Genomic DNA, 144179 nt, shown 5'->3' with positions numbered 1-144179 from the left:
ACCTAACATTCTACCTAAAAGTGAATTTTGTCATTATTTAAAACCGATGCATTTATTTATTATGAAAATCTATCATTCAGTTTACGCCAGATCACGAATATGATGAAAAGAGTAGATGTCAGGAAATCCACTCCATCTAAATTAAAGTACTATAATTTGGTTTCCATTGGTCTGCATAACTAACTTTGAAAAGACTGTATGTAGCCTGTCACTCTCTCTTTCCTCCCACTCTCTCTGTTCAGCTTGATGCCGCACTCTGAGCTTTTCGTCATCGTGCTCTTTCCTCGCCTTTGTCTCGGGAGAGTGGCACTAGAAACCATTGGGTGACCGAGGAAGAAGGGGGAGGAGCGCTGGGATAATCAGCGCAAGGGAGAGCTGGTGAGGTAGGTTTAATGTGCTGATGGGAGTCTCTGACTGCGCGTTAAAATTGACTTTTATTCCGTGGTACACAGCAGTACCCCTTATTCATGTACCTTTTCTGATAAAGCTCCCACCTATCAGTACTGCATTACACGCACAGCGCCGACCTCAGTAACGTTTCTGTCGGTTTGACTTTCAGCTCTTACTGATTTATTTCTACATCGCCTCTACGACATCCCAGCACAGAACTAATAACAACCCCACATCATTGCCTGATACTTTAACAATAGCGCTAATAATTTCGATTCTCTGAGGCCCGATAGCTACATGTCCATGATTGCTTCTGGGAGCATGTTTCTGCAGACGTGTAATTTAGCTTATTAGAGGCAGGCAGACAGCTTATCAAAATGTGTTATTCAACAGGTACCGTGGCAAGCACAGAGCTTCCGAGAGAAAGGCGATCCCAGGCGCCAATGTAAATCTGTGTTATTGAATGTCATGTCAGATGTCCACTTCCTGCCGTATTCAACTGAGGCAATCAGATAAATATATTTATTTTAGAAGCAACTCAGCTTGGCTACACACCGAAGAACCTGATCTATTTTACAATACATTGCGATATATGTGGAAACCTGAAATAGGCTGATCACACTGTAGTGTGGGCGACTTAATTGTTGGGCACAGTGTTAAATACAATTTGTCACCAGCCGGGCTCGTCCATAATATTTGTCCTACACTAATGTAGACTTTTAATCACATTGCATGTATGTTTTGCGACTTTGCTACAAAGCAATAGACGGTGTACTGGAATGGAAACTATAATGAAGGAAGTGCAGAACCAGGGTAGGTAGCGAAGGGTATGTTTGCAAGTAGAGATATTTACACGCAATGGCAAAGCCAATAGGTCTGGTATTGGCTGCCAGCCTTCTGGAAATTCTTGTTTTGTTATGGTTTTTGCAAAACTTTGTTTGGGAATATGGTGGACCGTCAATCATAACAAAACATTTATTTGCTACAGGCAAAAATGTTTTTTTTTGGTCTAAAAAATTACACTTTACCATGGTACTCCATTGACCCAAAGGGAACTACTTTGTGTGTGAATGTGTTCCTTGTTAAAAAGCTCTTAGTGACGTCAGCCAATAGCTGGAGTGGGTGGCACATTGTCCTTTAATTTAATGCATGCTCGGCTGGGTAGAAGTAGGATTTGAATATCACCAACCACAGACTAATGGATGAAGTCTGTTGTAACCTATTTAAGTAACTATGTTCTACACAACCTTTTAGTAAAATCAAAAGGTACTGGCTAACACTAACCTAAAAAACGTCAGTCAGTCTGGCATGAGCTACAATAAAAAAGAAAGAAAGGAAGGAAAAGAGAAGGAAAACGAAGGAAAGAGAAGGAAAGAAAATGAAGCAAAGTAATTATAAAGTAAAAACAAAAAACACTCGCACTGGAAGGAACTTGCTTGTGTGCAGGTGTGCTCCTTGTGATAGAGTAAAATGCATTCGCTCAAAGTTAAGTTAACCAATCATTTAAGTAGGCTGACTCATTGCCCCATACTATATTGTGTAGTGGGCAAAAGCCAAATATAATTGAGACAACATTAGACCAGTGGATAAAAAGAGGTGGCTGAAAGCCCCTGTACATAGATATATATTTTAGTAAAATCGAAACGTCTTGGTTAACATCAGACCTAAAATGTTGAGCCTTACATAGGGAGCTTATTTGGTAACTACAAAACAAAAAAACCGCCAGTTGTTTAACTCAATAGCAGGTTGCTTATTACATATAAGGCTCAATACCCATGATTTCAGTGCCTAAAGTTTTGGAGCACACGCCACAGGTTTCGACAAGGCCTTCATTTTTGCCTTTTTTTGTGGATCAGGGAAAGGCCACTCCACCACTCTTTAACTCAACATTCGCCGACCTGTTTTGACCTCAGCAGGTATGGGATCAAATTTGAAAGGAGGCCATAATCAGGGCATAACACAATGTTGTCATCTGGGCACTGTCAAAGGCACCATCCTTGTTTGTTAGGTGTAAGCCTTTGAAAATCTGTTCCATTTTTGTCTTCAGACTCACCGAGTTCAGGTCCCTTCACACCAGTGCTTCTTTTTTTCTTCTTTTTTGTGACTTTTCTCATCTAGCGGTAGACGTGCTGCTTCTGCGTCTTGCTCAACCACATTTTGTGGCATCTGTGTACCTTTTGGTTCCTGGACAAAACTTAAAAATGTATGTGGATTTTGTGTAAATTATGTATGTTAAAAGATGCCATTTGGGTGGATAGGGGTGTGATAGGGGTGTTTCACTATTATAGACTTTCTTCATTATTTTATGTATATTACAAATTGAATTGAATGATATGAATGATATAATTAATTATTACACACAGGATTCATGTGATGGTTCGTGTACCTTGAAAAAAGAATTCTCATTTATAGCTGGTGGGGGTTGGTACATGGTAGGTAGGTTATAATTGATCCCTCCCCCACCCAGGCTTTACAAGAGCAATGCCCCAGTGACTTTCTATGGGCCCTGGGGTTGACCAAAATAAAATTTTATGGGGAGGGGTTAGTGAAGCCCTCCTTTCTGAGCTTTCATAAGGCCCCAGGGACCCCCTCCACTGGGACTGATTGCTTTACTATGGAAAGGGGCATGCATCCCCCCCCTCCACAAGCCAATTTAAGACCCCAGGGACCCCATCTCCTGGGGATGAATAACAGTATTAGGGAGAGGGGTGTGTCGCTGCCCCCCATGCTGTACATTGAACTCAGGGACCCTATCCCTTTGGGCCTGATCAAAGCAGTGCCTTGTGGATCAATTTCTCCAAGATACTGTTGTGTTGCCTGCTCGAGAGTATATGGGTAGGGAATGTAAACTTTATTCCCTGCCCATACTTTCCCGGGCAGGGAACACAACTTTGCTCCTACCCGGCGGGAGCATGGAAATAAGCAGCTCCCACCCAAGTGGGAGTACAGGAATGAGGCCTGCTCTCCAGCTAGCACCCAGTATTTGCTGGGAACTATCAGGGGCTGTGGGGCCTTGGGGCTTCCCCATTTTGCCCCCAACGATTGCCTGGGCGGACAACTGCGAACCCACTTTAAAATAATAGCCTTCTCCTGCTAGCACCCACTATGAGTGCTGGCTGTAGAGCTAGGAGGGTCCTTGGGGCTACCCCTGCAGACCCAAACTTAATATGAATTTTGGGTGACACAGGTGTGACCCCATGCAAGAGAGCAGGCAGGCAAACTTATGTGCTCTCCTCCAGTGGGAGCAGCTTTCTGCTCTTGCCAGGTGAAGAAAAAAAACAGTTGCCTGTCTGCTCTCTGGCAGGCGGGAAAAATGCAGTGGGGCCTCTTGGACCTTAGCTCAGGGACGGAGCCTTGTGCCCCTCTCATTTAATGTACTTTAAGTTTAAGTTGCAGGCCTGGAGGATACGGTCCCCAAGGCCTGATTACTGTTTGGAGAGGGGAGCCACATAGCCCATCTCCTTTAATTGTATGTGACAACCCTGGGAATATGGGGTGTCCAGAGCTTAAAGGAGGCTTGAGAGGGGGTGCATGCCCCTCTCCCCTAATAAACTTATTTTGCCACGGATGCCTCCGGGCGCTGACCCCACAGGTTTTTTTTTTAAGTGCAGGCTTTTTTTGCTTTTTAACTTTACTGCAGATTTAGAGATCCACCATGAATTTGGAGTAAAACCTAAAAAAAAAAAATCTAAATCTGTTTGGCCCAGGGCAATCCGTCTGGGACCCGACCCCACCAGGTCTAGTGGGGCAGAGTATCCCTAGCATGCCCCCTTAAAACGTAATGTTTTTTTTACAGACAAGGGGTGGGGGAGAGACCAAAATTTTAAGATGGCTGCCACCACATCTTTGTTGAGCTCTGTCGGCTCCAAAGATCCTTCACAGCTTCTCAGAAAATACTGGATGGATTTACAACAAAACACAAAAAGCACGATTTCAGGACTAGGATCTAGCTTTCTGGGACATTTGGTGTAATTCCATTTTGTGTATTTCCATTTAGTGGTTTGACTGCAGCTGTGTCTAATTTTGCTATGCAAAAATTAAATGGAAATACACGTTTTAAGATCCCAATTTTTTTCTCAGCCCATGGTTGACAGATCACTCCAAAACCTTCTTGGAAGGAGCCGAGGTGGATGAGACTTTTACTGTTAAGTTTTGTGGAGATTCATCAAATGTTGCCAAAGTTATTAGCTTACAACAAGATGGCTAGTTCTTATGGCACTGGCAGCCATTGTGGTGTGGCTCTCCATGTAAGCTGTACAGAGGCCTCTGGCACTGCATGCTTTATATGACACCAATGGAAGTGGATCCTGAGTCTGTTTGATCCCATGTATTCTGATCTCATCTCACAGAATTCTCTTGGTGACCATCTGGCATTACCCACCACCATCTCAAACTCCGGACTGGAACTTTAAAAAACAAAATATGCTACAAATTTGAAAATGATGCATGAACTTCACTGTGAGAAAGATCCTCTTTTGACATGGTTTGCCCCCACTTTTTGCATGGTATATTATGTGTTTTTTAAAGTTGTTAATGTCCAGGACCCCTGCATATCCTGGTTCTCTGGGCCAGATCTGTTTCCCAAAACTATTGGGATGCATTGGCACAATTGGAAACACCCATAGGTGCCCCTATAAGTCCCTAGCAAATGGTACTAATGTACTCAGGGCATGAGGTACTAAGGGTAGGCCCCTGAGGGCAGCAGCACAGATTGTGCCACTGTCAGGGACCATGCATCTAAGTGCATTTAGCACGGATACCGCAGGCTGTGTCCTGGTGCAATCCTAAAATGCAAAACTGATATGGCACACAGCCTATGTACCCTGTCTACTACACCCTGCATGCAATATACGTAAGTCATCCCTCTGGTAGGCCTTCCAGCCCTAAGGGAGGGTTCACTATACTGCATGCGTGGGCATAGATGCAGGAGCAATATGCCCCGACTGTGTCCCTGCCAAACCTGGGACATGGTAAGTGAACCGAGCAGCCATTTTACATGCATGTGCTGGACACTGGTCAGTACAAGCTTCACAGCTACATGATGGCCATTCTGCACCCTGAGTTGTATCAAACAACTCTGAATGATAAATCCAAACTGGTACCAGTGTTGGATTAATTCAAAAATTTACCCATGGACCAATTTAGAGGTGCCCTCTGTAAAAGGTAAGTACGCTGGCCTGGTTGCTAGTCAGTCACAACCAGCCTGCCACTACCAGACAGTATTCTGGAACCCTGTGGTGAGAGCCTGTGCTCTCTGGGTCCAGAGAACAAAGCCCTCCCTGGGCAGAGGTGTTACACCTCCTCCCCCTGGAATGTGCATAGCCCTACCAGTGAGCTTCAAAGGACTCCTTTGAAATTCACTCCTCAGCCCTGCCCCCATTGCAAATCCCCACCTTTGGAAAGAGCAACAGCAGGAAAATGCACAACGGACAGGAGGAGTGGCCACCCCCAGCTTGCACCACCCCTGAGGTGTTGCATGCAAGGTTACCTCTCTATTTTATTTTCGTCCATCTTGCATGGTAGGAAAATAGTGTATCAGGGATCAAGAAGTGACCTCTGCCCACAGGAAGTGGCCACTTAGTGTGTGTAGCCCCCCTAAGGTAGATAACCCATTGGTGACTACTAGGTACTCCCCTAAACGCCCACATGATGAAGAATTTTGTTGGCACCCCTAGACCTACAGATCAGATTCCAAGGACTCAAGAAAACCAGTAACAAAGAAGACCTAAGGCTCGAAAACTGCTTTCCTGCTGCACGAAGAAAAAGGTGCCAAACCCTGCCTGCTGCACCCAGGACTCGATAATTGCCATGGAGGGGCTGTTCAGACATTGGACTGACTCTAAAAATCCCCAGAGGACCTCCACTCTTCTGAAAATCACTGAAGATCTCCCTACAGAGTGAAAGCATCACTCTTTTGCAACAAAGACCCAAAGACCATTGAAGGTCAGTTCACTGATGGACTGCTGACCAAGGAACTAGACGCCGCAGTCAGACCAAATTTCACCTAATGGACTCAGAGGACAAACTCTGCAAGTTTGCCAAGTTTGGTGGTACTGCACTCTCCATGCAAAAGCCCAGAGTAATGGTCACCCAATGTTGAACACCAAGAACGAAAGTCCACACTGGACTCCAAAAGGACCAGGTGGAAACCCCAGTCAAGGGACATCAGAAAACACTAGAACCACCCACCAGAGTGGCCCAGCTTACCTGCAAATGACCCTCAAAGTGACCACCCTCCTGCTTACAAGGGCAACTTTGCACTCAGCTCTTGGCTCATCTATCTGCTCAGCACCCAGCCTCCCTGGGCCCTGCACCGGAGAACCAGCTGTACTCTAAGAGTCCCCCACCCCTTGCGACCTCTACACTCCAAGGGGACCCACTGGACTCACCTTGAATTCCACCTGTGCATTGTTTTTCCAAGTGATTCTCTACAGTGGTCCTGCACCAGCTCCAATGACTTTTGAGCAGTTCTTCTCATCAAAGCCGGGAACCGCCCGAACTCCTCCAGCTTGCCCACAGGACTTCTTGAAGACCTCGACCTAAGAACAAAAGGAGATATTGGTAAACTCATTGCCTGATTTTATTTGCATTTTTAAAGTTTTTTCCCCATTTATTCCAGTGGTGCATAATGACGCACAAAATACTATTTTCGTTAAACTTTGAAAAATCATAACTTAAAAAGTATTTACCTGATTTAGATGAACTAGGTCTTAAACATATTATAAACATTTGAAGTATTTTTGTAAATTGGTCTTGACATATTCCTTTGAGTGTGCGTCTTGCTTTATTGATACTGAGTACAAGAAATGCTTTGCACTCCTCCAAGATTGGCCTAACTGCTCGACCAAGCTACCATAAAAATTAGAGCATTAGGTGGTCTAGTTTTTGCACGTGTAAACCAATGTGTTAGAGCCAGCCTCCTACACTCACAAAATGTAAATACTCAAACCATTGGCCATACAGTCATCAGAACTTCACACAGTGCTTACAGAAGCTTATATATGTATGTATGTGACATTTGTATATTAAAAAGCTGGCAAAGAGACTGCGGACCATTGTAAAGTGCAAAAGGCAATGAATGAGTGAATGGAGGGGCAGCTTGGATCTGAGAGTGTAGGTAGACATGTGGTGATTTATTGCCCGTTAGAGATGCATGTTTTCAGCTACTTTCCAATTTAGAGAAGAATTGTGGTGATCTGATGTGAACAAAGATAATGTATGTATGAACTAATGTATTACTGTTGTGTCTTGCCAGCTTAGCAGCATAAATGTGTGTACATGCTGTGAATAAACTTTGGTTATCACTATTTCCTTGTGCACCCACCTAGCAGTGCTGCCCCCATCTAAGGCTGATATTCCTGCTCCCGAAATCTTAATTCCAGTTTCTGACAGCTGTCGAATCATGCAGTTTGGACAACAGTAAAAACTTTGCAACTCTGCCGTTTTCTCACCTCCCATTTTCATTTACCTATTTGCTTGCTTCAACTCCTGTTTTCACATCACAGGGTTTGGGATAAGCAAGAGTTTAGGTCCTCATTGTACCAGTTTAGTGCTTCTGGTTGTCACAGAACGGTAAGACAATGCAAAAAAAGTCTTGCCTGAATGCCATGTATCCCCAAGATACTGGCCGATTTGGCCAGAAGACAATAGGGTCCTGCATTGTGAGTTGATGCAGCCTCACGGTGAGCTGGCATCTTCAACCCAATGCTTGAAAAAACTATAAGCTCAAAGATCAGTTAGGATCATAGATCCTTGAACTTTATCCCACCACACCAAAGTCGTAGGACTATATTAGGTCCAGATAGTTTTCCTCTACTATAACCCGGGGATAAACCCCCAACTATGCCTCATATTGCAGACCCCACCCAATGGGCAGATGTTTACACCTCCAAGGTTCCATTATTGTCACTGAAAGTTAGTGCAATTCATTGTTTATGAATCAGTGCCAATTATACTCCATATCCTATTAAAGGATGCAAAGCTGTCTTTGTGATTTCCTGTTTTGAGGACACAGACACTTCATGGTCATTAGCCATAGTAGAATGGAGTGGCAGACTCCTACAGCTGTCATGAAAAAAATATTTGGAAAATACATTTTCATGCAATCTCTAGATACAGAATTGCTTTAGGGTAGGAAGGAAATAATGATCTCATCAATTGCCTTCATTTAACCACCAGCTGGCTACCAAAGCAGGGGACCTTTTTCTATGTGGTATTAAGGATGACCTCAAGGACCTCCTGTCCCAAGTCGTGGATCCATACAACTAATGTGCAGAGTTAATAGACTGAGGGCCTCATTTGCGAGGAGATGATGCAACGTGGTGCTGCAAACCAGCTTGCTGCACTGACTCTTTTTTTAAGTGTAGGAATGTGTTGTATTTACAGAAATGTGACATATTCCTGTACTTTCCTCAGTGCTGAGTCACAAACTGCTGCCTAGCACCAATGCTTGCACCCTTGAACCATGGTGCAAGGGTGCATGCTTTGCAGGGATGATGGTTTATGTGCAGGAAGGGACACCTTCCTGCACATAAAAATCATTAATGGCATTTTCCTCTTTATATGTGTTTGAACTGAAACCTGTATTGTCTAAACATCCCCTAAACAAGATCAGCATTTGTTAGGAAGGGAATATATCTTGCATGGTCTAACAGGCTTCAACTCTGCCCTGAGTGATCCAAGCTGTCTGTTATCTGGTATTGTTTGGCCCAGCAGACTTAATGATGTATGGGTGCTGCAGCCTGAACTTTATGTGATGGTTCTGAAATTTAGAGCATAGATCAACTATTAAGAGGGGCACACCGTACATGCTGTGTTGTTGACATGCGTTGGACTTACCCTCTCAAATTGTTTTGCCTTCACCCGCCCTGTTTTCTGAACCCATATTTCTGGCTTTTAGCACTCTATGTACTTTACCACTGCTAATCGTAAACCATGGTAAAACTGGCCTACACCTGACTGGCCCATTTACATTATTTCTAAGTCCCTAGTAAAGTGGTACTACATTTACTAAAGGCCTGCACACTAAGTGGTACTTATTGTTCTGCAGCACCAATTGTGCCACCAACTTCTGGAGTTTTTTTAAAAACATGTCTCAGGACTGCCTCTGCAGTCTGTGTGCATTCTTAAACTGCAAATGTGACATGGCAAAACAAAACTTTTGCTTGACCAAACCTTTCTTCTTAAAACATATATGTAGACCCTGTGGGATGCCCTAAAATGCCACTTTTAGTACATTGACATTTTCTTCTCCTAACCGTTTGGCGCCTGTAGCCTGGTTCCTGGTCACCTGACTAGAGGTGAGTGGCAGTTGGCCTCTTTCCTCCCAGGCACTGTAACAAAAGGGGTCTAGGTGTTTGTAGGATAAGCCATCCTACCAGGATGGAAGGGACAGAGTTGTTCCCCATACTATTTATATTTCAAAGGTGCTGCCTCAGCACACACAAAGAACTTCATACTAGCCTTTTGTGGCCCCAGACTCTTTGAAGCCTGAGCAGGGAGGAAGGAAATTCCAGAACCATCTGTAGGGGTGGAGGGGCTCCAGATGATACTTCCACTGCAAACCAGGTAGAAAAATAGGACCCTCACACCCACTCTTCATTTAACTCCTGAACAAATGGAGAACACTCAGAAGGCCTGCTGTACACTTCAGAGGACCGCCTTGCTGCTAGAAGCCTGTCTCTAACCCTCAGAGGACTGACCTTCTGCTGGAGGACTGCATTGCAGCTTGAACCCACGACTATTAGAGTGACTCCAAGGGTTAGTAGGCTGGCATCCTCTTCTGATTTACAGGGACACCACAAGCTCCAATATCTTGAACTCTGCACCTGCTCCCTGCCGGAAGTGAGTCCAGATCCATCCTTTAATGTGCCATAAAATGCCTGCTTGGCAGCTAGGCCGACATTATGAGGGACTGTAAAACTCCTTTATGTGCAGTCATTTTTTTTAACAGGGCCTAGTGTTTAGCACTTCAGACTAGGCACATTTCAGCCTATGCACAGTTTTTCCTAGGCACATTTCTGAAGGTCAAAATTGCTAAAATTTACTGAGGGAACAATGTCTTGCGAATAATGGACATGTAAGTTTTGGTGTGGTAAGCACCAAAATCCACCTGCTATGCCCCATTAGATCATAATTATTGCAGCTGTTAAATTCCAATCACCCTGTAATCTTAGTTTAACTGATGTCACAATTCTCACATCCGAGGCCGGTCCCTCCTTAATGAGGGCCTTAGTGCACCACAGAATACCTAAACTTTATTTACTTCGCCTATAGATGGAAAAGCTGTAAATTGTGCTAAACAAAAGGCGGCATTTGCATACCTTTCCTGACCCATGAGTTACTATGCAATAGAATATATATTATTTGCCATGCCCTGCAATTCATGTTCTCTTTCTCATTTCCCCTTTGTTCCTCTCTGTCCCTCCCACTGTTTATCCGTTCCCTCTTTCCCTTTAACAATGAACCTAGTAACCTATATCTCCATCCCAACACTAGTGCTCTATGCTCAGACTTCACTTTATCAATTTTGCTCTCTCATTATTTCCTACTTAATAAATGCTTGCCTTCATTCTGTCATGAACTTACTGTCTCGTGTCTGCATTTGTTACAATCTAATGCAGTCCCTCTGACACCTACTTTCTCTATTGCTAGGGCTCTTTTACTTACTTCCTTTGCAGCTCAGACAATCTCTTGGCTGCCTCAGTATTTCTTTCTTGTTTACTATCATTCTACATCTGTCACTTTTTTGCTCACTATTGATCAGCCCCTCGTCAGTATCTGACAAGCTCATTAGCTCACTTAATCATATCCACTTCCTTTTGCAAATGGTTGACTTACAATTTCACTGACATTCTCTTACACCATATTGTGTAGGTCTAAGCAGACTTTTGAATACACAAGAGTAATTGTATGACTTTTTGATGCAAAATTACCAATAATTATGCAATTACTCCTGCTTGCATAATTAATAGTAATTTGAGGGAAAATATCCTACCACAAGAGCACATTTAGCAAGTGGAATGGCTGCATGCCCACACTGTTAGTGTTCTGCTACATTTAGTGCTGTTTCTTAGAGCAAAATGCATCCTTGCATCCATTTTGAATATGGGGTGCATTTTGCTTTAAGAAAATAGCGCTAAATGTAGATAGCAAGCAGGGGAAAAATCGTATCCCAAGAGCACATTTACAGAGTGGCTGCTTGCTATTCATGTTGTATTGCATTTAGTGCTATTCCTTAGCACAAAATGCATCCTCTCATCCATTTTGGATGTGAGGGGTGACTATTTGTACTAAGAAATAACACTAAACACAGAATTACTCTTCTAATGCAATCTTGCGTAATTCTTACATGTTTCTGCCTGATTACACAGAATTATGAAAGCTGCCACCTCCTCTGATTTCATGCACATCCACACTGACCCCACCATGCCAATTAATCACTTTCATATTTGTTATACTCTCCGGCTCACTATTTATTTATTATTTTCATATTCTTACTATAATCTGACTGTCACTGAGCAGATATCAGAAATGGTGCACACGAGGCAGGGATTGACACTTTACAGAAGTATCAACGTCATTTAGGGGTCTCCAGGATGTGCAGCTGCAACCCCTGGCCTGTCCCTAGTGACCCCTGGCACTGCCTTTGCGTCTTCTGGCTGCAGAGGTGGCAAAATTAGTGCAAGGAACCAAGTGGCAGTTCATGCTTACGGACTTAGGTGGAGTCTCTCAATTTGTTATATAAACAAATAGTAAATAATGTTTCATTATTCACTCAGTGTTATAAAAATGGAGTACAATTAGCTGGAATATGACCTTCCTTGGCAGCTGAGATAAGTAAATACAATGTGTTTTTAATGTATGTTGTGTGCCTGCTTGTGAGTAAGAGTGCATACCTGTGAGAAGGAGTGTGTAAGTGGGAATGTGTAAAGTAAGCATGTGTGGTGTGTATGCGTGGAATTGAAGGTCAGAGGACATGTGATGTCACTTCTGCTACCCATGGCATTATGGTGAATTGAAATTCATGTAAGGAAGCATGGCAGCATAAGATTGTAGTAGTTGTTCTTGTGTGCGATGTACTCAGAGTATATTTATTTAATGCCACTTTTTAGAAACTGTTCGCCTACTTGACACGCTACTCACAAAATTTAAATTTAAACTTTAACCTAGTAATGTAGTCAAGAATTATTGAAAGTTGGTTTGAACTTGTTGCAGAGTCAAATAAATCAGCACTGCATGAAGAGTGGTGCTTAAAAGAGCACTGGATGGCTCATATGTATACTAAAAGCTAATAAAAGTTATAAGGCCGAATCATTTTTTCCAAATGTAATCATATTTCATTCATGTTCAAGGGATCATCATTGATACAGGAGAAGAGATGGTGGAATGACTAGGGGGCAAGAATGGAAGTGCTTGGCTCAGCAGAATGATTATTGAGAGATACAAAAACATCACTAAAAGAGTGAGCAGAGACAAATTGCTTTATGTTTTTTTGCTTTGAAAGATGTTGCTGTCTTTCCAGGTTCTGTTTGTTTCAGTCTGCTTTCTGTCCAGCCTGTACCGATTTCTTCCTTCGTTCTGCACTTTATGGCTCAGGAAATCCTTGTGAAATGTGCATATCAATGACCTCTTGCGGGCTGAAATATCTCTCTGCTCAGACAACCCAGGAGCACAGCTTATAGCGGGTGCCTCAAAGCCTCTCTGTAATAAGAGCTACTTAATATTAATGACAGTCATCTTGAGCTGCTAATATTAGTCTCATAATATTGACCTCATGAGACGAGGCTACATTAGTTGCAACAATATGCAAGATTACCGGCAGTGATCACCTCAGTTCCACATGCATGTTTGCAGTAATAATGCAGAAAACACCTTGCCAGCTTGCAATGCCTTTAGATAGGTACTACCGAATAGCCATGGTTGCAATGCCCCTGGCAGCAAGGTAATTATATTAGTAGTAGGTCTTCCCCACATTACATGAATTTCCTTGAAATATCATCTTTGAATATATGTTGTAAATTTGATCATTTCTCTCCAAAATATCAGCTTATGAGTTCTTGAAAATACAGATTTTTGTCTCCAATACATGTTTTTCACATTTGATTTACATGTATTAATTCAACCAAGCCAAAGATTATAATTTAGTAGGCTGGGATGTACACATGAGAGCTACTTATAGGTAACTGGAAAGCTACTAGTTGGAGAAGCCTGGCTTAGAGGAAACATAGGCTGTGAGTAGTACCTCCTGCTTGTTCAGGACCAGCTGCTACACCCTTTTGTGTTTCATGCTCCTGATCCACCAGGTAACTTGAGCTGCATGTACTTGAACAATGACTGGGTATCCCTTCGCTAAAACTCTAGTGGATTACTTAACTTAGGAGGACTGAATCATCATAAAGCTCCTTAACAAAGATACATGCATGGAATGGCCTATGGGTCACAGAAACGTATACGCTGCTTGCATAATAATACACTGAGCTTGAACCTGTGCCAGATTTATGCCTTAAGAGGGAGATTCCGACCAGGGAACCACAACTAGATGCTGACTGCCCTGTTGCAGATGCTGACCCAGATCACAGGCCTTTGTTCAGGTATGAGGGTTTATGTCTTCCCAGGGAATCTGAAAGGCAAGTTTAGAGCTCAACATGCTGTGCTCGAAATAGAACTTATTTAGAGAGAACATAATATATTAACACTATGATAACATTATTCTTATGTTTCACTCTCCTCGTGACTATTTCAATCCTACTGTGTTGTGTGGTTCTGGTTATTGCGGCTCACGCCTTATTATCTAAAATGCAGTTGTTTTATTAAACCAATCTATAAAACTTACATTGCCTTTGTCATTTGTATATGAGATCATACTGTATATGAGAGAGTTGGTTGGGATCTGAGTGACCACGACTTCCCTGAGAAGTTCTAAAAGATGTCATGCGCTCGGCTGCCTAATCATCCCTTCCCCTTGGGAGAGATGAGGCACTACTAGTTAGCCGGAGCAAAACTGGATTGAAGGTGACAGGGGTCCTTCCTCGTGGGTCAGACTTAGTGCCCCACAACAGGAACGACTATGCTACCTAGAAATCCAGTATTCTCATTTAGGATAATGAGAGCCAACGCCCATAGCACGTGTTTTAGGACCATGTAAATAAGTGACATTTCCTTTGTGTAGTATAACATTTTGGTGTTTTAATACATTACTTCTCTTTTCACAAAGAAATAGATTAGGCTTCACAGCACTTATTGTGTATGTTGTTTAATTGTTTGAGTTCTGAGTTTCTAACCCCACACTACATCCTTGAAAAGCTTTTGACTTCTCGCTTTTGCTACCCTGAGAGTCAAATAATGAGAGTATGGATGGGGCCCCATTTGCAATGCCAAAGGAGGAGTGTCGCGGGAGGTTGACGTAAGTAATCCTTGCTTGTCTAGACAAATGGAGTCAGTATAAACACTCCTATTTTGGTCATTAGGAGGTTACTGGGATAGAAGTCAAGTTTTTACCAGTTTTCTAAATTTTAGCGAGTTTGTTTAGCTTCTTAGATGAGCAGGAGTTGTAGGAAAGTGCTCTCTTTGGAGGGTCACCCTACACCATTTGCTCTAGATGCTATGGGTTATGACCCCCAAAGTGCACTGGAGCCTCCTAACCAGGCCCCAGTGGTAGTGCTCTCTCCCTAAATTGGTATATGTGGATTGGCACCACCAATTGGCAAGTATTTTAACCCCCTTATAAGTCACTAATATATGGTACCTGATTGACCCAAAAAAACTCCTGACAGCAGGCCTGCTATTGCAGACTGTAGGAGCAGTCCAAACTGCTCGAACTCAACTGTGCCCACACCATCTGTGGCACAGCCAAAAGCACTATCTTTAATATTTGTCAGTCACCCCTAAGGAAGGTCTCCTGAGCCCAGAAGGCAGGGTGCATTATACTAAAGATGTGGACATACATCTGCAAGCATATATGTCCCGAAAGTGACCTTTTTCATTAGTGGCTACTAAAAGGCTAGTGTAAGTGAGCAACGATCCAAAGGATAATATGGACTGGCACCCGCCAAACTGGTGGTACAGCCATAAATATTGTACGTCTCACTCCCGACATGAATTTCGTGCTGAAGAAAATGTGGCATGGACCCAGAGAGCAACCATAGAGGTTGCGCACTGAGTTGCCCCAGTTTTCCTGTGCTCTGGCTGGTAGCTCACAGCTGCTGCCATCAAGACAGGATTCTGACCCCCTGGGATGCAGTGTGAACAGTCACCGCAGTCAGAACATTGGCCTGGACAGGAAGAAGACCACACTTCCCTCCCTTCCAGGAAGGCTAGTGAAGTGCTACATCAAGGTGGTGAGCTTCAAAGGGAACACCACCTCTGATAGGCAAGCAGGTTGTCCCACAGGGAAAGACAAAGCCACTCCCCTGCCCCAAGACACATTGGCACCCAGACAGCTGGGAAAATTAGTTAGACTGATCTGCATATGGCTGGGTCCAAACGGGTGTGGCAAAAGAACAATGGATTAAACCCAGACCTGTCCCTTGCTCACTGTGCCACTGGATTCAAGCTAGCCTAGCTGATGAAGGATGATACCCTGAAACTGGTCCTAGGATGCTTGCTTCCGGTCCAGGGGGGGATCTGGCTTGGCAGTTCAGGCTGGATTGTTCCCATGGGGAACAGGGTCAAGACTGATTTCCATATGGCTGGGTCCATACTAGGGTGGCATGATGAGCAAAAGAACAATGGATTAAACCGAGATCTGTGACTGGGGGTGAGTGTTTGAAAAGTTTCCACACTCCGTCCATCATCCTTTTGTGTTGTTAAAGTTGCCCTATTTTGGAAGGGTATGCCCAGACGTGGGTCCCTTGCTCACTGTGCCTCTCGATTCAAGCTAGCCTAGCTGATGAAGGATAATACCCTTAAGCCGGTCCTAGGATGCTTGTTTCCGATCCAGGGAGGACCTGGCTTGGCAGTTCGGGCTGGACTGTTCCCATGGGGAACAAGGTCAAGACTGATTTGCATATGGCTTGGTCCAAACTGGAGTGGCATGGTGAGCAAAAGAACAATGGATTCAACCCAGATCTGTGACTGGGGGTGAGTGTTTGAAAAGTTTCAACACTCCGGCCATCATCCTTTTGTGTTGCTAAAGTTGCACTAAGTGGGAAGGGTATGCCCAGACGTGGGTCTCTTTCTCACTGTGCCACTGGATTCAAGCTAGCCTAGCTGATGAAAGGTGATACCCTGAAACCGGTTCTAGGATGCTTGTTTTCGGTCTAGGGAGGACCTGGCTTGGCAGTTCGGGCTGCATTGGTCCCATGGGGAACAGAATCAAGACTGATTTGCTTATGGCTGGGTCCAAATTGGGGTGGCCTGGTGAGCAAAAAGAATGATGGATTAAACCCAGATCTGCGACTGGGGGTGAGAGTTTGAAATGTTTCAACACTCCGTCCATCATCCTTTTGTGTTGCTATGGTCACTTAAAACACAACGGCCTGGAGTGCTTGTCTGAGATCACTTATTTTGAATGTGTTTTCATTGCACATCTTCTTCATCTGTGCTACGAGAAACCTTAATGGTAGAGTTGTCAAATTGCTGCGTATAGGCAAGGCTGCCTACTTCCAGGCCTCATCTTTTACAAATGTTTTCAAGTGACTGATGGCCCCATGTTCGAAGCCCAAGTTGCAAATAAAGGTGGGCGTGATAGCAAATTAATAGGGTGAAGCAAGGACCTGGCTTGGCTCTAGGAATCCGTACACACAAGCACATAAGCACACAAGATAAGCCTTAAAAAGGTTTGGCATCTATATCATGCAACAATGTAAAAATATGATGTCTCTTCAAAATTAAAAAAAAAAAAAAAGGATTTTCTATAACATGCAGAAGCGATTCACCTTAATGCATCAGGTTATATCACTGCATAGGCAAACATTTATTGATAGTTTTTAAAAATGAGTTTAGAAACATTAATAGCTCACACCCAGTGACAATGTCAGTAGTGAACTACGAGGCAAGTCAGTAACCATGTAAACTCTAAATGAGATTCTTAATATATTTGGAGCAACATGATAGTCTATTAAATCATAGATAATAGGTGCTTGTACAGCGCAAATCTTGAACTCATGTATTTAAAAGCTTTCTTATATGTGATAGTAAAGAAAAAAGGAGACTGTGTGAAATTAAAGTTTGACTAGGATCGCCAAAGATGGAGAAGCAGAGAAGGCAGTATTTAATCCACGTTTTCTGGCTTCACATTTTTAAATTCCACCAGGAGATTTTTATCTCTGTCCCTCTATTTCGCTCCTGCTTTGTATCAAAGATCACTGATTTGCTCAGAAAAAAACAACACACGCATAACCAATCTGATTCAGGGCTCCAGACCCAGCTATCAATTAATCATTTATGTGCAGGGTGGCATAATCCAAACACTCCCTTGAAGCTACGCCCCTGTAGGAAGCCTACTTGGCTCAATATATGTTTTATCACACTTCCGTTCTGATCACTCTGATAAAATACATTCCTCCCATCTGGTGTATATTTTAACAGTCTTGGTGTGGGGAAGAGATTTTGACTTGTCATTTATCCTTCTCGGCCTATTGCCAGGTGGGCAACAACCTGTTAAACCTAATTCTGCAACTGAAAAATTTGCTAGACCTGTTTAGGAAGGTTTAGATTTAATTTAAGTTTTTTGAGGCATAAGATTTTAATAGCAGTACACTAGGTAAACTAGGATGATTTCAAAGTCATGATGGAGGAAGATAATTTTTTCATCCGAGTGAACCAAATGATAATGTCCTTATACCGGGATGCCTCTATATGTTTGACCTTTGATGGCAAGTACAACGGTTTGGTGAGGATCCAAAGGGACACCCATCATGGCGGCCCTCTTTAATCATTGCTTTTGGAGCTCATTGACTGCTGTACAAGAAATTATGCTGCAATAAAGTCCAACCCATAAATACAGGCGTATCTAAAACTAGGCTCCACACAGACGACATTGTTCTATCTCCAACTTGATGCAGAAAATATTGGCAGTCTCTTCAGATTGTTTGAGTTCTCTAAGATCCCAGAACACTGAGTTAATAAAGCCAATATTGATGATACTCAGTGCTACACTGATCCAGAACATACATCAACCTGTACGATTCTTAAGGGTCCATGTATCTGGCTTAATGGATAACATTTATAGATTGCGCTATGGAAAACAATAACCAAAATCAAACTTGATTTTCATATGTGGAGATACTCTCCCTTCTTCTAAAGTGAGAGGGAAGTTTGTCTTTATTTTGTTTCAAACCTTTCTTTCCTTCCATTGGAAGACTATTCTTTAGGAGTTTGTATATCCTAGTAGTTTAGTTATTTGGGCTCGAAAAGACCCTTAGTTGGCTTGTTAACAACTCTGTTAGAGGATGGGTACTGGGCATTATGAAATTACCAAAATTAAAGGATGACAACCCCACCTCGTTTTCACGTGTATTATAGTGTCTGGTCATTCCAAAAAGTATTAGCAAATTAATAGCCAACGCTTATATAAGATGACACAGCATAATGGTATATTTGGGATTGTTTCTGAATGTAAGGATTATCATTCTTTTTTATTCAAATCAAATGATGTATCCTGCAGGCCGTATGTCAAAGATATATATGAACATGATGTGCCCACTCCTTAAAAATGTGAGAAAAAAGGCACATACTGAATGCATTATGAACATTTTTATTTATTTCTTTATAGATAGTCCTATAGGGCATACGTTCCAGAGCGCTGAACAACAGATGTGAATTGGCAATGACATCAAATTAATCAAATATCTATCAGCAGGTGAAATTTTTGAGCATATGGTAAATCGGAGCACAATGATTGTTACATTTCAGGGATCAGAGAAGTAGGATTTGGGAAGCCATCTCTGACCAGAGGGGGTTGATGGCAGACTATGCTCCCTTGTGCAATAGTGTCTGAAGCTGCTGCCCAGCACTTAATGCGTTTTAACTGGTGCATTTTGGCCTAGTAAAATCAAGCCTAATGTACTGTAAAGTAATCTGAGGTGCTGGATCACTTAGTAACTTGTGATTTCGCAGAGAAGGATCCTCAATCAATCAAATGAATACTTTTTGAGCGTGACTTATCAAACCGTGGGGGCACAAGTCGCTGTCGTTGGTGTGCTGATCATTTGAAAAGCCAGGTCTTGAGAGCCTTCCTGGACTGCCTAGGCGAAAGAACCTGTCTGAGGTTGAGTGGGAGCGTGTTCCAGGCATGTATGCTTTTGGGTATACCGGACTGCATGGTTTGCATTGTAATCAAGCCCTTGGTGTTCCTCGGCTTATAATTTCCTGAATCTCAGATGCTTGATGTCTGTATCATTCAAGCAGTCCATACAATTTCCTTATGCACTGGCAGTATGGTGACCAATTCTTGAAATACCTAATAGAAAGCCTTGAGAAGTAGGAGAAATATTATGTTTGCAATACCTGTAATTACTCCCCTGAATTTATATCTGAATAACAAATGTTTGCCTATTCTCAACAGCATTTTAAAACATGTAAATGGTATAATAACATGCAGTATTGATGTTTAGGCCATGTTTAGTTGTATCCACCAAAGAATGATTCCAAATTTATGTTTTAGTCTCAAAACTGTATTGTTTTGAGCATGACAAATACTTCTAATTCTACATCTTAGGTGTCTCCTTAGGAAAACACTATAGTGCGATGATGAATGGGGAAATGTTTTGTGACTTGTGTGATCAAATAATTAGCTACCAGAAACCATTAAGTGAATGAAGCATAATTCTGATTATCAGTAATGCCCATTTATTTTGTGCCCTGATGAAAGTGGAACAGCGTTGACCCAAGATATACAAATGCACATATCAAAGGTGTTTACTGCTAGATTGTTTATTGATTAGAGATGTTGATTGCCTCCAAACACTCCAATATCACATTGTTCAGTCTATGAGATATCAAAGGCTTGGAGCACTGACATCTTCTCCATCAACAATTTGGATTAATTAATCTGTCAGAAGGACTATAGCAGATTACTTACTTCTTCCCCTACTTCGATAACACCAGGGCCAGACAGTAAAGATCTAAAGTTAAGTGGTCACTTCTTTGTAAAACAAATAGGTCTAATTGGGGTTTCTTGAACCCCTTCGCTGCCAGGCCTTTTCCCCCTCTGGGGCCAGACCTTGTTTGGCTATTTGGAGCAGTTTGCACTAAGGCCCTCATAACTTTTTGTCCACATGAGCTACCCACGCCAAATGTGCGTCCTTTTTTTCCAACATCCTAGGTATTCTATAAGTACCCAGAGTTTGTGGGTTCTTCTGAAGGAGACCAATAGGTAGCCAAAATACAGCGAAAATTTAGTTTTTTTTAAAAAATGGGAAAAAAGGGCTGCAGAAGGATTGTGTTTTTTTCCCCTGAAAATGGCATCAACAAAGGGTTTGTGGTGCTAAAATCACCAGCTTCCCGGAACAGGCATACTTGAATCAGCAAACCACATTTATCAACACAATTTTGGCATTTTACTGGGACATACCCCATTTTTACAATTTTTTGTGCTTTTAGCCTCCTTCCAGTTAGTGACAGAAATGGGTGTGAAACCAATGCCGGATCCTGGAAAGAAACATTTCCGAAAGGTAGACACAATTCTGAATTTAGCAAGGGGTCATTTGTGTAGATCCTACAAGGTTTTCCTACAGAAAATAACAGCTGAAATTAAAAAAATATTGAAATTGAGATACAAAACAGCCATTTTTCCCCACGTTTTACTCTAACTTTTTCCTGCAATGTCAGATTTGTGAAAGCAATATACCGTTACGTCTGCTCCACTCTTCTGGTTGCGGGGATATATAGGGCTTGTACGTTTATCAAGAACCATAGGTACCCACAGCCAATAAAGAGCTGCACCTTGCAATGTGTTTTCCTTCTATATCGGGTATACAGCAATTCATTTGGTGAAATATAAAGAGTGAAACCTAGGTATCTAGAAAACCTTTGTATTTACAAAATGGGCACAAAGATAAGGTGTTGAGAAGCAGTGGTTATTTGCACATCTCTGAATTCTGGGGTCCCCATAATAGCATGTGAATTACAGGGCATTTCTCAAATAGACGTCTTTTTTACACACGGTCTTACATTTGAAAGGAAAAAATGTAGAGAAAGACAAGGAGCAAGAACACATGTTCTGATATTCTGTGTTCCCCCAAGTCTCCCGATAAAAATGGTATCTCACTTGCATGGGTAGACCTAACGCCTGCGACAGGAAACACAACATGGACACATCACGTTTTGCCAAAGAAAACAGAGCTGTTTTATGCAAAGTGCCTTGCTGTGGATTTTGGCCTCTAGCTCATCCGGTGCCTAGGGAAGCGTACCAAACCTGTTTTTTTTTTTAAAACTAGACACTTAAACTAGACACCAAGATGGGGTGGCTTGTGGGGCTTTCACCAGGTTCTGCTACCCAGAACCCTTTGCAAACCTAAACATTTGGCCCCAAAACACCTTATCATCACATTTCAGTGACAGAAAGTTCTGGCATCTGAGAGGAGCCACAAATTTCCTTTCACCCAGCATTCCTCCAAGTCTCCCAATAAAAATGGTACTTCACTTGTGTGGGTAGGCCTAGAGCCCGCAACAGGAAATGCTCCAAAACACAACATGGACACATTACATTTTGCCAAAGAAAACAGAGCTGTTTTTTGAAAAGTGCCTAGCTGTGGATTTTGGCCTCTAGCTCAGCTGGCACCTGGGGAAACCTACCAAACCTGCACATTTTGGAAAACTAGACACCTAGAGGAATCCAAGATGAGGTGTCTTATGTAGCTTTCACCAGGTTCTGTTACCCAGAATCCTTTGCAAACCTAAAAAGTTGGCCCAAAAACACCTTTTCCTCACATTTCAGTGACAGAAACTTCTGGAATCTGAGAGGAGCCACAAATTTCCTTTCATCCAGCGTTCCCCCAAGTCTCCCGATAAAAATGGTATGTCACTTGTGTGGGTAGGCCTAGTGCCCGCAAAAGTAAATGCCCCAAAACAATATCTAGACACATTATCAAATACAAAACTACCTGTTTTGGCGGGGGGAGAGGGGCACCTGCGTTCTTGATCCTGGGCTCAGCAGCCATTCACGGAAACCTACCAAACCCAGACATTTCTAAAAACTAGACACCCAAGGTAGTCCAGGGAGGTGTGACTTGCATGGATCCGCCAGTCTTTCCTTACCCAGAATCCTCAGTAAACCTCAAATTTAACAAAAAAAAAAAAACATTTTCCCACATTTCTCTGTGGGATCAACGCACCCGGACAAAGTTTCTACCACCCAACGTTCCCCACAGTCTCCCGGTAAAAATAATACCTCACTTGTGTAGGTGGGCCAAGTACCTGTGACAGGGAATAGCCAAAAACATGTCGAAATTGAGGGGGAACCAAAGCGGGTCCAAAAGAGCAATTTGAAAAAATACATTTCTAGGCTGACAAGTGGGGCAGAAGTTTTATCGGTATAAATGAGACTATGCTGGATGGTAGTAATTTTGTGGATTCCTGCAGATTAGGGAAGGTTCCATCACAAAAATGAGGACAAAATGTGTGATTTCCAGCAAAGTTGGAGGTTTGCAGGGCATTGTGAGTAAGAAAATGGTACGGGTGCATGTGAAGCACATCACCGTGGACTCATCTAGATGTTTAGTTTTCAGATGTGTCTAGTTCTTGTGGATTTTTCTGCATGGCAGCATCCCAAAGTCCAAAAAGTGCAGCCCTCACCATTCCAAGTGGGACGATTTTGAGAGTTAGCCAAGCTCTCATGGCCCAAATGTAAACCCAAAATCCAAAATAATCAAACGTCCTCTTGCTTGCCATGGAATAAGATATTTTAGTGTGCAGTGGAGAGCTGAAAGACTGTTACCCCCCTCAGTTGGGGTGAGGGCATAACCATGCCCATGCTGGTTGGTAGCCACCACCCCACTATTTTTTTATTTTTATTCTCTGGCATCTAGTAGACTTTCTGCCCCCCGGGTGTGAATCGGGGGTAATTGCTCCATCTGCCCACCGGTGGGCAGAACAACTTTGGCCCCTTTTCTTTGGGGTGGGGGTATGGCCATACCCCCACCCTTTTATTTTGAAAACAAAATCTTCCCTGGTTTCTGGTGAGCTTTCTGCACCCTTGGGGGCAGATGGACTTCCAAAAATAGGGCAGATATGGCCAACAGTAATGTGCCCCATGGGGAGCAACCCTTGCCCAAGGGGCTTCCCCCCAGACAAAACACACACATACACACACACCAATCCCCGGGGCCTAGTGGTTTCTGCCCCCTTGGGGGCAGATTGGCCTAAAAAATAGACGGCTCTGCCCCAAAGGTGGGCATAAGTGGCCTAAAGACAATTTCCCATCCAGGGGAGCGACCCTTGCCTAAGGGGTCGCTCCTCACATATAAAAAAATGAAATAAGCAAAAAATGTAATCCCTGGTGTCTAGGGGTTTCTCAAATACCAATAAAATACAAAATTGTCTAATGGTTTCTCCCCCACTTGGGGGCAGATTAGACTAATAAAAATAGGCTGATCTGAAACGGCCTAAAATTAATTTTGCCCCCAGGGGAGCGACCCTTGCCTAAGGGGTTGCTCCCCATATATACAAAAAAATGTTTTATCCCTGGTGTCTAGCGGTTTCTGCCCCCCCCAAGGGGGGCAGAAGTGGCCTAAAAATAAATTACCCCCCTGGGGAGCGGCCCTTGCTCAAGCGGCCACTCCCCTTATGAGTAAACATTAAAAAAACTCCCTGGTGTTTAGTGGGCATTTCTGCTGCCCGATCACATCGCGATCGGGCAGCAGAAATGCTGAGAGACTTGAAAGGAGAGGAAAGGCCTATCTCACCCCTCCACTTGATCGGAGGAGAAATGCTTCTGTTCGAGTAGACCTCTGATGAGGTCAGCACGCGATTGTGCGCTGATGTCATCAGACGTCACGAGGGTCGTAGGGGGGCTTGGGTGGAAGGGGAAGCGATTCCCCTTCCATCCCTGCCCTTGGGGCGCTGAGGCGAGGTTCATGGGGGGAGCGCTAGCGCTGCTCCCATGAATCGGTCCAAAGGACGTAACGGTAACGTCCTTGGCACCTCAGCGCCGCAGCCAAGGACGTAACCGTTATATCCTTGGCTGCAAAGGGGTTAAAAAGAGAAAACAGGTCTACATATATCATTCTATATAAACGGGCCTTAGCCTTGAAGGCATTAAGGGGAAAATGTAAAAAAAACAAGTTTTGACATTCCTAAAGTGCGAATTTTAATAAATCACATTTACTGAATCCCAGATTTTATGTACTATGAATATTCTAAAGAAATAGCGATTTCTTAAAAGCCTTTATTTGGATAGTGATAAACATATTGCAAATTCTCTTTAGTCACTATTCATCAATCTGCAATGTAGAGAATTGCATCTCTTACTATTGTCCTTATGCCACTTCCTAAAGACGTCATAAGTAGGAAGTGATCCACTTCTTCCATACTACAGGTCAGAAGAAGCCTAATTAGAACATTGGAATGTTGGCAGCTCCATTGAAAACAATGGAGTGCTCCTGGCTTTTACTGGCTGGTAAAAGCCTGCAGCGCCAACATTCCAATCTACTATGTTCACAGCAGCAGCTGTGAACAAAGCCTCACGGAGCCTGAGGGGATTTTAATCACCTCCGGTTCCGTGAAACCTTTGTTTTATTTAGGAGAACATTCTGCCCTCTAATGGCAGAATGTTCTAATAGCCTTAGAACCCGCCGTAGCGGGCTCGACCGGCTATTAAAGGCCCTCTCCCTTGTTAATAGCCCGAGCGGGCCTGTAATAGAGCCCGCTACGGTGGGTTCTAAGGCTATAGTAAAGGATCTGTGAGAAAGTGACTGAACAGAACTTCAGTGGAGAGCAGAGATGAATATTGAGGATTCTGAAATAGCTGAGGCTAAAGGGAAAAGAAAATCAAAGTTTTCCGAAGTGAAGCTTGGGATTTTGGTAGAAGAATGTGTTACAAACTATGATGCAGATTGTTGGCTGTTGCAGAGGGCTTCAAAAGATGCACATGGCAAAGAATTCAGTAGACTATGAATGCCATTGAACATGGCACCCACCGTGTTGATGGACTTAAGAAAATGTTGTATGTTTTGTGTTCCAGATCAAAAAAGAAGGATTGCAAGCAGAAGTCGTGAGACTATTGCTATTGGAGAAGCTACTTGAACACCACAACCACCATTCACATCACTGGAGTAGACAACAGAATCCACCCTTGCACTTAAGAAAGTCACTGGAGTGTGGAGGTCAATCTTACTACAATTAACCCATACTATGATCATGTTTTGAATCATTTTCTTGCATGTGTAAATGTTCCACTTAAATATTAACTGTCATCCATATCTATACACCTTTTGACAAGCACAATGCATTTTTAGGATTGTGGTATTTGACGATTAATGTTTACCATGGAGAGTTGAATTAATGACAAGAATAGTTATCTATCTACGTATGAATCTATCTATTGTTTTTTCACTAAAAAAACAAAGGGTGAGGGACTGTTATAGTTTGGACAAAATGTCAGTTAAAACATACCGTTTTAACCCATTGTGTACTGAGGATGTAACAGTTCCGTCGTCAGCTGCGATGGGCGTGTGCTGAGGACAGAACTGTTCTGCCCTAGCACCCACCGATGGGGGAAGCGCTGACGTTCCCCCTGTGGCCCCTCTCATTAGGACCCCCACCAGTTATAGTAGCGGAAAGTCATATGTACTTCCTAGATTGTCTTTCTAAGGATGGGCTGTGTGTGTCTACATATTTTAAGTTGTACCATACATAATGGAGTTATTGGAAGCAACTATGAGTATAAAAGTAAACAGACTGGTCTGTACCATTTTATATTTTTTGTTCAGATTTCATAGCTGGCATTAGTGTGATGGATTTAGTAACAGCTGCTGTGTTTGTTGGTATAGTTTGTCATCTACTTCCAGTTGGTTTGTGTTATCTTTTTGGTTAAAAAAAAAATTGATGTTGATGTGCGTGGACTGGTGCTTGGCTAGAGGTGTTTGTAAGAGCTGGAGCTTGGCTGGCAGTGTGTGAGAGCTGGCATTTGGCTGGACGTCTGTGAGTAGTGACTTGCAGCTGGTCACTACACATACTGCTAGCCAAACAAAAGTCCACACACTCCGTCAGCCCCCAGCAGGTATGATTGCTGTGTCATTCATGTATGCACATGAAAGTGATGGGCCATTGAATGGTGCTTTCTGTTGATGTGAGTGTAATGTGCTGAGCCAGTGGCTGGCGGTGCGAATAGTGTTGTGTGTGTCATGTATAAGTAGTTAGTGCCTTGTTGTAGCTTTACAGATCACAAGCTGTGAGTCATTGGTTCAGTTTTTTGACCTTTCAATTATTAACAGTGTATTTCATTTTTGTCAAATCTCTTGTTAATAAAATGTTATGTTTTCAACCTTCACCCACCGTTGTGCTAAATCCAACCAGTATGTGTGTGCACTTGATAGATGATTTTGAAGTAATACTTGTTGTTCTGTCTCTCTCTGCCAAGTTGTACATTGTCTTCAAAGAAAATCTACCAACTCTAGACACCCAGGGGAGTAAACAGTGGTGTGCCTCACTGGAACCCAACAAGTTTTCCTACCCATAATGCCCTACAGTCCTCAAAATGTGACTAAAGTCACACATTTTCGTTACATTTCTGTGCTGTATGCTTCCAAATCAGAAGAAAACCACAATATTCTTACCACCCAGTTTATCCCCACTTGTCCCAAAAAAAATGCTGCCTCGCTTGTGTGGCGGAGTCTAGTGCCCGCATCAGAAACTGATCAAACCCAAATCAATGGGAATCCCCGCAAAGGGGCCCTCCTTGACTTTGGTTTGATTTGTTCTTGTGCAGACACTAGGCCCAGACACACAAGCGAGGTACCATTTGTATCAGGAGACTTGGGGGAATGTGGAGTGAAAAGAAGTTTGTGGCTCCCCATGGATTCTAGAACTTTCCATCACAGAAGTCTGAGAAAAAATATTTTTGTGAAAATTTGAGGTTTGTGAGAGAATCTGGCTAGCTAATTGTGGTGAAAGCAATGCAAGTCATCCCACCCTGGATACTCCTTGTGGTCTAGTGTTCAAACAGATTGGCTAGGTTTCCTCAGGTGCCAACTGAGCTACAGTCCAAAATCTAGAGCTACCCACATTGGAAAAAGAGGGTCAGTTTTGGGTAACAAAATGGGCTGTGCCCATGTTGCATTTTGTGCCGTTTCCTGTTACTGCCACTAGGTCTACCCGCACAACTGAGTTACCATTTTTATCAGGAGACTTGGGGGGATGCCGGGCAGATAGAAGTTTGTGGCTCCCAGTGGATTCGAGAACTTTCCATCACAGAAATGTGAGGAAAATGTGTTTTTAGTCAACGTTTGAGGTTTGCAAGGGATTCTGGGTAACTAAATGTGGTGAGGACCATGTAAGTCAGCACACCCTGGATACCTCTAGTGGTCTATTTTTTTGAAATGTACAGGTTTGCTAGGTTTCCCTAGGTTCCAGCTGAGCTAGGGTCCGAATTCTACAGCTACCCACATAGGAAAATGAGGGTCATTTTTTAATTGAAATAATGGGCTGCTCCCATGTTGCATTTTGTGCCATTTCCTGTTGCTGGCACTAGGTCTACCCATCCAAGAGGGATATCATTTTTATCAGGAGACCTGGGGGAATACTGGGTGGATGGAAGTTTGTGGCTCCCCTTGGATTCTAGAACTTTCCATCATAGTCAAAGTTTGAGGTTTGCAAGGGATTCTGGGTAGCTAAACATGGTGAGAGCCATGCACGTCAAGACATCCTGGATACCCCTAGGTGTCTAGTTTTTTAGAAATGTACGAGTTGGCTAGGTTTTTCCTAGGTACCAGCTGAGTTAGGATCCAAATCCTAGAGCTAATCACGTTGAAAAAGAAGGGTCAGTTTTGGGTATAAAAATGGGCCATGTCCATGTTGTGTTTTGTGCCATTTCCTGCTGCGGGCACTAAGTCTACCCACACCAGTGAAGTATCATTTTTTATCAGGAGACCTTGAGGAATGTGGGTGGATTGAGGTTTATGGCTTTCCACGGATTCTAGACCTTTCCGTCACAGAAATGTGAGGAAAATGTGTTTTTCAGTTAAAGTTTGAGGTTCGCAAGGTAATCTGGGTAACTAAACAAGGTGCTAGCCATGCAAGAAAGCAGACCCTGGATATCCCTAGGTGTTTAGTTTTCAAAAATGTACAGGTTGACTAGGTTTCCTTAGGTGCCAGCTGAGCTTTTGGTCCATTTCCAGTCACCGTCACTAGTTCTACCCACACAAGTTACATACCATTTTCATTGACTTGGGGAAGCACAGAATAGTAGAACATTTGTTATTTCCAATTGGATTTTGCTACGTTTCTCCCTCTCAAATGTAAACCAGTGTATAAGAAAGATGACATTTTGAAAAATACCCTCCAAATCAAATGAACATTCAGCAATGTCCTAAGAACTCCTGCTCCTAAACTCTACATCTTGTGCCCATTTCAGAAATACATACGTTTTCTTGAAATCCATTTTTCAGCCTGCTTATTTTGCTATGAGACTTGGTATATACTCAGTACTCAATGAAAACCCATTGTGTGGTGGATTTTAGTTTTTTCAACTGGGTACCTTTGGTTCTTGGAGAACCTACAAACCCTATACATCCCTGCAACCAGAGGAGTCTAGCAGATGTAAAAGTATATTTATTTTGTCAATCTGCCATGGTGACAAAAATTCACAGATGAGAGTTTTCACCGATGGGTGTTTTTCCTACTAATTTTCAATACTTTATAGTTTTCTTGGGAAAACCTTGAGAGATCTACACATATGACCCCTTGTTGAGTTCAGAATGTTCTCTTGTTTTCCGACATGTCTTGCTTTTTTATGACACACCCATGGGTTTCACACAGGTTTCCACCACAAAGTGGAAGTAGGTTGAAAGTACAAAAAATAGGGAATATAGGCTACCTATTCGCAAAATGTCAAAACTGTGGTACAAAAGTAAGTTTTCTGATTTAGCTCTGCATGTTCCTGAAAGCTGGGAAGATGGTGACTTTAGAACAGGAAACGTTTGGTGGATGCCATTTTTAAGAGAAACAAATTGACACTTTTATCTGAGCACTTTCCCCCTATTTAAAAAAAAAAAAAATGCAATAGTTTGCCTATTTTCTCAGTACCCTCAAAGGGATGCCCAAACTCCTGAGTATCTTTGAATCCCCAGGAGGTTGGAAAAAAGGCACCCATTTGGTGTGGATACCTTATGTGTAAAAAAGTTATGGAGCCCTAAACTCAAACTACCCCTAATAGCCAAAAAAGGGCTCAGCACTTGGACGGGTTGGGGGGTTAACAGGCCTAGCAACAAAGGGGTTAAATAGAAAATAAACTGTGAAATTTACCAGCTATAGTTGCCTCAAGTAATGATAACTTGTGCCCTAAAGTAAATATACTATACTTGTGCCCCCGGCATGCACAGTGTTGTCATCTATGATCTATTTTCATATGTTGCTGTGTTGTTATCAATGATGTCATAGAATATGTGATGAGTGTTGTAATATGTGAGATAATTAGCAATGCATAGCGGGTGCACAAATTATAGTTACTTAAGAACTATAACTGGTGAATTTCAGTAGTGTTGTTCATTTAAAATGGTATGTTTAAATGACATTTTCAACTAACTATAATGTCCCTTTAATCTTTGGCTTTTTCAGTGAATTTCTATGGATTTTTTTAATGTAAAGTAAGATGTTCATTGCCAAATGGGGCATGGGGTTGGGCCAGGCCCTGCGCTCAACCCCCCTGCTGATGCCCAATCCCAGTTGCGCATGACCTTTGGCCAAGTGTGATGTAGGGTTGGGCAGGACCTGCTGGTAAGTGCAGTCTCCTCTGGCACCCAACATACCAATGTGCATGTCCTCCACCCTGAATGGTGTAGGGTTGGGTATAGGGTACAACCAGGCCCTGTACCCACCCCCAGCTGGAGTCCAAACATCGTGGCACACAGCCTTTAACATGTAGCTAGGCTCTACAACAATCCTCCACAAACACCCTACCCTTCAGCATGGGGTTCGACACAAGGGCCCGGCGGCCAAGCCTTATGTCCATCATCTTGCCGGCAACCTGATGCTGCCCACGACTTTCAGCCATGTGTGGTGTGGAGTTGGCTGTGGGCCAGGCCCTGAGCCCAACCCCCCCACTGGTGTCATATGAATTCTGTGCAGTGTGGAGGGGTTAGACTCAGGGTCTGGCACCCAAACGTCCTGGGGTGTACATGGCTGAATAGGAGAGTGGTCATTTTAAGTAATGTAGTGCTACTGACTTTGTCAAAGGGTCTGAACAACAAAATATAGAGTCTCTTGGCTTTATGAAGGGGTCAGAATACATTTGTAAAGCATATGCATTGTTTTTGTCAGAAAATGACCAACAATTATAATGAAATATATATTTCATTATTTCACAAAGTTCAATGCTTAATAAAAATGACTGCCATTACAAATTTTATACATTTAATAAAGGTTTATTAAAAAAGAAATCAACACATCTTTCTGTCTTTTTAACATTTGTCAAGCTACAAAGTGCAGCCAAAGAACAAAACACAAGGAGGCTGTGCACTCCAATGGAGGAGCATACATTGGCAACCAGGAATGCTTAAAAAACATGGTATGCTCTTCTAGGGTCATGGATTTAATAACCCAGGAGATTTTTTTTGTGTTGCAATGGGACTGCTTCACTCTCTGTAGCTCCCTACAACATTAAGAAAATGCTTGGTGGTGCCCTGGCCCCTTCTAGGGATATCACCAGGCTGAAAATATATGGAGCACTCCTTGCAAGGAGTTGTGAAATATAAATGAGCAGCTATTAGCACACACTATTTATTTGTTTAAGTTATATTTTGGGTGTCCCAGTGTCCACCAGGGACACCCCTGTGTTTATTTTTGATGGGGTTGCGGAGGGGGGGACCCAAGGCCCCCAAAGCCCACTGGCTCCCCTGCCAGCACCCATCTTGGGTGCCAGAGGGAGCCAGCAGTTCTTATTTTGAAAAATATATATTTATTGTGGAAGTAAGTGTGGCTTCCCTATCTCGGGCAAATACTGGCCACAGGGAATCCATCATTTGGGGCTTCAATTATTTCAAATGGAAGGGAGTATGCAGTCCTCCTCCTGGAGCCTTTACAGGCCATTGGGACCCCATACCATGTCCAGTGCCCACAAAGGGTACCCACAACTCACAATGTTGAGGGAACACCAGGGCCCTTCTGGCTCCCCTGCATGCACCCATCCTGGGTTTAGCAGGCTGTGCTACCTCTGGGAATGAGTAGGTTTCTTTCTCTGCTCCACAGTTTGGAGCAATCTCAGTTTCCATGCATGCAAGAGTGCCAGCAGGGGGAAAGTAAAGTGTGTCCCTACCTCACAGGAGCAATTTTGTTTTTGCAGCTCCTGTTGGTTGGGACCACATATTTTCTCTGCCCACAGTGTAACAGGCTGGGAAACACTGTCATGGCAGAGGGCTCCCGGGAATCGAAAAATAGAGCTGGCCGTGGAAAAGGTTATTGACTTGGATGCCAAGTGATTTTACATTTGCAGAGTGAAGGGTGATAACTAAACAGTTGCGCTTAATCATGCTGCTGAGGATGGAGCTTGTTTTTGAGCTTGTATGTGGCTCATATTTTGGAGGATTCAAAAGGAAGAACTTGTTTGTGGTCCATTGTTGTAGTTTTGTGATACAGGACCTCAGCACGCAAATGTCTTTTATGACAAAGGTTTTAAAGTAAAGCTGCATGTCTTTTGCATATGAATAGATGTTGACTCCAGTTCCCAGCAGGTATTTGGTGGGAGATGGTTGCATACAAAATTAGCTACTAGGCCTCTTACCCAAACCATATTCAGAATCATATGTGATGGGAAGTAATATCTCACCAACATCTTTTTCTTAGCCTTATTTCAAAGTGTGATTATTGTCCTCTACATTCTTCTATTCTCTCTCTCTTTCCCTCCCTCTCTCTCCTTAACAGCCTGTTGCTGAAGTTCAGGCATAGGACTACATTACTGCCACCAACATTGTAGAAAGCCATTTTAATAGTGTGTTACATACTTATGTTGAAAAACCAATGTGTGATTGTTAACTAGACATATTCACTGCATCTAGGTTGGTGTTCAACACAGTTCGTCAGCCTCAATGCTTCCTATCCCTTTTTATTGTGTTAAATCTCTTTTTCTTTGTGTGCGCAAATGGCGACTGATGAGCCTGTCCCTTACTTCAAAGTCACTACAGATTTTTGCGTTGGTTTGTTGAATCCATTTTTGGTGTCTTCTAGGACTTTGTGCACTTTTTACCTGTTAACCAGCGATAAGGTGCTAGTCCTCTCCCTTCTAAAAATGGTAAAATTGTCCTACACTTAATTGTTACATTTAATTTCCCTATACATCCTTATAAATAGTACTACATGTAACCAGGGCTGGTAAATGAAATGCTTCTAGTGTGCTGCAGCACTCATTGTGCCACCCAATAAAGTAGCACCACCAAGAATATCTCAGGCCTTTCAATGCAGCATATTGCTGTATATTTAAAAGGCAATTTCCTAAACCTTTTGTCATGCTTATATATGCTTCTAGCACTTATAAAATGGTAGGCCCTAACTACTACTGTGGCAAGTTCTGTGGTATTTGAAAAGTAGAACATGTGTTATAAGTTTCAAACATCCTGACAGGGAAAAACTACTAAAATAGTATTTCACTATTCCAAGGGTATCTCTCCTGTTGACTAACACTGGATTTGACATAATAAGTGGCAACATCAGTTTGCACATAGAGATATGTTTCCTCCACTCAAATTAGTTGTAATTTAAAATCTTCTTTAATAGCAAAGTCAGCTTTTAATCTACCATTCTAAGAATATCATTTTTAGAAAGCTGGCATTTGTTTGCCTAAAGCAAATGAGTGTTTTTGCCAGTACCCAGAGTCACATGCCTGTAAAAGGGTCTCTTGTGGTGTTTTGTATATTCCTATCAGAAATGGGACAAATGGGCCTTGGGTGTGGGGCAAGGTATTCCACTCCTTAGCAGGATGTCCTGAGAACTTGTACTGCCCTTCCTGAGCTTAAAGAGTAGATGCAGGCTTGTCTACCTCCTTCCTGACTTCTAAGGGCTGCCTGCCCAGCCAATGGCAAATTTAGCTCACACCTACACCTGCCTGGCCTTTGTTACCCTAGACAGTGTGGAGCCAAACCCAGGAAAGGGAGAAGGTTTGACAAAGGGAGCATCCCCTACTCACAGTTGCACTTCTGAACCACTCAAAACACTGGTGTACTTGTCTTGTAGAAGACTCAGATAAAGGACTTCTCTGTTGTCTTAAGATTGAAGACTGGACCTGCATGGCTTAAGCCCAGGCTCTCCAGAAATGACTCCAAGGATCTATTGTATGACCTGCTATGTGAGCTCAGGGACACAACAAGCTCCCAGAGGTCTTTTTGCACGGAGACCTGCAGAAACTGGACCTGCCTAAACCTGCTGCCAGTCTTGGCTAAAGTGAGTCCTGATCCCCTGGAGGTGCCTCTCCAGGTCAGGGACCCTTGGTTGGCATCAGTGTACTCCTCATACCTCTGAATCACACGTCTTGAGTTCCAGGTAAAGATCCACAATATTTTGGCCTCTTTTCGACCGCAAATGGACTTTTGATGTCATTCAATAACCTTCAAAGATACTTACATGAATCTCCAGCGATGACCAAGACTTTGCATCATCTCCGAGTTCTACCACCAATGGCTACTGCCCACATTTAACACCAATGCAATGATAAAGCGATGAGCGATTCATCACACCAAAGAGCGACTACCCTTGATGCCCAACCTGCTCCTCGCACCAACAACAGTCTCCTGGCGTCGACCGCCAACTTGAAACTCTGCTACAGTTCACTGGCTGGCCTTCAAATCAGATAAGGTAATATTTGCAGCTGGCCTGTATTTCATCTGCACTACACAGCGGTCAGCCTGAACTTGTGACTTTCCTCCAGACCAGAGCATTCAGATTACCATAATTGGCCCCATGTGCTTTTTGGTGCTATTATCACTAGAAACTTTACAAATTCATAACAATGGTTCTACTGATTGGAGTTTTGTCTTTTTCGTTTCTGTTGATTTATTAAGGTATACCTTATTATTCTAAATTAGCTTGGTATTTTTCTTGTGTTGTGTGTGCACTTTTTTACTGTTTGAAAACTGCAGAAATACTTAACACATTGCCTTTCAGTTAAGCCTGACTGTTTTTGTGCCAAACTCCTGTGACAAGGATTGCGTACATTATTTGAGTGGGGCTTCCACCCCTCTCAACTAATAGTCCAATTTCCTACAGTGGAGGAACAGAATTTGCATTCTGACACTTGCATGGGGCTTTGCTTAGCTGTGTGTGAATGGCCTCACTTATTGGCTTTGCCATTGAGCTTCAATAAGTATTTTTCTTCTCTTCAACAGGTTTAGTGTGATTTGATTAACTCGCAGGATTTCTCTGTTGTTTTAAAATATTTTTTATGTATTATACTGTCTTGGTGTCAATTGTATGCAGCATGTTGTTTCCTGTCCATTTTGTTTGTTTCTTATTTCTTGCCATTATTTCATTTTGTGAATTTCGCTACATTCATTTCTGTTAGTGTGGCTCCTTAGCTGTCCCTGTGAGTGGCTTGTGTGTGGCTGACTTCCATTTTTGTAGGTTTTGTAGATTTTCATTTGTATTATCCTCTTGGTGCCGCTTCTGTTTTTCCCCATTAGTTACATCCATCTTTAGGTCTTGCCTGCTGACAGTGTATGCTATTTTGCTGCGAGTGGTATTGTTTACTATAAAAGGCTTGCGGTCCCCCCATTGCTTGCCATTTGTTGGTATTTGCTGTCACTTTTCTTTGCTATCTCCTAATCAGCCAGCGTGTGCAGGGTGTTACTTTCTTTTCTTTCTGTGGAGCATAGGCCAAGCATAGATTTATTCATCTTAATTAGTGTCTGTCCATTGCTTGAGCTGTGATTGAGTACTATTTCTTCATTCCTCCCACCCATCCTTTCTCCGTGGTGGTTCTTCCACCCCCCCCTTCACCCTTTCTCTGTATTGTGTTGGTTCTTACCTTCTACATGCTGCGTCTTCAAACCTCCCTCCCTCCCCTTCTCCGGGTTGCTTCTTCAACTCCCAACCACCTCTTCTCCCTGTTGCAGCCGCTGTTGACCCACACATGTCCATTGTCATTGCTTGCCCATCTCCCCAGCCCCTTACCCTTTTCTTGCTTGCCCCTTCTACCTAGAAAACCGCTGTGACATGGTGCCAGTACTGACTATGTCATAGCGCTTTTCCATGCTGCACAGCCACGCTGCTGTACAACATGGCTAAAAGACATTGGCAAAGCCAATAGCTCTCGCTTAGGTGAGACCCACTGGTTCTGAAAATGCATGTTGATGATGCACTCCTTATCTTCCTGCTCACCCCAATGGAAACTTTCACACTGGTACAACACTAGTAAGATTTTGAACATATAATTATTAAGCAAATCTGTTAACATATTATGGCCCTCATTACAACATTGGTGGTGAATGCCGCTTACCGCTGTGCAGAAGACTGCCAGCACACCGATGCGGCAGCAGAATTCCGTTACAGCTACCACGACCCACAGCTCGGAATCCGCCATAATACAGACACCCACACAAGTCCGCCACACCAAAGGTCAGTGATAAACTGGCAAAAACAAAACCTCCACCGTCACGCCAACAGGATAACGCCCACACTATCACGACCCACGAATCCAGGCGTCGGTCTTTCAACCGCGGTATTCCATTGGCGGTACACACTGCTGCGCTCAAAATACACACACATGTACAAAACACACCCACATTGGACAATTCGAAATACACACACCTGATACACATACACACACCACTCCCACACACCCAATACAATATAAAACACACCCACATCACCCACAAGCCCCTACTACCAAAAATTCCGAAAGAAGGCCAGAGAGACACCATCAGAAACAACACTAGCATCCACAGACACACAACATCATCACTCACACAACATCCACGCACCTCAAACAACACACAATACATCCCCTCACACATCACAACACACACCACCTCACACAACACCCACACCACATCATGGAACCACAACGACACCTCAGGTTCTCTGAGGAGGAGCTCAGGGTCATGGTGGAGGATATCATCCGGGTAGAGGCACAGCTATTCGGATCACAGGTGCAGCACACCTCCATTGCTAGGAAGATGGAGCTATGGTGCATAATCGTCGACAGGGTCAACGCAGTGGGACACCATCCAAGAACACGGGATGACATCAGGAAGAGGTGGAACGACCTACGGGGAAGGTGGGTTCCATGGTCTCAAGACACCAGATTGCAGTACAGAGGACTGGCGGTGGACCCCCACCTCCTCCCCCGCAACTAACAACATGGGAGGAGCAAGTCTTGGCAATACTGCATCCTGAGGGCCTCGCAGGGGTAGCAGGAGAAATGGACTCTGGTAAGTCAAATCTTAACTATTATATCCCCCACCCTACCTGCATGCCATCACATACCCCCACCCTCACCCTCACCCCCATCACTCCAACACCTCACATATGTCCCACTATCACAACCCACCCATCCCAACACCAAGCCCTGCATGCAACACCAAAGCATGTCCACTACAGATACCCACACAGACCGCAAACCAAATATCACCTAAAGGACCTAGACAAGAATGCAAGCACTGGAGTACAGGGTCACTCACCCATTGCACACGATGGCACACACAGATGCAATAATCATGCCTTTACACCCCTGCAGGACCCCTACCCAACGTCACCGGACAGGAGGTTCAAGACATATCCAGTCCCCCCACAGAAGAGGCCCACAGCGATGACAGCAGCTCTGCACAACTGGATCAAAATGACCAGCCCGGCCCATCTGGGACCTCGGGACAGTCGGTTCCCTTGACACTGGCACAAACCACCACAGAGCCTTCACCCTCAGGAAATACCAGCACAGCACCCACCCAGCGGGCCCATCCCTCTGTCCCCAGGACACATCAAGCAGCAGTGTGTTCACCACTACAGGGAACCCAGGCAAACCCACCACCCCAAGAAAATCAGGGACCTTGGGGCAGTGGCAGTGGGCACACAGTTCAGGGGACAGAGGAACAGGAAAACAGGGGAACTGGGAGGACTGCTGTGCGACGGGGGGGGCTACAGGCCCAGGGAACCCACTCTCCACGAGGCCCTCTCCAACATCATGGGAGCATACCATCATTCCCAGGAGACGATGGCAACGGTATTGGCCAACTTTCAGGAGACCAAGCTGCTGCAGGAGGAACACTACCTGGGGATCAGGGAGGAACTGAAGTCCATTAACACCACCCTGGTCACCATTGTAGGGGTGCTGAAGGACCTTGTCAACACCAGGAGGGACACTGTGGCACAACAAGTGACACTAGCCTGGATGATGAACAGCCCTCCACCTCCGCCGGCGCTAGTGGACAGGAGGCCACAGGACCACAACACCAGCACCCCACCCCCTGCAGATGGAGAGCCACCCCGCAAACGTCCCTGAGATCCAGGAACAAGACAGAGAACATTGCCAAGACCCCTCCAGGAAATGAGACCCCCAGAATGTCACCCTTCTGTCCCACTTTGTCACCCTGTCCATCCTTCAACTGCCCTTGCTCCACTTCCTATGCCCCTTTGGACAATGCACCTGTGAAACGAATAGACTGGACTCTGCCATGGACATTCCTCCACCATCACCCCTGCCCATTTTACAACCCCCTCCACTTATTTGCACAGAAATAAACACACATCACTCTGGAGTCAGTCTATGTTTTCACTAATGTGTAATTGCAATAACTATGGAATATAGCTATGTCAATTTAATTGTCCACATACTGATGAAACACAGCTGTAGGGCTGGAGGAAATATAGCAGAGGGCACAAAGTGGGACCCACATCTGTAAAATGGAAAGTCAGGGTCCATACACTGGGTGAAAATGACAGACTTCTGATAGCTCAAACAATAGTATGAGATGTGTGAGGCAGTGACATCTTACCTGTGTCTCACTGGAAGTATTGCTGGATAACGTTGTTTCTGTTGTCGATATCCTCTTCTTCTGCCTCCTCTTCTTCACTGTCCACAGGCTCCACAGCTGCCACAAGACCTCCAGCTGGACCATCCTCCTGCAGAAAAGGCACCTGTCGCCGCAAAGCCAGGTTGTGCAGCATACAGCAGGCCATGATGATCTGGCACACCTTCTTTGGTGAGTAGTAGAGAGAACCACCTGTCATATGGAGGCACCGGAACCTGGCCTTCAGAAGGCCGAAGGTCCGTTCGATCACCCTCCTAGTTCGCCCATGTGCCTCATTGTAGCGTTCCTCTACCCTTGTCCTGGGATTTCTCACTGGGGTCAGTAGCCATGACAGGTTGGGGTACCCAGAGTTACCTGCAAATTTCGAGGGGCATCTGTTAGACACACACTAACCCGTAAGGACAACCCCATACCCAGACGCCTATTCACACTGTATAGGGTCCTTGTCCTCACCTATTAGCCACACACGGTGCCTCTGTAGTTGCCCCATCACATAAGGGATGCTGCTATTCCTCAGAATGTAAGCATCATGCACTGAGCCAGAAAATCTAGCATTCACATGGGAGATGTACTGGTCGGCCAAACACACCATCTGCACATTCATCGAATTATAGCTTTTCCGGTTCCTGTACACCTGTTCACTCCTGCGTGGAGCACATTAGAGAACATTGGCTGGGACATCCCTGATGCAATGGCCACTGTTTGAAAAGACCCAGTTGCCGGGAGTACTGACAGGACCTGCACTAGAGGAGGTTTCCCTGTGGGATGGCGGATAGCTGACATCAGGTCTGGCTCCAACTGGGCACACAGTTCATGGATTGTTGCACAATCAAGTCTGTAGATGACTATTACGTGTCTCTCTTCCATTGTCGACAGGTCCACCAGCGGTCTGTACACCGGAGGATGCCGCCATCTCATCACCTGCCCCAGCGGACGTGCCCTATGGATGAGAACAGCGAGCAGAGAGTCAGCCTACACTGAGGTATCACAAAATGTCATTTGCACACATTTATTAATCCACAATGTGCCTGTTACTGTGTGTATGCAAGGCCTAGATAGGTGTGACGCAGTTATTATTAATGTCATGTGGCCCCCTGAAATGGTGGCTGCCTGACCTGTAAGGTGGGAAAAGGGGATATGAGGTAACTGCGCTGGCGTTCTACACCATTGCGGTAGGCGGTCGAAGACCGCGGCGCAATCCTGCATTGGTTAACCTTGGACCCTATGGGTCCGAGGAGCCAATGACGATGTACGCTGGCGGTGACGGTACGCACCGCCGCGGACGTGACCGCCATTTTCTGTCTGTTCACTCACTTGATATCTGACCTTCAACAGGAGAGTACTTACACTGCAAGTGCTGCTGTGACCTCAGTCTGGAAGTGACGATGGCTCATGTGCCCTCCTCCGGAGGGCCACCATCTAGACATTTTTGATGGACATGATTCCCTCCCCTCCCACCTCTTTCCTTATTCTTATACTTTGTGGGTTTAGGGGGCTTAGTGTTAGGTTAGTATAGGTTGTTAGTTTAGTTAGTGTTAGTGGTTGGGTGGTCCAGATTATTTCAAATGTTTCTTTTTGATTGTGTGTGCGGGTGGGTGGTTGGTGGTCTATGTTGGGGTTCTTTTGTGTTTTCCCCAAAAAAATGTCATGAAAAATTTATAAAAAAACAAATTTACAAAAAAATATATATTTGTTTAGTATAGGGTAGTATGTGTTTAGGTTAGTATCTGTTGTCCTCCATGTGTCCCGTCTCATTAGGGGGGTGGGGAAGTTGATGTTTAGAACGTTTCATTACATGTGATAAATAAGTTTAGCTTAGGTTAGTTTGGGACAGTTGTGGGTAATGAGTAGTTAGGGTAGATTAGGGTAGGTAGGGCTTTTAACCGAGTTTTCTCTTCTGTTATTACAGTTTAATAAATATGTAGTGAACCCTTTACAGTATGTGTAAAATGCTTGTAGATCAGGGCCTTGGCATAAATGTACATGAATTCTGTTGTATTACATTTGTGTCCTATGCTACAAACAAATCCCAACTGAGCTGTAACATTGGCAGCTACCCCAAAGCTACCTTGCAAAGATTTGACCATTCATTGCAACCACCAATCACAGTTACTATGGATCCCAACGTGTTTTTTTCAATAAGTATGTTTTCAATGTCACATACTGTGCTTCCAGATTTGGTATTGGGGACACTGTGTTAAGTCTGACTGCAGTGTGATGTTCAAGGAAACCCTTATTAGCTGAGTGGTAGAAAGCACTCTTGTAGTATTGTGTTCATGACTCACAGAGATCATTTGTGACACTGTTCAGCATGATTACTTATTTGGATGTACACTCAGACACCTTCATACATGCAGTTTGTTGACTGTTTACTTAGATTTGTGGGCAATGTTATGTGTGTTAGTATTGCACGGTGGCAACATTTTGCTGCCACTATTTTATGGCTTAGATATCCCTTGAGGAAGCATTATTCTGTCCAACACAGCATTATGGTGTATGGTTTCTCTTTTCATCAGATATTACCCTCAGGAAGGGCAGAGTATGGTGCAATCTAGGCCACTGTGCATAGTTAGCAGACTACATTATTTCAGGACAGTTGTATTGACAAGCTATGTAATTTGACAGGAGGCAAATTTCAGTGATCTACTACACGGTTGATGTGTCACATTACACAGAGACAAAGTGGTTGTGGAAGTGCGATTTATTGAAAAGTGCTGTAGTGCTAAATGTACATTGCCCATGATTGTGAGTCCATTATAGTGACATCTTCCATTGTGATCCTACACAAGGGCTAAAGGAAAATGCATTTGACATGCTGGGGTGATGTGTCAGACAGTGCAGAGGGACAGGATTTGCCAATGAGTGAGAGACAAGCACTGGGCAGGCTGACAAGACATACAGTGGTTTGCAGAACAGTCATTGAGTACAGTTGTTGCAAGACTGGCATGTTAAAAAGCACAGGACCTTGGTAATAGGTGGCCATGTGGCAGGGACTAGTGCTTCCGGGTACTTTTACGTGTGAAGGTGATCTGTTCCATGTCTTCTTCTTCTGATGTGTGTGTTGCCTCCTCTGTCCTTGGTGGTGGTGGTTGTGAAGGGGCAACACACACCTCAGTGTTTGAAGACGTGGAGTCAGACATCCGGGTCACTGCTACCTGTGAAGGTCTTAAGGGCAGTACTGCTTCAAGGAGTATCTGCTGGTTCTTGAGAATAGCAGCCCCATCACGATGGTAGGCAGCCAGGCCGGCCCGGAGGGGTTCACTGTTGCATTTGTGCACGCATTGACAGGATTGCTGTTGTAGGTGTTGGGTCAACTGTATTACAGCTGACCTGATTTCCTTCAGCCTTTTTTCTACTTCCTGCAAGATAGTTGTTCGCCCTTGCATAGCTGTTGCCTGTTCTTCAGTTGACATCATGCACAAACGCACCCCCTCTAGGCTGGCTGTCATAGTTTGCATCCCCACCTGCACCTCCTTGGCCAGCTCCCGCTGTACTCCGACTACAGTTCTCTCAAAGCTGGTGCCTGTGTCATCTCAGTCCTCAGCTGTATTGGAGTTGGCAGGTCTTACAATTGGGGTTGTGGGTGAGTCTTCTGTGATGGCTGCTTGTTCTGTGATCCTCCTTGTGACTGAAGGTGGGGTCTGGAGAGTTCCAAGGACATCTTGGAGGGTCTGGTGGCTGATGTTTGTCAGCTCGTCATTCATGTCATCAGGGTAGTCCTGGACAGGCATATCCGCAGTAGATCCATCGTCCTCTGCAATGAAATAGGGTACAATTAGTGTATCTGTGTTGTGGCATTGGTCATGTGACATACCTGCCTTGTGATGATTTCACATTATGATCTTGTTTCCTGTTCATTGCTCCAGTCTTTCAGATGGGCATTCTCTCAGGCCTATGCCCCACCTGCACGTCACATGTATTGTGGTAAGTTATTAGACTTTTTGGCATCATCTCCTCTAGGTGTTGGTTTAGGCCAAATAGTGATTTGCCACCTTCTTGTCCTACTCAACCCTCCGTCTACATCCATTCTCATGGTGATACCTTTCACTGGCTGTGGGTGCTCTGATGGCACTAGCAGCACACTTAGCAATCTGGACCTGCCCCAGTCTCTGATCTTTCACATCCACTTATATGTAGTTGAAATGTAGCGCATCCTATGCATTGCATTGCTATGGCACGATATGGATGTTAGCATTGGTAATGTGTACAGCTGACCAGTCACATATGTCCTCCCCCTCAATGCTGTTGCCTGAGCAGTATGACATTTGGGATGTTGCATTGTGACCCAGGCACAGGATGGACCCTGGCATATGCAGCATGGGTGTGACCTTAGTGCTGTGTAGCTCCTACTGTTGATGACATTGGCTGATGTTTATGGAAACTATGGGCATTCACAATTGACAGGACTGGAACATTTGTCTTGTTTCAGGGGATTGTTAAAGTTGTCATCCTCAACCCACTAATTTAGGTGTGTATGATCCATGGGGACGTTACTGCCATTAGCTACTTGACCAGCACACACAGCGGAGGTGGTAGTGGCAACTGTTGTCACTGTTACATTCCAGTTGTTGGTATGGCTAGAGGTTGTTAATTGGGCCCTAGTTAATGTAGGGGGTATAGTGGCTGACGTGTGACAGGATGTCAGTTTGACATTGTGCCCTTCCCTCCTGGCGTGGGTTTAGCTTTGCTCCATTGTTGGCATGGCAGCATACCCCCATGGAACTGTTGTTGGTGTTGTGTTATGGTGTGCCCCAGCTTCTCTCTGTACAGGCCATGCCCCCATGCCATACCCCTTTACCCATGCCACTCCATGTATATCATGACTTCCATGCATTTTGTGGTAGGTATCCCGCCCCCGGTTGTAGTTGACATTAGTGCATTTTAATTCCCCATGCAACTTACCCTGCATGTGTGTTGTCTCCTGGTAGTCTGCGCTGTCCTGTCCTTGAATCCCTGCGACCATCTCCTCCATGTGGTCCAGGGCCTCCTGGTGTGCTGGACTCCCACCTCCAGTCTGCAGTGCTGCCTTCCTGTTCCTGGCCATCTTTTCCTTTGTCCTGCGCTTGCAGTCATGCCAGCGTTTCTTGCACTCGATGACTGTTCTGCGTACTTCTGCCACACTGTTAATCTTGTGAACAATTTGTTGCCATATTGCCTCTCTCCTACTGATTGGCAACTTTGAGGTGACAAACAGTTGGTGCTGGTGTTCCGTCACCTCTTTCACCAGAATTTCCTGTTCCTCTGCACTAAAGCGACACTTTCTTTTCTTCTTCAAACTGTCCTGGGTCTTGTGTGGGTCCTCCTGGCTGGTTCCTGGTCTGTTGTCATCTTCCTGGGGTCTGTACAGGCATCTGGGATCTATTTTGGCTCTCCTCTGCTAAAGTGGTGGTGTTTGCGTAAAAAAACACTGCATATCCGTTTTGCGGTATTGCGGTATCGTAAATCGACCCAGAGTCATTTCTGCCGTGTTAACATTGTTTTGCTTTACGACTTGACGCCGCAGTGTGCGTAAAAAAAAATGACACGCCTGTGGTTTGCGCCGCCGTGCGTCAAAGTATAAATTTGACGCCCGCACGTCGCACCAAAATGGCGTTAGCCGGCAGTAATATTTTTTACGCAAAACTGCGCTGGCACAGTTTTGCGTCAAAAAGAATAAATATGGGCCATTGTGTTTGTTATACATAGCTGGCGTACACTAGGAGCAATATTGTGAATGTGTGCTTTTTGCTTTGTGAATGAAGCCCAAATTCTCTAGAAATAATATGAACTACATATGCTAACAAACGCCTTTTTTGGCTTCAGGTTACGAGAGGGAGAAAAATAAACATTTCATACTGCACTTTCGAAGAGTTCTAAAATAATGGTCAGGCAGTGTATTGCACACACAGCTCATCAAAAACATGTCCGCTTAGACTATAGAATCATCTGCATTACCAGTACATCTGTCTCTCAGATTCCTTTCAGCGCTTGCTGACAGTTCAGCATCATTGGCTGTGAATATCTTTGCATAGAAAATAGTTTGACAGTATTTGAGTTACCGAATCACTTATTTATTAATCGTTTCAATGTTCAAAGCTGCACAATGAAGTCTGCTATTTATGCAAAAGATCTTGACACTAATTTGTATTTCTATTTGACATCAATCGTGGTGGCATCTGTTGTTTTTTCTACTATTTTTTTCCCCTGCTTTTAAACATTTCACAGAATGCAACGTTGTTCTGAAGGCTCAGTGCCTGGACAGATTGCTGGTCGATAAATTTTACAAGCATAGTTTCATAAAACTTCAAAATCGTTACACACTTGGTTTGTTACCCGTCTCTTTTCCCGCTCTGTCTCCTGTCAACATGCACAAATGTACAGTCTAATCCAACCATCTCACTTGCGTTTCATGACTTGGAAATCAAAAATTATAGACACAGGGTTGGTCTTAAACAAGCTGCAGTCTGATACATCTTATTTTGAACTATAGACTAAATGCTCACCTACACTGACTGCTCTCACTTCCATAGGTCATGTTACCATCCCATGGATGTAAACCACCCTTCACCAGAAAACCCAGTGGTAAATAGAGGGGAGGATGGGGGGAATGGGGCTGCGGAAGATTTTCCCTAGTGCCCCGTGACTGCAACAGGTTGGGCCAAGGTGACAATCATAATCAATGCTGAAAGTCCCTGTCAAGGCATTTACACTGGTTTAAAATGTATTAATGGTTAACCTATGTGAGGCGTTGTGGAGGCCTAAATAAAATATTGCACATAAACATGGCTTTGCATTTGAAGATAGCACAGAGACATTTATTTATTTTGAACTGCTGACTAACATGTGCTTTTCATTTTTTCCTTTCCTCTTTCTTCCCTCTTTGTTAGTTCTAACCTGTGTCAAGATCATAATTATATATCTTTTCGGGATGGAAATATCTTATTGCAACAATAGAATGAATTGAGATAGTGTTAGGTCTCAGCTTTCTTACCCAATTGACCCATGTAAAAATTGCTGCAATGAATAGGTTGTCACTGAAGGTGTTACTTTGACTTGTGTTTGTCTTATAGAGTATATGCTGGGAGAAAAGAGAAGAATACTGACAATGTTGCAGAGAACAGTTAAATGTATTTTGTGTTTAGGACATTCTTTTATAAACTTGCAAAAATGGAGAGAAGCTGTATTGTTTCCTTGAAGACATTGTCATCTAATTGACAGAAATCAGAAGTTCTCTCCACAAGTCTCACAATTGGTTTCCTTTTAGTATTATATAAATGTGTGTTCCCAGGCTAGACTAGGGAGAAGAAAGCAGAACATGCCAGAAATGAGTCCCCCTATCAGACTTTCTTGAGGACTTTTACTCAGATACTTCTGACTTAGAGTCTTTGCTGATGTGTCTCAGATTCACTATGAAGGCTATTTAATTTTGTTCTGAGTTTATGCTGTTTGAGACTTTACTGAATTTCTAGAACCTCTCTTTATGTGAAGTTCTGTTCCAGCTTTATGCATTTACTTCTCAAGGCTAGATCTCTTTATGGGCTCTGTTAATGTTTTCCTTTCTCTTGAAATTAGCTGAGAATAGGGATTAGAGTTACAGAATGTGCTTAAAGATTTGTTCTGTTATTGTTTTGAGAATTTAGTGGTTTGCTAATAAATAATTCATTTACTAAAAGATTTAATAAAACGTTAGAACGTAATGACTCATGATTGGCTCTTATTGAATGTAATGATTTTAAATGTCATTAAATTGTTAATTTGCAGTTCCTGATTAATTACTAAGGTCCAACCTCTTGGGCCTAGTGGGGTGCAGGAACTTCATTTTTCCACATAAAGTTTAATCAATGACCAATGGAGTTCTCAATAGTCCTGCTTCAGAAAAAGTTGGTAGCAGTGTTATGGTTAGGCAATAGAAAAGAAGAGCTGTGTAAATTAAAAAGTGCCTCAAAATAAGATAAATGCCCATGTACCAATGCCCAAAGCCTGTGTCCGAAGACTGATGGAATGTGGTTTTCTGTAGCTGTTGCCGAATTGAAGGTCAGAGTAATGATAGGGCTAAATGCCGAATTTGTTCGTTGATTATTGTGTAGTAGGTATATTGAATGTATTACTGAAGCTTATACATTCATGTTTATGTACTGCTGGTATTTATGTGCTTTTGTCAAAGATGATAAAGAGGCCATCAGACGAAAAAATAGTCCAAAATCCCAGGATAAATAAGAATTAATTTAGGGTATTTTTGTCTGCCAATTGATTGTGGTGCAGGTCAGGAGATGTTGTCGACTGCGCTTTGAGATAGGGACAGCAATATGATCATAGTAATATTGGTCAGTGTTGGTGGAACCTCAGGCACAAAAGTGACATTGCATTAATCAGGTGATTTCTTGCCAGTAAAGATTTCACTGGTATGCGGCAAAACTTTTTGAATGGGAAAATCGGAAGGTGTAAAAACCTGAATATTCCAGTTGTTGAATCATTCTTTTATTTTCTATAGAAGAGGCACACAAAGACTGTTACTTTATGGTGCATAGTTTATTAGAACTGTTGTTTTGAGTGAATATGGAGTAATTGTAAAGGCGGGGAAGCCGCTACAATGAGCAGATGGTTGCGTCATATTGTGCCATGCTGGCATTTGTCGTTTGGTGTGAAACGCTGTGCGGAAATTGGTTGAGCTTTGTGGAGAGCTAAGCAGTGATTGGTTGACATACTGAGCAGCACTGGGATTGGAAGAAGGGCGTACTGAAACTTTACATTACGGAACTGAATTAAAAACATTGAAAACATTTTTTTCTTCACAATTCGTTGATTTGAATTTGGAATCAAACATTTCAAAGGTATTAGAGGTTTATTGAGGGCTGATGTAACCATTCCCGTTTGGGAAGGCAAAGAAGTGCCTATGGTGACTGAGGAAGGGTTACACACACATGTATGGCTTTGTCAGTGGTGCAAGATCATTGAGTAAGAAGGTCCACTAAGTTTCCCTAGATGGGGTACATTTAATTTGAGAATTATTGACAGATTACGAGAAAAACATTGTGAAATGAAGCCTTCTCCTAGACCATCCCAATTTGAAGCACTAAGTGCATGGGAGAAGAAGACTCATAACAGGGATAGAGAAAAGTAACTGAGACAAACAAGAAGAGCAATGAGAAATTATACAGATGCAATTTGGGATGGTCAACAACAAAGGTGCAGAAAAAATGTTATAGAGGGAGATAGATTATATCCAGCACACACAAAGGCGAATAAATAAGCAGCCTGAAAAACCCAAAAATCCTAAAAAGAAAAAGATAAATTGAGATTTAGGGACAAAGGATAAAACAAAAACTGATACTGACTAAAGTGATGATATTTTAGAAGAAATAATGTCTGCATGTCCACCACTTTATGTGGGACTTGAGACGGATATAGCTGGGATGAGTACTAGTTGGACAACAGCTAGTAATGTAACTGTAGCTTACAGCTCCTGTGGATCCAAATGCATATCAAATTGAAGAACCAGTACAGATTGCACAGTATGTTGTAGCTCAATCTACTGTAGAGCAACCTGTTATGACACAGCTTGGTTTTCAGCCTGTTATCCCAAATCATTTTCCTGTCCTATTTAACTGTGTTAATGTGACTGCATCCATTGTGACTGTACCCGCACCTGTTGTTAGGGTGGTAACAACACAAGAGGTATGCTCTTTTAGTCGCACAGATATAGCAGCTCAAGGAATTGCTGGAAGGGCAACAGTGACTGGATTCATGCCGACTTCACAAAATTCTCAGATTGTTGCATGGTCACCACCTCTGACTTTTCAAGCACTTAGGGAAGGAGGAAGAATTGTCTTTACGACAGAACAAATGCAAGGTGGGACACATTTGTTTGAGAGTGGCACTGTGCTTCCCATAATTCAACAAGACTGTCAGAGGAAATGCTGAAATACAAAGAACAGAGAGCCCAGGTACCATCAGAGATACAGAGAGGGAAAAAACATTTAATATTGCAAAACTAAAAGTAGAAATAGAGGAAATAATTAAAGTTTGGATCTGGAACATATAATTCTGTATCAAGCAAAAATAATTAATTTATTTAGGCAAAGAAAATACAAGACAAACTACGATAGAGGAACATTTAACTGAATCTCAAGCACTTAGGGAAGGAGGAAGAATTGTCTTTATGACAGAACCAATGCAAGGTGGGACAAATTTGTTTGAGAGTGGAACTGTGTTTCCCAGAATTCAATGAGACTGCTGAAATACAAAGAACAGAGAGGCCAGGTACCATCCGAGATGCAGAGAGGGAAAAATCATGTAATATTGCAAAACTAAAAGTAGAATTGGAGGAAATAATTAAAGTTTGGATCTGGAACATACAATTCTGTTTCAAGGGAACATATAATTCTGTATCAAGAAAAAATAATTAATTTATTTATGCAAAGAAAATACAAGACGAACTACTATGATACAGAAACATTTAAATGAATTGCCAAATAAATATGATGTTGATACTTCAAGAAGTGTCCCATTCCAAAAACATTTTAGGACACAGATAGATGATGAATAAATTGAAATGATGCGTTCTTCAGGAATGCGACTGCACATTACTGAATTGGTGAAATGTGTTTGCAAATAGGGTGATTTTGAAAAATTAGAAAGCAAGTGGGCAAGGAGCATGAAAAGAAAATAATAGAGGTGGCTGAAGTAAAGAGAAAGCCACCTTCAGATATTCAGGTATTTCCATTGAGAGAAATGCCAGGTGGTGGATTTAGTACATGTGTCTTGGAGTAAGGGAGAACTTACATCATTTACAAACAACTTTCCCAAACTGAGGTAAAACCCTATACAGTGGAATACACAAGTTGAAAGGTTTGTGAAGATTTCAAAAGTGTTGTGGATTGATTTCAATGCATTCTTTGACATTGGGGTCCCAAATGATTTGCAGACTGTGTGTGAAATTGCTGTTCACTGGCCAGATACAGAACCACCAAGAGAGTCTTTCACTGGTGCACCATCACCAACTGTGTTGGAGAAATACAAAGTCATTACTTTCATGGAAGGCAGAGAACCGTCAAAGGATTTGAATAATGTTAGACTGAATAGAATCCAGTAAGAGGTGACGTAGTATGTGCATGAATACTATGAGAGGTTGTACTCATCAAACTCATCTTGAGCCAAATGATATGGGATATTCCCTTTCACAGTTTTTTTTCTTGGTTTGAGACCTGAGATCAGCCAGCATATTCAAAAGGATGTAATCTGTTGGCAAATTAAATCGTTGGATGAGGTTTTGAAATGCACCATATATGACAGAAAAAGTTAAAGATAAGGTTTATGCGGGCACAAAGGAAGATGGCACGGAGAGGGTTGCAGAATCAATACTGTATTTTGTAGAAAATGGTAGTGCAGTACAAGGTGTTGGAATTCAAAATGGTATGCAAGATGATCAAGAAAAGGTGGGCGCATCACAAGGTAGAGGAAGAGTTGTTCACATTGATCTTAGTATAGGTGTTGATGTTGCAACTCTGAAGAAAATGACTCCTTGTCATCTTTGTAACAAGGTAGGCCATTGGAAGCACAAATGTAGGCCCAATCTGGACAGGGTAAACAATAATCAAATGCAAGGGGAGACCAGGCACTAATGCAGCCTGTACAATGTGCCTGTACAACAAGTGACAGTTCAGAATCAAATGATGCCAGTCCCACAAGCCCCTATGGTTCAAGAGAATATGGGTAACTTAAAATTGAATCAGAATCAACTCTCCTGAGTACAGAGGAATGCAATACAAGTTCTGAATCAAAAGGCTGTTCAATAGTTTCCCAAACACATCACAATAATGGTGTCTGAGAGGGGAGGCAGATTGCATACTTGATGCAGCTTTAGAGGTAGACCAGAGTGGACCATTTGTAGAAGGTAAGTTAAATGGCCATCAAGTGTCATTTCTTATTGACACCGGTGCTACCTGTTTCAATGTTAAAAACAGCAGGCATCCCAGACCTACCCCTACTGAGAAATAAGATACAAGTTGTAGGTGTTTCAAACAGACAAAGTACTAATCCAGTTTCAAAAGAGATGCCTGGCAAAATAGGTTACTTTGAGGAAAATCACAAATTTGTTGTTGGTGGCTCAGGTCTTGTAAACCTTCTGGGATGTGATTATTGTGCAAGTTAAATGATGTCATCTGTTGTATTCCAAACGGGGTTGAATTTCAGACCCATGATGAGGATATTGAGTTCAAGGTGGCTCAAAAAAATGCGGCTGGGCTCTACATGATGACAGAATTACCCCCAGAATTAAGAGAGCCTGTAAACCCAGGAGTATGGGATTTCTCAGGAAAATATATTGGACTGATCAAAGGTGTAGAACCAGTTGAAATCACAGGTAAACCTAACGCCATCTTTCTGAGAACATCTCATCATATGCCTTCAGGAATAACATTGATAATTGAGTATATGTTACAAAAAGGAATTTTGAGAGATATAATTGGGAGTCTGTGCAACTCACAGTATGGAATTACAGAAGCCCAATGACAAGCTTAGTAAAGTGCAGGATTTGAGAAACATTAATGATATATTAATTCAATGTTGTCCTGTGGTACCAAATTCCATGCAGAGCATAATGGTTCACTGTTGTAGAACCTTGTCAGGCTTTTGTTTCGATTCCATTACATGAGGTTAGGTAACTTCTATTCTCACTTGTATTTCTAGAGAGAGTATTAGCATGGTGTCAAGTCCAACAAGGGTATACCGAAAGTCCTTCGATCTTTAATCAAATTTTGAAGAAAAATTTGGAGACATTGATCGTGCCCTATAATTCAGTCCTTGTTTAGTAAATCCATGACCTATTGGTAGCATCAAAGACAAGAGCTTCTTGTAAACAATACAACATTGCATTATTGCATCAATTGGCTGAGAATGGACATAAAGTTAGATGTTTATACTGGGGCTGCACAGTGGGAAGGGGAATTACCTACATCTGCACTTTACAATCGGACATTTTTGGCCATCATCTTTGTTTTTATGCGCACTAGCATTCCAGCTGGTCCTCCATCAATGGCAGCCACACGTTTAGTACAGTGGCAAATCATGATAGTTTGTTTTTCTGCTTATTGAATCTGTGAATCTGTGTTCTTGAGAAATCTGTGTTTTAAACTTCTAATTTTAACTTTTTTATATTTTGGGAGAGTGGAACGTTTTATACTGGAGCAGCACAGTGGGAAGGGAAATTACCTAGGCCTTTATGATTGGAATATGTTTGGCTCCTATCTTTGCTTTTACACACACTAGTGTTCTGGCTGGTCCTCCATAAAAGAAGGGTACAGCACTTGCATGCTGTGTACACACACAGTGGGCGCATTGCAGGTGTGCAAAGGGCAAGCCCATTTGTGCCCACCTGTGCCCGCACAGGACCAGGGATTATGCCCCTCTTTCACAAAAAAATATGCTACACCACTAGTCAGTTATTAACCCTCAACAGTCCTGTACCCGGCACCCGCTTGCACTCTGTTGACCACATCCTCTCTCCTATAGTTAAAGCTGTGGCTTCCAACCCTTAAATGAGCCAAGATAACCACATGCACCTATTACCCCACCGGTGTGGCTCATGTCCTTAGTTAACTGCCGTTCTCAGGCTGCCCATAAACTATATGTTTGTGTTTTGCTAATGGAGTCTGCTCTAGATATGCTTTTTCTCACTGAGACTTGGTTACATGACGGCTCTACCACGGATGTCATCCAAGCACTTCCTCCTGGCTACTGTATCTCTAGACTGGATCAGCTGGGCAAAGAAGAAAGGGGAATCACCATTATATATAGGATACATTAAAGGGAACCTTCTCCCCCCTGAGGTAGGGAGATCTGAGAGTCTCTTTTTTTCTCTCACTCTTGACCCCACATTTACGTTCTCTGGTATTTTACTCTATAGACTGCCAGGCCCGTGTACACATTGTTTACATGGTCTTCCTGAAATTGTGATGGACTTAGCAGTAAAGAGGGCCAATTTTACTAAACTTGGAGACTTCAAGATGCATATTGAAGATTCCAGCAACATGACCACAAATATTCGGCTTCAGGATCTGGGATCTTTACAATTTAAGTAACTCGTGAAAGGGCCCACCCATGAGAGGGGTCATACTATCGGTCTGCAAGAGCAGGGCCCTCGTCCTTTAATCTGGTTGTATCATTCCTTGGCCCCATTTACTTTACCTGTCATCTTGTCACCGGCTCCTAAGCCTTCAGCAAAATCGGTTGTTACCCAAAGTTAAATCTAGAGGGCTGGCCAGACCTCCAGACCTCACCTAATGGACTCTGCTATCTACTCTACTCGCTGCTTCAATGAATGGATTACCAACTCATTGGACATGGTTTTACCTGTCAAGGGGCTTAAGACCTCCCCACTGGGAAAATATTCACTTAGTTTAATGGCAACCTTGTTGCTCTTCAAGGGGAATGTAAACATCTGGAAAGACACTGGAAGAAGTCTTATAAAGAGTGCAAAAGTGAATATAGGAGCTCTATAAGGGACTATCACGCTGCAATAAAATCAGCTCAGTCAGCATATTATTCAGCAAACATTTAGCTCTCGGCCAACTCTCCCTGAGACATCTTTCAGATTTTGGAGGATATAACAGAGCCAAAGTCAGTGGGCTCCATCCTTGAAACCTCACCTGAACATAGTAATACGATGGCTGTGTCCTTTTCGAAAAAAAAAACTAGATGTTTATTAGCTATTTACTCCTCCTTACCTAACAGTCATATCCACAAGGACCCTTTAGGAAATTAGCCCACATCTGCATTGTCTGCAGAGACTCTTTCAGCCTTTCCTGTTCTGACTGTTAGTATGTATCTTCTATCAACAGTCAACTCTGGATCACACCTTGACCCTGTTGTCCTACACATCCTAAGTCGGGGTCCTGACGGCATTACTTCCCCCTTGGTCAACTTGGTAAATCCTTCTCTTGTACAGGAGGAGTTTCTCCACAATGGTAGCATGTGGTGGTTACACCCAGTCTATCAAAGCTCCTTGAAAAACATGTTAACAGAGGCAGCATTGCTCACTGTAGTCAAGGAACTTAGATCTCTTATGGATCTCAGAGGTTTGGCAGCCCTAATCTTATTAGACAGGCATTCGATCAAGTGGACCATTCTATTGTGATCCACAGAACCTCTAAAGCTGATGTCACTAGCCTCACCCTAAAATGGCTATCTTCTTTTTTAGAAAACAGAACCTTCCATGTCCTTGACTATTCTTGCTATTCTGCCAGTCTTCCCCTGAGGTGTGCCACAGGGCTCCATCCTTACCCCTACTCTTTTTAATCTTTACATGTTTCCACAGGCTGACATTGTGGACTCCTTTTGGTTGTCACTGGTCTCTTATGCTGAGGACACCCAATTGGTGATATCCATCTCTCCTGATTCTGGTTCCAACCATCCCTCTCTTGCTCCTTGCCTTCAAGCATTGTCCGGTTGAATGACTAACAGTAAGCTTAAACTTAATACAGATAAAAGTGAGATTATGATACTGGGTAATAACCTCAGTATAGAAGTCCCAACTCCCCTGCCAGTATGCCTAGGAGGTTTTCATAGTCCCATGGCTGTGATCAAAAGTCTTGAAATGTGGCTTGACTACAGTCTCACTATGGAGTATCAAGCTACAAATCTGGCGGCCAACTGCTTTGGTGTTCTCAGACTTTTGAGAAAGGTCCTAAATCTTTCCCCCCTTTTTTAGCTTGAAGATTTATTGTCCAGGCCCATATCACTTCTCGCCCTGACTATGGCAACGTCCTTTCTCATCTCCCCGTGATAAGTAATATATAGATTGCAGATCATATAAAACGGCACCACCAGGCTCTTAATGAACCTCCCAAGGCACCATTCCACAAGAAGGGCATTGAAGGTCCTCTATTGGCTTCCCATTAAGCAACATATTTGATTTAAGGTCCTATGCACTTTACATAAATCACTCCACAATAAGGGCCCCTCCTTTTTAAGACCTTTTGCTACTCCATATATCCCAAATAGACCTCTCAGATCTTCCTCCGCCCATTTGCTCCAAGTTCCCAAAGCTAAGATATTCCCATGAGGCAGGCGCTTCTTTCCTCATCTAGCCCCAAAATTGTGGAACACTCTTCCTCTTTAGTTGCGTATTCTACCTTATGAAATTTGCTTTTTTAAAGCCTGAAAAACCTGGTTATATACAAACTAACTCTCACTGGTTAGTTAACATCTTGGTTCTGTTCTAGCGCTGGTACGCCTTTGGGTAGCCATGCGCTTTACAAATTCCCCAGAATAGAAAGTGTCCTCAGGCAAGCTACAGTGCTGTAAAAAAGACATCCAATATTTGTGACTTATCCTGAAAAGGGAACGAGAAAAGTGTCACGAAAAAGAGTAGAGGCCATACTGTGAATGAGTCTTCTTAAAATGCAAAGAGAAGTCAGAATGTTTTTGGGATGGTTGACTACTGTAGACAGAGGATAGCCAATTTTTTGTTGGTTGCAAAGCATTTACTGAAGCCTGATCCAATTCCATGAGACAACAAATACGTGAAAGCTTTCCTAGAGCTGAGGGAAAGTCACAGCCTGCCCAGAACTAGGAATACCTGATTATTCAAAGACCTTTACATTATTTTACAGGGAGAAGGAGGGTTGGGCTCACTCAGTGCGTACACCTTTCCACGGTGACGCTAGAATACCTGTAGCATATTTTTCAATTACCCAGGACTACCCTGTTGTCTAAAATCGGTGTCAGCTTTGAGTGTCAGTGATAGGTCAGAGATTCAAACCCTTGCCTGGTTACCTGCACCATGGTGTTGCAGAGACAATAAGGACGCACCCTCCTAGTACCGTACCTGTTCTTCGAAGATTACAATTATCACTGGGAATTATCGGTAAAGCTTGGGGACGAAGGCCTTTCAGGATGTTGTCTTCCCGGTCACTAGAGGGTGATCTACGTAGAGATCCACTATAAAGCATGAACCACTACTCTAATGGTTCATACCTGCAATCATCTGGAAGACTGCCTTATAAGATTTGTGGCTTTCCTGGCTTTCTTCTGACTGGGATATTTTTCAATGATGTTCGCTATAAAGATGCATAGACCATAATCATGCCAAGAGTCAAAGAAACATGACACCATATAAACTGTGGGCAATAATGCTATCACTTACATTTGACACTCTGGTATTAGTAATGTAGTATTCATAAACTATTAATCGTTCGCAGAAGTTACTTCACATCTGCAGAATACTTTAAAAGTAAACACTGGACACTGTGCTGGATCAATGCGTTTCACACTTGAATATCACAAGTTTGTATCAAAGGTTCTAATTACACTGATGAATATCACAACTTCAGAGTTTTTAGATCTTACAAATGTGTTATTCAACAGAATTATTATTACATTCTGTGACATCAATGCTTTCATCATTGCCGTTAGTATGCAGGATTAGTTGCATGTTAGTGTCTTTGTTAAAAATGCACATTGATGTTGAGTTCATAAAATTATCTGTTTACCTCGTTGTTGCTTGCTCCAATCGTCAGATCTGTGAGTTTTGCCTTACCTTTGCTTTACCTTAATTGTTGTGTTCTGTAACTGCTTGCAATTCTTTCAATCTTTTCGTTGTCATTTCTTTTTTTTAAGACTGTTGTTGACATTGCAATAAGCTGCTGATAGAGCCGTGAAAAACTGGATCGATTCAAGGTCAGGAGTAGGTAGGAGTTTTTGTGACAAAGCGTTTGATGGGGCTTGGGTGTGGTTTAAATAGGCCTCACCCAAGATAGTTACAGAGATTTGCCAAGTCCTGCAAGACTTCGCTAAATCCCTCAGTAGGTAGAAACATACAGTCAAGAGCACTCACACTCCTTTATGTTTCTATAAACATGTCCAAACCTTTGGGGGGGGCTGCAAATTGAAATGGATTACCTCGTACTGTGCCCAGTGCTAGGGGCTGAGATATTCCCTTACCACAGTGTGTCTTGTTTATACAAACACAAACGTGGTGCCATCAAGGTTTTCTATACTGGACAAAGTACGAACAAAATGAGATACACATGACAATGGAACATCAAATTACATGATTAATTTTACATATGATATCTCTGATAGCCAGCCTCGAAAGATGTGAAAGTATAATGACGGGACATCCTTTAACTGTTGTGGTCCCTCATTCTGCTTTGCTTAGCATAACTAAAACTCAGCACATAAAAAACACAAGTATGAGCAGCAGATTCTTGCAGCTGGGAACATAACACTGAAAAGGTGCCAAATTGTAAGCACACTTCTTCATCTACCCAAAAGTGAAACAACAAAAACATTTGAACATGACTGTCTCAATGTTAAAGATCTATGCACCAAGCTAAGATTGAGTTAAAGGATGAGCCTTTGAAGAGTCCTGATTATGTCCTTTTTGTACATGGCTCATGCTTAAGAACAAATGATGCCTGAGAACAGCCCATGCTGTCTGTACAATTCAAGAAGCTGTAGATGCCTCATGGTTTCAAAGGGATTCCTCAGCCCAAGTTGCAGAGTTAATTGCTCTCACTAGAGCTTGCAGTTTGGAAGTCCAGATAAGAGTGACAGATAGTCAATATGAATTTGGAGTGGCCATGTCTCCAGTAAGTTATGGTCAAAGAGAGGTTTCATAACCTCATCTGGCTTTCCAAGCAGAATAAAGGAGCAGGTAATAAAATTGCTGTTGGCTCTACAGCTTCCGACTGAAATTGCGGATGAAACACACTCAGGAGCGACAATGGTTATGTCATGGTCGGCAACAGATATGCAGATGAAGTGGCACACTATTGTACAATTGTGTCCTGTACATTTAATGGAACATTTACAGATGAATCTCAAGAGGATACTGTTTTTTCAATCTTGATAACTATAGCTGACATAGGAAGATCTGAAAGTTATACAGCAGAATGTAACAAGCAAAACAACAAGGTTGGATCAGAGCACGTTGTGGAAAGGATGGGAAAATGAACACTTGTCACATTGAGGGGGTCATTCCGACCCTGGCGGTCCATGACCGCCATGGCGGAGGAAGCACCGCGGAGGAAGCACCCCTGTCCCCTGCGCCAAAATGGGGAAAGACAAGGCAAACAAACAACCCCCGGCCTCTCAGCAAAAGATCGACCAGTTCACGAAGCCGGCGGGTTCCCGGGGAGGAGGAGACACGGCTGGTGGAGGTCCCGCGCTGGACGGAGTGAATGCCATCCTCCATGCAATCCAATCATCGCAAGTAGCCGTAGAGACCAAAATCGGGGAAGTACGAGAGGACATGGGCCTTATTCGACAAGACCTCAGAAATGCGGTGAGTCGAATCACCGATGTGGAAGCCCGTGTCTCCCAGACTGAAGACGAACTATCTGATCTCAGAACCAAGGTGGCCCAGCTACAAACTCGAACCAGTGAGCTGCACCGCCGCGCGGAGGACGCGGAAAACCGATCAAGGCGCAACAACCTGCGCTTTGTCGGATTCCCTGAGGGCGTGGAGGAAGATAAGGCCTCCGAATTTCTGGAGCAGTGGATCAAGACCTGGATGCCAGATCAAACTCTTTCACCTTGGTTCGCAGTTGAACGCGCCCACAGGGCCCTTGCCCCACGCCCCCCACCGGGTGGCCCTAAACGCCCGATGATTGCACGCTTCTTTAACTTTAAAGACCGAGACAATATCCTTAAAGAAGCCAGACGCACCGAAGACCTCCAATGGGAGAATCATAAAATCTTAATCTTCCCAGACTATACCCGTGAAGTTCAGACCCGCCGCCGATCATATGAGCAGGTAAAGCAAAAGTTCAGAGCAATGCAGCTCTCATACATGCTCCTCTTCCCCGCAAGACTTAAGGTCCTCATGGCCGGAAAAGCGTACTTTTTCGAATCTCCTGAGAATGCGTGGGACTGGCTAACGGAGGAAGGCCTCGGAGCCCGGAGGGGTCCCCTGAAGCCAGCCGGGGGGACCTCCCACGAGGGCCCCCCCCACCTTGGGGAAACCCCAGAGGAGCCGGAGGCGCACCAGATCCCGTAGATGGAGGCAGAAAGACTCAGGCACTCCCACCAACGACGAGACGGCTCGAGATTCCGATACACTGACCGAGAAAGTCCCGGCCGGACCCTCGGGACACAACACAAGTCACGGATGATAACCGCCTGAGCCAGTCCCCGGTGCTTGGCTGATCTGAACCGTTGGGTCCCCACTGAGATACGCTGGGAGGTCCTGGGCACCGGTGCATGCCCGTGGACCCTGGAGGAGACACTGCGGATGGCGTTACTACTCCTCAGCGCATGCCGCGCAAAACTTGAACCATGTTAGGTTCTGGTTGGGTATTTGGGCGACAGAGGCTTCCAGGGAGAGAGTATGGGGAGGGGGGTGGTTGGGGGGTAAAGAGTTTAAAACGGGTTTAGATAGTAAAATGTTGAATAGTTTTCTCTATTACCTTAATATTTCATTGTTACGTTTAAAACAGTCGTCTCGGGGTCCACAGACAGGCACTCAAAACCATATAACACCCACGCAACCCACGCCTGGCCCTCACTGACCCAGATTATTTCATGGAATGTAAATGGCCTACTAGATAAGATCAAGAGATCCGCAGTATTCAATACTCTCCGCAGATACTCCCCCTCAGTGGTCCTACTACAGGAAAACCACCTCCTTGGGACCAAGTGCCCCATGCTCGCACGAGGAGGGTACGACAGGGTGTTTCATGCAGGCTTCTCTAGAGGATCCAGGGGGGTGGCCATTCTGCTCCACCGCTCGCTACCAATGGTGGTTACAGCCACACAATCCGACCCCCAGGGCAGATTTGTAGCATTAGGGGGATTCTTCACGGGTCACCGATAAACCTTGTATGTGTGTACGGGCCTCCGGCGGGACTTGACGCATTCTTACTTTCGCTCCGCCACGTGGCAGCGGGTCTCCCCCAGGGTATCACCCTGCTGGGAGGGGACTTCAACGCCGTCCTCAACCCCAGTCTAGATGTATCCGGCAAAATTACTGCTAGTAGATCCACCCGGGCCTCGAGTCTTAAAAGCTGGGCTGAGAGCCTCAGCCTGTGTGAGGTATGGAGAATCTGGCATCCCAGGGAATGCCGCTACACACACACCTCGGCTGCCCACTCGACACAGTCCAGAATTGACCTCGTATTTATGCCCACTCTAGACATCACCAGCGTCACGGGTGCGGAGTTGCTGCCCCGCGGGGTCTCAGATCATGCGCCAGTGCGCATCCGGCTGGGCGGTACGGACCCCACCAGACGCCCGATGTGGCGCCTGAACGCATGGTTCCTACAGGACAACGACTATACCCATGAAATTAGGAACCACCTCACCCAATATTTCGAGCTGAACATGGGATCGGTCCGATCTCCAGGTACAATATGGGCCGCCTGCAAGGCCACTCTCAGAAGACAAGCCAAATACCTCCTGCGTTCACGCGAGCGTGCCAGAGATTCACAACTGTTTGAGTTGGAGGCCAAGGCGCTAACCCTGGAACGCCAACAAGCGACCTCCGCGTCGGCCTCTATTCTGAGACAGCTCACTATGGTTAGAGAAGAAATTAAACACATAGCACTAGAATCAGCAAAACATATCTGGAGGGCCTCAGCAACACGAATATATGGCTGGGGGGACAAAAACAGGAAAATCCTACACTGGCTGGCCACCCGCCCTCTGGCCAACAGGGTCATACCTGAAATTGCAGAGGATTCAGGTTCGCTTTCCAAAACACCCATTGAAATTGCGCAAAGGTTTGCTTCCTACTACACGCGCCTATACGCAGAACATCCTCGACCCATTGCTGAGAGAGAGTCCCCCCTCTTAAACGACATAACTCTCCCTAGAGTTCCCCTAGCGATAAGGAATAGACTAGATGAATCTATTGGCCTCGCGGAGGTCACAAGCGCGATCGCCAGCCTGGCGCCGGGCAGGACCCCGGGACTGGATGGATTCCCTGCGGAGCTATACAACAGATGCAGCGACATTCTGGGTCCCCACTTGCTCAATATGTACGAAGAAGCCGAAATGCAGGGTCGCTTCCCCTCTGAGCTCGACCAAGCCACAATTGTAGTGATCCCCAAGACCCAACCCCCGTCGCGACACTGCTCGGCATACCGGCCCATCTCACTTCTGAATACGGAGATCAAAGTGCTGTCCATGATCCTTGCATCCAGACTGAGGGAGGTGATGTCCACCCTGGTTCACCCTGACCAATGCGGCTTTATGCCTACCCGCAGTACCCGACATTGCATTAGACGATTACATCTGGCATTAGCACATCGCAAGACCTTGTCACACACCCCCCTGGCGCTACTCCTGCTCAACTTTGAAAAAGCCTTTGACACGGTGGACTGGTCCTTCCTAGACCAAGTGCTGCAAAGAAATGGGCTCGGGCCTAAATTCCGAGGCCTGGTGAGGCTCCTCTATTCTAATCCGACGGCCCGGGTACAAGTGAATGGAGTGGTCTCCGACTCGTTCCCCATTGGTCGTGGCACCCGACAGGGATGCCCGCTATCCCCACTACTCTTCGCACTAATAATAGAGCCCCTGGCGATACTGCTACGAGAAGACCCTTTGATCGAGGGTTGGCCCTGGCCCGCCTGCCCGCCTGCCCAGAGGACCGAGTAGCGCTATACGCAGACGATGTCCTACTGTACATTTCCAACCCGGCTAAAAGCGGTCCCCGCGTCCTACAAATTCTAAGCCTCTTCGCAGAGGCCTCGGGTCTGATTCTAAACCCCAATAAGTCCCTTTTGGTCCCCCTACATCGTTCCCGGGACTGTGTGGACTGGCAGCGCAACATCCCAGTGCGAAGGAACAGTTTTAAGTATTTGGAATACATATCTCACTACTCCCTGAGCGGACATGGGAGCTCAACATAACACCGCTAACTAGAAGAATTAGAACTGACCTACAGCGCTGGAGGACTCTCCCCTTAAACCTGCTTGGCAGAATAGCACTCTACAAGATGATGATCCTCCCCAGACTCCTATATTTATTGCAAAACTTCCCACACCCCATCCCTAAGAAATGGTTTAGAGAGATGGACTCACTGGCGCGTCAATTCATGTGGAACGACACCCGCCCACGCCTGGCGCTCAAAACCTGTCAAAGAGATGTTTACGACGGTGGACTGGGCATGTCCAACATCCATTATTATCTCCTCACGATGCACCTGCTCGTGATCAATGACTGGGTGGGGGGCGGGTGGTCGGACACGGCGTATCGGTTGGAACTCCAATCGCTGGGCTACCCGCGGATCTTTGATACCCTCTACGGGGGCCCGATCTCCCGGGACATCCCAGAAGTGACTAAAGTGATTTTATTGGGTTGGCGAGTGGCCCAGAAACTGTCGGGGTGGTGGGGGCGCCTTACCCAGCGGACCCCACTATGGCATGGGAAGCACCTAACGGAAGTGGTGAACCTGGAGGGTTTCCAGAAATGGGACAATATATGCATCTCTACTCTGGGCGATGTTTGGGAAGGGTCACATATGCGATCATTTGGGGACCTCCAGAAACTCTTCTCCCTAAATAAGACACAATTTCATAAGTATCTCCAGCTCCGCCACGCCCTACTAGTACATATGCAGGCAGGCGATAACATACCTGAATATAGCCCCATGGAAGAGAAGGTACTGATGGGGAATCTGGGTAAGGGAGGTGTTTCCCAGATATACCGTACTTTGATCGCTCACACTGCCTGCTCCCTGGGGGGGCTCCGCCAGAGATGGGAGGGATGGGTGGGCCCTATGGAGGAGATGGATTGGAGCCAAGCACTGATGGCCCCCGTACCCTAACAATGGCCTCCCCGCTTCCGGTTAATACAGACCTTTTACCTCCACACAGCCTACCTCACACCCTCCAAACTACACCGGGCGGGCCTCCAACCCACAGCGGAGTGCCCGCGATGCATGAACCTCGCAGCCGACTTCTTTCACATGGTATGGACGTGTCCAGTCATAGTGACCTACTGGGGAGCGGTCCTACAGGAGATCTCGGGAGCCATACAGGAAAACATAGAAAGGGACCCACTGCCCCTCCTACTGGGGATCATGGGAGACACTGGGCTGAGAAGATCAGACCGAACCTTCCTTGGGGTGGCATGCCTGGTGGCTAAGAGGGATATAATGGCGGATTGGAAAACCAGAGGTGCCCCAGCACTGACTAAATGGAGGCGGGGGATGGACTGGTGTGCACAACGTGAAAAACTGGTATACGAGGCCAGAGGATGCCCGAATAAATATGACAGGATATGGGGGAAGTGGGAGGCCGCAGCAGATGCCTAGGCAGTGTTTGACCTTACTTATACTGTGTTGCCTGGGATCTGGGACTCGGGACTGACCAATGTTAGGCACCATGTTGGCACCTTGTTAAAAATGTTTGTACCATTAACCAATTTTTTTTTTTTTTCTCCAAAAATTAATAAAATGTCTTTATCAAAAAAAATCTGCATCAAGAGCAGTGCCACAACTTGTGCCCAGGAAATTGGGTACTCATCAAAAAACATGTGGGAAAGTCTTGTCTGGAGCCATAGTGGAAAGGCCACTGGAAAGTAATCATGATCACAAACACAGTTACCAAATGTGCTTGAGTGCCAAACTGGGAGCATGCTTCACATTCCCAGAGAACAAGAGATTTGTATGAAGAAATAGTGTTCTATGAGCCAGAACATTGGACACTGTACCACCGCAAGTAAAGCAGATTCTACAAGTACTACAAGAGGCACAATAACGAGAAGAAAGGGGTGAAGAATTGCAGACAGGTGAAGCAATCCCATTGTCGGCTATCTCACAGAATGACATTGAAGCTCATAGTATAGAAGGTGTAGAAGAGAGAACTCAAGCTGAAGTGACAGTATAGACACCTTCATAACAACAAGAGGATCCAGGAGCAGGGACAAGCCCTGTATTACGATCAAAACAGATGGCCATAATGCTAGATGGCCAAAAACTTACAGTTGAAAGAAATGAAAATGAAGTGTGTCACTTGGATCTACACCTCTGCCAACTCATGAGTAGACAGAATGTAGCAGTATAGGTAACACAGATGGAGATCAACAATCACTGAGAAGGTCTAAAAGAGTTAGAGTACCTTGTCGGAGATATACAGCACTTCATTATCTGTTGGATTGGAATAAATAACTATATGAACCACCCTGAGGTTGTTTAGCCAAGGGAATTTACTGAAAAATTAATTGAATTAACTGTGCTAATGAACTGAAATAAAACTAATACAGAGCCAAAAAGTAAACAGAACAAGAAAGATTAACCTAAGCCTGAGGCAGAGATGGAACAGTAGGGATACCATTTAGAAGAACACCGAGTAGGGTTAAGGAAGACTATAATCAGATTACTATAAATAAAGCTGCAAGTAACTAACTGAAATACAAAAAATAAAGACTGTTTGTGGAATCAATGAACTCTTAAAGCGCAAGAATTAGCACTTGTTACTGCACTTCTCATTTTATGAGCTCTGACTTTAGATAAACATGTGAATACTACCCAGGAAGAGGTGTAAGATTATTTAAGGAGCTTTATCAATATTATTACTGATACATGTTACACCAGAAACAGAGGAATCTATAGCTACATTCACTATCACAACATCAAAGCCTGAGCTAGATGAGGGTCACTTAAAAGCCGTATTTGTGGATTATATGAAAGAAGTTTACTGAACTAGCATTTATTCTTGATTAGTTCAAGAGTATACACGAGCTATTGATGTAAAGATTTGTTATGTGTGCGCACTCACCTGGTTGACTGATGAGATGACATACCAACACATTCCTTGCTCTTATGCTGCATCATGTAGTATTTTACGCACTTAAGTATGTAGGCAGCAGCACTTTGAATATTATTCTTCTAACTTTGAAATGATTCTTTCAAAAGTACCAGTGATGAAAACTATGAATTTACATCCGCAGGCAAAGGAATGGAGATTGCTTAGCATTATTCTAGACTTTTTCTTCCTATAGTAACAGGGGAGGGGCATGGAAATAATAACCATTAGGCCATCTATATGTTTACAGCTTTTTTAATTGGAGAGAATGAGGAGGGTATGTAAGTATGCATGTTTTTGATGGGAATTTTTAATGTAGGTCCGTCTTTTTGTGATACAGATATGTAATAATATTTAACAATGATTTGCATATATGAAAACAAAAATAATTGTGTTGAGTAATTTCCTTGTATGTATAAGTTCATGCTTGAGGCAGCCCCTTCCATACTTCCCTTAGTCATGATATGTGGTTCTAACCATAGTATCTGGCTCTAAATACATTAGGCATTTTGCTACTTAAACTGGGTGTGAGGTCTGTGCTAACCATGTGCACGTTGTTTAGCCTTCAGTAGCTCACAGTGATTTGTACTGATCAGAAGTAGCTCTCACTACGGGAAATGTTTCAGACCCCTGACTTAGATGATGTTTGGGGCCTGAAGTCCCGCTCGGCCAGTCCTCCCAACATGGAATGCACATGCCCCACCGTTACCCTCATAATGGCATGCGTACTTGTGGTGCCCTAACTGGACGTTGATGAGCAGTTGAGAGACCAAAATTATTATTTTGCCAACATAAAAGTTGACATACATCCAACTCACAAGAAGAGTTCTGAAAGATGTAAGTTTTCCACAAGGTGTATGACAATGTGTTTTGTTATTGATTTGTGATAAATGTTGCTACTGCATTCCTTATCATTACCAAAAGATTGTTTTGAGCAGACACATGCCCGCCTAAGAAAAAAGATGTACCAGGATTTTCTCTGTTATGAGGGACAGTTGCTACAATTACTAGGAACATGAGAACAATGGCAACATTTCTTAGCAAAAACATATAATAAATATGTTTTCAGTGCAAAATGCAAGTCAGTTATGTTAACGGTTGCATATTGTCATGAAGCCTTAGCCCTTCACAACGTGCATGCAAGCCAGTCTCTTTCAACAAACATGAATTTCGTAGGCACCCTTAACAAACATGCATGCAAGCCCGTCTCTTTCAACAAACATGAATTTGGTAGGCAAACATTATTAAATGACACACAGGAATGTGTACTCATTGGTGACAGATACAACAGTTTTAATGTCCCTTATTATGTCCGGATGATAAATTAATATTTAAGCAACGGAGTTATTGAAAGGGAGTTTTGCAGATGGACAATGTACATGGTACAAAGGTTTCTTGCCACATATTTATTTTAGTGACATTATGTCACTATTCAAAACAAACAATCTGTACAATTCAAAGGTGTTAAACAATTCCATGAGAAATTTGAAGTGTTTAAGACAAATTATCAAAAATAAAATGGAGAAAGTATGTTAATTTATAAAACTGTGAGCAAATGGGTCATTAATATGTTCCCTACATGCATAGGGCAATGGTAAACTATATCTAAGTTTTAAAGCTCTGCAGAAGGTAAAATATTAAACTTAGGAAATGTTTTGTTAAGGAACTCTGTGAACAGTTTTATTTGCACAGATACAATTTAAAAAACAATGTGTATGTCTCTTTTAAGCATCTGCAGGAGCAGGCGAAGGAGACCTTGACCACTAAGGTGGGGAAGCAGCTGGCTACTGTGTGGTGGGTGGAGAAACATCAGACACTGATTGACACAGTGGCACGAAGGGTGAGGGGACTGGCATGGAGACCACCAGCTCGACATATTCTTCTGAGGCCTCCACAAGAGACAAATCCCCAGTGGTGTTGGACCCTGCAGGACCTGTTCCATTGTTCACCACCGAGCTTCCCATCTCCACCCACCCTCTTGTTCCCCCCCCCCCCCAGTTGGCGAAAGCCACCCACCCTAAATTGGCTGGGGTCTCCTTTGCCACAGGTATCTCCCCTCACTCCTGTCCTTCTGCTGCGTTCAGTGAAGAGGCTGTTGACCTCTTATGCAGCATCTCTGTAAGCCACACAGTGATCGTGAATGGCATCCAGGGGCTTAGCTCCAAATGCAACAGATTGCTGCTTTCCTGGATGTTATTCATAGTTTGTCTGACATGCAGAGCTCGCTTGCCAAAATAGCTTCTGCACTGACCGCAGCCCCTCAACTGGCCCAACCTTGTGTCCCTACGATGATCCTTTCCTAATCTAACTCCCACCCCAATCCCAAGCACACTCACATTGTCGCACATACCCACTTCACATAAACACAAACACATAAAGAAACACAAACATACACCCATCCAACATAAACACACTACTGACACTATACACACAGGCACCACAACAACCACAAGCACCACCACCACACCTATAAGCACCACTACCACACCCACAATCACACTACCACCATTGGCACAAGCACCACCACACTACAACCACCAGCACACCCATAAACACCAGCACACCCACAAGTACTACAACATTTGCCTCAACAGCACACTCATCCAAACAGTCAGACACCCACCTACATTCAAAACACCCACCAAATTCACACACTTAGTCACCCAAATACAAAACACATACAGAACATCCAAACATACACCAAACACACATGTACCTACAACACATACAGACACATGCACCACAATCACACCAACCACCTCAACAGCACACTTATTCAAACAGTCTCACAGAAGAGTACACCAACAACAATACCCACCAAACGCAAACACATACCCACCGAACACCACACACCTTCAAAGAAACACACACCAGACCCACATGCACCTGCAAACCTGACAAACACACACACAATACCTACTCCAGCTCCTTCTGCCTTACAAACCCAGTCCCCTCCCACCCCTTCGCCTCCACCTGCTTTTACTGCTTGCCTATGCCTGACCCTACGAAACCCAACAGCACCCCCTCCGAAGAAGGATCATTGAGGTGCCTGCTCTGCCCAATAGATGCCTCTTATTGAGGAGGTTGCCCCATGGCAGATTCATTAGGATGCATGTTCTGGGCCAGAAACCCAACTTGTGATTAAATCTCTCTTTGAAGGACAATCATTATTTTTGGATCTATTAAGTTATTGTGAGAGAAGCATCTTATTTGCAAATAAAATATCTTTTCATTTCACAAAGTTTGTCCTGAAATTGTTTTTAATTTAAAGTAATTGATTGATGACAATGTTATTTATGGAAGTGGTAGTAACATGATCTTAATTCCATTTAAGACAGTGAACAAAACAGGTTTTATTTTTGACATATTGCTATAGTGCATACATTAGTGATGAACATTTGTAATGGAAATGTTAATTTTGGTGAAAGCATTCATCTTGATAATGAACACTTACACCAAAATTAAATATGTTTATATTTTTGTAACTTGTGAATGCAGATGTGTTTATTTATACATAATAGGTGTTATAAATAAACACATTTGCATTATACATAAAAACATGTTTGAGCTAAATGAATGATTAACAGAAAATGCACCAGATATGAGGAATTAATACATATATGAAATGTTTTAAGATTAAAGGTGACATTGAATGTCCATTTCTTGTAACCCCATTTATTGCAATGTGTATTGGAATTACTACATTTTATTAGATTTATGTTGCTCAAATAAAGTGTAATGCATGTGCATCTGATTTGGTAGTTAAGGGAAAACGATGAAACACACCTGTATTGACACATTTTCATATTAATGTGACTTTTTGTGTAGGTGCCCATTTACAGGAAAGGCAGCTTGAACCATATTCTGGAATGTAAATAAAATATAATGGTGTGTTTCTTTAAATGTGTTAAACTACCACATTACACACATATGCATTGGGCATTGTTGTATTGTTGTTCGTAAGTATTTTTTTTTTTAAATGCACGAGTCCAGAGCTAATGAAAACAGACAATTTTGATGGTAACAGGTAAAACTGTCACTTACCTTAAGGTTAAGGTAGGACGTCTATGATTGGGTTCATGGTTGCAAGGGAAGCAAAAAGTAGAAAAAAACTAAGTTTCTTCCTTATATGCCTTTGATTTCTCCCAACATGGCCTTGAAGAACTAGCCGCAGTAGTTACATCAGCAGGAAGGTACATTTTGATTGGCCTGGCAGTAAAACTGGCTATGCTCCCACTGCTTTTGCCTATGGCGCAAGTGTAAAATTATGATGGTGACGTGGTTTGCTGATGGACTTTCATCTATGGGCCTGCCAGCATAGAAAAAAAGCAGCCAGACCACCTAGTCGACGGATGGATTATCTGATGAAAAAACAATGGCGGGACCAATTCTGCCAAGATCTTAATCAGACCCTTAGCAATATAGGGGACTGTTAAGTTCAATGAAACACAAGAGTTTACATTTCTTAATTTCTTAATTCCACCAATAAGTTAGACGTTTTCATCAGACCACTGCAACCTCCAATCCTACCAGTCAGCCAATGACACATATCATTGTCACCTGGTATCCACGTTCCACAACATGTCATGAATACAAAATGGCACACGAGCTAAGATATTGGGATGTAGATTATAACAGTGACATTGTGGGGAATGGGGAGTTGCAATGGAACACTGCTAGATAACTGTGGAACCTCCTGAAATGTGGTAATTAATTCAAATGGAGGATAACAGTCTGTTAAGCATCAGACTTTGTTCACCAACCTCCACCAACTGTTACATGCATTAGTGGAGAGCTCTCTGGGGTCCCATTGCCATTTCAGTTTTAGAGAAAGTCAGGGTTAGACATAAGCATGCATCAGTGGTGCTTTAATTCTTTAAACAAAGTTGCAGGTTTTGCAGATGTTTATAGACTTTGTCTGACCTGAGGGTCAAGCCTACGAGGCACAGGATCATGCAGAATATGGGGAGGTGGTCTGGAAAGGCAAGGATGGACACAACAGTACACTTGAGTTATTAAGGACAGTGGCTGGCATAGGACGTGTTGCAATAGCTCTATGGCATGTGGATGGCCTGATAATTCACCTCTCTTAAAAATACGCTAAAATATTTAAAGAGGTTCAATATGCTAAAAGAGTTCCAGTGCTGTCATAGGGATGCTGAAGTTAGAATATTAGTAACTCCAATTGTCATTGACTAAAGTTTATCTGGAAACATGAAGTTCCCGCACCCCACAGGGCCCGAGAGGTTGGATCATTGCGGCAGATAGTAATTAATCAGGAACTGAAAATCAACAGTTTATTAACTTTTAAAATCATTATATTCAATGGGAGACAATAATGAGAGTTTGAATATTTTCTAAAGTTTTTATAAAATCTTTGAGTAATTGAGTTCTTTACTAGCAAACTATTAATTTTCAATACAATTACAAGACAAAGCATGAATTACGTTCCATAAATCCTATCTCTTGCCTATGGTAATTTCCAGAGAAAAAATATCAAAAAAACCTGTAAGGAGCTCTAGCCTCGAGAAATGAAACCATAACGCTGTAACAAATCTTCCCATAAAGAGAGGTTCTAAACATTCAGTAAAGTCTCAAACAGCATAAATTCAGACAGGAATTATATAGCTCTAAGAGTGAATCTGAGTCTCATCAGCAAAGAGTCTAAATCAGAATGCATCTAAGTGAAAGTGCTCTCAAGAAAGTCTAAGATAGGGACTCTGTCCCTCCTCTCCTGTCCCTCGGAAAGCTTGAGAACACGCAATTATACAATACTTTAAGGAAACAAGTTGCAAGTCTTGAGGACATAACTTCTGATTTCAGCCAATGAGAGGACCATGACTTCATGGGAACAGGATAGGTTCTGTTGGATTAGCAAGTTTAACAAAGAACATCCTAAACACAAAATACATGTAACTATTCTCCGCAACATTGTCAATATTCTACTTTTTTCTCCCAGCGTACACTCTTTAAGACACAAACAAGTCAAGGTAAGTACCACCCGTTCCACAATGAGAGTGCTCCCATTCAAATACACCTTCAGTGACAGAACCTATTCATAAAAAACTACTTTTTAGGATTAGTTTAAGATCGCAGCAATTTTACAAGGGAAAAATGGGTAAGAAAGTTAAGACCTAACACAAATTTATGTCCATGACACTGGTGGTGGGAAGTAACAGAGAGGAAAGGAAGAGGAAAGAAAAAAAAATGAAAAAGCATGTGTTTGTAGCAGTTTAAACTAAATGCATGTATTTGTATAAGCTTCAAATGCAAAGCCATGTTTATATACAATAATTGATTTATGTCTACAAAACATATCATATAGGTTAATGATTATTCATTTTAAACCAGTAAAAAATTCTTTGACAACTTCCCCTGCCTGATGGAAACATTCACAAAGTTAATTCACAGATGTATTCAGAGTTGATTCACATCTTCAGTTGAGCCTTTTCTCTTTCTTTTTAAATTCCCCTTTTTTAATCTGTTATATTCTTTGTTTATAAGTTCCCTTAACCCTAAATATTTCTTCATCCTTTTATTAATTTCTCTGTTTTTCTTTTTTTTCTAATAATGATTGTATAGCTTTATAGACTGCTAATGTCAATAGGAAGCAGACAACTACTGTTAATACAGGAACTAAAATTGCTTTGAGGATTCCTCCTCCTTGTGCTTTAATCCAATCACAGAAATTCCTTTAGTGAAGCTTTGAATTATGCTAGTGGCTTCCATAGGTTCTAGGTCAGGTTTTAGATCAGAGATATTTTTTGCATATTCTACAAACTTCTTACTCCCATCTTGGATGTAAGTGTAACAATTTTCTGTCTTCAATATCTTGCAGACTTCCCCTTTTCTGGGTGTAAAATGTCTAAAGTAAATCTGTTTTGCAGAACCATTTATCTAATTGCTACTACTTCTGTGTTTTCAACTAATAAAGCTCAAGATTTACGAGTTGTCAGCTTGTCTACTACTGTTGAAAGCTTTCTCCTACTGCTAATATGATGGTGCCAAATATATCTCCCACTAATTGTGTTCTCTCATTCACACTGCATGAGCACCTGTGTGCAGCTGTTAGTTTTAGTGCATCTAAACTTCGTACTTGATACACCTTTAAAAAAAGTAAGCCTAAGTATCACATTCCCTCCCAGTCAGCTGGTAATCTGAAATAAGCATTCTCTCCACAAATAAAGTACACTCCAGATATAGCTGCATTATGTCCTTGCAAGATTTGCCATGTTCCCCCTGACAGCTCAAAAACATGTACACAATTACTATTTCTTACAGGTCTTTTCCTACCTTGAATGCGTGTTTCAAACAGACACACTTTTCCCTTGTGTCTCTTTTCTAACTTCAGTCTCTGAATAGACATTTTCTTTCTATATTCATCTTCTTTTCTCCACACCTTCTTCAAAAGATATTTTTTTATAAGAACTACAAACAAAATGTGTTCTTCTTTATTCTCACATCATAATAAAGGTCTTTTCAAAGGGGTATGTGACGGGCCGGACTGGGCCGGCCCGCACTGATCCCCTGCTTGTGCTGGCGCTTCCCCCACTGCCCCGGAAGTGTTTCAAGATCACACCAATCAAGACGTCCTGCGTCAGCACCAGCGGGAAAACAGAACTTTAAATTGTTCGGCATCGCGTTGTCAAGGGAGAGAGGTGAAGGAGAGGAAGGCGAACAAGGAGAAGGCGAACAAGGAGGAGGAAGAGGGAGCAACCGAATACGCAAGCGGAGGACCCAGGGAGATCACGGAGCAGTCCGTCCCAGTCGGGGAACAGGAGGAGGGAAGAGACCAGGAAGTCGGTGGTCCCAATCGGGGACAGAAAGAGTAGACTCCGGGAAGCAGAGTGCGACCGCCCGCCATGCTTCAGGAGAAGCGTGGCAGAGTCAGGTGCGTGGAAGTGGTGTGCGCAGGGGTAGGGAGGACCGGAGAGGAATTATCGGGCGAGAATTGGAGGGCACGTATTTCAAGTACAAAGTCACGAGGGAGGGTGAGCGGGATTACAAGAGAGGGGTGTGATGGAAATGCAACAGGAGCTATAGTAATGAATAGGAAGGGATAACAAGAAGTAAGTGATACAGTGACAGTGCACCTGAAAACATAGAAGAAAACACCCAGATGTAAGGAAAAGTATAGAAACCAGAAAGACAAAAGAAAAGCCACCTCAGAACAGAAAGGGCAAGGATAAGAGGTGCAGACAGAGAGAGAGAAATACAAAACCCAAAGACAAGGAAGAGACAACAGCTGGAAAAGGGAAAGGCAGACACAGGAAGAAACCTCCCCCCCCCCAAAAAAAGGAAAAGCAAGCACTTACTGAGACTGTTCTTCCCACATGTGCTTCCCGAGAGACCTGAAAGAACAGAAAGAAAAGAGGAAGAGACCATGAACCACTGCCTGGAGCACCTACCCGGAGAGTGAAAACCAGCACGAGACAGCCATCCATTACAAAATACTGCTATACTCAACCAATAAAAACACTTACCTGAGTATCCGACGAGTATTGCATAATTATTCGCGCTAATCCTGCAACAAGTGGTGTCAGAAGTGGGATTTGAAACACAACATAATGGAGGAGAAACCCACCATGGCAGACGTAATTGCTCAGCTGGCGGAGGGCCAGAGCCACCTGCAGCTAATGTGGGAACAGCAAATTAAGGAAGCCAGAGAAGAACGAGAAGCCCTACAGACCGCTCTCAAGAGCCAAGCCACAATAATGGCGAACAATCAACTGGTACATGAAAGAGCCCTGGGAAAGCTTACTGACAACATAGCACACACAAAGGTTCATCCCAATGTGCCCAGAAGTTTACTGCAAAAGTACCAGGAACATGAAGACCCGGACTCCTTTTTCACCAACTTTGAGAGAGTTGCAAGCACTGCGAGTTGGCCGGAAGAGAAATGGGGACAGTATATCACACCACTGCTTACAGGGCACCTACAAGCCACCTATCAAGCTATCAACCCCAGTGGTACTCTTCCCTATAAAGATATCAAGAAAACAATATTGGAACGGGTAGGGCTGGACAGCGAAAGCTATCGTTCCAGGTTCCGCCAAACCAAGTGGCAACAACAAGCGAATCCTCGCACCCTCTACTATAGGGTTCAACATGCAGCGGGAAGGTGTTGCATCCAACGGAAAAAAACAGAGAAGAAATGTTCAACATCATAGTCTTGGAACAGTATTTTATATGCGTTACCCAGTATCACCCGTAACTGGGTGAGACAGCACGCAGGTCTGACCAATGAAACAGCTATTGATCTCGCTTGTGCGTATCACAGGGGCCCTGATTACAGGGCCAACCCCAGTAGACATCCAGCCCCTTCCCCTGTGCGCCCGACTGTTGGGAGAGGAACAACACAAAGGCCAATGTTATTACAGGGACAAGACCGTACTCTATCAAACAACCCCTCTAACCTCACCTATTCAAACACTGGTCCTCAGTGTTACCACTGCTCCGAGTGGGGTCATATAGCCAGTCATTGCCCGCATAGAAAGGATACGGAGAAACCCATGGAGATCGGAGTAGCAAAATGGAGGGTCTTCTGGGCTGGTGGAGACAAACCTACCTACACTCTCCCTATCATTCTCAATGGTGTGGAGAGGACAGCGTTGATCGATTCCGGGTGTAGCCAGAGTGTAATAAGACAGGAGTTGCTAGGACACTGACAAGTAATACCCCAGGCACAAGTTTTGATCGCATGTGTACATGGGGATCAAAGACATTACCCGGTCGCTCTAATACAATTACAGTGGAGGAAAGAGAAAGAGACCCTCAAAGTAGGTGTGCTTCCTCGCCTGGAGGAAGACATCATCATCAGAATTGACTATAAAGACTTTTCCACCTTGTTAACAAAAGCAGGTCAGGAGCACACCCTTAAGACTTGGTGGGAGAAAGTACCCTTCGGGCGGGCGAGGGAGTAAGTCGAACCCCAAAGGCAACCCTCAGTAGACGACAAAAAAGGGTCCAGCGACGATACTATACGCAAAACCACAATACTTTGCCAAGTCCTAACCCAGAAGTAGCAAGCAGGGTGTGTACCGTTCCAGGGGACTTCCGACAGTCAACGAGACGACCCCTCCCTGAAAAATGCATGGCAACAAGCCATGAACCCAGAGGAGCATGCGGTAGGTCCACAATTTCTCATACAAAATCACCTCTTATATAGAATACCAAATACAGAGGAAGGGCGGCAGAAACAACTGATAGTTCCCAGAAGTCACAGACAGCAGGTCTTACCATCTAGCTCATGGGGATAATGGAGAGGGATATTTTGGAAGGGAAAAAACTGAGGAGCCAATACTCCGGCGGTTCTATTGGCCTGGAGTTTTCGGGGACATACGTAGACACTGTTCTGACTGTCCAAAATGTCAATTGTTCAACCCATCTCCACACCAACCTGCTCCGCTCCAGCCCCTGCCAGTCAGAGACCCCTCTCTCAAGAGTGGGCATGGATATTATTGGACCCCTTACTCCGTCCAGTCGGGGACGGCAATATGTCTTGTATTAGTGGACTATGCCACCTGTTATCCAGAAGCTATTCCACTTCCTAGTATGCACACTAAAGTAATTGCACAAGCAATGATTGATTTATTTTCCAGAGTGGGTTTCCCCAAATAAATACTAACCGACCAGGGGACCCCTTTTATGTCTAGACTCATGGCAGAAGTAAGTAAAACACTTGGGGTGAAGCAGATCAGAACATCAGTGTACCACCCACAAACAGACGGTCTCGTGGAGAGGTATAACAGTACAATTAAATCCTTACTCAGGAAGAGTATTTCCAAAGGAGGTAAAGACTGGGAGAAAAAAATTGCCTCTCGTGCTATATGCTATCCGCACACACGTTCAGTCCTCTCTAGGGCACAGTCCCTTCGAATTATTGTTCGGACAACCTCCTCGGACTCTTCTCGAAATGTTGGCAGAGCAATGGGAAGAGTCTGAAGATGAGGCAAAAGATATCTTGACATATACTCGGGAGTTGAGGGATGATCTCCATACGGTGTAGAAAGAAGCCCACAACACCTTTTGGGAATCACAAAGCAAACAAAAAAAATGGCATGATAATAAAAGTGTGCTTCGTAGTCTAAAAGTAGGGGACAAGGCCTTAATCCTCCTTCCCAGTTGTGAAAACAAACTACTGGCCCGGTGGCAAGGGCCCTACGAAGTTATTGAGCAAATTAATCCCACCACATATAAATTAATCCTTTCCCCACAAGGCCAAGGTAGAGAACAAATATACCATATAAACCTCTTAAAGAAATGGCAGGAACCAACGGGCAAACAACCCATTCGGTATATCACCAATGTGGCCACAGACTAAATCCCATATCTGTCCTTCCCCACGCAACATCTTACTGAGGGATCTTTTCCCCAGACAAATTCCACCCTCACAGAACCCTATCAGGAACAACTTACTCAAGTAATTGAGAAGTACTGTGATGTCTTTTTCAAACGTCCTGGACGAACGCAGTTAGCAGACCACCCAATACGAACAAAAAATTATTCTATCTCCCGACAACGTCCATATCGTATCCCAGAAGTAAAAAAAGCTGTTATAGAACAGGAGGTCCAATCCATGTTGGAGGCTGGTATTATAGAACCCTCCAACAGCTCCTGGTGTTCCCCAGTGCTGTTGATGCCAAAACGAGATGGGAGTAGTCGTTTCTGCGTAGACTATAGATGAGTCAACAAGTTAACATACTTTGACGCATATCCAATGCCTCGCATCGACATGCTCCTTGAGAGATTAGGCCAAGCCCGGTTTATGTCCACTTTAGACCTTACAAAAGGGTATTGGCAAATCCCGTTGAGGAAAGAGGACAGAGAAAAAACTGCATTTGCAGCCCCATCTGGTCTCTATCAGTTCACGGTCCTTCCTTTCGGGCTCCACAGGGCCCCTGCCACGTTCTAACGGCTTATGGATAGAATCTTACGACCCCATCACCAATACACGGCTGCATATCTGGACGATATAGTCATATATAGTAACACCTGGAAGGAACACCTAGAACAGGTGGGTGAGGTTTTGCAAACATTAAGGGAAGCCCATCTAACAGCAAACCCAGTAAAATGCAGGTTGGGATACACCAATATCAAGTATCTTGGTTATATCTTAGGAGAAGGACTGGTCCATCCACAGGTTGAAAAAATAGATGCCATCAGAAAGATACCTGTACCACGTACAAAGAAAGATGTAAGAGCCTTCCTCGGCTTAGTAGGGTACTACAGGCGGTTTATCCCTCAGTTATTCACCATAGCAGAACCACTCACCAATCTGCTCAAGACGTCCTGTCCCAACACTCGAACCTCCCTCTCTGAAGCTGCACAACGCAGTTTTGAACACCTGAAAATCGCCTTAACTACAAATCCCGTATTATGGTGTCCGGATTTTCAAAAACCTTTCTTATTACAAACAGACGCCTCCGATGTGGAGCTTGGGGCGGTCTTATCCCAAACTCAAGGTGATGGGTCCATACACCCAATACTATATATCAGTCGAAAGCTCCTTCCAAGAGAGGTCCACTATCCCACAATAGAAAAAGAATGATTAGCCATTAAGTGGGCTGTGGAGTCACTGCGGTATTAGTAAACCGCTCATGTGGTGGACTACACTCTGTTGATGCAGACAAAGGTTCAGCCACCATACATCTAAATACGGCAGTCGGCATTCTGTCAGCTTGATGGAGTACTTGGAACTGCTGTCACAGCAGGATGACAGAAGTCCCGTCAAGATCTAAATTGAGCTCTATGTCATGCCACAGAGTTGTAGCAAGAGACCCTTCATAGAATTTGCCCAACTTGAATAGGAAATTGCTACCAGTCAGAGTGGAGCTAACAAGAGGACATTTTGCAGCCATTTGGGTACTGTTACGGGGTGGGTTAGGTGATATGAAGGACCCGGAGACTTAAGTAGGGGTAAGTGAGAATTTATTTACGTATTCGTGCAAAAATCAAATTGGTTTCTCTGTGGGTTTCTCTTTCTTCAGTGTCTCATTGGTTGTTCCTTCCAGGTCCCCTTCTTGACTGGCGCCGATTCCCGGTGGACTCCCAAGTGTACCGGAAAGAAATTAACGAAAGGGAAGGTAAGTTGGGGTATAGGAGAACCTTTTAACCTATGACTGAGAATGGAAGAGAAAACGAGAGAGAGAGAGAGAGAGAGAGAGAGAGAGCGCGCGAGAGATCCGGTTGTGTGTGATAGGGAATGAAAACAGGTGCACTTCACTTGGACACCCTCTGTGCTCCCAGGTAGGTTCTTATCTATTCACACTTCTCAATGCCATACTTTAGTTAGAGCATGCACTTCTTTCCTCTGTTATTCTGGCTACCCTCTCAGCTGTTCTCCCCTCAGTTGTTCCCCTCTCAACTGTTCCCCTCTCAAGCCCTCCTCCTCCGTGCTCGCTCTCCTCCCCTCCGCCCCTTTTTACAGTATTCCTGTTCTGCCCTATGAACAAGGACCATACCTTGTATAGCCACGTCCCTCCTGGGACGTGGCGGTGAATGCGCGTCTCCTCCTGGTCGATTTCCTCCGTTGGGTCCGTCTCCGGGCTGGGAACATCGGAGTTCCAGCCGTGCCTTCTCCGCCCTGCACACCGGCGTTCTCCTCCGCTTTGGCTGTCCGAGTCGCGTCCTTCGTCTCCTCTTCCTGCTGCGCCTCCCCTCGGAGTCCGTCTTCTCGCTTTTCTCTCTCTGGAACCCAGAAATCCGGGTTCCTGGCGTCGGGATCCGCCCCCTGGTCACTATGGGGATGGTAGACGCATACCTCCGACGCGCGAGAACATCGCCAGTCGGAGGAAGCTGGAGCCGTGCTGAGTGAAGACCGGCTACAAACCCCATCCCATGATCGGGACTGATAGAGTACCGTAGGATTGGGAAAACAGGAGAGGAAGTCAGCTGGACCTTGTTGAGCACCAGGAATATGCTGGACCTGAAAGGAAAACGGTTGGAGTTCCATAAACCAACGCAGCACCCGAGAGTTGGAATCCTTATTAGAAGCCAACCAGTTTAATGGAGCATGGTCTGTGAAGAGGACAAAAGGGCGGCCCAAAAGGTAATACTTCAGATTTTCAATGGCCCACTTGATAGCCAAGCACTCCCTTTCGATAATGGGATAGTTGCATTCCCGGGGAAGTAATTTCCTACTGATATACACAATAGGATGGTCCTGGCCCTCACTGTCCGGTTGAGTAAGGACAGCCCCAAGTCCCACATTGGAAGCATCTGTATACAGATGGAATGTCCTGGAGAAATCGGGACACTTGAGTACTGGTTCCGCGGTGAGGGACTGTTTTAAGCAGTGAAAAATAGATAATTGTGACTCCGAAAGAGGGGGCAACTTGGACCGGTGACGTTTCTTAAGGAGATCAGTGAGGGGAGCAGCTAACGTTGAGTACTGGGGAATGAATCGGCAGTAGTATCCCACCAGACCCAAAAAGGAGCAGAGCTCCCTTTTGTTAGTGGGTACTGATACCTGTAAGATGGCCTCTACTTTATTTTTTGGGGGTTGCAGTACACCTTTTCCTATGAAGTATCCAAGATACGCAATGTGATTGTTTCCTAGGTTGCATTTCTTTGGGTTGGCCGTGAGGCCTGCTTCGTACAAAGTGTGGAAAATATTGTGGAGATGATGTAGGTGTTCTTCCCATGTATTACTGAATATTACAATATCGTCTAAATAGGCTTCTGCAAACGATTGGAATGGTTTTAATAGGTGGTCCATTAAAGCGTTGGAACGTGGCCGGAGCCCCATGTAGACCAAAAGGAAGAACTGTGAAGTGATAAAGTCCTGACTGTGTGGAAAATGCTGTTTTTTCTTTGTCTGCAGGGGTGAGTGGAATCTGCCAGTATCCCTTTGTCAGGTCTAGGGTTGACATATACTGGGCTTTCCCCAATTTCTCGAGTAAATCGTCAACCCGGGGAATGGGATAGGTGTCGAAGAGAGATATTTCGTTAAGTTTGCGGAAGTCAATGCAAAACCGGATGGAGCCTTCCGGTTTTGGTACAATGACTATAGGAGAGCACTATGGGCTAGTGGAGGGTTCAATAACGTTGAGGTGTAACATCTTCTGTACTTCCTCTTCTATGAGGTGCCTTCTGGCTTCCAGAATACGATAAGGTCTTAATCGGATTGTTTTGCCCTCCGGGGTTCTAATGTGGTGTTGAATTAGGTTGGTTCTCCCCGGTGTCCCTGAAAAAAATCGTGAATGGGTGTTTAATAAGTCTGTAAGTTGGGATCTTTCCTTCTCGGTAAGATTACTGTTGATATTTGGGACCTCCTCTGTCTCTTCCCGATTTGTAGGGAAGAGGTCTAAACTCAGATCTGTTGCCGGGGTTACTAAAAACCCTGTAGCAGTATTGGTTGTAGTCTCTTCTGGTTCTTCCCATTTTTTTAACAAGTTGACATGATATATTTGTGTTCTTTTGGGTTGTGGGGATAACTCGATCAGATACGTGACTGGGGAAATGGATTTTAAGACTTTATACGGTCCTTGCCATTTGGCTAGGAGTTTGTTTTCGGAGGAGGGTCGTAATATCAAGACGCGGTCGTTTGGTTGGAAGGAACGAACTCTGGTTCCTCTAATATCATAATACGTTTTTTGATTTAGCTGAGCCTTCTCTAAATGTTTTCGAACGTCGTCCCACACGAATTGTAGTTGTTTTTTTAACCTGTTCACATATTCTAACAGGGGTTTTTCTTCCTCTCCTTCCTCTTCCCACAACTCTGCTGTCATGTCCAGTAAGTTTCGTGGCTGTCTTCCGAACACTAGCTCAAATGGGCTATGGCCGGTAGAGGCCTGCTCATGGGTCCGTATAGCATAGAGGACAAGGGGCAGTTTCCGGTCCCAGTCCCTCCATGACTGAGACTGTTTTCCGAAGCAGAGTTTTAATGGTACGATTGTACCGTTCCACTAAGCCGTCGGTTTGGGGATGATAGACCGAGGTTCTTAACTGCTTGATACCTAAAGTTTTACAGACCTGTTTCATGAGTGCGGACATAAAAGGGGTTCCCTGGTCCGTCAAGATTTCCTGTGGGAAACCCACTCTAGAAAAGAAGGTGATCATGGCTTGGGCTACTGCCCTTGTGGTCATACTAGAGAGAGGAATCGTTTCTGGGTATCTCGTAGCGTAATCCACTAAAACTAATATATATGTGTATCCCTTTGTGGAGGGTAATAAGGGTCCTACCAGATCCATACCGATTCGGGAGAAGGGAATATCGATAATGGGGAGTGGCTGTAGGGGTGCTTTCCTCAGGGGTCCAGGGTCCATCATCTGACACCGAGGACAGTTGGCACAATACTTTCTAAGTGGGGCATAAACCCCGGGCCAGTAAAATCGTCTTAGTAGGTATTCCTCTGTCTTCTCCCTGCCGTAATACCCTCCCCCCGGTTGATTGTGTGCCAGGAATAGGACTTGGTTACGATAGGATTCGGGTACTACGAGCTGTTTCTATTCCCGTGGGTGGATTTGATGACCCTATAGAGAAGGTTTTTTGGACTAAAATCCACCTCATTTGTGGATTCCGATTTTGCGGCTCTCCACACGTGACATAACGTGGGATCTTCTCGCTGGCTAGCCCGGAAAGAGAGAGAAGGAGTCGTTGCGCTGGCCACCAATTTTTCGGGGACCTGCCTGAGTCTCAAGGTGTGATAGGTTTGTCTTGCTTGCCTTTTTTCCTGTTTTGTCAGTTTTACGCGCTCAGGTGGTTTCTCAATATGGCTGCCGTGAAAGGGAGCTTCAGTCCACCAGCCTGTGGAACATGAGGGGGACTTCACCGTGTCTAGAAGTTTGGAGAATCTTATATAGACCGTACCTATAACACAGTCTTCCACTAGCCAATCCATGACCCCTACAGGTAGAAAGTCCTGATGCTCTTCCCACTCTAATTGTACCAGGGCCAAAGGGTAGTTGGTTTGGTCCCCGTGGATGCAGCATATGGATACCCATTGGTTAGAGGTTCGTTCTGTTACGCTCAATATGTCGGCTCGTATTACCGATTGGCTGCAACCCGAGTCTATGAGAGCTTGGATGGGTTTCCCATTTATTTTGACGGTTTGTTTAAATCTAAGGTTTCCCTTACCGGTACACAGAACCCTACCCCTAGTGACTCCGATTTCCATGGGCTCTGTTCTCTCTCCTTTTCTCGGGCACATTCTGGCTATGTGACCCCACTCCCCACAGCTGTAGCATTGTGGTTGTTGCATGGGGGACACCTCTCCCCGACGACTAGGTCCTGGTTCTTCCAGTAATCGTCGGGGCAGGTATTTGAAGGGTACCACAGGTGGTTTAGTTAGTACCTTGGGTCCGGGATTCTTAAACTCAGCCGATCTATGATAGGTGCAGGCCAGATCTACCGCCATTTCTGTATCCACTTTTGGATGTTGCCTTATCTAACTCCTAGTAGGGGCGGGAAGAGAGTCTAGATATTGTTCTAATATTACCGCCTTGATTACGTCTTCCCTTTCGGTGCCCAACGGACCTAACCATTTCAATCAGAGATCTTTAACCTTGAAGTAGAAGGTTCTGGGATCCTCACTCTGTCCCCACCTGATCTTCCGAAACCTCATTCTATAATACTCGGAGTCATGGCCTACCCTTTCTAATATACTGCTCTTGATGTCCTTATAGGGTGTAGTACCTCCTGGATCGGTGGCTTGGTATGCTGTTTGCAAAATACCTGTTAAGAGTGGTGCAATGTATTGCCCCTACCTCTCTTCTGGCCATTGGGTAGAGGAGGCCACGTGTTCAAAGTTCGTGAAGAACGCATCGGGATCTTCAGTGTCTTGGAATTTCTGAAGGGCAGAGCTTGGGACGTTAGGATGTACCTTACTTTCTGCGATGGTATCTGTTAGTTTCTGTAATGCCGTTTCATGCACCAATTGATTATTAGCCATGATGGTGGCGTGGCTTTTTAGGGCGGTTTGTAAGGCTTCCCGATCTTCCTTTGCCTCTCTCTGATGAGCCTCCCACACTAGCTGAACGTGCCTTTGACCTTCCGCTAGTTGTTGAATCATGTCCTCCAGTGTTGGCTTTTCCCCCATGTTTGATGTCTCCTTCGTATCACCTATCCAAATCCCACTTCTGACACCACTGTTACGGGGTGGGTTAGGTGATATGAAGGACCCGGAGACTTAAGTAGGGGTAAGTGAGAATTTATTTACGTATTCGTGCAAAAATCAATTTGGTTTCTCAGTGGGTTTCCCTTTCTTTAATTTCTCTCTGGTTGTTCCTCCCAGGTCCCCTTCTTGACTGGCGCCGATTCCCAGTGGACTCAAAAGTGTACCGGAAAGAAAGGAACGAAAGGGAAGGTAAGTTGGGGTACAGGAGAACCTTTTATCCTATGACTGAGACTGGAAGAGAAAACGAGAGAGAGACAGAGAGAGAGAGAGAGAGAGAGAGAGAGAGAGAGAGAGAGAGAGAGATCCGGTTGTGTGTGATAGGGAATGAAAGCAGGTGCACTTCACTTGGACACCCTCTGTGCTCCCAGGTGGGTTCTTATCTATTCACACTTCTCAATGCCGTACTTTAGTTAGAGCATGCACTTCTGTCCTTCTCTGTTATTCTGGCTACCCTCTCAGCTGTTTCCTCTCAGTTGTTCCCCTCTCAACTGTTCCCCTCTCAAGCCCTCCTCCTCCGTGCTCGCTCTCCTCCACTCCGCCCCTTTTTACAGTCTTCCTGTTCTGCCCTATGAATAAGGACCATGCCTTGTTTAGCCGCGCCCCTCCTGGGACATGGCGGTGAATGCGCGTCTCCTCCTGGTCGATTTCCTCCATTGGGTCCGTCTCCGGGCTGGGAACATAGTTGTTCCCAGCCGTGCCTTCTCCGCCCTGAACACCGGCGTTCTCCTCCGCTTTGGCTGTCCGAGTCGCATCCTTTGTCTCCTCTTCCTGCTGCGCCTCCCCTCGGAGTCCGTCTTCTCGCTTTTCTCTCTCTGGAACCCGGAAATCCGGGTTCCTGGCGTCGAGATCCGCCCCCTGGTCGCTATGGGGACGGTAGACGCATACCTCCGACGCGCGAGAACAGCGCCAGTCGGAGGAAGCTGGAGCCGTGCTGAGTGAAGAGCAGCTACAGGCACAATATAAGAGAGGCAAATAAGCCCATCAATGCTAGAATACTTTAGGTGACTGTGCTCAGTCCTTCTTTCCTGCACACTGTAACTATTCTTGTCTGTGATAAGAGCATTTAGAAATGGTGAATAACAAAGGAATAAGCCTCTACATACCTGTTAGATTTGGCATCCTTGGCGTGGTCTCCCCTACCCTTTTGCCTCTGTTACCCAGGTTGTTGATGTGTGCTGGACTCTGTTTTTGCTGTTTTTGTTACTCTGGACACTTTACCACTGCTTCCAGTGCTAACATGCAAGTGTTCCTAAATAAAATGTATATGTAATTGGCTTTCCATGAGTGGCATATTTCATTTACTGGTAAGTCCCTAGTACAATGCACTAGAGGTGCCCAGGGCCTGGAAATCAAATGCTACTAGTGGGCCTTCAGCCCTGGTTGTGCCACCTACATTTGTAGCTCCGTAAACATGGCTTAGACCTGCCACTGCAGTGACTGTGTGTGCAGTTTTAAACTGTCAATTCGACTTGGCAAGTGTACCCACTTGCCAGGCCTAAACTTTCCCTTTTCTTACATGTACAACACCCCTATGGTAGACCCTAGGTAGCCCCGTGGGCAGGGTGCCGTGTATGTTTAAGGTGGAACATATACTAATGTGTTTTATGTCCTGACAGTGAAATACTTCCAAATTCGTTTTTCACTGTTGCAAGGCCTATCTCTCTCATAGGTTAACATGGGGGCTGCCTTTAAATATTATTAAAGTGCAGATTCCCTTTCGGAGTAGACGGACATGTGGGGTTTGGGGTCTCTGAACTCACAAATTAAAAATACATCTTGTAGTGAAGTTGGTTTTGAGATTGTGTTTGAAAATGCCACTTTTAGAAAATTGACATTTTCTTCCTTAAACCATTCTGTGACGCAGCCGGTTTTTGTAGTCCCTGTCTGGGTTAGTCTGACAGTTGGGCTGTTTGCACCTCTCTCTAGACAGTGACACAAAGGGAGCTGGGGTGTAGCCTGCATATCCTGATGAGCTATCTGTGCTAGGAGGGAGGGGAGGAGTGGTGCCTGCCCCCATACAATGCAGTCTCCAACCCCCTGGTGTGTGCCTGGGGCCTGGCCTGTGCAAGGCAGGATCTTACAAACAAGAGAGACTTTCCTTTGAAGTGGGCCTACTTCAAATGCAGAAAGGAGTATAAAAAGAGGACTTAAAACCCCTGAAGATCAGATCACTTCTGGAATCAAGAGGAACCTCTGCCAAGGAGAAAGGCTGAGGAGAAGTGCTGCCCTACCTGTGACTGTGCTTTGTGGAGCTAGCCTGCAGTTGCTGCTTCCTCCTGTGAAAGGGGACAAAGACTGGAATTTGTTGTGCATTCCTGCTCGTGAAGAATCTCCAAGGACTTTAACTGAACTTGCCTTCTGTTTCTGAAGTCTCAGGGCCATCAAAGACTTCCCCTGCCAGCACCTGGACTCCCTGCTGAGACTACTGCCTTGCCACGTGGTGCCCTATCCGGTTCCCTGGCCCCTGAAAGGTGAAACTGACAAAGACTGAAAATCCACGCACAGACCTCCGTGTGGGGAAATTTGACTCACCTTTCGTGACGCAGCTGATAAACGACATGCCGCCGGCTTTGAAGCTGAAATCAACGCTCCACCTGCATTGCGGCTGGAAGATCGACAACGCGGCTGGAGAAATGACGCGCAACACTCGCTAACGGAGGCTGATAACGACGCAAACCCCATGCAGCGGATTTTCAATGCAACATCGATGGGTGTGGAAAAACAACACAAAGCCTGCCCAGACCCAAGGTGCCTGTCCGAATCATCACATCGCTGTCTTGCGGTAGAGGAGAAACGACGCACGGCGACTCGACTGGAGGAGGAAGTATGCAGAATCTCGCCTGCGAGTGAGAAATCAACGCATTGCTTACCTTTTCTGATGCACACTCGTCCGAGTGGTATTATTTTGATGCTACCCATGTACTTTTGTACGCTAACAACGTTCTCACAGTTTTCTAAAGGATTTAAGACTCTTAGGCCCTCATTACAACCCTGGCGGTCAGTGATGAAGAGACGGTAATACTGCCAACAGGCCGGCGGTAACAAAAATGGAATTATGACCACGGCGGAAACCGCTCACACAGACAGCCACTTTAACACACGAACCGCCACGGCGGTAGCAACAAGCACTGCAGCGGTAACCGCCGACAGCCAGGTGGAAGACAATGTACCACAGTAATGCAACAGGCCTATCTGGCACCTTTTCTGGGGTGGTACCAACGACATCAAAAGCACGGCAGAAACAGTACACAGAAGGCAAAGGACTCACCCTGGAGACACAAGGAAGAACCACGCCATCATGGAGCCTGAGTTGAAGGCGCTCCCCATGCTCGTCTATCTCCTTCTTCACTATGAACACCAACGCTGGCGAAAACGACCATGGTGAGTGCTGCTGCCTAGCAGACAGGGGAGGGGGGAGGAAAAAGAGAGTGACACACACACACGCAACTCCTCCACTCCCAAACCATACACAAACTGATGCAGCAATAAAAAATAGTTACCCCGTGCCCCTCAGGAATAAGGCAAGGACAAAAGTAATTGATTAAAGTGAGTGTAATAATATAAAATTGTAGAAAATCGTGCTTCAAAATCAAAACAGTATATACATGTATACAAATGGAGGGGCACAGGGCCGCATGGTCACATCACATAGGCCAAGGCCCCACTTGACTCCTGCAACAACACAGAGAACACCGCAGGGGCATCAGGTCGAAAATTCACAGGCATCTCAGGGGGACGAGGAGACACCTCAGCCAGAAGATGGTACAACACCACTGGTCCTGGAGGAGGCAACATGCCCTGTGCGATGTCCTGGGGAGTGCAAGGCCACAGTCTCTCTGGTGGGTGGTCTGCCTACTGCTTGGTCCTGGGGAGTGCAAAGCCACAATCTCTCTGGTGGGTGGTCTGCCCACTGCTTGGTCCTGGGGAGTGCAAAGCCACAATCTCACTAGTGGGTGGTCTGCCCACTGCTTGGTCCTGGGGAGTGTAAAGCTACAGTTTCTCAAGTGGAAGGCTTCGCCACTGGTTCTGGAGGGGGCCTTGTGGCCTGTGTGCTTCATCCTGGCAAGGAGGGGGTGAGTGGATGGCTTCTTCCACTGGTTCTGGAGGGGACCTTGTGCCCAGTGTGCTTCATCCTGGCAAGGAGGGGTGAGTGGATGGCTTCTTCCACTGGTTCTGGAGGGGGGCCTTGTGCCCAGTGTGCTTCATCCTGGCAAGGAGGGGGTGAGAGGATGACTTCTTCCACTGGTTCTGGAGGGGGCCTTGTGCCAAGTGTGCTTCGTCCCGGCAAGGATGGGGTGAGTGGATGGCTTCTTCCACTGGTTCTAGAGGGGGCCTTGTGCCAAGTGTGCTTCATCCTGGCAAGGAGGTGGTGATTGGATGGCTTCTTCCACTGGTTCTGGAGGGGTCTTTGTGCCCTGTGATGCGGCACTTGGGGAGTGCAAGGTCACAGTCCCTCACCTGGGTGTCACACCCACAGGATTTACAGGGTCCAGGATGCACTACAGTCCATGGAGGCAGGACTACATACTGCCTGCCGGCGGTGACAGCTGCTCAGTGGTGGTGCTGGTGTCGGGGCTGGCAGTGGTGGGGGGAGGCTCCAGCCCATCCCCTGCAGCTTTGGACGGCTGCCTACTAGGGCTGCTGGCAGTGCTGGCAGTGGTGGGGGAGGCTCCAGCCCATCCCCTGCAGCCTCAGACGGCTGCTCACTGGGGCTGCTGCTGCTTGCAGTGCTGCAGACAGTGGTGCTGATGGCGGTGCTGGTGGCAGTGGTAGTGTTGGGAATGCCAGTGGTGGGGGGAGGCTCCGGCCCTTCCCCTGCAGCCCCGGACAGCTGAACGGCCATGGTTGGGGGCTCAGAATCAGTCCCAGCACCAGGCCTCCTGTCCTTCCTGCCTGCAGGGGCAGGCCCCTTGCCAGCTGGTGGTGCCTCCTTGCCTTTCCCCTTGGCAGCTGGTGCAGACACACTGTCAGTGCTGATGGCTGGCTCCCTGGAGCCTCTCCCACCTGCAGTAGCTGCCGACACTACTGTGGCCGTGGACTGGGTGGCTGAGGTGCTCGGCCGGGCTCTGACCACCCTGGCCCAACGTGAAGGACGGGGGGAGGGGTAGGGAAGAGGTCAACAGTGGAGAGCAAAAGCTTCTTAGGGACACTGGGGCGGGAGGAGGGTGAAGGTTTGGGAATGGAGGAAGATGGAGTGGTTGTAGGAGTTGTCTGTCTGCTGTGTTTGAGTGCAGGTGCATGGGCTAGATGCTGTTGTGAGGAGGATGGCTGTTGGGTGTCTGAGTGCTTGCGTTTGTGTACTTTGGGAGGAGGGGGCACAGACACAGTGGGAGAGGACACAGGGGACGTGGACATGAGGATATAGTGCATGCATGTGTGATTGGAGATGCTACTGGGAGGGTGGTGGACGATGAGGAGGAGGGGGACACAGTGGAGGCAGTGAATATTGGTGTGTCTGCATCTGGATGGTGTTTGTGTGAGTGCCTGTGGGATGATGTGTGGTGTTTGTGTTTGCCTGAGCCACTCCTGTGTGTTGCTTGGGTGCATGCTGGTCTGAATGTGTGCTTGGGATAGGTTGGGGTTGAGGGGAATGGGACTGGGTAGAGGAAGTTGGAGGGTGGAGGCTAGAGACAGGGACAATGGCTGCCATCATGGAGGAGGCCAGAGCCTGGATTGATCTCTGTTGGGCCGCCATGCCAGAGTGAATGCCCTCCAGGAATGCATTTGTTTGTTGGAAATGGGCTGCCAGCCCCTGGATGGCATTCACTATGGTTGACTGCCCAACAGAAATGGATCGCAGGAGGTCAATAGCCTCCTCACTCAGGGCAGCAGTGCTGACTGGGGCAGGGCCTGTGGTGCCTGGGGCAAAGGAGATGCCTACCCTCCTGGGTGAGCGGGCACGGGAAACTTGCTGAGGGGCTGCTGGGAGAGCAGTGCTGGTACGGGGGTGGCGGCTGTACCTGTAGTTGGGGTGGCCAAAGACGTGTCCGCCTCCATCAGGGAGCTTCCATCAGGGGAGGTATCACTGTCCAAACTCTCCCCTCCTGTCTCCGCCGTGGTGCTCCCCTCGTCCTCCGTCCTACTGGTGCCCTCACCGTTGGTGGATTCGGCTTCATTGGCCATGTGGGATGCAGCTCCCTCCGTCCCAGTTGCCTCTGCTCCTCCGCCAGATGATGCTACTGCACATATTGACAGGGTGCCAACACAAAAAGAAGGGGGTGAGAGACAAAGAATACACTTGGTCTATGGCTGCCCCAGCACCAACGTTGAAGTAAACAGCACCCTCACACAGGGAACAGGCCTACGCAGTATGCAATGCACTACCAGTCACAATGCTAGTCACCAGCCCAAGGACAGGAATACCTAACACCAATAGCAGCATACCTGACATCCACAGAGCCCTGCCCAGTAGTAGATGCCTACTAGCTTTGTAGTAGGTGGTGTTCATCAGCCCCTGCCCAACATCGGACCTACCCTGCAATGTCCGGCCTGGCCTAGGGGCACCTGCAGTCCCACATCCCCCACCTGTAGACCACTGCACCACGCACAAGTAGTAGATTTGGAAACTGTACTTACCCCCTTGTGGCTGCTGTGATGCCCTCAAGCGCCCATCCAGCTCCGGATAGGCCGCCACCAGTATGCGGAACATCAGGTGAGTCAGGGTTCGACGGGGACCCCTTCCTCGTTGGGAGGCCATCCTCAGCTGGGCCTCCGCCGTCTTCCGTGCCCAGCGTCTGAAGTCCTCCTACCATTTGTGACTGTGGGTGCTCCGCCTGCCGTAGACCCCCAGGGTCCGCACGTCCTTGGCGATGGCACGCCATATACCCTTTTTCTGACAAATAAACGTAGAAAAGGGTATTAGCCATACTGTCCGGTCTCTTATACTCATAGCCCACAATAGCCCTCACATCCCCTGATGCACAGACATTTCCCACCATACATGCAGCACGCTGCCCAGGACCCTTCCACCAACCCCCCTTACATGAGGCCCTCACACACAGCACTACATTCATTCATGCCCCATGCATCATGCTCACACTGTACTCACCTGTTGGTCTGGAGGCCCATAAAGCATTCAGTACTGGGGTAGTACCCCATCCACCAGTCTCTCCAACTATGCAGCGGTGAAGACAGGGGCACTTTCCCCAGTGACTCGAGCCAATGGTCGGTTCCAGACACAGGTCACAGCAGCACTTGCAGTGTAGGTCCTCTCCTGTTCAATGTCATGTAGCAAGTGAGAGAACAGATAGAAAATGGCAGTCACGTCTGCGGCAGTGTGTACCATCACCGCCGGCGTAGTTCACCATTGCCCACTGTAACCCACAGGGCCCAATGACAACCACTGAGGAGCTGCACGGCGGTACTCGACTGCCTCCCGCAACAGCACACCACGCAGCGGCATTACCTAATTTCCACATGTCCATCCACACAGGACAGGCAGGCACCATTTCAGGGGGGGACAGGCCATGGCACCTGACTGCATCACAGTACACATAGGCACCATTTCGGCTTATCCAAAAACATACTATTTCTGTCACAACATGCAATGCAGTGTACAGTTTGGAAATGTAGAATACTGACCAGCTGCTCACTCTTTTGCCCCCTAGATTACAAACTGCTGCAGATGAATAGGAGTTGGAGACATCCCCCTGTGTACAGACCGCAGGTGGACTTGGCAACAATGGAGGACAGGCACATTATCCTCACCTACAGACTTGACAGGGCCACAATCACAGAGCTGTGTGCCCAATTGGAGCCAGACCTGATATCTGCTATCCGTCACCCCACTGGGATCCTCCCTCTTGTGCAAGTCCTATCTTTGCTCCATTTCTTGGCAACTGGTTCTTTCCAAGTGACAGTGGGCTTGGCAGCAGGAATGTCTCAGGCAATGTTCTCAATACTGCTGACCAGAGTGTTATCTGCCCTGATTAAACACATGCACAGCTACATTGTTTTGCCCCAGTTTGAGTATTTTGCCATGGTGAAAGCTGACTTCTATGCAATGGGACATATCCCCAACATTATTGGGGCTACTGATGATACACATCTTGCATTTGTCCCCCTGAAGAAATGAACAGGTGTTCAGGAATCGAAAGAGCTTTCACTCGATGAATGTGCATATAGGGGGTCATTACAACATTGGTAGTAAAAGCCGCTTACCCCCGTGCATTAGACCGCCAATACACCGCCGCGGCTGCGGAATTCCGCCACAGCTATTACGACCCACTGTTCGTAAGCCGCTGAAATTCAGACACCCACACAATTCCGCCACACCAAAGGTCAGTGATAAACTGGCGATAACAAATCCTCCACCGTCACGCCAACAGAAACACGCCCATGCTATTACGACCCACGAATCCACGCAGCGGTCTTTCAACCGCGGTATTCCATTAGCGGTACACACCGCCGCACTCAAAATACACACACATCTCCAAAACAACACCACATTGGTCAATTCAAAATACGCACACCTGATACACATACACACACCACTCCCACACAATCAATACTATATAAAACACCCACCCACCTCACCCACAAACCCCTACAACCAAAAACTATAGACGAAGGTGACAGACAGAGCACAGCAATAGACAACCCCACCACACAGAGGCACACAACACCATCACCCATACAACATCCATGCACAAAACACCCCACACCACTACACATCACCACACTCATCAACACATACACCACCCCACACATCACCTACACCACCCCATGTCACGCCAAAGACACCCCAGGTTTTCCGAGGAGGAGCTCAGGGTTATGGTGGAGGAAGTCGTACGGGTAGAGCCACAGCTATTTGGATCACAGGTGCAGCACACCTCCATAGCCAGGAAGATGGAGCTATGGCAAAGAATCGTGGACAGGGTCAATGCTGTGGGACAGCATCCAAGAAATCGGGAGGACATCAGGAAGAGGTGGAACGACCTACGGGGGAAGGTGCGTTCAGTGGTCTCCAGGCACAACATCGCGATTCAGTGGACTGGCAGCGGACCCTCACCTCCTCCCCCACAACTAACAACATGGGAGGAGCAGGTCTTGACCATCATGCATCCAGAGGGCCTCAGAGGAGTCGGTGGAGGAATGGACACTGGTAAGTCAAATCTTAGCATGCATGTAGGGTGGGGGATATGATAGTTATCACACCCCCCCACCCTCACCTCCTCCCCCATCACTCCAACTCCTCACTAATGTACTAATAACACAAACCACCCATCCCAACACCAAGCCCTGCATGACACAACAAAGCATGGACACCCCTCACTAAAGCATGCCCACTGCACATACCCAGACCCCCCGCGCAACCATCATCACACAAGCCCCCACACAGGAATGCTTGCACTGGGGTACACGCACACCCACCCATTGCACACCATGACACACACACATGCAATAATCATGTTCTTATACCCCTGCAGGACCACTACGTAATGTCACCAGACAGGAGGGTCCAGACATCTCCACTCCACCCACAGAAGAGGCCCACAGTGACGACAGAAGCTCTGGCCAACTGGATCCAGACGACCAGCCCAGACCATTGTGGGCCTTGGGACAGTCAGTTCCCCTCGCACAGGCACAGCCCAACACTGACCTTCCACCCTCTGGTAACACCAGCACAGCACCCACCCAGCGGGCCCATACCTCCGTCCCCAGGACACGTCAATCAGCTGTGTGTCCACCACTACAGGGAACCCAGGAAAACCCACCACCCCAACAACAACAGGGACCTGGGGTCAGTGGTAGTGGGCACACGGTCCAGGGGACGGAGGCCCAGGAACACAGGGGAACTGGGAGGGCCGCTGTGCGACAGGGTGCGGACAGGCCAAGGGAACCCACTCTCCACGAGGCCCTCTCCTCCATCATGGGGGCATACCACCACTCCCAGGAGACGATGGCTATGGTCCTGGCCAAGTTTCAGGAGACCCAGCGCCTGCAGGAGGAACAGTATTTGAGGTTCAGGGAGGAGCTCAGAACCACCAGCTCCGCCCTGGGCACCATCGTAGGGGTGCTGAAGGACATACAAAAGACCATGAGGGACACCGTGGCACTCCAAGGGGCCCCTGACACTAGCCTGGACGATGAACTGCCCACCATCTCCGCCGGCGCTAGTGGACAGGACGCCCCGCCACAGGACCACCACACCAGCACCCAACCCCCTGCAGACGGAGAACAACCCTGCAAGCGGTCCCTGAGATCCAGGAACAGGACAGAGCAAGATGGCAAGACCCCCGCCAGGAAATGAGACCACCCTGATTGTCCTCCCACTGTCCCACTTTGTTACCCTGTCCATATTAGAACTGCCCCAGCTCCACTTCCTATGCCCATATGGGCAAAGCACCTGTGAGACTAATAGACTGGACTCTGCCATGGACATTCCTCCACCATCACCCCTCACCATTTTACAACCCCCTCCAATAATTAGCACTTCAATAAACACCCTTGAAGCACAAAACAATCTGGAGTCCGTCTGTGATTTTGAAAATGTGTATTAGCTATGACAATGACAAAATCCGTTCGAAAATGTAATGTCAACATACCTATGTCACACATTACAAGTCCATGAAGGATGCAAGCAGATGACACACGTTGGTAACCACACCTGTGAAACAGTAATGGAAATGTATCACTCAGTTAGCAAATACTACTTCAAATTGACAGACAGGATAGAGGTAGAAGTGTGAAAGTGAATGTAATAATAAAAAAAAAAATCTCACCTGTGTGTCACTGGAAATATTGCTGTATGACAAAGTCCCTGTTGTCAATGTCTTCTTCCTCAGCTTCCTCCTCATCACTGTACACAGGCTCCACAGCTGCCACAACACCGTCATCTGGACCATCCTCCTGCAGAAAAGGCACCTGGCGTCGCAAAGCAAGATTGTGAAGCATAGAGCAGGCAATGATCATCTGGTACACCTTCCTTGGTGAGTAGAATAGGGAACCACCTATCAAATGGAGGCACCTGAACCTGGCCTTCAGGAGGCCGAAGGTGCGTTCGATCACCCTCCTAGTTTGCCCATGGGCCTCATTGTAGCGTTCCTCTGCCCTGGTCCTGGGATTCCTCACTGGGGTCAGTAGCCATGACAGGTTGGGGTAACCAGAGTCCCCAAATAGCCACACACGATGCCTCTGGAGTTGACCCATCACATACGGGATGCTGCTATTCCGCAGGATGTAGGCGTCATGCAAAGAGCCAGGGAACATAGCATTTACCTGCGAGATGTACTGGTCTGCCAAACATACCATCTGTACATTCATCGAATGATAACTCTTCCGGTTCCTGTACACCTGTTCACTCCTGCGGGGGGACCAGAGCCCATGGGTGCCATCAATAGCATCTATGATGTTGGGGATATGTCCCAGGGCATAGAAGTCATCTTTAACTGTAGCCAAATCCTCCACCTGAGGGAAAACCATGTAGCTCCTCACGTGTTTCAGCAGGGCAGACAACACTCTGGACAACACGTTGGAAAACCTAGGCTGGGACATCCCTGATGCCTGATGCCTGATGCCATGGCCACTGTTGTTTGAAATGACGCACTTGCAAGGAAATGGAGCACTGACAGCACCTGCACTTCAGGGGGTATTCCTGTGGGATGGCGGATTGGTCACATCAGGTCTGGCTCCAACTGGGTACACAGTTCCTGGATTGTGGCACGGTCAAACCTGTAGGTGATGTCGCTCCTCCATTGTTAACAGGTCCACCAGCGGTCGGTACACCGGAGGATTCCGCCATCTCCTCAAATGTCCCAGCTGACGGTGCCTAAGAAGGACAACAGTGATACAGAGTCGACAAATTCTCAGGTATGTACCCACAGCTACACAGAACAAGACACCAAATACAAAATTATTCCTGTATGTGTGTTTGAGTGTAGGCCTAGGTATGTTTGACGCAGTAGTAAATGAAGCCATGTGGGCCCCTGAAATGGCGGCTGTCTGACCTCTAGGACAATGGGATGTGAGGTAACTGCGCTGGCGTTGTACACCGTCACGGTAGCTGGTCGTAGACAGCGATGCAATGCTGCATTGGTTAGCATTGGACCCTATGGGTCCCAGGAGCCAATGATGAAGTGCGCCAGCGGTGATGATACGCACCGCCGCGGACGTGACCGCCATTTTCTATCTGTTCAATCACTCGATACCTGATCTTCGACAGGAGAGGACCTACACTGCAAGTGCTGCTGTGACCTCGGTCTGGAAGAGACAATGGCTGCTGCGTCTGGGGAAAGGGCCCCTGCCTTCACTGCTCAGGAGTTGGAGAAGCTCGTGAACGGGGTCCTCCCCCAGTACACGCTACTCTACGGTCCTCCAAACCAACAGGTAAGTACACAGGGAGCACGTTGTATGTGCTATGCCTGGGTGGAGAGGCATGGATGTCAGTAGGAAGGGGGCAGTGTTCTGCGAGCATGAAGGACTGTGAATGCATGTGCCACATGGCAAGGGTAGGGATGTGGGCCACTCACTTCGACGGTGCAGTTGGTAATGACTTCTCTTCTTCCCCTGTACATGTCATGTAGGTCAGCGCCCACCAGAAGGACATTTGGCGTGCCATCGCCAAGGACGTCCAGACCCTGAGGGTCCACCAGAGACGGAGCACACACTGCCGTAAAAGATGGGAGCACATTCGCCGCTGGAGCAAGAGGACAGCGGAGGCTCAGCTGGGGATGGCCTCCCAACGTGGGAGGGGTGCCCATCGCACCATGACCCCCCTGATGTTCCGGATCCTGTCGGTGGCCTACCCTCAGTTGGATGGGCACATGAGGGCATCACGCAGACACAAGGGGGTGAGTACACTCACATTCTCATGACTTTGCGCGCAGTGGAGGGGTCTGGGTGGGGGAGGAGGGCTGTGGATTTCCCTAGGCCAGGGCGAGTTACGTAGGCTAGGCCCCTCCAGAATGCAGGCCATGTGCCACTCCACCCCACCTCTGTAGAGTGCCAAGTACAGGTATACATACCCCTGTGTTATCTATGTGGAGAGATGACACTCATAGCCATGTAGGCCATATCCTAGGAACTGCATCTGTAGAGGCCAAGAGCACGGCGTAGTGCAGGGGGCTTCTGTGTCTGTATTGTCTGCCAACGGTAGCGGTAAGCCATGCACTCAACCTGTCTTTCTTCTGTTTCCCCACCCCTTTTTGTGTTCTCCCTGTTCTTTTGTGCATCAGCATCATCAGGCGGAGGTACAGTGGCACCGGAGCACGAGAGAGCTGCATCCCACATGGCCATGGAGGGCCACACCACGGACTCAGAATACACCAGTGGGACGGAGGGCAAGGGGAGCTTTACGTCGGTCACCGGATCAGCAAACAGCGACACGGACTCGTCCTCTGATGGGAGCTCCCTTGTGGTGGCGGCACCATCTGTGCCCCCCACTTCTACAGGTACAGCCACCACCCCCCCCTACCAGCACCGCCAGCCCAGCAGCCCCTCAGCCTTCGGTCCGTGCCCGCTGACCCAGGAGGGTGGGCATCACCTTCGCCCCAGGCACCTCAGGCCCTGCCCCTGTCACCCCTGCTGCCCTCAGTGAGGAGGCCATTGACCTCCTCAGGTCACTCACTGTTGGGCAGTCTACCATTGTGAATGCCATCCAGGGTGTAGAAAGGGAGTTGCAACACACTAATGCATTCCTGGAGGGCATTCATTCTGGTCAGGCTGCCCATCATCGAACCCTGCAATCTCTGGCCTCAGCACTGACGGCAGCCATTGTCCCTGTGTCTAGCCTCCCCCCTCCAACTTCCTCCACCCAGACCCAATCCCCTGTACTCCAGCCTATCCCAACCACACTATCAGACAAGCATGCACACACCTCAACACACAAAAGTAGCTCAGGCAAACATAGGCACCACACATACCACAGGCACTCACACAAGCATCACCCACATACATCCACTGCCTCCACTGTGTCCCCCTCCTCGTCGTCTCCCTCATCCCTCCCAGTGTCATCTACACTCTTGCCTGCATGTACTACATCTACAGGCAGTAGGACTCGCACCAGAACACCCAGCACCACACCCCGCTCACCTGCACTCACCACCCCCACTACCATTTACACGTCCCCTGTGTCCACTCCCAGTGTGTCTGTGACGCCCCCTCCCAAAGTACACAAACGCGGGCACCCACACACCCAACATCCATCCACCTCACGACAGCCTCTAGTACCTGCACCTGCACCCAAGTCATCTAAAGTTACACCTCCTACAACCACCTCCTCTTCCTCCACTCCCAGAACCCCTCCAGCTACCCATCCCAGTGTTCGTCAGAAATTTTTCCGGAGCAACGTTGACCTCTGTCCCACCACCCCCACCCCTCCAATTCATAGGTCCCATACTAGCACCTCAGCAAAAAAAAGTTTGGTACCAGTGGTGCGTGTTAGAGGTCTGTGGAGTGCACCGGCCACCAGGGCAGCTAGTGTGACACAGAGCCAAAGCACTGCCAGTCCACCCCCTGTAAAGCGCCTTAAGTTGGACAGTGCTCGACGGGAGAGGGTGAAGACTCCTGCTGGCAAAACAGCTCACAAGGGTCCCGGGGGGAGTGCCGAGTCAGCTGTGACTCCTCCCAAGGTGGTGAAGGGGCAGAAGAAGTCTCCAAAGTCTGGTAAGAGCAGCACGGCGGAGAAGGCCGCCATCCTCCCCGCTGGCCGGGACGCCACCGCCAGCACTATCCTCACAGGTCCGGAGACCACCGCCAGAGTCAGTGCCCTGGAGGGCAGCACTATCGTCACTGGTCCGGAGACCACCGCCAGAGTCAGTGCTCTGGAGGGCAGCACTATTGTCACAGGTCCGGAGACCACCGCCAGCGTCAGTGCCCTGGACGGCCCCGGCAGCCACAGCCCCGCTGGGCACTGAGGGACCGTCATGCCACACACCGCTGCACAGGTCAGAAACTGCAAAGTCAAGCTCCGCTGAACAGGGCAAAGACCACCATGGCAAAGCACAGCTGAACAGGTCAGAACCTGCAAAGTCAAGCTCCGCTGAACAGGGCAAAGACCGCTGAACAGGGCAAAGACCGCCATGGCAAAGCACCGCTGAACAGGTCAGAAACTGCAAAGTCAAGCTCCGCTGAACAGGGCAAAGACCGCCATGGCAAAGCACAGCTGAACAGGTCAGAAACTGCAAAGTCAAGCACCGCTGAACAGGGCAAAGACCGCCAGCTCAAGCATCATTAGCCCATGTGCAGCTGGGACAGGGGAGGATGAAGCACTCTGGGCACCAGCCCCCCTCCAGAACCAGTGGAGACATGCATCCACTACCTCTGTCGTTCACAGGATTAAGCACTCTGGGCACCAGTCCCCCTCCAGAACCAGTGGAGACTGTTATCCACTTGAGACTGTGGCTTTGCACTCCCCAGGATGGTACAGTGGGCAAGCCACCCACTGTAGAGACTTGAGAGACTGTGGCTTTGCACTCCCCAGGAAGGTACAGTGGGCAAACCACCCACTGTAGAGACTTGAGAGACTGTGGCTTTGCACTCCAAAAGATCGTACAGTGGGCAATCCACCCACTTGTGAGACTTGAGAGACTGTGGCTTTGCACTCCCCAGGATGGTACAGTGGGCAAGCCACCCACTGTAGAGACTTGAGAAACTGTGGCTTTGCACTCCCCAGGATGGTACAATGGGCAAACCACCCACTGTAGAGACTTGAGAGACTGTGGCTTTGCACTACCCAGGATGGTACAGTGGGTAAACCACCCACTTGTGAGACTTGAGAGACAGTGGTCCACGGACATTGATATGTGCATAGCTGCACTACTAATTGTGATGTATATAGTTGGAATGTGTATACATTTCTGTATATATGAGCTCAGTGTATTTGGATACATTACAATGGTTCAACTAATTTGGTTTTGTCTTTGCATTCTTCCGGGGGGGTTGTGGGTTGTTACTGAGATGTTTGGAAATGCATTGGTGTGTGTGTTGTAGTGTGCGAGGGTCAGGGAGCGGGTGGGGGGTGTTGCGTGTGTGTCCCCCTGACTTTTGCCTCCCCCCACCCCTATGTCGTAGGTGCTGTACTCACCGTTTTCTTCGGCGCCGTCGTTGCTGGTGTTCGTAGAGGAGCAGGAAGACAAGCGCAGGGAGTATTTGGAGTTCCGGCTCCATGGTGGCTTCCTTCCTCGTGGAGTGTTTTAAGGTGAGCGTTTTCCCATTGCAAAAGCTGTTTCTGCCGTGTTTTTATCTACGGTGAATCCACCCCGGAAAAGGTGGCGTATTGGTGGGTTGTAATTGTATGGGCAGTACATTGTCTTCCGCCTGTCTGTTGGCGGTGACCGCCGCGCTGGTTGTCTGTACCGCCGTGGCGGTCGGAGTGTTAAAGTGGCTGTCTATGTTGGCGGTTTCTGCCTAGGTCTTTATTCCCTTTTTTTTCCGCCGGCCTGTTTGCGGTATTACCGCAGCTTTAACACCATCCGCCAGGGTTGTAATGACCCCCATAGTGTTCCTGGCGGACCAATACATCTTCCACGTCAATGCAAAGTATCCTGGGTCTGTGCATGATGCCTTTTTCCTGAGGAATAGCAACATCCGATATGTGATGGCTCAACTCCAGAGGCACAGGGTGTGGCTAATAGGTGAGCCCATGGTTCCAACCCAGTATATGTTGGTGTATGGTGTTGGCCCTTAGGTGACTCTGGTTACCCCAAACTCTCACGGCTACTGACCCCGGTGAGTAATCCCAGGAAAAGGGCAAAGGAACGTTACAATGAGGCATATGGGCGAACAAGTAGAATAACCGAGAGGACCTTCGGCCTCCTGAAGGCCAGGTTTCTTTGCCTCCATCCAACAGGTGGTTCCCTGTGCTGCTCACCCAAGAAGGTCTGCCAGATCAACGTGGCATGCTGTATGTTGCATAACCTTCCCTTGAGACGCCAGGTACCTTTTCTGCAGGAGGATGAGGCTGGAGATGGGCGTGTGGCAGCAGTGGAACCTGTAGACAGTGACGAAGAGGAGGCAGAGGATGAGGATGAGGACAACAGAACAGCAATCATACAACAGTACTTCCAGTGACACACAGTTAAGACAATAACTTCACCTTCCATTGACAGTTTTGTGTTGGCAGGCTGATTTTCCCACTACTATGGCCACTTACTGTACCCTTTGGCATCACTATTTTCAGATATTTGTGCCCCACTCTGGCTCCTGGTGTGTTGACTGCTGCCATCTACAGGTCATACATAGGTATACATTACTGTACAGTTGAACTGCAATGTTTACAGCTGGTTAAACAAATACATATTTCAATCAATTGACAGACTCCGTACCTGTATTTGTTCCAAGGGTGTTTATTTAGGTGCTAATAAGTGGAGGGGGCATTGCAATGGGCTGGCTTGCTGATGGAGTTAAGTCCAGGGTAGACTCCAGTCTATTTGTATCACAGGTGCATTGTCCAAGGGGGCATTGGAAGTGGAGCATTGGCAGTTCAAGGTGGACAGGGTGACTGAGTGGGACACAAGGGTGACATTCAGGAGAGTCTTATTTCCTGGCGGGGTTCTTGGCAATGTTCTCTGGCTTCTGCCTCAATCGCAGGGACCGTTTGTTGGGTGGTTCTCCTTCTGCAGGGGGAGGGGTGCTGGTGGCCTCCTGTCCACTAGCAGCAGCGGAGGTGGAAGGCTGTTCATTGTTTTGGCTAGTGTCAGGGGCCCATTGGTGTGCCACTGCCTTCCTCATGGTGTTGGCCATGTCTGCCATAACCACTGCAATGGTGACCAGGGTGGTGTGGATGTCCCTCAGGTCCTCCCTGATCCCCAAGTACTGTCCCTCCTGTAACCGCTGGGTCTCCTGCAACTTGTCCAGTATCTGGCCCATCATCTTCTGGGAATGGTGGTATGCTCCCAGAATGTTGGCGAGTGCCTCCTGGAGAGGCAGTTCCCTGGGCTTGTCCTCCCCCTGTCACACAGCAGTCCCCCCCAACTTCCCTGTTGTCCTGTGCCTCTGTCCCCTGAACCGTGTGCCCACTGCCACTGACCCCAGGTCCCTGATCATTCTGTGTTTGTGGGGTGGCCTGGGGTCCCTGTAGTGGTGGACACACTGCAGATTGGCGTGTCCTGGGGACAGTGGTATGGGCCTGCTGGGTGGGTGCTGTGGTGGTGTTTCCTGAGGGGGAGGCTATGTGGTGGTGTGTGACTCTGCCTGGGTAACCGACTGTGCGGAGGTCCCTGACGGGCCAGGTTGGTCATCCAGATCCAGGCATCCAGAGCTGCTGTCATCACTGTGGGCCTCTTCTGGGGGGGGGGGGTGTCTGGATGTTGCTGGCACCTCCTGTCCGGTGACGTTGGATGGGGTACCTGTGGGGATATAAATGCAGTGTTATTGTTTCTGTGTGTGCCATCTTGTGCATGGGTGTGTTGCCCTCTATGGATGTTATTACCCTGGCAGCTTAGCCTTGTGTGAGTAGTGATTTGGTGGGCTAGGTGATTGTCTCAAGTGTGCGTGCTTTAGTGATGTGTGTCCATGCACATCTGTGATGGGGGTCCATGCATTGGTGTTACGTGCAGGGCTTGGCATTGGGATGAGTGGGTTGTGATGGTGAGGTGTATGCGAGGTGATGGGGTGAGGGCAGGGGTGGGGGTACATGATGGCATGCAGGTAGGAGGGTGATAGCAATAGAGAGTTGACTTGCCAGAGTCCAGTCCTCCTGCCAGGCCCTCAGAATGCATCATTGCCAAGACTTGCTCCTCCCATGTTGTTAGTTGTGGGGGAGGAGGTGTGGGTCCACTGCCAGTCCTCTGTACTGCTACCTGGTGTCTTGCTGCCAAGGAACTCATCTTCCCCTGTAGGTAGTTCCACCTCTTCCTGATGTCATTCCTTGTTCTTGTGTGCTGTCCCACGGGGTTGACTCTGTCCACGATTCCCTGCCATAGCTCCATCTTCCTAGCAATGGATGTCTGCTGCACCTGTGATCCGAATAGCTGTGGCTCTACCCGGATGATTTCCTCCACCATGACCCTTAGCTCCTCCTCTGAGAAGCTGGGGTGTCTTTGTGGTGCCATGGGTGTAAGGGGTTGTGGGTATTGTGGGTGTGTTTTATAGTGGTGTGGGTGTGTGTATGTGTGTCAGGTGTGTGTAGTTTGAATTGTCCAATGTGGTGTAGTTTTGTTAGTGTGTGTGTGTATTTTGCGCGCAGTGGTATGTACCACCAGTGGTTTACAGCGGTTGAATGTCCGCAGCGGTGATTCGTGGGTTATAATGCTGTGGGTGTACTTCTGTTGTGTTTCTAAGTTCTATTTTTGAGTTTCATCTTTAAAAATTCTTAACTTGACTTGTGTATGTCGGATTTTTGTCGTTTTAGTCTTGTTTTGTTTCGATAAATATTATCTATTTCGAAACCTGTGTTGTGTCATTTTGTAGTGTTTTCACTGAGCTACAGTGTGTGTTGGTACAAATACTTTACACATTGCTTCTGAAGTTAAGTCTGCCTGCTCATGCCAAGCTACTAAGGGGGTGAGCGGGCATTAGCTGAGGGTGATTCTCCTTTATCTTGACTAGAGTGAGGGTCCTTGCTTGGATGGGGGTAACCTGACTGCCAATCAAAGACCCCATTACTAACATTGGTGATCAGTGGTTGGTATTGGACTTGTATTTGTACTTGACATACAGTGATTAAGGGCCAGATGTAGCAAATTCCGGCTTCGCGACTCGCAAATGAGCAATTTGCGAGTCGCAAAGCCGGATGCATGATGGAGTCCCCGACAGTCGCAAGGGGGTCGCAAAGGCCCACCTCATTAATATTAATGAGATGGGTCACAATTTGCGACCCCCTTGCGAGTCGCAGCACTCACAGGGATGGTGGCCTGCTGGAGACAGCAGACCACCATGTCTGTGACTGCTCTTAAATAAAGCAGTTTTTTTGTTTTGTAATGCAGCCCGTTTTCCTTAAAGGAAAACGAGATGCATTATAAACGAAAGACTGAAAGGTGTCCATAGGACCACTGCCTGCTCTGAAAAAATGTTTTCAGAGCCATTCACAAGTGTTTTCAGAGCCATTTTGCGAATGTGTTACCACTAGTTCGCGGTCACAAAGCAATTCTGCATCGCAATGCAACCCGCAAATAGGAAGGGGAACACCCCTTCCTATTTGTGACTCACATTCCCATTTTGCGAGTCGGTAACCAGGTTACCGATTCGCAAAATTAGAATGTGCATCGCAATGTGGCTTTTGCGCCTCGCAAACAGCGATTTTCGCTGTTTGCGAGGCGCAAAAGCTTTGCTACATCTGGCCCTAAGTGTACACTACTGTTTCAGTGCAGACCACTACATGACCACATACAGCTTGTTTTGGCTTTTTCTCTTTTGGATTGTTTTTTCCTACTTCCATATTTTTGGTGATCCTTGATTGACCTTTTTTAACTTCATTGGGATCTTGTTTTCTGCCTTTGGAACTTTGCACTTTTGTGGACTTTTCATCATGTCCCATTCTGGAGATGCATCAATTAGAGCTGCTTAGGGAAACTGGAGAGCTATATAGTGGCTCAGTTGAAGCAGTTCTGCAAAAAACCTTGCCTGTCCCATTAAGGGCTCCACCAGGAAAGAGGAGCTGCAAAAGGCACTGAGGGCCTGGGTGACAGCCAAGTAAGCTGAGTGGTACACAGAGGATGGTTCATCAGCTGGAGTTAGAGAAACTTAAAATGGAAATGGAGGAGAGAAGGTTGACCATAAAGGAGAAAAAGATGCTGCTGGCTCATGAGCCCAGTTTAAGGGAGCTGGATCAGAAGAGCCAGTCTAGTAGAGAAGTGGCAGCAATAGTACAGTGCAGTCTGAGTGGAGGGTACACATTCCTAAGGACCTTGTGAAGGATTGCAAGAGGGAGGATGAAATAATGTTGTGCTTTAAGAGGTATGAGTCTCCTCTCCATATGAATCTGGTCCCTGAAGCTCATTGAGGAGCCGATCTGTGGAAGCACTTAGAGTTAGAGGGAAGGGGTACCCTGACATCCTTACGGGATCTCCATGGGCTCACCTACCCTATCATGAAAGACACCCTGATCACAAAGTAAGGTCTCACCCCTGAGCAGTACAAGGACACGTTTAGGTCCTGTAAGAAGAAGGAATCCCAAACATGGTTGAAATGTGTTGATTCTTTTTGCAGATCACTGGATGGTTGGGTGAAGGGCAGTAAGGTAACAACGTGTGAGGGGCTTTACAATGTAATTGCTTGGGAGCACTTGTACAGTTTATGTTTTCCAGAGCGGCATCAGCACCTAATTGACCGCAAGCTGACTGACCCCAGGAAGCTTGTGCAGGAAGCCGACCGCTGTGAGAGGACCAGGGTCCAGAAGAGGTATGGGGGAGACCACGCCAACGGTGGGTAAAATCCCTCTCAGAAGAAAAGGGGGGTAAGGGTAAGCAGGGGGAGTTCTCTAAAGGGCCCCAATCTATTTCCCAGGGTAAGGACTCCCAGCCACACAGTGAAAAGAAGCCATGGTTCTCTTAAGGAAAACCTGTGGAAGGGGGTCCTCCACGTAAGTGTTATGCCTGTGACCAGCTGGGTCATGTGAGGTGGGACCCCAAATGCCCCAAGAGTACACCGGCACCCACTGGTGCGCAGTCCCAGGGTTTGGCTAGTGTAGCGCTTGGGGAGGAGTTTGTTCCCAGTGGGTGGGAGCCGGCTGAGATGACCCTTGTCTCAGTAGGGGACAGTGGGATGGTCCAGAGAACCCTAGTGCCTCAGAACACTAAAAAGAAAAGGCAGTGGGTGACCAGGAAAGAGAGTGGAGGCTCTGAGAGACACAGGAGCCAGTATGACTACAGTGGGGAGTCAGCTGATGTCTGAAGAGCAGATAGATCCCCATGTACTTCACCAAGTATTTGCAGTGGACAACTCAGAGCGCCTGTGCAGAGTGGCGTAGGTTCCCTTTGAAAGGGGGGTGGGGGTTCTCATGTTCCTTGAAATTAGCTGCGAGTCCAACCATGCCTGAGGATTGTTTGCTTGGCAAGGACATGGAGGATTCCCCTTGGAAGGAGGTAGAACACAGGTCACACTTGGAGATGTAGGATTTGCCTGGGTGGGTACGCTTTTCCACCAGTAGCAGCCCGTCAGGGTGGTCAAGAGCCCCTGGAGCCTTAAACAGTGGCCCAGGGGACCACCAAAAAGAAGAAGGGCAGGGGGCTCTGGAAACCGGTCCCGGAAGTTCCCACGGTGTGGTCAGAGGCAGAGCCTGAGAGGAACGCCCCGGAGCCTACAGGGGAACAGGTGGCTGAGCTTGGAGAGGTCCCTGAGCTGTTGCAGTAGCAGCAGCAAGGGGGACCCACAAGGGAGGCATTCTGTAAGGCACAGAAGACATGCCCTACTCTAGTGGGTTTGCAGCAGCAGGCTGAAGACCAGGTGGCTGGACAGGAGCCAAGATCTCACCTAATCTAATAGGAGGATGGCCTCCTGTATAGTGAACCTAAGGTTGTTGAGCCTGGGTCAGCCTGTGTGCTGGTGGTACCCCAGTGCTTCAGAGCCTTCCTACTGGGTCTGGCTCATGATGTGTCTTTAGCTGAACATTTGGAACAGGACAAGGCTTGTCACCCACTTTTACTAGCCCCTAATTCGCAGGCACTCAGATGCTTATTGCAGGTCTTGCCACACTTGTCAGGCAAGTGGCAAGAGAGTGGGGAAATGTAAGGCTCCCCTCCAACCTTTTCCAGTGGTTAGTACCCCCTTTGAGAGGGTCGGTATTGACATTGTGGGACTTCTGGATCCCAAGACAGCCATGGGCAACAGGTTAATCCTGGTCTTGGTGGACCATGCCAGCCGGTACCCAGAAGCCATTCCGCTCAGATCAATCACTTCCCTTGTGGTGGGTCATGTATTGATAGGGGTTTTTACCCGCATGGGGTTCCCCAAGGAAGAGGCATCTGATTGGGCTACCAATTTCATATCCACGAATATGAAATCTCTGTGGCAGGAGTGTGGGGTAACTTATAAGTTCACCACACCTTACCACCCCCAAAGCAATGGTCTGGTTGATAGATTTAACTGCACCTTGAAAGGCATAATCATGGGCCTGTCAGAGCCCTTGAGGCGGAAGTGGGGCTTCCTCTTGCCATGCCTTCTGTTCGCCTACAGGGAGGTGCCTCAAAAAGGGATTGCATTTAGTCCTTTTGAGTTACTGTATGGCCAACCTCTTAAGAGACCCTTGAGTCTGGTGAAGGACTCTGGTCGAGAACACACCTAGTAAACCTCCCCAGGATGTATTTAGCTACATGCTGGCCTTCAGAAACCAGACGCCCACTTCAGAGCTCTTGAAAAAGAGAATCTGAAAGCAAGCCAGGTAGACATGAAACAGTGGTATGACCAGACTGCCACTCTTATCGAGTTTTAGCCTGAGCAAAAAGTGTGGGTGGTGGCGCCAGTGGAGCCTAGGGTGCTCCAGGACAAGTAGACTGGCCCATTTGAGGTGGTGGAGCGCATGAGTGAAGTCACCTACCTGGTGGACTTGTGGACTCCCAGGAACCCTTTAAGGGTCCTGCATGTGAACCGGCTCAAGCCACACTTTATGCAGACTGAATTGTCCATGCTCCTAGCAACAGATGATGGGGTGGAGGAAGAGATTGAGCCTCTTCCTGACCTCCTGTCTGCTGGAGAAAAAGATGGGTCTGTGGCGGGAGTGATCATCTACCTCTCCCTGACCCCAGAGCAACAGATGGACTGTCACCACTTGTTGGGTCATTTCCCCTCACTGTTCTCTCTGATCCCAGGGGTCACACACTTGTGTGCACATGATGTGGACACTGGGGACAGTCCTCCTGTTAAACGCAAAGTTTACAGAGTGACTGACAGAGAAAGGGCTAACATTATGACATTGGCGGTAAGTGCCGCTTACCGCCATGCTGACTGCCGCCAACATACCACGACCGCGGCGGTATACCGCTATGGGTATTATGACCCAATAACCAGGGATGACATCAGGAAGAGGTGGAACGACTTACGGGGCAAGGTGCAAGACACCAGATAGCTGTACAGAGAACTGGCAGTAGACCCCACAACTAACAACATTGGAGGAGCAGGTCTTGGTGATCATGCATCCTGAGGGCCTGGCAGGAGTAGCAGGAGGACTGGACTCTGGTAAGTCAAATCTCTATTACTATCACCCCCTCTACCTGCATGTCATCACAAATTCCTACCCCTACCCTCACCCTCATCACTCCACCACGTCACATATAGCCCACCATCACAACCCACCCAGCCCAATACCAAGCCCAACATGAAACACCAATGCATGGACCCCCATCACAGACCTGCATGGACACCCGTCACCACAGCATGCACACTAGTGACAATCACTTAGCCAACTAAATCACAGCTCATACAAGCCAAAGCTGCCTTGCTAATAACAACCATAGAGGGAAACATACACCCATGCACAAGATGTCACACGCAGAAACAATAACACTGCATTTACATCCCCATAGGACCCCCACACAACGTCACCAGAGAGGAGGTGCCAGTAACATCCAGTCCCCCCCAGAAGAGGCCCACAGTGATGACAGCAGCTCTGCACGCCTGGATCAGAATGACCAACCTGGCCCATCAGGGACCTCTGGACAGTCAGTGACCCAGCCACATCCCCAAACCACCACAGAGCCTCCCCCCTCAGGAAACACCACCACAGCACCCACCCAGCGGGCCCGTCACTCTGTCCCCAGACACATCAATCAGCAGTGTGTCAACCGCTACAGGGACCCCAAGACACCCCACAAACACAGGACGATCAGGGACCTGGGGTCAGTGGCAGTGGGCACACGGTTCAGGGGACAGAGGCACAGGACAACAGGGAAGCTGGGAGGACTGCTGTGCGAAAGGGGGAGGACAGACCCAGGGAACACACTCTCCACAAGGCACTCTCCAACACCCCGGGAGCATACCACCATTCCCAGGAGACGATGGGCCAGATACTGGCCAAGCTGCAGGAGACCCAGCGGCTGCAGGAGGGACAGTACCTAGGGTCAGGGAGAACCTGATCGACAGCCACACCACCCTGGTCACCATTGCAGGGGTGCTGACAGACATAGCCAACACCATGAGGGAGGCAGTGGCACGGGCCCCTGACACTAACTACACCAAAGAACAGCCCTCCACCTCTGCTGACGCTAGTGGACAGGAGGCCCTGCCACAGAAACAACAGGCCACCAGCACCTCACCCCCTGCAGAAGGAGAACCACCGCGCAAAAAGTCCCTGTGATCCAGGCAGAAGCCAGAGAACATTGCCAAGACCCGCGCCAGGAAATAAGACTCCCCTGATTGTCACCCTTGTGTCCCATTATGTCACCCTGTCCACCTTTAACTGACATTGCTTCACTTCCTATGGCTCCTTGGACAATGCATCTGTGATACCAATCGACTGGACTCTATCCTGGACATTTCTCCACCATCAACCCAGCCCACTGCAATACCCCCTACATATATTATCACAGAAATAAACACCCTTGGCGCTAATACAAGTGTGGAGTCTGTCAATTGATTGAAACATGTATTAGTTTAACAAGCTGTAAACATTGCAATTCAAATGTACTGTTATATTTACATAGGTATGACCTGTAGTGGGCATCAGTAAACACACCAGGAGCCAGGGTGGAGCACGGATATCTGAAAATAGAGATGCTAAAGGGTACAATAAGTGGCCATAGAAATAGGGAAATCAGGCTGCCATGTTCAATGTCCAACACAAAACTGCAATGGAAGGTGAAGTTACTGTCTTACTTGTGTGTCACTGGATGTACTGTTGAATTATTGTAATTCTGTTGTCCACATCTTCTTCCTCTGCCTCCTCTTAGTCACTGTCCACAGGCTCCACCGCTGCCACACGACCATCCCCAGGCTCATCCTCCTGCAGAAAAGGCACGTGGCGTCTCAAAGCCAGGTTGTGCAACATGCAATGATGATCTGGCACACCTACTTGGGTGAGTAGTACAGGGATCCACCTGTCAGATGGGGGCACCGGAATCTGGCCTTCAGGAGGCCAAAGGTGTGCACAATGATCATCCTTGTTCGCCCATGTGCCTCATTGTAAAGTTCCTCTGCACTTGTCCTGGCATTCCTCACTGGGGTCAGTAGCCATGAGAGGTTGGGGTAACCAGAGTCACCTGTAAATATCGAGGGACACCTGTTAGCCACACACTCAACCTTAGGGCCAACACCACACCCATATTCCTACATCAACTAGGTGGGGATCATGGGCTCACCTATTAGCCACACCCAGTGCCTCTGGAGTAGAGACATCACATATGGGATGCTGCTATGCCTCAAGATAAAGGCATCATGCACAGAGCCAGGATACTTTGCATTGACATGGGAGATGTACTGGTCCGCCAAACACACCATCAGCACATTCAGAGGGTGATAGCTTTTTCGATTTCTGAACACCTATTCATTTCTCCGGGGGGGGGGGACAAAGGCAATATGTCTACCATCAATGGCAACAATGGTGTTGGGGATATGTACCATTGCATAGAAGTCAGCCTTCACTGTGGCCAAATCCTCCACCTGGGGGAAAACAATGTAGCTGTGCATGTGTTTCATCAGAGCAGACAACACTCTGGTCAGCACGTTTGAGAACCTAGGCTGTGACATCCCTGATGCCATGGACACTGTCACTTGAAAGGAACCACTTGCCAAGAAATGGAGCACTGACAGGACCTACACTAGAGGGGGGATACCTGTGGGATGGCGGATAGCTGAAATCAGGTCTGGCTCCAATTGGATACACAGTCCTTGGATTGTGGCCCTATCAAGTCTGTAGGTTAGGATAATGTGCCAGTCCTCCATTGTCGCCAGGTCCACCAGGGGTCTGTACACAGGGGGGGGTCTCATCACCTACTCATCCTCAGTGGTTGAACTCTAGGGTGAAAAACGGTGAGCAGAAGGTCATATTCAAACATATACTCAGAAATACTATGCAATTTTTGTTTTACAGAAACAGTATGTGAACTTGTAAGTCAGTTGATGTGCCAATGTGCCTATGTCTGCTGCGACACAGTTAGGTGCCATGGCCTGTGCCCCTCTGAAATGGCGGCTGCCTGACCTGTGAGGAGGGACAAGTGGAAATGAGGTAATTCCGCTGATGTTGTGCGCCGTTGCGATCGGCGGTCGATGACTGCCGTGCAACACCGCATTGGTTATCATTGGGGCCTACGGGTTCCAGGAGCCAATGGTGATGTACGCCGGTGGTGACGGTATGCACCGCCGCAGACGTGACTGCCATTTTCTATCTGTTCACTCACTTGCTACCTGACCTTCAACAAGAGAGGACATACACTGCAAGTGCTGCTGTGACCTGTGACTGGGAGCGACAATGGCTTGAGTGTCTGGGGAAAGGGCCCCTGCCTTCACTTCAGAGGAGTTGGAGAGACTGGTGGATGGGGTCCTACCCTAGTACCCTTTACTTTATGGTCCTCCAGACCAACAGGTGAGAACACTGTGAGCATGATGCGTGGGGCATGAATGTATGGAGTGCTGTGTGTGTAAGCCTCGTGTGGGGGGGGGGGCTGAGAGGTCCTGGGCAGAGTGCTGCATGTATGGTGGTCAATATATGTGCGTAAGGGGATGGGAGGGATATGGTTGACCATGAGTATAACAGTCCGGATGGTATGACTAATACCTTTTCTGCTGTATTTTTTCTTCAGGTCAGCGCCCATCATAAAAAGGATATTTGTCGTGCCATCGCCAAGGAGGTGCAGACCTTGGGGGTCTTTGACAGGCAGAGCACCCAGTGCCACAAACGGTGGGAGGACCAGACAGCAGAGGCCCAGCTGGGGCTGGCCTCCCAACGAGAAAGGGGTGCCCGTCGTACCCAGACCCCCCTGATGTACCGCATCCTGGCGGTAGCCTATCCAGAGTTGGATGGGCGCTTGAAGGCATCACAGCAGCCACAAGGGGGTGAGTACAGATTCAGAATCATGAGTTTGCTTGCATTAAGGTATTACCTGGATGGGTGCTGTGGGTGCCCCTAGGCCAGGGCAAACATGGCAGGGTAGGTTCCATGATGGGCAAGCTCAGATGCACTCCAACCCTAATTATGTTAGTGGGCATCTGCTACTGGGCAGGGCCCTGTGGGTTTCAGGTGTGCAGCTAATGGCGTTAGGCATTGTACCCCATGTCCTGGTGACTAGCATTGTAATTGGTAGTGCATGGCATAGTGCACAGGGCTGTTCCCTGTAAGTTGTGTACGCCAAAGGTAGTGTTGTTGCTGGCACTGACCAAGTGTGTCCTCTGTCTCCCCCCCTCCCTTTTGTTTTGTCACCCTGTCCTTGTGTGCATCAGCATCATCTGGTGGAGGAGCAGAGGCACCGGCGACAGAGGGAGCTGCATCCCACATGGGCCTGGAGGCCGAATCCACCAACGGTGAGGGCACCAGTGGGACAGAGGGCGAGGGGAGTACCACGACGGAGACGGGAGGGGACAGTACCGACAGCGACTCCTCCTCCAAAGGAAGCTCCCTGGCAGTGAAGGACACCTTTGTGCCCACCCCAACTACAGGTTCAGCCGCCACCCCCAGTACCAGCACCGCCCTCCCAGCAGCCCCTCAGCGCGTTTCCCGTGCCCGCTCACCCAGGAGGGTGGGCATCTCCTTTGTCCCAGGCACCTCAGGCCCTGCCCCAGTTAGCCCTGCTGCCCTCAGTGAGGAGGCTAGTGACCTCCTGAGATCCCTCTCTGTTGGGCAGTCAACCATACTGAATGGCATCCAGGGTCTAGCAGGGCATTTGCAACAAACAAATGCATACCTGGAGGGCATCACTCTGGCGTGGCAGCCCAACAGAAAGCACTCCAGGCTCTGGCCAACTCACTGATGGCAGCCATTGTCCCTGTCTCCAGCCTCCCCCCTCCAACTTCCTCTACCCAGTCCCAATCCCCTCAACCCCAGCCTATCCCAAGCACACCTTCAGACCTGCATTCACCCAAAGCAACACACAGAAGTGGCTTAGGCAAACACAAGCACCACACATAAAGGCACACACGCACAGGCACTCACACATGCACCATCCAGATGCAGACACACCAACATCCACTGCCTCCATTGTGTCCCCCTCCTCCTCCTCCTCCTCGTCCACCTCCCTCCCAGTAGCGTCTCCACTCACACCTACATGCACTACATCCTCATCCACTACCTCCATCACTACACGCCCCTCACTGGCAGTCACAACCCTCACATCCATGCACACATCCCCTGTGTCCTCTCCCACTGTGTCTGTGCCCCCTCCTCCCAAAGTACACAAATGCAAGCACTCAGACACCCAACAGCCATCCACCTCACAACAGCATCCAGCCAATGCACCTGCACCCAAACACAGCAGACAAACAACTCCTACAACCACTCCCTCTTCCTCCAATCCCAAACCTTCACCCTCTTTCCGCCCCAGTGGCCCTAAGAAGCTTTTCCTCACCAACATTGACCTATTCCTTACCCCTTGCCCCCGTCCTTCACTTCGGGCCAGGGTGGCCAGAACCCAGCCCAGCATCTCAACCACCAAGTCCATGGCCACTGTGGTTTCTGCAGCTACTGCAGGTGTGAGAGGCTCCAAGGAGGCACCCATCAGCACAGCCACTGTGCCAGCACCACCTGCCAAGGCCAAGAAGGGGCCGCCACCTAGCAAGGGCAAGAAGGGGACAGCAGCCAGCAAGGGGAAGGAGGCACCAACAGCCAGCACGGGGAAGGAGGCACCACCAGACAGCAAGGGCAGGAAAGGACCACCAGCTGGCAGAAGCAAGGAGGCACCACCATCTGCCAAGGGCAGGAAGGGGCACACAACACCAGCCATGGCACTGCAGCCATCTGAGGCTGCAGGGGAAGGGCTGGAGCCTCCCCCCACCACTGACAGTACCGCCACCTGTACCATGGCCAGCACCGCCACCTGCCCTGCCACCAGCACCACCACCTGCACTGCCAGCAGCACCACTGCCAGCAGCAGCAGTCCCAGTGGGCAGCCGTCCGAGGCTGCAGGGGAAGGGCTGGAGCCTCCCCCCACCACTGACAGCACCGCCACCTGCACCGCAGCCAGCACCGCCACCTGACCCGCCACCAGCACCACCACCTGCACTGCCAGCAGCAGCAGCCCCAGTGGGCAGCCGTCCGAGGCTGCAGGGGAAGGGCTGGAGCCTCCCCCCCACCACTGACCGCACTGCTACCTGCACCGCGGCCAGCACCGCCACTTGACCCGCCACCAGCACCACCACCTGCACCGCTGCCAGCAGCAGCACCCCAGTGGGCAGCCGTCCGAAGCTGTAGGGGAAGGGCTGGAACCTCCCCCATCCACTGACAGAACCGCCACCTGCAGCGCAACTGCCATCCACTGAGCAGCCGTCACCGCCGGTGAGCAGTGTGTAGTCATGACTACATGGGCTGCAGTTCATCCTGGCCCAAGCAACACCTGTTGGTGTGACACCCAGGTGAAAGACTGTGACCTTGCACCATCCAGGATAAAGCACACTGGGCACAAAGACCTCTCCCTGGCAGGATGAAGCACACTGACACAAAGCCCCCTCCAGAACCAGTGAAAGAAGGCATCCACTCACCCCCTCCTTGGCAGGATGAAGCACACCGAGCACAAAGCCCCCTCCAGAACCAGTGGAAAAGCCATCCACTCCAGAGACTGTTGCTGTGCGCTCCCCAGGACCAAGCAGTGAGCAAACCACCCACTTGAGAGACGGTGGCCGTGCACTCCCCAGGACCAAGCAGTGGGCAAACCACCCACTTGGGAGACTGTGGGCTTGCACTCCCCAGTACCATGCAGTGGGCATGGAGCCCCCTCCAGGCCAGTGGCGTTGTACCATCTTCCGGCTGAGGTGCCCCGTCATTCCCTGTCCCCCTGAGATGACTGTGTTTTTTCGACCTGAGGCCCCTGCAGTGTTGTCTCTGTATTGAGGCAGGAGTCAGGTGTGGCCTTGGCCTATGTGTTATGGCCCCGTGGGCCACGGACATTTTGGAGTGGGCATTGTCCCTCCTTTTGTATATATTGTACATACTGTTCATTGATTTAAGTACGTATTTATCTAAAATTGTACTATTACACTGACTTTACTCAATTCCTTTTCTCCTTGCGTTATTCCTGAGGGTTACGGAGTGTATATGTAAAGTTGTTGCATCTGTTTGTGTGTATGGTTTTGGGGGTGATGGTGGGGGTGTTGCGTTCTGTGTGTGTGTGTCACTAATTTTTTCCTCCCCCCTCCCTTGTGTGCTATGTTCAGTACTTACCGTGGTCGTCTTCGCCGGCGTTTGTGTTCTTGGTGTATGAGGAGGCTCACCAGCATTGGAAAAATGTGCAGCTCGGGCTCCATGGCGTCATGGCTCTTCCTTTAGTGTCGAGAGGTGACTCGCTTCCCTTCAGTGTACTGTTTCCGCCGTGCTTTTGATGGCATTGGTACCGCCCCGGAAAACTTGGCGGATAGGCCTGGTGTAATTCTGTGGGAGGGACATTATCTTCCACCTGGCTGTTGGCGGTTACTGCTGCAGTGTTTGTTGCTACCGCCGTGGCGGTCGGAGTGTTAAAGTGGCTGTCTGTGTTGGTGGTTTCCGCCGTGGTCATAATTCTATTTCTTTTACAGCCAGCCTGTTGGCAGTATTACCACCCCTTTATCATCGACCGCCAGGGTTGTAATGAGGGCCAAAGTCTCTAAAATGTTAGCACTGGGGGTTATTGAGTTTTCCAGCAGCCCTTGGGCCAGCCCTGTGGTTTAGGTCTCAAAGCCTGCTGCTCCTGGTACCACTCCAGAACTCAGGTTCTGTGTGGACTACCAGGGACACAATGCGGTCACCAAGACTGATGCGCACCCCATCCCCCGAGCTAATAAATAGGTTGGGAGTTGCCCAATACGTCAGCACGTTTGATTTGACATCTGGGTATTGGCAGATTGCGTTAACTGAGGGTGCCAAGGAGAGGTTAGAATTTTCTACCCCAAATGGACACTTTCAGTTTAAGGTGATGCCATTTGGGATGAATAACGCCCCTGCCACATTCCAGAGATTGGTAACCAGGTGTTAACTGGGCTAGATGACTTTAGCGCAGCATACCCGGATGACATTACAGTGTTCAGTACCACCTGGGAGGAACACTCGCAGCACCTATGCAGAGTGTTGGAGGCCCTGCAAAAGGCAGGCTTCACTATTAACGCAAGCAAGCTCCAAATAGGGCAGGTTTCAGTAGTGTATTTCGGACACCAGGTGGGGAGTGGCCAAGTGGTACCCCAACAGCCAAAGATTGAAACTATTCTGGCTTGGGAGACACCCAAGACCCAGACTGAGGTGAGAGCCTTTTTAGGCCTCACTGGTTATTACAGGAGGTTTGTCAAGGGATATGGCACAATTGTTGCCCCCTTGAATGAGTTGACTTCCAAGAAGCAACCAAAGAAGGTGAACTGGCAGAGGCTTGCCAGACCGCTTTTGATGCCTGGAAGGCTGCCATGTGCACAGCACCTGACTATTCCAAGGAATTTGTTGTGCAAACAGATGCTTCAGAGCATGGTATTGGAGCAGTACTCTCACAGCTTAATGAAGAGGGCCTAGATCAACCTGTAGCCTTCATTAGCAGGAGGTTACTTCCCAGGGTACATAGGTGGAGTGCCGTAGAGCGTGATGCTTTTGCTGTGGTCTGGGTGCTGAAGAAGCTAAGACCCTACCTGTTTGGAACTCACTTCCGGGTTCAGACTGACCACAGGCCCCTCAGATGGTTAATGCAGATGAGGGGTGAGAATCCTAAACTGTTGAGGTGGTTTATTTCCCTACAGGGGATGGACTTTACAGTGGAACACCGCCCATGCACAGAGTACGCCAATGCTTGAGGTCTGTCCAGATTCTTCTGCCTTAGTGATGAGATCTACCATGTAGTTGGGTAGCTGCTCCCCACTTTCAGCTGGGGCAGACATGTGTTAGACTTGGCATCCTTGGCGTGGTCTCCCCTAACTTTGTGCCTCTGTTTCCCAGGTTGATGATGTGTGCTGGACTCTGTTTTTGCTGGTTGTTTTACTCTGGGCACTTTACCACTGCTATTCAGTGCTAAAGTGCAAGTGCTCCTATGTCAAATGTATATGCAATGCAATTGGCTTTCCATGATTGGCATATTTGATTTACTGTTAAGCCCCTAGTACAGTGCACTAGAGGTGCCCAGGGCCTGTAAATCAAATGCTACTAGTGGGTCTGCAGCCCTGGTTGTGTCACCCACATTAATAGCTCTGTAAACAAGGGTCAGACCTGCCACTGCAGTGTCTGTGTGTGCAGTTTTAAAATGCCAATTAGACTTGGCAAGTGTACCCACTTGCCAGGCCAAAACCTCCCCTTTTCTTACATGTAAGGAACCCCTAAGGTAGGCCCTAGGTAGCCCTATGGGCAGGATGCAGTGTATGTTTAAGGTGGGACATATACTAATGTGTTTTATAATGTTCTGACAGTGAAGTACGACCAAATTTGTTTTTCACTGTTGCAAGGCCTATCTCTCTCATAGGTTAACATGGGTGCTGCCTTTAAATATTATTAAAGTGCGATTCCCTTCAGGTTTAGATGGACATATGGAGTTTGGGGTCTCTGAACTCATAATTTAAACATACATCTTGTAGTGAAGTTGGTTTTGAGATTGTGTGGTTGAAAATGCCACTTTTAGAATGCTGACATTTTCTTGCTTAAACCATTCTGTGACTCTCCCTGTTTGTGGATTCCCTGTCTGGGTTAGTTTGACAGTTGGGCTGTTTCCTCCTCTCTCTAGACTGTGACACAAAGGGAGCTGGGGTGTAGCCTGCATATCCTGATGAGCCATCTGTGCTAGGAGGGAGGGGAGTAGTGGTCACTCACACCTGAAAGGGCTGTGCCTGCCCCATACAATGCACTCCTCAACCACCTGGTGTGTGTCTGGGGCCTGGCCTGGGCAAGGCTGGATTTTACAAACAAGAGAGGCCTTCCTTTAAAGTACACCTACTTCAAAGGCAGAAAAGAGTATAAGAAGAGGATCCCAAACCTCTGAAAATCAGATCACTTCTGCAATCAAGAGGGACTTCTGCCAAGGAGAAGAGCTAAAGAACTGAGGAGAAGTTCTGCCCTGCCTGTGACTGTGCTTTGTGGAGCTATCCTGCAGTTGCTGCTTCTGCCTGTGAAAGGGGACAAAGACTGGACTGCATGTGAAGAATCTCCAAGGGCTTGACCTGAGCTTGCCTCCTGTTGTAGAAGTCTCAGGGCCATCAAATACTTCCTCTGCCAGCACCTGGACTCTCTGCTGAGACTCCTGCCCTGCCACGTGGTGCCCTATCCAGTTCCTGGGCGTTTGAAAGGTGAAGCTGGCAGACAAAGACTGAAAATCCACGCACAGACCGCCGTGCAGGGAACTTTTCGAAGCACCTTACGTGACGTGGCTGATAAACGACGTCCCGCCGGCTTCCCGGCTGAAATAAACGCTCCACCTGCATCGTGGCTGGAAGATCGACGCAACGTGGCTGGAGAAACGACATGCAACACCCGCAAACGGAGGCTGACAACGACGCCAACCCCACGCAGCTTGTTTTTTTTATACCATGCGACCGGATTTCTAAAGCAGCATCGCTGGGCGCAGAAGAACACAAAGCCTGCCCGGACCCGAGGTACCTGTCCAGATCGATGCATCGCTCTCTTGCGGCAGAGGAGAAACGACGCAAGCCGACCCGACTGGAGGTGTAATGCCGCACAGTCTCACTTGCGAGTGAGAAATCGATGCATCGCTGGCCTTTTCAGACGCACACTCGCCCGTGCAGTGTTATTTTGACTCTACCCAGGTACTTTTGTACGCCAACAACGTTCTCACTGTTTTCTAAAGGATTGAAGACTCTTATTCTTTTAAAATTCATATCTTGACCTATATATGTTAGTTTTTTGTCGTCATGATCATGTTTTGTTTAGATAAATATTACCTATTTTTCTAAACACGTGATGTGTCATTTTGTAGTGTTTTCACCGAGTTACGGTGTGTGTTGGTACATATACTTTACAAATTGCTTCCGAAGTTAAGCCTGCCTGCTCATGCCAACCTACCACGGGGTGAGCGGGGTTAACTGAGGATGATTCTCCTTTACCCTGAGTAGAGTGAGGGTCCTTGCTTGGACAGGGGGTAACCTAACTGCCACCCAAAGACCCCATTTTTAACACCATGCCAGAAGTTGCATTTTTACTATAACCAGCTTCCTAGGCTGTATCTACAAGTGTGTGCCATTAACCTTCGTCCCACATGTCTTCCAATACCACATTTAGTGAAACAGCATGTAAATGTAATTAATGTGACAATTGCTCCTTAAATTCAACCCCTATTGCATTCCAGTAGATTCTGTGAACTGTTAAAAGAGATCATTTTGGTTTTCAGAAACTCCTTTAGGTTGTGAAGTCACCATCTAAACAAGTGTTGTGCTACAGCCCTGCCTTCACTGCTAGTGCCTTTTTCTTGAAATGAAACATATCCAGCCTCCCTTGACCATAACACTATTTGAATTATGTCAACGTTGAGTAAAAGACCTTAGCTTGGCTACTGTAACCGGCATAAGGAAAGAAACATCTGCAAAATTATTGGCCCGAGGCTGCCTTTCAATTGTTATGCAATATTCACTAACATACCATAACCCCTAGCTGCCATGACCAAGGTGTGGTGACCTCCCAGTGAGACATATGCTGCCTTTGGTCAGATTTCTCCTATGACTATAACTGACTGCTGTTTGATGATTAGATTGCCTGACCTAAACTGAATACATTGACGTTTGACACACAAATTAGAATCGGATCTAGTTACATTATCAATTATGATGATAGCTAGTTATTTTTAAAGTAGAAAGATGACTGTGCAAAACCCAGCATAATGTCTATACAGTACATGATTTTAGACCTGTCAGACTTTGGGTGGTCTTCCTCCCAACCGTTTGCCTTGCTCCTCTATTTTTCTGACCTAGTTTTAGCTGGTATAAGGACTCTACACACTTTACCACTGGTGACCAGTGCTAAACTGCTTGTTTTTCCACCTCTAAAACATGGTAATAATGGCTTATCCACAATTGCCATATTTAATTTCCTCATAAGTCTCAATTAAAGTGCATTACATGTGCCAGGGTCTGTAAATTAAACGCGAATAGTGAGCCTGCAGCAGTGATTGTGCCACCCACTTAAGTAGCCTTCTAAACATGTCTCATGACTGACATTACAAAAACTGTTTGTGCAGTTTTAAACTGCCATTTTGACCAGAAAAAATAAACCTTTTGCCAGACTCAAACCTTCGTTTTTTATACATATGGTCAGGGTCCACGCTGTTACCTGCATCATCTGTCAGCATCCACAGAGGTGCTTACTTAATCATGTATCTATTGCAGGCCCCCCACCCAGGGTAGCGTGTTATGGATTGTGTGTAACAGTCTAGTCCTTCAGTGCTTATTAATGCTACTGTCATTGTCAGCAGCTGAACTGTTAGAAGATACTACCAGTGTTGTAGTTGTATGAACATTGTGGCATGAAGAGACACTGTTGCCCTGAACATTGTGCCATGTAAGTAACACTGAGAGGTACCCTCAGCCTCCACTTGTTAAAACAAAGGCCTGCATCTCATGTAAGATATTGGTTACAGTATGTTTCCCTGCAAGCCTCTCCCTGCTTGAATGAAGGCTCACTCGCAACAGAAACATTGTTGCAAGGACCAGAGGCCATGCAGAACATAATTCCTGTGCACATGGCCTCCACAGGGGATGCGAGCAGACAGAGTCCTGCTACATCATGTGATCGGGCGGCAGCCATCTATAAGTACCACAGCCCCGCTACTGCCCTTTTGCTTGGCTTTGTGTTTTACTGCCCACTCCAGATCATGTGTGCTTAGTGTGCCAACATTTCTACTCACTCTGCTGTCCATGTTCGTTTTTTTGTTCGGATCCCGCATTCACCTTCCAGGAATAAAACTCAGTCGCCTCAAACCTACAAGTAAAGAAAGAATAAAAAGCTAAGTAGTTGCAAATTTCATACCGCGCTGGCATATCGGCATCTTCAAAGGCACAAGTACTAAACTGTAATCAGCACAGCTAGTGGAAAGCAGAGATCATTGTTCAGTTGCAGCAGTATGGGTTTAATTTTGACTTTCTGTTGACCTTGTTATTGTTTATGCGTGCATTACCCATTGTGTGTGTGTGCTTTTCGAATCAGCACGCCTTGCCACCACTTCTAGCGCTTAAAGGGACTAACACCAAAGCTAGAGTTCATATTTGGGAGTGTGAAAAGAAATGGTACCACATACTCAAAACAGGAAGAGAGGTGACATGAGGCTGGTACTGCTATACACAGTATTATGTTCTATTTGATTGCCATGCATGTTGTTAACATTTGAGGTATTTCCCTTTACCATTTCACTAACACAATTTCTGAGGGATGCGGTCATCAATGCATGAATCCTGAAAACCCAGGGTGCCGACTGGACCAGGCGGCAAGGTATAACAGTGTTCTCTTTCTCTCTTCAAATCCCCCTGCCCTTTTGGGATTCGTGCTGAGACTTTGTGTTGTAGTGTTGAGGTGTCTCAGGAGGTCGGGGTTGGGAGGAGGATTTGCATCGCCCCTTCAGAATACCTGATTTTCAGGTGAGTGGGCCAAACACATATAAATCGCCCCTAGCGCAGGCCTGGGACCGCCCTAAGGGCACTGTGCAATGTATTTAGAAAGTTAGACATGTACTTTCAAGTGTTACCTGTCCTGGTGGGGAAAAACTCTTACATTAGTTTTTTTCTACTGGAAGGACGATGGCTCCCATGACAATTCCTTTAAGTTTGGTTTCTCTGGAATCACAATTTAAAATCACAACTTATGGTGAAGTCGTATTTTAAAATGCAATTCTGAAAATAATTTTTTTTTAGAAAGTTGGCATTTTCTTGCCTTAGCCATATGGTACCCGCAGCCTGTCTCTGGTCACATAACTGGGTATAGTTGGCAGTTGGGCAGTTGGACTTGGTGTATTCCCCTTAGACAGCCACACACAATGGGAACTTACAAGTGACTTGGACAATCCTGGACAGAATGGGAGGAAGGAAGTGGACACAACCTCACTTACAAATGAATAGGCTGCTTCCTGTCCCCAGACAAAGGGCTGCATATCCCCTGTAGTTAGTCTGGACCCAGGGCAGGATGTTTGTGCAAGTCAAAAGCATGTCTTTGAAGTCTCCCCCACTTCAAAGGCATCACCTACTAGATATAAGAACAGGACCTCAAACACCACCTCTTCAATACCAAGCCGGACTTGTGAATACTCTGTCAGGATGAAGGACTGCTGTGCTGCTGAAGGACTGCCACTCTGCTGGACTGATGCCTTGTTGGACTCCTGCTTTGCTGTGCTGACCTGCTGCCTGTTTCCTTCTTGCCTAGGTGAGGTCTGAATCTGCATCTCTTGAACCCAGAATGATTCCAAGGGTTAGTTGGCTGGCCTCCTGATCTGAAGTCTCAGGGACATAAAAGACATCCTACCACTCTGCTTCTGCACCTGGATTCTGTCATGTCATGATATGTCATGCAAGCTTATACATCATCTGCACAAATCTGACTGGAGTTAAGCCTAGAGAGGCAAGTTTATGCACGGCAACTGGCCGAATTGTTGCTGTGGCCTAAAACGTGCAATGGAGGGCACCCTGGGGCATCACCTTTGGTTGGAAATACAAGGCAGGGCACACTCTCCTCCAAAAGCCTACTTATAATTGCCCTTTACTACCCTCAACCTTTCTTTCGCTTGAACATTACATTCAAGCTGCTAAGAATTCAAAAGACTGACAAAATCCAAAACCCAAGCATTCTCAATCTTGGAGGATAAAGCTAGTTTGGCAAAGCACACTCATGGCTGGATGGCTTTTGGCAACTATTCTAAGGCCAAACCTCAAAGCTACCTTGGAGGACTCTATAAAAACCAGACTTCGGAAATGTTCCTAAAATACAGGCTAGGGATAATGCCTGTTTCAAAGCAGAGATATTGCCTGTTTTAAAGCAATATCCTCCATGGAAAAGAAATAAAGGCCAAGAATCCTGCAGGCTTAGCAGCCAAGGATCCGAGGACATTCTTCATACATTGTGTTAGTGCAAATATACCCTAGAAGACCGCTGCACACTCCTGCGAAGGAAACTGAATTAGAGAGGCCTAGGGACATGCAGAGAGGTGGTGGCAGACTGTTCAAACCATCCGATCTGCTACTGAACTGAGCAATGGTGAAATTCCTCCATATGATAGAAAAAAAAGGTGCTGGCCTAGGAAGAGACTGGAGAAGTAATAGAAACTCATTAGCTATTTTACAAATATCTCACTAGCACTTGTTCAGTTTAGGGCAATTTAAGTCCAAATGCAAAGGACATACAGATGTTAATGCCCCAATTTAACTGCACTTTAATTTTTAATCCTCCTTAAGGGAGGAGGGGTCGGGATGTAAGAGCACTTGCACTTTTCCAACTAATGTAAGCACTATAAGTTGCAGGGATGGCTCTAGATGCGTGTTGTTTTCCTGTAGCTCACACAGGAGAGAGAGAAGATAGTTCATCTTAAAATACTTTTTGTATAGTTTACTGATGATAGTTATGTCATTTGTCAGGACATGTTTTTGAGATGAGTGTGATGGAGCAGAGGATGGGGTATGCACCATGCAAAGCCGTTGGTGAAACTCCAAGAACAAGCTGCACTCAAGAAGATAGATCTTTGTTGTGAATTTGGGCTGGATATCAACATTTCAGCAACATATCAATTATACCGAAACGCATTTAACCCCAAAGTAATGACAGAGTAAGAGATTTGCAAACAATGAAGGTGTATTAATAGATTAGCAAAGTTATAACCTCAAATCAGTCAGATAGTTCATAAGTAAACAATCACCTGGTTATAGCATGATTCAATATAATCCAAAGCACGTCAAAATAGTAAACCCAAAGAAAAGTTTTTTTAAAGACAGACATATACAAATTGAATAAGATCCAGCTCCCCTAATGGGAAATTCCCTAATTCTAACCAAAAGTTTCAGGAGAGGCTGTGTAAAGTCAAGCAGCAGGTGCCAGCAACTAAAGCCTCTAATCGCAGAATCAAAAGACCTGTCAATCAGCTAGAGGAGAATAGATTTGGTTGAAAGTTAAACTCTGAGCACAGGAAAGCATTTAAAGGGTCTCAAGAGAGGCTGAGGGGCATCTACCTACCAAGAAGAATAGGAGCAATCTGAATTGACTGGTGTAGCAATGCACAATTAAATTACACGATTCGGCAAATGGTGACACATCCCACAGTTTCCGAGAGACAGAAGCCATTCAAAATCCAACATTTAATAGTAAATTGTGAGTGTTCTGCTTAACAGGCATCACACAAAGGAGGCCCACAGCTGCATGCCTTAGGAGGTAACTCGTTTGGCTGGACAAACCGCCCTTCAGGCACAGATACATTAAACTAATTATAATGTTACAGTGAAATTATCAAGAATGCATTCTCATGCAGATTAAAACAACTGAAACAATTGCTGTTCAAACTATTGCAGTTAGATTAGCTCCTGAAACTAGAACAAAGGTTACAAGTATGTAATTGGTATATAATGCGCATTAGCATGTTATCCAGCAATATGAAAAATAGTGACAGTGCGGATAGCTTGGCACAGAGCAGTCAGGCTTATCACAGAGGCAATTTGTAAAGCATCAGCATAGCATGTCCACACAATAACTACACTGAGTATCACAAACAAGAATTCACATGAGGTGTATGTAAATGAAGAGTATATTCACCCCCCACAGCAACTAACACCACATGAATGCCAAGTAAATCTGGGCATAAATCATGTTTAACAGTATCAATCATAGTATGAGGCCCAATAGTATTAATACAAAATCAACCATATGTACACATGATAAAACAAATACTTTCCCTCCTCGCACGCACATGCGATATTACCACATTAGCAGCACAAGACCCACCCCAACAATCACCCCAATTCAATATTAACCCATCTTAGGATGCATCCCAGTTCCCAATGATAGCTGCAATGTATGCATACAGAGAACTATAGCACTTCTGAAATAGCTCTGGGGCTTAGGTCGAACTAGTAAACAACAATGCCCACCACAATAGTAAACAACGTGTAAGGCTATGCGATTAACTCAAACCCCGACACAAGCTCCCACATACTCACTGTACACCGCAATGTGGTGCCATGGATGTCAGCCACGTTGGTCTACATGCACTCACACACACTAGCTTCCAGCACCCTAATGTGGTTCTCCGGCAGATGAGGTGTAACTGCATTGCAGACCCCTCTTGCACCCAAATCCACCTCCACCCTCCAATCAATCCCCAACCCCCTCAGGGTTAGAAATGCAGCAACCTTTTCTCAGATACTAGGCAGCTTGTGGTCGATGGTTACGTTTAATCAAGATCCTGGGGCAAAGGTAGCAAAGAAGAAGGAGAGATTCACTGGTCAGGTGACAGTTATCAAATGGAGGTTTTGGTTCCCACTCAGAAAGTTCACTCAGGGGTCTCTACACCAGCCTTCTGGCACGAGCCCTGGTCTGCAAAGCACATGGGGGGGTAGCCTTGGTACACATTGTTCATGGTGGTACGCAGCCAAGCTAGAAACACCACTTCACAGATAGTTACCAATTCAGTACCTCCGAGGACAGGAGGCACAACAGCAGGGCTGTGATGAGTTGGACCACCTTAGGTTTTCCGGTTGCACAAAAAGAGTTTACCAATGCCCTCCTGATATGGGCACAAGGCCTGGTGCGCGTGACCAGACACTTCTGAACACCAATGCAAAGTGCTCAATGCAGGGCCTCCCTCAGGTGAGGCTAAAAGTTTGGTGCGTGATGTCTTGAGTCACGTCAAACAATGCTGCTTGCACACAACAATATACCAATATAGCGCCTCCCTGAAAATGAAACACCAAGTCTGGCATGCAATGACTTGTTGTATCAGACAATTCTCACTGCACAGGAAAAGTTACCACTGCTGTGCCTCCCTGGAATGAGGCACAACATTTTGCATGCGATTACTTGAATCACACCAAACAACCCTGCTGCATGAAAAGTTACCACTGCAGTATATCTTGGGGATGAGACACCCCACTTGGTGCGTGCTGACTTGAGTCGCACCAGGCACTTCTGACCACACAATCAGGTCCTGTTCCATACCTCCCTGGAAGGAGACACAACATCTGGTGCACAATGATTTGAGATGCTCCAGACAAATCCAGTCACCCACAGAGAGACCACTTCATCGCTACAGCACAAGGTAGTATGCAGCACTGCTCTGAGTACCCCCTCACCTCATAGGGTTGCAACCAATGACATGGACACTGCATGCAATGAAAGTGCAGTTGGTAGTTGCACAAGAGAAATGCAGCACACTCGACAACAACGGGCCAAGCAGGGAGCACACCACCAGTAATCCATTCAGTACCAATCAAACGCTTATGTGCGATGTGGCCCCTCAGTGAAGGGCCAAACTCCTTGAATGTGGGCTGTACTTTGGCGGCTCCGTACCAGGCTAATCCGGTCTCCAGGTTCAATACATAGGTCAACGCTCACAACGCTGCTACCAGGTGGAATCCGGCAGATGATGTAGATGCTTTGGAGGGCACCGCTCTCCAGATGACACGGCAGACAGTGTAGGTCCCTCGCAAGAGGTCTTTGATGTCCCCAAGACCTCCTCGCAGAACAGAGGCAAGCCAACAGGCCCTTGGAGAGCACACTTCAGAGTGTCACACAGCAGCAAGCAGTGTGCTCAGGCCAGCTATTATACAGGAAGGGTGTGCTACTCCTTCCCAAGACAGTAAACACTCCTGTGCACAACAGATTCCTTTGGCAGTGTGCACAACGCAGTATGGGGATTCCATGATGCGCTCCTGTGAGTGCATCTCTTAATTGTTGAGGTATGCCTTCCCTAGTTATACAGAAGTGGGCCTTTGAAGTTGGGGGGGAAGTCAAAGGGTTCCCCTTTGATCCACGGTATTGTCTGCCATGAGCCCCTGGAAAGCAGATCCTTATCTTTAGTAGTGCCAGGATCTGGCTCCTAGAGGCCAAGTGTCAAAACCTCTCCCTGCAATCCATGCAGCCAGGCCCTCAGATGGCAGAGGTCTGTCCTTTTGATTCTCTAAGGTTTATAGTTGTTGCTGGGGAATGCACAGATGTGTTTCCCCCCAATGAAATGAAGCTTGAATTGAAAAGGCATACAGAAAGGATTTTAGAACATGAAATTCACACTTTCTAGAAGTGGTATTTCCAAGGAATTACTGACAAAACCACATCTACCATTGGAAAGAATTTGTCTTTAGGAATCTAATGATAGTAAACATGATGAGGCTGCCCCACTGCAATCCACTATTGCAGATCGGATTAATTATTAACTTTCCCCCATATTAATCTGTGGGCAGAGCAACTCTCAATGGTGGTGAAAACACACATGGGCATTCTTCACTCTAGGGAACATGTGCCCTGGCGCACGCACAAGTCTGCAGGGGCAGGTGGACACAAGCTTTGAGAACACCACAAGGGTGCCACTGTGTCCATATGGGCCTGCTGTGACATGCTCAGAGAAACGCTAATGTGCAAGTGTTCAGAGCAAGTTGTGCCAGGCACAGTATACATCTGAGAACATCAATGTGCAAGTGTGAAAATGCTGGCAGGTGTCGCTTCCTAGCAGAGGTAGGAAGGACGCGTGCTCAAAGACAATCTACAAAGCCTAGAAAAAGCTAAAAAGATTGGGAAACCACTACCTTACTGTTTAAGGTCTAACAGGAAGACTTACAAAGGGCAAATCAACTATGAATTTAGGCAATTTATTTAAATTTTGGACCATATTTGTAAGAATTTGAGTTATTGGTTGAGAGGGGGTGAAAATACTACTCAAGGAACAACCACAATTCTTGTTAGGGTGAATCACAAAAATCACTAAATTAACCTGTGCTTAGCCCCCTGGTAGCCCAGTACAAAAGCAGTCAGGCTTATTTGAGAAGCTTATCTGAGTTTTCAGTGAAAAATGGCGGCCAAAAGATTGAACTGCCAACTGCAGGTATCTGGTTGCACGAGGCCATGGCAAAGATAAAAGTTAAGGGCAACCGGGATGAAGCATGGGTCAGATACACAAAGTGGATTGGGACAGGTCTTGGCTTACCTTCAGATGTAGAAAAAAATCTGAAGAAAAGTCCAGGAGAGGTAGACTTCAGCGGGCGGTTGCTGGGGAGCACTGAGAAAAGTCTTGATGAAGCCGTTGACGACGGCAGGAAAAAACTCTGAGTGGGAAAAGCTGGATTTTCAGACTGAGGAGTTCATCACCATCAATGGGAAGCCTGTCGCTGTTGATCCTGGTGTAGATTTTTACCTTCAGATTTAGACAATTTTTTGGAAGTCAAAAATCTGTAGCCTTACAAAGCTGCTTGCTGTAGGCGGAAGAGGGATCCATGAGGCTAGAAATCCATCACTTGGAGGTCCCACTGAACAGGATTTACTACCGAGGAGAATAAAGTAGTGGGAGCTATTGTTAAGTCAGGATGACCAGCAATTCACCTTGAGTGGATCGGTTGGCAAGTAGATCCCCGTCTTTCATTGGTTCTGCAGGTATGTTTTGCTGAAAATATTTTTAAGTCCCAACTTTAAGGTATAGGCAGCAGTAGCACTTCCAACACCATTTCTAGGAACCGTGACCGGGGAGACACCACTTGGGGGTTAGGGCTCACTCGAGTAGAGGCCAGGTGCAGTGCTCAAGGTCTCTGGGGCTTGTTGTTTTCCTGTAGCTCACATCTGAGGCTAGCCAACTAGCCCCTGGAGTCACTCTGGTAGCCAGGTTCAGGCAACAAGGCAGTCCTCTAGCAGCAGGATAGTCCTCTGGTTCTAAAAAATTCTTCCCTTCCACTGCTCCAAGAAGTCTGAAGTGACAAAAGACTATTTGTGCCTGCCTGCCTGCCCTTGGAAGTGTAAGTTGGGCAGGGAACAGCACCACTCCCAGCCATTCTGGCAGGAAGGCTCAACCCCTAGCTCCCTATTGTCTCACTGTCTGAGGAAATACACAGAGCCCAACCACTAAGCAATGCACAGTCATGTAACCCAGGACACTGGCAGCAGGCATCAAATGATTAGAACATCAAAAATGCCAACTCTCTAGAAAGTGGCATTTTTAGAATTAGATTTCAAATCTGACTTTACTATTAAAGAGGATTTTAAGTTACAGTTCACTTGAGTCCAAACATGTTATTTCCACCTGCTTCCAATCAAAAAAAGTGGGTCTGGGGAGGGTCTGATTTTTATACCCGGTGCCAGCTTTGAAGTGGCATAAACCTTTAGTTTTCACCCCCTTTCCCCACCCCCACAGAAGATCCTGAAATTTCCTTCTCCCCATCCCATGTTCCACAAGGTCTGGGGTGACAGAAGGCTAGTGTGGTTTTCTTTGTGAGTGTGCTGGGAGAGTCCCTATGTAATGTAAATGGGGCAGGGAACAGCCCCACCTAACCTATTCTGACAGGATGGCCCATGCTGCTAATCACTAGTCACCCCTTGTCTCACCGTTTGGGAGGAATACACAAAAGCCAACTGCCACTCAAATCACAGTCATGTGATCCAGGATCCATGCTGAAGGCACCAAATGGTTAGGACAAGAAAATATCAACTCTCTAAAAGTGGCATTTTCTGACTTGTGAGTTACAATCCTACTTTACCTTTAAAGGGGATGATAAATTACAATTCTTTAGGGATCAAACATGTCATTTCCACCTGTTCCCAAACAAAAGTTATTTAATAAATGTATTATCCTATATGAGAGGAAGACCTCACAGTAGTGAAAAATAAATGTAGCAATGTTTCACTACCGGACATGTAAAACTTAAAACTCCATGTCCAACTTTAAAATGCAATGCAACTTGCCCTTTGGGCTGTTTTGGGCCAACCCTTAGGAGTGACATGTACGAAAAAGGGAGTTTGAGGCCTGGCAAAAGCTTTACTATCCTAGGTCAAATTGGCTGTTCAAAATTGCACACAAGCTGCAATGGTAGACCTGAGACATGTTTTAAAAGGCTACTTATGTGTGTAGCATAGTAAGTGCTGTAGGGCCATCACTAGCATTCGACGTATAGGCCCTGGGTACATGTACCACTTTACTATGAAATTATATGTACATTAAATATGGCAATCAGGTGAAGGCCAATTTTACCATGCTTTGAGGGGGGGGATAAGAAATTTAGCAATGGGTAGGCGTTGTAAACTGCAGTGAGTCCTGAGTCCTTGAGCCAACTTATATGAGTTTCAGCAAACAAGAGAGAGGGCAATAGGTGTGGGTGAAGCATAGCCTCAGGCTGACAGGTCTAACACACCATGATTAAGCAATGTACAGAGTATATTAAGCAGCAGAAGTAGAATCCTTGGTATGTTATGTTTATGAGACCCAATATCTATTTTTTTTAATTAATATCCGGGTTCACCAGTGACAATCAAATTATTCTTCAGAGACCTGAAGATGTATTTCAGGCGGCCTGAAGTTCTACGTGGTAGCTCTGCCCCCCAATAAAGAGTTTTATTAGTAACCCCGAACGTGGAGATGGATGTGAGTACAGCTGACGGGTAGTATATTATTTCATATGGCACTGTGACAGACCAATAAGAAATGCAGATCATTGGGGAAATCAGTAATTCCAGTCCTGCGCCCCATGAATAATCATCATTTCTATCATGATATTTCACTAGGGACTCCATCAGCTTTTTAAAGGTGGAGTCTCTGGACCAAAAACAACAAATCTGCAACGTTTTCACAGATCTCGTAATTTTGATAAGGCCAATATAATAGTTTCCATATAAAGAAATGCTGTTTTAATACTATACTAATTTTGAAGGTTTTGTCTGCCATGACAGAGCATCCTCTTCCTCCACTGCATAATTTGGGCTATTTGTCCTGATGTCCTTATCTGGCTTGTTTGGGACCCTTTACAAGGGATGAAGACCAACGGTTGCACAGTGTCTTCTAAAATTATGCATTTTAGGTTATAACCATTTTTATCACACGTCTATTTGCAAAACATTCGAAGAATTTGCTTTATTTTAATGGATACTCAGTGTCCGCTTGATCCCAATTGCTAAAATACAATACTGGACTTTTTACATTTTCTTACCATTATATTTTTGTTTGTATGTTCACTTGTTCGGGGGGAAGGGGTGTGTGTGTGTGTGTGTGTGTGTGTGTGTGTGTGTGTGTGTGTGTGTGTGTGTGTGTGTGTGTGTGTGTGTGTGTGTGTGTGTGTGTGTGTGTGTGTGTGTGTGTGTGTGTGTGTGTGTGTGTGTGTGTGTGTGTGTGTGTGTGTGTGTGTGTGTGTGTGTGTGTGTAAGAGATCAACGCTTTCAATGGGGCTGATTTAGAACTGCAAGGTATTCATAAAAAAGTAACGATAGGCCCAATTGTTCTTGCTTAACCGTGCCTTAAAATATGATGCATTAATTAATCCTCTGAGATAGCTGAGTTGGTCCTTTGCGGGAATGGATGCTCTGGAATGTTGGGGAACACAAATTGGGTAGATTGTGGCTATTCAAAAGATTTTTTCGACTCATTGCCACACTAGTAATAGTGGTAGAATTACCACCAGTAAGGGCAGAAGTAAATTCCTTCCCAGCATAGGGATGGCCATGAAACACCCCCAAAATTTTGGGAGGACATGAGTAGGGGTTTCACTAAATATAAAGGTGTTTTCCCTGGAGGCAAAATAACATTGTCCTCTTACAAATGTGATTTTCCACTAGTGGGCCATGCGAAAATGCCTCACCATAGTTGCAAGTCCAATTTTGCAGACGTTTGTGGAGCACACCTGGAAACTTACAACTGTCACAGGACAGAAGGCGATTCCAAAAATGTGGAAATCTGCACACCATGTTTCATGTTAAAGCAGTGTAAAGCATGGAGAACTGATATACTGCAGTGCCTCCTGCTAGAGGTAGACTGTGAATAGATAATAGTTCAACTATATGGTTAGAGTAACTATATTTTCCAATGTTTTTATGTAAACTGCCTCTCACAGTTTATACCCCTAAATAATATAGCACATTCAGGTAGTACGATTTTCAGTTTATTTACACCACCAATGGAGTTAAGTGGGAAATAGGAATCTATTTGAACGCTACCACGAATTTTAAATCAAGCAGAGGTTTTTGACGGCTTGCTAGTTTTATTTCCACATTTATTATTTTTTATCACAGTTTCTCTCTTGCATGAAAGACAGTGATAAAGAAAACATTCCATTGATGGTAGTTACTGTGAATATTACAGGATCATTAATGGATATAAAGAGAGGGACATTTAAAAACATTGATGACAATTTAAAGCCAGTTATATCAACGAGATACTTTCTCTTACGTCTGTCGCTGGTTACAGACGCAGCTTTAAAGTTTTGTCAGGTCTCTGGGGAGTCTGGGTTGAGCTGTGCTGCAGCTCCTGGCAAGGAGCCTCTAGAGTAGAACAGAAAAACATGGAGGAGTAGGAAAGGGGGGGGGAGAAGATGAGATAATCAATGCAAGAAGTAGTGGAATGCAAAGCAAAAACCTGGACTGGATGACCTGCACAAGCGTGCACACGGACGAATTGAAGTGCTGGACTGTCTCTTTTACATTTCTATGCAAAACGGATTACCCAGAGTTGTTTTTTTCCTAGCAAAAGTTATACAAGATGCACCCAAGCAGCTTTTGTTAGAAGAAAACAAGCAGCACCTGTGCAGCCGCAGTTAGAAGAAAAGCAGCGCCAGTCCGGCCACAGTAATAAACAAGAGGCACTGTTGTCAGTAGTTATGTGTCCTTGTAAGAGGTAGCAGTAGATGTTAGAGTCCCCCCAAGTCACGGTAAGAGTCCTCAGCAGGTATGTTTCCCCCTGGAATCCCTCAGCTGACATGCTCTTTGCACTGGTGTTCCGTTAGTCATCCTTACCGTCACTTCTGTGGATACTGTGGGCGCTGATCTACCGCACAAGATGGCTAGGCTGAGCTCTCCCTCCGTCTCTGCAGCCATCAGAGCATTGCAGCAGTAGCACCAGGAAATGACCGCGCCAATGACAGAGAGCGGCCTGCAAGCAATAAACCCCCCATTCCCTTCCCAAACACAGTGCTGTGATTTTTCAAAAGAACACGAAAGAATGTCTTTAGGAAGTTCTACATCACAAGAGTTCAATAAACAAAACATAAATTGAGAAACGCTCACTTCTTGTTGCAGCACATTGACTCAGATGCCTCAGAACAAAGTGAGGATTGGCAGAACACGGACTGTGACCTCTTGCTTACAGGAAATTTAGAGCCACTGTTCAGCTCTCTGAACATTCCACCAGCGTTTGCAACCTGGGCTTCTGTTCAGATGGCTGCATCAGGCATATTAGTCAGTTGATGTGTTGGGAAGGAAACAAGGAGAGGGAGGTGATAGGGAGCGCACGCAGTGGGAAGGGTAAGGTAGCATGAGGAAACCAAAGGGCAGGGAGAGTACGACTTCTTTAGTTACACTGTTGGAAACAGAGCAGGAAGATGAAATCATATGGCCTGTCACGCAGGGTGGAAACCGAGCAACTTGTATGCGCATGCTTGCGTCCTAGGGTAATCACAAAAACAGAAGTGGGTCCCTGCTTTGGCCCCAGGGGGACTGGTGTGTGCGCATTGGGATCGCGATGAAGAGAGAGACTGAAAAAACACTGGAGTGAATTCCTGCTTCGGCCCCGGGGGACTGGTGAGTGCACATTGTGCAAAGCATGCAGAGGTGCTGACGGAAAAGAAGTTCCTGCAAAGCAAATGAAAACAGTACTTAGACCTCGGGACACTGATAAGAGAAACACACAAGAGGAACAACAGGTAATAGTATGCTATAGCCAATAGAAACAGAGAAACATTTAGTGGCAGAGGAACCAATTAAAAGCAAGGGGGTGGGATGTAAACCCCTGTTAAGATTTATATTGAAAACAAAAGATTTCAAAAGCACAGCACAAGCGCCATGCTGGTGAACCCTAAAAACACATTCTTTTGGTATTCTATAATAAGTATCTTTTTTTTCAATACACGTTTGCCTTTGAAAACAAACAATGCCCTGGCTTGCCCTTGTAGTTCGGACATTTTCATTCTAGAAAAAATTGTTTTATGCCTCAAAACATAATGGCAATATTAGGGTGTCCATGACTGAGACCCCAGTTCATTCCTATGTGTGCTTGCTCATGTTACTACATTTATTGAAATCATGAGGTTTACGCCAGACACCTTGCTACATAAATGTTTCCCATGTACATTCCTGATGGCCAATTGTGCCACCAGAAATTTATCTTGAGGAAATATGGCTGCTGAAATTCAGGAAATGTGGATTTGGTGCATTAAGCATCAAAAGTTGCATGTGCCTCATTTGTCAAGCAAAACCTGAATTGGAAATAATTATTGCATCCGTACACCTTGGTGTTGCAGTCTATCAGGTTCAATCACATTACTAGCCTGTCACACCTTTTGACAACTGTGGTTGGAAACAGTAGCGTCAACAGGCACATTACAGGTTCAATATTCAAAGTCATTTCAATCCTTAAATACAACTTTGAGGTGTGGGTGGTCTTAACATTTTTAAAGTTAATCCCCTCTCTCAAAAATGTTGAATATTTACTCCTGTCAGGGGCAGAGTAAATCGCAATCCAGGGTAAGAGTGAGGAACATGACACTCCCTAAAACGTATGGGGGTTTTAGCGTTTGGCTTTCTATGTAGACAACAAAATCCTTATAGATATCTAACGGGGTTATGAATTATTTGGTAATTTGTTTTATTATGTTCTATCCCCTTAAAAACATTCACTAGCACTCTATCGTTTTCATCCTTTCAATACGAGTAGTGCATTTAGGTTGAATTTGTGTCTTCTAACTCAAGGTAGTAGGAAGGTTACAAAAATCATAAGAATGAAACTCTGAACAAGCTCTCCAGGGTTATTGGATGTTGCTCAATCTACTTGCAAAGCATCGTGAGCAGCTGGAACGTTTCTGGGTGTAAATTATTTTAGCATACCTGGCGGTCATTTTCCTCAAAATGGCAACATTATCAATCTGAAAATGAACTGATGGGTTCACAGGGATGGAGCAAAGACTTATTGTCTTTGGGAAAGTGACATTTTGCTAAACTATGTCTGTCTTCTAGTCGACGACCGAATTACCTACAGGGAGAGGAACCTTTGTTGAAAGCGGTGGAAATTAGGCATCGTCCTTCGGACTGGACTCTAGACATCCGTTCAGTCTTTAAAGGTGGCTTTTCATTCGGTCATAAATTTTTTATTTATAGAGTGATTTCCAAATGCATTTAATATCTAAGTGAGAGGTATTGGAGGTAGGAGGCCGAAAGGGTCACAAATCGAGCAGACATGCTCAAGTTTGGAACAAGTTGTTGCTCCTTTTTAGGTTGATTGTTAGCGGTCGACCTGCTATATACTTTTAAGTATACTATACTGTGAGTTCCAGTGCCTTCATTTGTTAGTTGCAATGTCCTTCAAAAATCCTTGCTTGCTAGTGGTCAGTTCTGCCTCTTTGTCCTGCCTTTTGCTCTTTGGGAGCAGCACAAACTACTGTCTAATTACGCTATGTCCTGTTTATCTCTTCTGTGAGGGACTTTTTTTTTTTTTTAGCATTTGTCTGTTTCTCAACACTGTGGGTGCTTGTTTATTCCCTCTTCCCCACCAGATGTCTCTGCAAACACAATAAAAAGAGGAGGACTTACCCAGGGCCAGCTTTCCCTCCCCACACTCTTTTTCTTTTTTGTAAACATGATTCCGTTTCTTGAGCATATTTTGTAAAGGTGACGGTAAAACATGACCCATATGACTCATGTGTTTATACGAGTTGTGTAAGTTTGAATTTTTTCAAGATGACTTGCGAATCAGCATGGTTGTTGTTTTTAAGGAGTGGGATTATAGCTAGCGTTATCATGTCATGTAATGCAAACATTATAATGATCTATCCTTTAAAACCTGTAAAGCTGCTCGTAAATGTTCAAAAAGAAAGCTTATTATTTTCATCATTGTGCGCACTGATTGTAGCTCTCCGTTCAGTATTTTATTTTGTGTAGACTTGATTCAGTTTCTCATACATATTTTTTTAAAGGGCACGGTAAAACACGACCCATGTGTTAATGCGAGTTGTGTACGCTTGTATTATTTTAGGATGGTTTGCACGTAAATTATTTTTCCAACTCTCAGCTTACATTTAAATTATGTGTATGATTAATCTTGCTTTCTTTTGCCTCGCCGCCTTGCACTGCGTGTCAGTATGTTGTTTCTTCCTCTTCCTTTTTCATTTTTTTTCCCAGGTGTGTCTGTCAAACTTCGGCTCACGGGCTTCCCTTCCGTTTTGTCTGAAAACACCCGCTTTTGCCATGCTTTTGTCCCTGAGGCACCTTGGAGTCGGAGTCCAATAAATATTTATAAGTGACTTTTGCTTCATGAAATGACGGCTTGTGCTCCTTGCCTTTGTTTTTGCTGGGAGGAGCCTTGCTTCCCTGCCGTCTCAACACTTCAGAATAGCATCAATGTCCATCATATCAGCAGAATTCAAAGAGCTGCTGAGCCCCAGCCCTAGTGTTTAACAAATCTTTATCCAGTCGCGGTATTCAAGGCCTGGAGGAATGCTTTCCGTTCTTTCTAGCGGATGCTTTTGTTCCTTGCAGCATAGGGGTGCCCGAAAGATTCTCGATTGAGCCAAGGTATTTCAAACTACAGAAGCCTCAGATATGATCCAGTTAGAGGGCATTGATTGGTTTTATCCGTGTTGGTATTTATAGGTATGTTCAGAGTTGTAATTGCTCTTTCAGCCGCAGCAGCTGATTCCCTGGAGTGCGTGCCATTTTAAGTTTTCATGCTCAGGTGATATTGCTAGGGCTGGAGCAGGGCTTTGCTTTTATTGCTGCACGTGTTCTAGGACTTTTCAGGTCTTTGTTTTTGATACAGTCACGTTTGACGAATCAGAGCACTTAATCAAAAAGAAAATCAAAATGCAGAAACTCAAACACTATCCCACTTAAAGAGGAGTGGATTGACCTCCTCAAAGCTTTATAATTTGTCATGCCACTGATAATTTAGGTATAAGATGCCTCCTCAGACCAATTTAACAACAAATATTGGTAAAGCCAATAAGTCTCCCCTTTAAATAACGTTACCTAACCTTTAGGCAGACATAATAAAATACTGCAGAATATAGAAAACTACTCCACAATATTCACTCACAGAGCCATTCTTTTTTTTTTTAGGTCAAGTGCGCAAGCGCTTTGACCTGTTGTAAGTATTGTGGGCTTTTATTCATTCCTGGGCTTGCCTTTAAAAAATCACTTGAGGTCATTGGGAAATGTCTTACATTTGTCTAGCCTTAAGGCTGTTTTTGTCACACCTTGCAGGCTGCCCCAGTTACATGCATTATTGCATGATTGCCGATATACTTCAGCTATTTCAGCGTGGGCAAACTATTTTTTTCTTTTGTCTCTCCCCTTCGTGCTGCATGGAGACCATGGCACTCACTGTGCAACAGGCACAAGAGCGTGAACTTTGTGGATGGTATTGGGGTGCTGATCACATTGTTCACAGTTACCTAGTCAGAGTCATATCTTGTGGCTCTCCCCTTAAAACTCTTGAAATCGATAAATTCTTTACGTAAAACAGAAATTCTCAAAGAGAAAGTGGCTCTTCCGGCACAGCAGGAGAGCCAATACTACAATATTCACTGCACAATATTCAATGCAATATTCACTGCACATTGCTTTGCAGGGCATTACTTTTACAAAAACATTTTGCTCATAATTCAGATTGTGGTGGTCCTAGGACAATGGGATTACCACCAAAACATTTAGCACGATGCACTGTCTAGGAATCTCTCGATCTTCACACTAGGTTAATGGGGACACCAAAATAATAACCCTTTCCACCAATCAGTGTTTTTTTAGGCACTCTCAAGGCTGGAACTATGTATTACAGCTGGGAATAGCTTGTGTTTTAAGGGCTTTGTTTGTAATATCACTGCTACAGGCCTGCTACCCCTGAAAATGTGTAATGCACTATGCCCTCTAGGGGCTAAATATATGTTTAAACTGTGTGGTTATGCCCGCTAGGGGCTTACTATAATAGCTACATGACCATGTTTCTTACAAAAGCTATTTTCAGTGAGGTGTCATCTAGGGGCTGTTCTGAGCATTACAGTTATATCAACATACGGAAATATTCATGGCAAGGAAACTTGCCCCATAATGCATTGCAGGGCATTACATTTATAAAACATTTTTGCTCATAACTCAGTCTGTGGTGGTCCTAGGACAATGCGACCACACACAAAACATTCATCACTAGGTGTTTTTTTCTGTCTACATCATCTCTGGCTCCCTACACCATGCTAGTGGGGACTCCAAAATAATAACCCCACCACAATTTTGTTATCTTTTTAAGCTCTCTCATGGCTGGAACTATTGTTTTACAGCTGGGAGAAGTTATATTTTATGAGCCTTGTTTGTAATAGCATTGCAATAGGCCTGCTAGCCTCGATAATGTGTAATGCACTACGCCCCCCTACAGGCTACATATATGGTCACACTGCATTACTTTCTCCCATTGTTTTTCATGTGGTTATGCTTTCTAAGGGCTGACTGTATGGTTACATGACCACATTTCTTCCAAATGCTACTTTTATTGTTGTGTCCTCTAGGGGCTGTTCTGAGGAATTAGAGTCAACATATTGTAATATTTGTGGCAAAAAAAAAAACTTGTCCCATAATGCTTTGCAGGGCATTACTTTTACAAAACATTTTTGCTTATAACTCAGCCTGTGTTGGTCTCCTGGGACAATGGACCACCTTCAAAACACTCTGTCTACATTGTCTCTGGGTCCCCACACTAGGCTAGTGTGGAAACCAAAATAATCACCTCTCCCACCATTCAGCATTTTTTAAGCTTTCTCATGACTAGAACCTTTGTGTAGCAGTTGGAAGATATTTTGTTTTAAAGGCCTTGTTTGTAATTTCATTGCAGTATGCCTGCTAACCCTAAAAAACGGCCTCTCTGGGCTAAGTATATGTTTACCCTGCATTACTATCTCCTCTTTTTTTCATTGGGTTATGCCCTCTAGGGCCTAACAACATGGCTACATGACCATGTTTCATACAAATAATATTTTTGTTATGGCGCCCTCTAGGGGCTGTTTTGAACATTTCAGTCTAATGCCAAAAGTTTAATCCTGATAAAGGTTTATATGGTAATTGTATGTTTTAATAAACTCTCCTTATTACAATTATGACCATGATTGAGGCCAACTTAACATCCTTATTACACTATGACTGTTTGAAAATTATTGATGTGTTTGGGTGACCCTTCTGGTTTATTTCTCCTCTGTGGCTGTCTTGTGTCTTTTTTGGGGAATTGTGTTACCCAGCCAGCAACTCTGATGGTGGGGTGGTGAAAGTGACAATCTATTGGAATTAGCATGGCAGATGTAAATCAGGATGCTAAATGGCAACATCTTCATTATTTGCTGCAGATAGAGGAAGAAGGAAAATGGAAGTGCTTTAGTTATGTGCAGGGCCACTGGAATTATATGACACAATTATGATGCACGGTTGACCAAAGTATGTGGCAAGAAAAGTTCAGCTGTGAATTTACAATGCCAATACCTCTAACTCAAGCAAATGCGAGACCTATTGCATTGCAAATGCTTGTTTAAATGTGTAATCGAAATGCTAATCAGTAGAAAGAAAAATTGCTTTAAAGCAACATTCATGCCATGTTATTATGAATAAGCAGCTGAATTCTGACAGGACCTTGAATATTAAATGGTTGTGCTCTGCTAATTGCTTTGACAGTAAACTAATTATGCTAATTAGGATCTGCACATCATCCAACTCGAACTGCTATGTGTGTGTGTGTGTGTGTGTGTGTGTGTGTGTGTGAGAAATTGGAATGATTTTGACTGAGGAGGGTTTCATTGTAAAATCTTTTCACGCAACAGTCACAACGCTCGTGAGGGTGAACCACACAAGTCAGTAAATTAACCTGTGCTTAAATTTCAGATAGCCTGGCACAAAAGCAGTCAGGCTTGTCTTAGAGGTGATTATGTGCAGCTGTAGTTCCTTCATAGGGGTGGAGAAGTGTTTACAATAAAATGGTAATGAGATTATATTATTAGCATTTAATTTTTGACTCTGCCAGCCAAACCGAGTGTGAGGGAGGTACAGAGCCAGTGGGCCATTGCTGCTGATTGGCAGCAGGGACGAGATGTCACTTTAGTTTGAAGTGCTCATGTCGGTTTGGCTGGCTAGCTTGGAATGGCCAACCTGACATATGCAAATTAGATCTCTCCAACTCGAGCTCTCTACAGGCAATGGAGGGGAGGCACCGGCCTCCTGTAGGAATGCTGAGCCAGAACGCTCCAGCCTATCCTGGCACTTCCCTCATGCTCCTTAACATTATTAACAGCATCAAGATTGGTTAAGGAAGTTGTCTGTGGAACCTCACACTCCGAGCCATGGACTGGAGAACATGCTAGGACATGCTGCAGGCTGCTAAGGCAAGTTAAATATTTAGTTATTTATTATAAAATGTTTTTCATGTAAGCCATTTAATGAAAGTGGTGCTCATGCTAAGCTCTACAGTACCTTTGGATCATGTTCGCACAGCATACTATAAAAAACAAAGCTGCTTGCAAGTGCCTAACCTTTTTAGTGTGTCACCAACTGCCACTGGTAATGTGTAATATATTTATGTAGCACTTTAACAGTAATAAAGTGAAAACAAAACACGAGACAAATCCCACACCAATTCAGAAAAATAGAGTCAAATTTAGAAAATAAAATGACACCAAAATGACAAAAGTCTAGAGCTCAAAAGCACAAAGTGCGACTCGTGGTTATCTGGTCATGCTAAATTGGGGGAAAGTCACAGGTTCGGGCTGAGAGCGATGGTGCATGGGCTAGATACATAGTCCAGGTTAGTACAGCTGAAAGAAGTTACCTTCTCGAAGTCTGGCGCAAAAAGTCCAGTTCACGGTGTAAGAGGCCATGAAGAGCAGGGAGAGTGCCACGGATGATCGGCGCGTTTACGTGAGTAGTAGTAAAAGCATTGTGTATGGTCATGAATGTAGCGCAAAGGGCAGGCCGAGGACAGACATCACTGTAGCTCAAAGATCTTGTCAGGCTGAGGGGTTAGATGTCAATGGAGCGTCACATTCGCAGTCACTGCAGGCTGTTAATGCTGTAGCACCAAGTGCAAACTTCAAACTGCCAGTCATCTCTGGTGGTTGCTGTAGTGCAAAGAGTCAGGGCCACTGGAGCTTAAGGTCTGTGGTAATTTTGTACAGCACGATTTTGGCACGAACTGGCTTGTTCACAGTCATGAACAGTCAAAAACATCTGACTTTCTCTTCTTCTTCACAGGAGGAGCTCAACTGATCCCAGTTAAGTGTACAGGACATGGGGCTGCATGTTTGGGAATCAGGAACTCATTCTAGCAGAGGCAAGCAGGACCCACACAGGTCCAATTGTAGATCCAGGCAAATCCAGTGCAGCGAGTGAGCTGGAGTGTTGCAGAGAGTCCTCTGGAGAGTGTTGTGTCCCTGTAGCTCAGAATAAGAGGTCAGCCACCTGACCCTTAAAATGACACTGCCTGAGATGATGAGAGCAGGTCCAGTTTTCCTTCTCAGAAAGCAGGACTGGCCTCTAGCAGTAGGGCAGTCTTCTGGCAGAAGGGCAGTCCTTTTTCTGTAGTACCTGCAGGTCCAGGAGCATACTTAAGGCTGGGTCCATAGGTCCTAATTTGATATTGGGTGCCAGCTTTAACATGGAAGAAGCCTCTGGAGTCTTTCTTCCACTGAGGGCTGTGGAATTTCCTGCCTCCTTGCCTTTGCCCTAGGATGTCTGAAGTCACAAAAGACTAGAGTGAAGTTCTTTAAACGTGTGTTGAGGCACTTCCTTTGCAATTGAAGTGGGGCTGTGAAAAATTCTGACCCTTGCATCCTGTCAGGATGGCCCATCCTGCCAAATCCAATACCCATTAGTGACACTATCTGGAAGGAATACTCAAAGGTAAACTGGAAACTACACCTAATAGTGTGACTCAGGACACACATGCTGTGGGCACCAAATGGTTAGGACAAGAAAATGCCACCTTCATGGAGGTGGCATTTTCAGAATTGTGACTTGAAATCCAATTATACCATTACAGAGAATTTTAATCCAAACATAACATTTCTACATGTTCCCAAACAAAACCTAGCCTCACTGCAGTGAAAAATAAATTTAGGAGTTTTTCACTACCAGGACATGTAAAACTTAAAAGTACATGCTCAACTTTTTTAAAACAATGCACCTTGTCCTATGGGTGATTTCAGGCCTACTCGAGGGGTGGCATATGTGTTAAAAGGAGGTTTCAGGCTTGAGTTGGCAAAAGGTTCATTTTGCTAAGTTGAATTGACAGTTTAAAGGTTCACACAGTCTACAATGGCAGGCCTGAGAAGTGTTTTAAATGACAACTTAATTTGGTGGCACAATAAGTGTTTCATGCCCTCTAGTAGCATTTAATTTACAGTCCCTGGTTACCTGTATACCACTATAGTAGGGACTTATAATTAAGTTAAACATGCAAATCAGGTGTAATCCAATTTTACCATGTTTTAGGGGGTCAGCACAAGCACTTTAGCACTGGGTAGCAGTAGTAAAGAATAAAATGTCCTGAAAACATCAAAAACAAATTGAGCAAAACAGGGGAGAAGACAAAAAGTTTGGGGGAAGACCACCCTAAGGCTGACAGGTCTAACAGTGTGTTTTAGTGCATTTGGTTTATAATTTCAAAAGACAAGACAACCACAACCGCATTACATATGTTATTATTACTGTACAGTTTTCAAATTGAAAAGGATACATTTTTCACAGTTTAACAGTCTTCTACAGCTCATTTCGGCAATATTGTGCTCTTGCTTTTAAATTTTCTGGTGTGTGACAAGTTATTTTGCTAGTAAAGTAGCATACATGGCAGACATCAGAGGCGGGTAATCCTAGCTACTAAAATAGTTAAAACAGCAAATGAGGAATTTTCTGCACATACACATTAATTTAAGAATATATAAAATAATGTTCAAGACAACTGCATTTGGCAGCTATTTGACTTGACAAATCAACTCTACATGGTCCTTATGCCCTGCACTGGTAATTTTGCCATGCCTACCAGTACATTATCAACCTTAAACAGTTATATTCTTCATCAACAATCATTTACCTTCCATGCAAGTTACACTATGTGCGTGCATAAGTCATGAAAAAAAATCCTTTTATTTTTTTTATTTGGCCTGTAAGATTCTATTAATTCATCTTTTGCTGAGATATTTTTACTAGCTGACAATATGTACTCAGCTGCTATCCTTTACAAAGTTGTGCACATTACAAATTCTACCCTTGTCACTGAGAAGATTGGTGAGGTTTCAAACTTCACATTAGAAAACATTCAAATGTTTCCATCCTACTCCCTACACCTAGAAGTAGTGCACGACAGCTAGCTGTGGGGCATGGTCTTCCCTCCTGTCACTCAGAAGCGTCAGCTCTGAGTAACAGTGGGGAAATGCAATGGCTGCTGCCTGACATAATCTCTCTTGCTGATGGAAGTCCCATCCATGGACAGTTACCAGTAGGCAATCTTAAGAATGTGGTTCCCAGAAAACTATAATCCGAAGCTGATGAGCATGCCACTTGTGCAGTAAGTGGCAGCAGTAACATTCCCGCTTTGCACTTCCCTAAGCTGGCAAAGGTTTACGGACCGTTACATTGCAAACTGAGTTACTCCAATAACTCAAAGATGTCACTGGTGCTAATTCCTTTTGCAGGGTTACAATAGTGTCTATTCACTACAGCAGGGTTGATTTTCTCCAGTAGGATAGTCATACTATTTACTGTTGAGGATCATAGTTTTCTCTAATAGTGAATCTATGGATATGCAGACGAAATCAACACCAGCTACAACCTACAAATGAACATTGGTGTTAAAGTTCTATCCTCAACTAGAAGCCTATCTGCTCATTTCACTTTCACTTTCTGTGAAATGACATCTGCATGTTATGTGCACCTACAAAACGAAAGCCTCTAAAATAAAAAAATAAAAAGAATCACTCTGATGTGAGTGTATTAAAATTGTGGACGGGAAGCATATGGCAGCAGTATAAAATAAGTCTCGCTACAGGTTGTCTTATCTCAAAGACAGGCAATATGGCTAGGTGTAGAGCTCCTGCACCACACAGTTATCCTACGCTTACAAAATAGTAATGGACTAGCAACCAATTTAGGGATGTCCTTTACATATCCCAGGATTTCAAATACCAGAAATTGACCACATTATCTCTCATATTTTCATGTAATGTGCTAGGATCGAAAGGCAGAACCAGAACAGGTTTAATAAGTCCGCATCTGGAGCATTACAACACCAGCATGTGGCATCATCGACCAGGCCATATCGTAGCATAATGGCCGGTGCGTCCTACGTTTTCTGTGAGAACTTTAGTTGAATTAGTCTAAGTCTCCCATTAGGGGAAACCTCCTTGATCTGTTAGCAGAATGACCATTGTGCATCTACAATCTTTCCTTTATGGTTAATTCACCCTGATTTAAAGCATTTAGTGCAAAATGATACATATGTGTGATCAAGTGGTCCCTTATCTGGTCATCAAATATGCTAGTGAGCAGCTCCCACTCAGGGAATTTATCTGCTACCATAGGAAATACTTCTCTCATACAGCCTCTTATGTGCTGGTAAACCACTAAGTCAATTGGCATGTTGGGGTTATACACAGTACATTCAGCATCAGGGCAGCTTAATTCATCGTCCTTCTAGTCTACTGAGGTTTGACATGGATTTAGCAAAGTTTTCCTTCATGAGGATGTCAGGTTCCTGCTGGTATTGGATACATGAATAGTGAATGGGACTGTCTGCCATGTCGCTGGGTATTAAAGAACCAGGGCTCAAATGACTCCAGTGAGTGGGAGCAGTTCTGGTTTAAACCAATTTATGTGGAGGCTAGTCCATTTACCAAATTGTATTACTTTGTCAATGATAGGACTCAAAATTATAGTATTTTGTTTTTACCACAAGGAGGATATCACCCCTTGCATTTATAAAATATTCTGGCAGAATCCGAACTGGATCCCCCTATGTTGATAACATTCCTGTAATAAACTAGCCAGTGGCTCCACCACCGATGCAAAAAAAATAGGTGACAACGGGAACCTTTGCCTAGCACCTTTTTTATATTGGCATTGGAGTGGAGAGCGAATTGTTAACTTTAATTCTTGCGATGGGTTTAGCATATGGAAGAGACATCCATTTTAATAAGACTCTACCCACACCCATCCTCTCAAGAAAGATTAGTAAGAAGGGTCATTCAATGGGATCAAAGGCTTTTGCCACAATCAAGAATGCATCCGTCACCCCAAGATTGGGGTCTATTTTATTGGTAATAGCAAAGAGGGTGCAGAGGTAATCCAGGAATAAATCTAGACTGGTAGGGTTGGACCAGTGAAGTTTGCAGTGGTAGTAGTCTTTCCGTTTGATTTCGGCCTGTATCATCTTATCCATTTTTTTAAATGAAACTGGTGGATATGAATCACATTTGTGTGGGGGCTTGTTGGGCTTGCATAGGGTGATCAAAATCACTTCTCTCAGTGTTGGAGGAAGTATGCCTGTTTCAAAGTATTTGTTAAAAACCTCCAAGAAGTAGGAGGCCAGTTCAATAGCGCATTCTTTGAAAAACTACTAGGAGTTTTCCCCAACCAATGGCAGATCCATTCCTCATAGATTTCATCACAATCATTGAGGCATCCATTGGTGGGCCTCCAACCCCAGCAGTGTTGCTTTATGGAGCTAGTTATGGATGTCACTTGTAGCACCTTTATTTTTAGTTAAGTACAGGTTTGTATCAAATTCAGCAAA

This window comes from Pleurodeles waltl, chromosome 4_1 (assembly GCF_031143425.1).
Source record: "Pleurodeles waltl isolate 20211129_DDA chromosome 4_1, aPleWal1.hap1.20221129, whole genome shotgun sequence".
Lineage (NCBI taxonomy): Eukaryota > Metazoa > Chordata > Amphibia > Caudata > Salamandridae > Pleurodeles > Pleurodeles waltl.
Note: the sequence above shows the minus strand (reverse complement) of the source record.